This window comes from Dermacentor albipictus, chromosome 3, assembly GCF_038994185.2.
Source record: "Dermacentor albipictus isolate Rhodes 1998 colony chromosome 3, USDA_Dalb.pri_finalv2, whole genome shotgun sequence".
Classification (NCBI taxonomy): Eukaryota; Metazoa; Arthropoda; class Arachnida; order Ixodida; family Ixodidae; genus Dermacentor; species Dermacentor albipictus.
In genome coordinates this window covers 63,024,582-63,144,313 of record NC_091823.1, presented here as the reverse complement: position 1 = coordinate 63,144,313, position 119,732 = coordinate 63,024,582, and the positions used below count along the sequence as shown (strand labels likewise).

The 119,732-nt window shown below is 44.4% G+C and overlaps 2 protein-coding genes and 1 long non-coding RNA gene across 7 annotated transcripts; 1 reads left to right on the top strand and 2 right to left on the bottom strand.

The window, feature by feature from the left end:
* Window positions 1–5,376: 5,376 nt before the first annotated feature.
* On the bottom strand, window positions 5,377–10,691 carry LOC135898795 (ATPase inhibitor, mitochondrial-like). Of its 2 annotated transcripts, none has more exons than XM_065427962.1 (4): window positions 10,589–10,691; window positions 10,142–10,196; window positions 9,510–9,599; window positions 5,377–5,656 (listed from the first exon to the last, which is right to left on the bottom strand). In XM_065427962.1, exons 1-4 carry the CDS (start codon window positions 10,645–10,647, stop codon window positions 5,525–5,527), a joined length of 336 nt encoding a protein of 111 aa, XP_065284034.1. In that variant the 5' UTR covers window positions 10,648–10,691; the 3' UTR covers window positions 5,377–5,524. The 2 variants fall into 2 exon arrangements, with proteins under 2 accessions (XP_065284034.1, XP_065284035.1); XM_065427963.2 differs by lacking the exon at window positions 10,589–10,691 and adding an exon at window positions 10,360–10,481.
* Window positions 10,692–10,979: 288 nt separating this feature from the next.
* On the top strand, window positions 10,980–114,717 carry LOC135898794 (oxysterol-binding protein-related protein 1-like). Its single transcript, XM_065427961.1, has 25 exons — window positions 10,980–11,489; window positions 12,020–12,105; window positions 19,192–19,266; window positions 22,011–22,122; window positions 22,230–22,315; window positions 24,731–24,875; window positions 25,650–25,762; window positions 26,817–26,890; window positions 28,563–28,626; window positions 30,214–30,315; window positions 35,263–35,388; window positions 38,333–38,545; window positions 43,120–43,291; window positions 75,003–75,123; window positions 82,370–82,445; window positions 85,529–85,663; window positions 90,496–90,593; window positions 91,619–91,795; window positions 94,461–94,539; window positions 94,606–94,724; window positions 100,014–100,260; window positions 101,150–101,272; window positions 102,945–103,068; window positions 103,446–103,536; window positions 113,667–114,717. Exons 1-25 carry the CDS (start codon window positions 11,321–11,323, stop codon window positions 113,767–113,769), a joined length of 3,030 nt encoding a protein of 1,009 aa, XP_065284033.1. The 5' UTR covers window positions 10,980–11,320; the 3' UTR covers window positions 113,770–114,717.
* LOC135898796 (uncharacterized) lies at window positions 13,545–68,716 on the bottom strand. 4 transcript variants are annotated; one of them, XR_011512751.1, is made up of 3 exons: window positions 68,520–68,716; window positions 53,937–54,225; window positions 13,545–13,589 (listed from the first exon to the last, which is right to left on the bottom strand). It is a non-coding gene; the product is annotated as an uncharacterized lncRNA (long non-coding RNA). The 4 variants fall into 4 exon arrangements; XR_011512750.1 differs by lacking the exon at window positions 13,545–13,589 and adding an exon at window positions 48,499–48,682; XR_011512752.1 differs by lacking the exon at window positions 13,545–13,589 and adding an exon at window positions 48,499–48,682 and having other exon boundaries at window positions 68,525–68,716.
* Window positions 114,718–119,732: the final 5,015 nt, after the last annotated feature.

Here is a 119,732-nt window from a genome sequence, read left to right as displayed (position 1 = left end):
TGCAGTGTCATGATCTTGTGCTTGCATCCTGCTCCCGGGCCACCGGTTGCTGAATCCCAGCGCGATACAATTATCAGACCGCCTATTGACAGCCCGAAAACAGAGCTTATAATCCTTGCCCTTAGATGATGCGCTGCGTGTTCGCTCAGGCTACACAGCATTTCTCTTCGTAACTTCTGCCGCTATGTAGCCTGTGTGCCAACGTTCTGACGTGCGCCGATCAACGCCAGCTGGTCAGAATCGATTCTGCACCTTCCACTGCATACCTTCCTACGCTGTTCACACATTGATTCTCTGCGTTGGTACGCTGTAATTGGATTGGACATGTCGCACGTACGCCGTTTGTGGCAACAATGTAAGTTAAGAACAGACGAGACGCAAGTAAGGCGCGGGAGTACAACGTGAGTGAAAGAACCAAATCACATGAAAACAATGTTATAAGCAAAAAGAAAAATTGAGTGAAGAGGAGTGCTCGTCACTCCGTCATGCTTGCAAAGACGCGGCTAAGTCTCTGTCATAGGCCCTGTTCATTTCTTCCGCTAACAAAGGGCCCTTTTTTTTTTTTGCAGTGTTGTAGCTAGTGCGCGCTGCGTGCCATCATAACCTCGTGACTTTGCAACCGCGACATGTGACACGTCTGAGCTAGGCACTTAAGAAAAGAACCAAGGAAGTTTTCAATGAACACGCATTCTTTATTTTTTGTTATCGTGTTTAGAGCGTGTTCTTTCTCTCTTTTTGGTATTGGCAACATTTGTATCGTTTCCTTTATCTATTTGTTTTTGTCAGCATTCATTCTTTACGGAACTGACGTCAGTGGTTCACAAGTAATCCGCAAGGGGTTTGTCTATGTTCAACGACCCAGGCCGTTTCGTTATTCCTTCCTTAAAGAGTGTTTTGTTCGGGTTCGTTCTTGGGAATTCTCTGCAGAGCAGCCGAGCTGAGTAATTTGATGGTGGGTACAAGGCATGGGATAAGCCCTCTCTCTCTGGCTTTCTCTTTCTCTTCTTTTTTTCTGTGTGTTTAAATTTGACGCCCCTGTGTAGAGAGTTGATTTTTCGCTTTATTCAATTTATTTATTCAATTTGTAAAAGTCTTGTTTAGTAAACAAGAATTTCAAAGGAATCACTCGGCTTTCTTTTCGCGCTCCGCATACAGCTTAAATGCCACGAAAAATACGAGCGTCCCCCGGTCGCAGTTACAGAAAGGACAAGCTTCCAACTTCACGTATATGCACCCCCGAGTCACCGCAACCTTCCCTGACATTTGCAAACTACCGGCCATACATGCGTGACTCGTTAGGTGCCTATTTTGTCACGTTTGCTTTCTACACGTGTGCGTTCATTTCTTTCTTCCGCATGTGTACTGTTCATTTTTACTTCTTAGGCCAATAGTTCGCTTTCACTCTGAACGAGAGTGGAGCCTGGCAACTACTATCGGTGAACACCTGGTCATGTCAAATTAAAAGCTATTTTCGAGAGTTATCGTGCTGCCAATGCTTTCATTCCACTGGCACACGAGCAGCCAGAGTGAACGTGCTTCGTCGGGGAGCACAACGAGATCGGAAAAATTGATTTACACGCGAGACAAGCAATTGCATCCTCGAAAGGAGCAGCCCTCCCTCTGTTCTTAAAGTTCGAGTTATTGGTCCCACACCGCAGTTTTGTTTTTGTTTTGTTTTTACCTGTGCCGCTTCGCACTCCTCTTTTGACATTGCTGCATTTCTGACTCTGGTTGAATCAGCACTAATGACACGTCCGTTAAGGCCGTTTAGCGGAGAATGAGCCGTCGGCCCTTTAATTGGCGCGTGCTATTTTTTTCAACGTTTGGACGCGCTGTAACTTGCGAGTGGAAACGCTCTTGCGGCGTGGACGAGGAGCCTACGACAACGTGACTTGTCAGGAATGTCACGGCGGCCTTCCTACAGACTTGCTTTGATTAAATATTCAGCTCAAACACGGAAAAAAACTTCTACGAAAACAGTTTTCTAATTCGCTTCGTGTTGATTTCTCCGAAGCGGTATGAATAACCCTGTGCGCCAACAAACTAAATATCTGACTAAAAATATTCCACTATAGGGCCTCTGGAATGCCCAAATCGTGCCCGCCGCGTCCAGTGAATGTCATGTGGTAATACGAAGTCGTCAGGCGCGGTCATCGCACGCAGCCCCGAAAAGCGCCGCACAGGCAGCGGTCGCCTCGTGTGAAACGGGAAGCTGCCTCGTTCAGCACAGAGTACGAGCAAAAGGGTGAGAAGTGAATTATACAGTATCGCTGAAATAGCGAACTACGTACCTACCGCTGACAGGGAGAGATATGAGTCGAAGACAGCTGATACAGCTTGATCTAACTTTTCGCGCCTACAGTAAGTTGCTAAAAGGTCCCTGCAACACTACGCACAGACACAGCTTTAGCTCCGCCTTACCTCTCCTGAAGTGGATTGGACAAGTGCTTTGAATAGCCAAGAGCACCGAGCAGCAACAATTATACCGGGTGTCCGTAAAAAAAAAACAAGAGCTCTAGAGAAATCGTACCGACTGCATGGTAGCGGCAGTCGTGTGTACTTACAGGCAGTATTTTTTCATCACTAAGTGTTAATTAATTGCGTTTAATTAGAGAACGCTTTAATTATTGCTTGGATCGCAAACATGTCAATTCCAAAGTTGTAGGGCACCTTAAATAACCTGGTCCAGCTCTTTCTTCACTCTTCATCAAGTGGAGTGGAGAGAGAGAGAGTGCGTGTGTGTGCGTGTGCGTGCGCGCGCGTGTGTGTGTTTGTGTGTGTGTGTGTGCACCCAAACGCGCGCGCGCGTTTGGGTGCTCGACCTTCCAGCAGTTCGTGCATTTCATTTCTGAGCGGGTTTACTCTATTTCCATCTGTATTATTTTGCACTAAGCCTCTGCAGTTTTCTTTCCCGTCTGCCCTCGTCACCGCTATGCGCGCGTTTCTTCTCCGGGAAGAATTATTCATACTCACCCTCATTCGGTCTATTTTTAGCGCAAGTGCTTTGGATAGTTAGCGCAGCCCTCTAAACAAAAACCAGAGAAATGTACAAATGGCTACAAGAGCAGAGTGAACGGGAAATAAAGAAAAAGATTCAAGCTGTTTTGATTCGAACAGTGGAAAGCTTGCTTCACTGCGAGCAGGGTAACTCTATGGTGAAGCCGTCTTTACATTTTCAGTGAGCGCCGGCGTTTTACTATGGACAGTTATAAGCTTGTTTAAGAAGTACACGTGTCGTGAAAAGAACAAAGTGTTCCATTATTCAAACGTATTTAACGTGTAACTTAACGGTGTCCTAAAAGTGAGCGCTTTAGTGCTGCTTACAGTCATCGCCTTATATCCAAGTGGACGTACTACGTCTCGTTTCCAAGCCGATCCACCAAGCCGCAAATGAATTAAGGCGTTTGCCGAAGGATGCAAGAAAAAACAAATAGAATGTTGGCGTAGCTTAGTCTACACGTTTGAAGCTATAATTCCTTGACAAAGGTATTAAAAGTATACTCGCGTTTCGTCCTGTTGTGCTTCTCCGCAAATTAAGAAAGAAGGATGATCAAGCGCGAAAAAGAAGTACAAGAAAAGAGGTTGCATCTCAAACTTATTTGCGTATACATTAATGTGACATGAACATTCCGCGATGTAGTTACTCATTTGTTGCTCATTCACAATTTCATTTCAAGAAGTTGACGTTTCTGTACACTGTACAGACCTTTCCATCGGGGATAGAGAGTAGCGCCTCTCTAGACGTTTGCGTGAGAGTGTGTTCATAACAGTGCAGAGAGCATTACGGCGCCGCCCAGGGAGCTCTCGTTGGAAATGTCCAAAGCGCGGCATGTCATTTTAGTTCGGTCTCAGTCGCACACAGCGAGCGACGAACCACGACTTTTCATCAACGGCAGTTGATGAATTTACTTGCGATCGCAATAAGGCCTGGTTCTCATAGCCATCATAGATTCCGTCCTGTCTCCGTCACAGCAAAGGCGCCCGTCAGGAGAGGGCGTTTCCTCGCCAGTTAGCGCTCAAAAAACGGAGGCAAGTTACCTTTCAAAAACAAAAGAGTGGTGGTAGAGACATTTTCAAGGGGGACATATGGCGCTGTCATGGAGCGAGCGAAAGAAAAGATCGCGGAAAATGCCCGCGGAAGCAACCTTGTAGTGGTAGAAGGTGGGTCAAAGGATGTGCTAAACAGGAAAGAGGCAGGACTAGCCCAGCGCTCGGCGAAGGTAGTAGGCGACTTACGCGAGATCTCCCCTCAGGTGCAGATCACGGTGTGCGCGGTGCCGGAGGTGCCTGTACGTGACAGTGTGTACATATAGCCGTTGTGGCTGCTAATAAAGCTATATGGTGATTGAGCCGAGAAAAAAAATTTTGAGGTTGTAGAAGTAAACAGGGAAGTGAAAAGGTACGGTGGTTACACGAGAAGGCTTTGACGAGAAGTGGGCTGGCTACTTGCTGGTCACGCAGTTGCTTTCTTGGGGAGGAGGCCAGGGTAGGTAGTAATTATGAAGAAGGTCCCCTAGGGGTACCTCAGTATTAGTATCACCGTCAATAACAGAAAAAGGAGGCAAGTAAGTAAGAGAACTCGCCATGCAATAGGCTACCTAATCGTGCAGGACGGTAGAAGAAATGAAAAGTGGGTAGAGCTTGAGGAGCGGTTAAATAGAGAACGAATAGGGGTGTATGCGGTTACAGAAACGCACCTTAGAGACTCGGAAGAGTCGCCAGTAATTGAGAATTATGTTTGGGAAGGGTGTAGCAGAACTAAATGGGAAGGAATGGAGATGGAGTCTGAATGCTCATACATCAGGGAGCCAAATGGGAAAGAGTAATTGCAAGATGTTAAGAACATCTTTGGTTATCATGCACAGTGGGCGGGAATGCATGGAAGCCTAGCCATAAACAGCTTTGCAGGAATAGAAAATACACCACTCAATAGTACATTACGGTAGATTTTCTTTTTCGCTTTGCTCTTCCATGCTATCGCAAATACAAAACTGTTCCAAGTAGCAAGCTATACTGATTCAGTAAAGAAACGGAAGCACTGTCAAACTTTGCCAGAGCCACTTGGAACAGCAGCACATATCTCCACCCTTGCAGATCTCCCTTCATTGCCACTAAGTTCTGGGAGTAAAGAAACACGGACAACTTGAAGTGTCAGTGGCACCACTCTTGTCATCCTTTATACTTCGCCTTGTCTCATATTTATGGCAGCAAACAAGTCTTTCAAAGAATGCAAACAAGGCCAAGAACAAGTTCTTATAATAAGTAGTGCTTTAGTTGGTCATTCATCAACTTTGTTCAATAAAAAGTCACTCAAATCCATCAGTTGCATGTCCCAGCCATAAAAGTAAGGCACAATGCAAAGTGAGACCAATGACACAACCTTGCAACTTCTTTACTTCACCCTAGCTACAAAAACACTGCTCACTGGGGGCTTGCTCGTTACACGCATACAGCACGCAAGAGGAAAGAAAAAAAATTAACAAAAATGGAATATGTGGAGACTCGGGCTCTCAAAAATTCCAGCTTAGTGCTCCTTGAGATCCCGAATTTTCTTCTTGTGCCTCTCAATCTCCTCCTGATGCTGCTTGATAAGTTTTTCATGTTGCTTGATTTCGTCTTCAATGTGCTCCTTCAGCACTGTAATTTGCTGAGCTTGCTGCAGGAGAAAGTGTAGAAATAAAACTGAATCAGTGGCCAACCAACAGAGGCCCTCGGCATAACAAAGCACAAATGCAACACGCTATATACCCAACATTGACTAGAATCCCACATTTAAAAAAGGTTGTGCGATCTTTATTTGTACAGGGTCGTCCACTCTTCGAAAAAATACAAGACATCCATAGTCTGTCGAGTGCCACATGTAACTGCCAAGAAAACTAGAACTACTTGTGCGGATGTGCTGAGACCCAAAACAGGGCCTGCAGTCACTTGCTCTGCCAGCATAAGTGAAACCTCGCCTGTTCCTGGCGACGTAGGTTTGTTTGCATTGTGGTTCAGGTCATAGGAACAGTGCAAGCCATAGCACAGACTCCTTGTATTTTCTTCTTTTTCAGTTTGACAATTTGCGTAAAGCAAAAATTAGGCATTGCACATTGTATATCATGTAATGACCTGAGTGAGTAACTAAAGAATGCTGTGCTAGCAAGTGGTGCTTTGATTAGTTGACCTCAATAAAGCCACTTGGAAATTTTATTAATTTTGTGTTCCCTCAAACCAAAATACTTACCGCTAAGACACTAATACTACTGCATTATTTGCTCTCGACCTAAACGTACACCATGGTGGCATATAACAGCTTTGGTGTTGTGCTGCTAAGCCTGAGGGCATGAGATCAAATCCTGGCTGCGGCGGCTGCATTTTGACAAGGGCAAAATGCCAAAACGCCTCTGTACCATGCGTTCGGTACACGTTAAAGAACCCCAGGTGGTCAAAATTAATTTGTAGTCTCCCACTGCAGCATGCCTCATAATCATATTGTGGTTTTGCCATTAAAAAGCTCGGAATGTTTAGCCATAAGAACTTCCCCTTGCTTAGTTTAGTCATCATGCACAGGAAAAGGAGAATGCACAAATTAAAATAAGTATGGCTGATTAGATTCAATGCTGACTGGACACAACATAAGCAGTAAAATAGAAGCCATTTACGACAGAAGAACCTAGAGTGAACTACAGAAGCTTTAGCATGTCCCCATATTCTTGGAGTTTTGTCCAGATCAGGCTCTTGCTTTCCATAAGCTATTGCTTTAGAGCATGCATTACCTCTATCGTGGGCTGCAACTACATACTGTGAGAATTTCTCCCCTTAATTCCACAATGCTACAGCCCCTTTCTGAAAAGCACCCACCTTCAATGTTCCGCTCCGCTTTGACTCAGTTTTTTCAAAGTACCTTCTTTATAAGTAAATTTATTGTCGACCAAAGATGTGCCACCATTGATTGTTTAACCTTTGAGGAATGAGCCGAGTAGGCCTTGAAATGTGAAGTTTAATAAATGCTACCTCACATGGTCTCAGAGGGAGATCAAAATGAGGTTTAACATCTATTTCAAGTGTTGTTTATAATCGGAAGACCTTTGTAAGCTTTTAAATAAATTTCCGCTTGTGTTTCAGCATTACTTTACATGCCTCTAACACCACATACATGATAATTAAGATGGCATTAAGGTAACATGGTCAGTGCTCTGCCTGAGCTAAGTCTGTTAGCCAATGCATTGAGAAGTCCATTGCTGGATTGAGAAACCGTATGAGTCATAAGTAGTTTTGCATTCTAGAAAGGGTGCAATCATGCAACAGTTTGGAAAAGTGAACACTTTGCAGGTTATCTTGTGATTGAATAGAATCGTGCTTTCATCAACAAAACGACCATTCTGACTAACCATGCGGGGGGCAAGAGAACGGTTTGTTTTATGAACCATAATAAGATAATAGGTGCTGGCGGCCTCACTTAAGCCATCTCCCTCTTGAGTCTTTATTGAAGATGGTGCCAGCACCCGAGAAAAGATACAATCGATTCCGATTCACAGGGCAATCACTTCTGGACAAGGCGGAGCAAGGAGAGGCCAAAGCAGGTCTAAACACCATCTCACATGTAAGCAGTGGGACCACAGCACTGCAAGCAGGATGTGCCCCACCTAAATCAGGTCGTCTGGTCACCTTAGGTATAAATGGATCATGTTCTGACAGATACCTTATGTTCCATTAACCTAACACTAGCACCCTGAACAAATTATAGTTTGCAGATACCAAGGTTTACACTTCCTTTCATTGTGAGCAATCTAGCAGAGAATTGCAGGAGTGCATTACTTAACCATTCACACCATTGCAAGTACAATTTTGTTTCACGCAACTTGAAGGCTTTTTTTCTTACTAAGGATATTTTCCTGACTGTACCTCTGTGTGTCCGAGTTCAAAAATGTTTTGTATTACTGTACCTGCGCATTTTCAAAGAATGCATGTGTAGATCAAGATGGCTTTTCTATGCACCATGCATGGAACTGCTGGTGCAATTTTAGGCTGTTGACCTTCAGGGGGGGCTTTTAAAGGCGCCCTGAACCACCCCTCGGGTTAGATGAAAAAGTGCAGTCTGTGGATAGCATACGCTGCTGTGAACATATCAGCCAAATTTTGCAATCGTGCATGGCACATGGATCTCGCCAATGGAGTGCGAAGCCAGCTTTCTCTCAAACACTTTGTTTTCTAAAGAAACTTGCTCCTCACTCTTCTCTAGACGCTTTATTTTGTAATATAGCAGATTCCCATACACGGCTGCTATTGGCCAATGGCTGACATCAATCAAGAAGGGTGTTTGGATCAGTGCACTTCTTCCTACTGTTATTTTGTATACATATTGACACAGTTTAATAAACAGGCTGAAGTAAGCAAAAATCTGCTTTCTAATTTTTATAGTTGTGTACTTCCGGAAGAAGCAGATTATGGTCTGTTCACACTCGGCCGCCTGTATAGGAATTAAGCTTTGGCCACCCTGCTTAACGGTGTTAAGGCCGTCAAGTCTCGCTAATTTCTACTAGTTTTGAACACTCAGCTAGCCTCGAACTATGTGAAACTTAAGGTCAGACCACACTCACGCTTGCCAGTGCGTGCTCACTCTTGGTTAGATGCCTTGGCAGACTTCGCTTTGTAATGATTGAGCTATTCATATTGTTTCAAAATGTGCAAGTTGGATGGGGCTTATAACCGTCTGACAAGCTGGTGGAGGACAAAGTCAGTATGCAGCACGTAGCGCCGCCAGAATGGAGCACATTAGCACGAGCGCGCACTCTAACCCTGTCATGCACAACGCTGGGTGCTGTGACAAGCCCACTAGCTAACACACAGCATCTCGCTGAGGACAACTGCGTTTGGCATGTCTGGCACCAAAATCGGAAATAGCGGCATCCGTGTGAACATCCAAATACCAATTTGAACTGCACGCCACTGTGACCTTCAGAAGGCGGAGTTTTGTAGGCACATGCCACTCCACAGTAGCCTTTGCAGTGCAAATCATTGAAGAAGGTGCAGAACCACTACAAACAATATATTTGATTGCCAATAGCTTTGCTTCTGCTGAACGCATTGAAGAAATTTTTACGGCAAGGTATTTCTGGAAGTCTCATTTAACTTCAAATGCTCTCGACTCCGATAAAAAGTGATTCAGGGCCCCTTTAGAGCTAAGCTTTCATTAGCTCTCCTACCCCAACTTTCAGCGGATGGCCGTCTGGTTGACTAAACTCAGCCAATCCTGGATACAGCGTAAGGTCACTGCATGCACATGCCTAATAGCATTTTCCGATAGAGCTAACCAATACCTAAGTGCCCCCAGCAGCACATACCTCATGAGGATTAAACAGAAACTATCACTTGACTTTAAGAAATTATCGTGAGATGGTTTCTGCCTGACTTTTCTTTCTTGCGTTCCCTTCATATCTTGTAAAAATGGATTAAACATACTAAGAGTGGACTGGACAAACAGTCGATTGGTCTGCACAGGCATGGTAAGTGTCACTCGGACTGACCAGTTTGCGAAAGTACTCTTCCTCCCGAGCCGCCTCCATCTTGCCAAAAGCTCCGCCAGCCTCACGAACGCTGCCACCACCGCCGCCGCCCTGCAAAGTAAGAGAATACAGCAAGAATGCCACCTATCAATGAACAGTATCATGGCTTCCTTGAGTAATTTCTCTCAAACGACGACACAAACACAAGGATAATAAGATCGTTGCTAGAAGCAATGATCACAAGCAATGAACCCACAGCACCCACGAGCTCGGCAACATTGTAAGGTTCTTAACAGCGCAACACAAGACACGGACAAAACGACGACCCGGCGCTGTCACACCTTTCTTTCGTCCGTGTATTGTGTTGCGCTGTTACGAACCTTAAAATGAATCCTAACCAACTGGCCCAACTTGCCGTCTTGAGCTCAGTAATGTTGGTCCGGGACGTCCAGCACATAGCTTAAGTGCATAGCACGTCAATTCGATGCAGGACGTCACACTGGCAGAGAAAACAGCTATTAGGCTTTGTGAGTAATCACTCATCACTAAGATTAATCAGAGTCTAATCACTAAGATTAGTCAGTAATCACTCGAGGCAATGGTGGCAGTGGCACGCGGTGGAGATGCAGCAAACAAGTGAAACATGCACCCACCTTTCCAGAGCCACTGCCCCATTCGCCGGACTGTGACCCTGAAGACCGTGCTTGGCTGAAAATAATAATTAACGACACCATTAACGGCGTAACCATGCAACACTCAACTCGATCAATCCTACTAAACAGCATGCTGTAAAGCACGCATTATTCAGTTTACAAACATGGCTTTCGAGGTAGCAAACGTGACAGCTAATATTTCCGTAACGGATACGTACTGCAACCCGTTATTCACATAAACTGATGCGCAGTAAATACCCGACAACATAGCAAAGCATGCGTTGACCCTTCGGTCTCGCTAGGTCGTCTAGGGCTAGAGAACCGCATAACCAGTCTTGCAAACAGCGTTTACTACCACCACGGAAATAGGCCGCCTGCGAAGTGCCACATTTAAATTTGCTCCTTCTTTCTTGAGCGCCACAGACAACGTCAGAGTAAGGCTCCTACCTTAAACATGGCAGAAATCGGAAGTTTCTCACAGCTCGGCCACACTGCTGCAACGCCATTTTGCCTGTGATACTGGGATCACGGTTGGCGACGTGCCAGCGCTTCGTAAGCAAAATTTCGTACTTAACTCAATAAATTTATATATTTCATTGCTTTTTACGTTTATTAGATGACTAATAAGATTATTTAGCTTTAATTAACGCTTATTTTTGCAGCCTGCATGTTTGTGAAAGTCACTGCTATGAATGTTTATTACCTTTATTAAATGACTAATAATAATATATTTAGTTAATAAATTCTTATGTTTTTAGCATGTTTGCTTGTTAAAGTAACTGCTGCGCAAGTGCGGTGCTTAACCGCACACCAATAGAAAGAAATACAAACACTAAGAATATTTGACAACAGCAGACACGTGATAGCCGTTGCGGTGTTCGTGTCTGGTTCTTCATTCTATGTTGTGGCTGGGTTGCACAGTCTGCGGCTGACTACCAGCAGAGGTCTTTTTTGTTGTTGTTATTTACGCAGATTTAAAAGTGTTCGGCGAACACGCGCCACGCGCGGGTAGTTTGTATGCTACGCGAAGCGTCAGCTTTCAAGCCTGTGCCTGAGGGGGAGGCTGGTAGGCGTTGTGCGCGCTCGTTGTGTACTTACGTAAGATCGTCGTGTCATCGCCTCCAGCTCCGGCGTGCCTCTCGGGTGTCAAGAGAACGGAGCGAGTCTCTCATTACGTAGATGACGATCATGAGCGTTCTTTCGGACGATGAAGACGCTGGCAGTGCTATCGAGCTATCCCCCGAAGAAGAACTACTGCAAGCTGCGAGATTGGGCTCGTACACGGCTGTTGAGAACCTCCTCAACAATGCTGCGGCGAAAAAAGTCGCCCCCAATGTTGACTGCAAAGGCAGGTTTCAAGCCCTTTTATATTTCTCGACTTTTCCACGTCTGATATCTTTCGTGTCTTGCCTGTCGCTTTGTCTGCTATTACCTAGGTTCGTTACTAAACGTGCTCCTCACCTGTCGACGTATTCACTTATGAATTCACTAGTGCAGTTTGTCTGAACGGTGGCATTGGTCTGAATGCCAAAATTAATTTCGATTGCATAATGGAAGGAATAACAAGTATTTTCAACTCTTTCAGCGCGGCAGTGCTCGTTATTGTATGGGGAAGCTGAGCTTGTTTTCAATCCTTGCGTCGGTAGCGGCAATATCTCACACACGCCCAATTTATTTCTTTTTTTAAATTTTATGTGCATACTTACTTTTTAAAATGTGTAATCGATATTGACCGGAACTTAAAATACTTCACAGGGCGTCACGTTCAATAGTTTAGTTACGTCAATTTTGGGGAGTGTCTTAGCACCTGGATCTAAAGAAGCCACTGATGCAGTTAAAAGTGGCACCCACAGTCTGATTATCACTTTATTCATCAAGGTACGCAGAAGGCTAACTTGGGCTGGACGCCACTGCACTTGGCCTGCTACTTTGGACATTTTGATGTGGCTGAACTTCTGCTTGAGGTCAGTATGGACGATTTGTGATTTATCTCAGGATCTTATGGTATTATTTATTTTTTATTTATTTATTTATTCCTCTAAAGCCCCTGGAGAGGGGTTTTACATGAGGGGTGGGCAGCTTCAAAGAAAAATGTGTTCAATGGCAGTCCTGAACGCAGTCGCACTGCAGTTGTTCACCGCTTGTTCAGACAAATTATTCCAGTCTCTCGCTGTACGTGGAGAAAACGAATGAAGATGGGATGATGGGTGATGTGCGCATGCGGGGGGTATACTGACTTTGAATTATTGGTCCGGAATAAATGGCGGTGAGCTGGCGATATGACGCTGTTACCAATTGGGGCATGATACAACTTGTGATATAGAATGAGCCTGGACACTTGACGCCTCATTCCTAATCTAAGAAGATTCGCATTAGATTTTAGCGCTGTGACACTAGTATATGAAAAATAGTCATGGAAGATAGATCAGGCTGCGTGGTTTTGGACAGATTCAAGCATGTTAGAAAGATCAGTATGATGAGGGTCCCAAACTGAGCATGCGTATTCAAGTTTCGGCCTTACCACAGATTTGTAGGCAAGAGTTTTTACCAATGGAGAGGCAAATTGCAGATGCCGCCAGAGAAAGCCTAAGGTGTGGTTAGCCTCGTTAGTTATTTTAGCAATGTGAGAGGACCATGAAAGATCATGCATTAAAATAAGCCCTAAGTATTTATAAGAGGTTGCAGATGATATTATTGAAGTACCTATGAGATATGAGGGTGCTACATAAGAATGCCGACAATTGAAAGAGATTAATGAGGTTTTATTTACATTTAGTGAAATTAACCATGTCTTACACCATTTTTCAACTGTTTGTAAGTCACGTTGCAGGACAGGGATATCTGAGCTATTGTTAATGGGTTGGTAAATAACACAGTTATCCGCAAATAGGTGTACGTTAGAAGATATGTCATTAGGAAGGTCATTAATGTAGATTAAGAAGAGAAGGGAGCCAAGAACAGAACCTTGAGGAACCCCAGAAAGCACAGGAGACAGAGGAGATGAAAAGTTATTTGCAAAAACGAACTGTTGCCGGCCGGTCAGAAAACTGCGCAACCAATTATAAATTAGGGGATTGAGATTCAGGACTGAAAGTTTCAAGAAAGGACAGTTGTGGGGTACCTTATCAAAAGCTTTCTCAAAGTCTAAAAACAATGAGTCTATGGGTACATTAAAGTCTAATTTGGAACTGACATCATTTATAAAGAGTGCAAGTTGATTATTGCAAGATAAATTCTTAAGAAATCCGTGCTGACTATGATGAAAAAAGTTGTTAGAAATTAAAAATCTCGTGATGTGGAAAAAGATGACATGCTCCATCAGTTTGGAACAAAATGCTGGTAATGGAATTGGCCGGTAGTCAAGACATGACATTCAAGAAGCTCCTTTGGGGACTGAAATGATCTTACCTGTCTTCCAGTCCTGCTGCACCACTCCAGACGAGAGTGACTGTTGAAAAATGTGTGATAAGAGGACACTAGTGACATATTTTGTGTTTTAAACACTTTCACATTAATTTCTTCAATGCCAGCCAATGAAGTTAGCTTCAAAGATTCTATTAGACTGCAAATGCCATCAGGTTATAACGTGATGGCTAGCATGAGAGGATATTGAGGGTTAGTAAAATAATGATTGACTTCAATTTCTTTTGTAAAAACTGAACAGAATGTTGAAATAACTGTTGTTGCAAGTTCAGTATTAGGGATAGGGATGCCATTTTGGTCAAGCATTTTTATCGATTTCTTTGGGCATGGATTGACAACCTTCCAGAATTGACGAGGGTTATTACGTAGCATGTCGGGAAGTGAGGTTGTAAAGAATTATCGCTTAGTTTTGTTAGCTTATGATTGAAACGTTTTGTCAATGCAGCGGTACTTTTCCCATGCGCGTGGCATGTTAGATTGCTTGGCGATACGATAAAGCCTTTTCTTTTATTGTTCAGGCGTTTTAATGCGTTATCAAATCAAGGGGATGAGGGCCGTTCAGTTACAGTGATGGTACGAATATGGGCTTTCATTTGTTCCTGCATTTTGGATTTAAACTTCAACCAGTTATCTTCAATGGAACGGCATGTGAACATTTCAAGAAAGGAGCAACTGAACTGAGTTAACGTTTCATTGAACGCAACATAATCACCTTTGTCATAGAGCACTATGATCTTTCTTGTTTTGGGGGGATATGCGATATGAAATTGATAAGTAGCGGGAATTACGGCATGATCACAAAGCCCGGGCAAAAATGTTAGTTCAGAAAAGTTGTCAGGATGCGTGGCAGACAAGAGGTCGAGCAAGCTGGACGATTGATTTATATGCCTTGTTGGGTTTAAGATGAGCTGAGATAAGCCAAATGTATTTATTTATTTGTGTAATTATGCATAGGCAAACATGTGTATTGCTTTCAACCAGTCCCTATGTTGTAACAAGATTTAATTGATGCTGAGCATGTTATATTATCCAGTTGTGTTATGTTGTCCAGTATTTAAATGTAGTAATTGAACTATGCATCACAGTGACAGATGCATTGTTGTTTTTTTTTTGCTTTTTCACTGCGATTGTTTCAAGTGCTATTGTGTTAACCTCACAGCTGCAAAAGATAGGGTGGAGGTAGCCCATGGTCTCACGCTCACGAACTGAAGGGCCTTGTGCTGTGTGCAGTGTGACGAGTAGTGATACAAATCCTTTCACTGCATATAGTGCTGCTATCTATATGTAGTAGTAGTAGTAGAAGTAATCTTTTGTAAACCATAGGTAGGAAAGATAATCACAGACATTTTAGATATATCATTTTACAGTGGATGCCTGAACTGTACTGTAACCATGCAGAAAGTGCAATGTAATAGAATATGGAGAAGGGACAGAAACCTACAATAAAAACGGTTGTAGAGAGAGGAATATAAGGTCACAAAAAACAGCAAACATACCTAACTACGCCTAAGAACGTTAACAAATAGGTACACATTCTAAAATTAATCTAAAACAAAAATATACAGCCATATTGCTGAATTGATGCTAAGACACTGAGCCAGCCAATGTTCTGATCCACACCACGAGGTTCCGTAATACCTCTGTCAACCTTCCAAATACATCTTAATTCATTAGTGTGTACTGAAGTCTTGTGTTATACAGACACATGTCAACCAGAATGTTAACCTGTGTAATGTACTACAAAAGTTTTTCATTGACACAGTAGTTGTTCAAGCAGCGAAAATGGTATGCGGCAACATGTGTGAGCGTGCAATCTGTATGCTATTATTGAAGATGCCGTATTTGTTGGGTACTACGATACATGGTGATATGAAAAATCTGTAGCACATAAGCATGATCGTAACATCTTATCAGCCTTGTTGATGTATCCTTCATAAAGGTGTTCACTGTGGCCATACTGTGCATGTGTCTGTGTGTCGTCATGAAGGCCAACTGCAAGGAAATTTTGGTCTGCCTAAAAGGTCACTTCAGATATTTTACATATAAAGCAGCCTCCTGGCAAAATTAAGTGTTTGAAATATCACTGGATGTGTCATTTTGCTAATGTACAAAGTCTTTATAACAAAACTGAAAAAATACCGCCATTACCACTTGCCGGATGTGATGCATGACCTCTGGGATTCAGTGCTGTCTGTGGCTTCCCGCAGCATGCTGAAAAATCTCGAAGGCAGCTTGCCAGGAAATCCATCATATCCGCTAACCACCAGGTGCACATGTCGTTGGCTTAGGCACTATTTAAAAGCTGCTAATAAAAAAAAAATGGACAACTGCCAGCCCTGTGGTTTTGCCAAGATGCTTCAATAGTGTATACTACACATTTATAGCCAACTTAACCAAAGAGAAATTTTATTGTAGCTGGCCTTTAAACGGACACTCAAGAGAAATGCTAAATTATTTTTAACTGATTTAATACTTTCTCAAACTCTTGTTTTCATTATTTAGCTGTAAGAGACTGTTTACTTGCAGAGGAAATGAAGTCCAAGCTTTTCTTACTGAATTCCACGTGAGCACTTCAATGCTGTTACATCAGTAGCATGTCGCAGATATCAAATTATCTTTTTTTTCATATTTTTGGCTCTATCGATGCAGTAGAAGTCCCTAAAGCAGGTCAAGTTCAGTCTTTGACTCCTTCAGAATTCAATGTAGTCCATTTTTGTCGCTAAAAGTTAGCGAGAACTCAGCAAACGCCATCAAAATACACATTGTAATGGTAAGCTGGTGTATGAAATTAAATTTGCATTTTTGCATCCTCTAGGACTTATCCAAGCCTCCTATCGCACTACGAGTGGCCTTTTAAAAATTATTGTAGGAACATAATTTACTAATATAGCTTTAATTTTCACAACAAATTCCTTTGCCACATGATCCTCCTTGTTGCTTTTCTGTTCCTTATTGTTTTCTTGGCAATTTCGCATGGTCTTCTAAGTCATGATTCCATCCCCCATATCATGTTTACGTAAGTACATGCTTCTGAATAAAATTAGTTGGCAGCAGCGCTTCCATATGAGTCATCCTTGTTTAATCCTTTGTCCTATTTCTAGCAAAAAGAACAATGGAGAGCCAGCCTGCTCAATGAGTCATCTCATAAAATTGTGCACTTGCCCAAGCTTTCTCCCTGGATTGCTTGAGCAGTACACCGCACAGCAAAGAAAGTACAATGTGACACGCACTGCGAAGCATAAACTGCTGAGTTTGTGGTACTGGGCTCTTGACTGTGAGGCCTCATGTGCCTGTGGGATGGTACCTTTTCTGTTACTCTGTTTTTAAAACAGACAGGTTTAGTTCTCTAAGCGGGAAATTTAGAAAGGCCCGGATCAAGTGGAAAAAAGAAAAACTGATGGGAGCATTCAAGCCATCCTTTCAATGGCAGTACAGTCAAACCTTGACTTAACAAACACAGATATAACGATGTAGATTACAAAATTTTTTGCCAATACCAGCATGTAAGAATTATAAGCTTCAACAAATATTTGATATGAGGAAGGTATTCTTGTGTTTGGTGCGAATGTGTTGTAACGATGTTCAACTGTATAGATATGCTCAAGTGCCTTTGATATAGTTTATTGCCAGCAAGCTCCATTTGCACTACATGTGAGGAATGCGCAGATTTATCACAATATTAACTATATCATAATATGACTTTTCTTAAAACACATCATAAAGCAGTATGTACAAGACGTAGCAGGCAATGGAGCAACCTGCCATGGCAGGTCAGTGGCTATAGCCTTCTGCTGCCAAGCACTAGGTCGCGGGCTTGACTGCCGGTCGCGGTGGCTGCACTTCAATGGGGGCGAAATGCAAAAAATGCTCACCTACTTATATACAGGTACAGTCGCGGACAGAATATTATGGACCATGAAATCTAAGAAAAAGCTGAATATCTCCGCAACATCACAACGCAATCTGGTTTTTGCATTTTGGACCTCGACTAGAATATGCTAACAACGTTGTCGTGGGCAGTTTTACTGGTTACTGCTACAGGCTGCTCGGGAATTGAACGTTTTCGGAGATCCTGTGGTCCATTTTATTCTGTCTGCGACTGTACATATTAACTCTTTCAGTGTCGTGTTTTTTTTTCTTGGATATTATAAAAACGAGCACAGCAGTTAATTTTGCTTATGCACAAGGACAAAAATGACACGGATAATGGCAAATGCTCTCTTAGTATGACCCTCGCATCCCCCTTGTGACTGAAACACAAGAACATTCTGATATGTCAGTGACACTGAAAGGGTTAAAGAACCCTAGGTGTTAAAAATTAATCCAGAGCCTTCCACTGTGGCATCTGTCAAAGCCCCAGAGTTGTTGGTATGTTGAACCCCATGAACAATCAGACGTAAGAAGTGTCACACAACTCTTCTATCATGATAACCTTTAAGTACCATAAAAGAGCAAATTCAGTATACTTATAGAAAATAGCTACTGTCCAGTCCATGACTTTGAGACCCTTACCTATGTGAAATTGTTAATATTGTAGTAATATCAGTTCAATAAAATTTAAATTAAGTTCAAATCATGCATGGTTAATTGAGCATTGTAGAAAATACATTTTATTGTTCTTTCAGTGGTGAAGGAAGCAGATGACCAATAATTTGACCCTCAAATATGCCGCACAAAAGGGGGGAACATTATATGGCTAGGAGGATCTCAAAGAACAATTGCTTTTTTACGGCCAGACGGACCTTTTTGGTATTACAGAGGTCTAATCAACCAATTTAGGTTAACTATATATTTGTCATTAGTACGCCTTTAAAGCCTTGTTTAGACTCTGTATAGATATCATGTCCAGTTTTAAGTCTCCTAACATGTGCAGCATTGGTGTGGACACTCTGAACTTTAGGATATGGCAAGCAAGCTTTGCCTGAGATTGAAAGGATGAAGTTGAGGCACTGTATTACCTGTGAAATTGGGCTCTAGAAAAGGGACTTTGGAATGGTTTGGCCACACATGGCTAGATTCATAGGTTATACGTATGGAACTGCGAAAAGGGTGGTCAGGCACCTACTCCTCGCAAATGTTGTTGGTCATCTCGGTGATAGTTAATTGATAATAAAGACAGAATCTCATTGAATTCAAAAGTAAGCCAAAGCTGAGCCCAGTAACTTTTGGGGACTTGCACAAAAAAGGGCCCAGGTATTCCAATAGACCGTAATATTCATGACTTCAGACTGGCACATTATCATGGTATGGGATGCAAAGCTAGACCGAGGATGTGAAAGGACAGGCACTTGCGCAAACTTCCAACCAACTTTTATGTCATGAATGTGTGTTTTTTTGCACCGTTGCTATGACGTACATGCTGAACTGTTTTAAGAAGCAAAATACTCAACTAAAAATATTTCTGGCAAAAAACCATTCAGCCATGTAACTTGAGAAAGGGAAGTATGATTTAGCTTTATTTTTTTCATACTCAATTTTCTTTTCCACCAATAAACATACAAATGGTGTTTTTAAAGAGTAACCTCGCTAGTCTAAGCTGATTAGTTATCTTTCTTCAGTGTCACATTAAGGACGCCATCTTGACTGTGTCAATGTGTCTGGTGACTCGGTGTTACTGCTTTGTGCAGCATGGAGCCTATGTGGATGTTATCAACCGTGAAGGAGACACCCCCTTGCACAAGGCTGCTTACACAGGCAGAGAGGTGAGTGCGAGTGCAAGAACAAGAAAATGTTGTGTACATTTAAAGGACCCCTCACCAGGCCACATAGAAAATTTCAGTTATATGCTGGAAGTTGTTATATGCCCTCTGGGGAATGTTCTAGGGAGTATGGTCCATTGTAACGAGCGTAGACTATATATAAGGCATACACCTTGTGATAGTCTTTATGCCGCAACCTGCGCATGTTTCACTTGTCTGTTAGGACCAATTCCCATAAAAAGAGGGATCAACCAATTTACTTTTTTTTTTTCGTGAACAGTTCTGCTGTTGGTGGTATTTCTCTTCTTCAGTACGTTCCGCATCTTTTCGACATGGGGTGCATGAGAGGTTGCATAGTCATTGTCAAGCCGTAAAAAAAAAGGGGAAAAGGTCATGCCACAGGCATCAGGTCAGGGCTATAATGTTACTGCCATCTGAAATTTAGACCACCAATATTAGAAGCTGGCACACATTGATGGCAAGGGCAGAAAACTACCAGGGAGCAAAGAATTTTTTTTTTTTTTGTTAGCCACTATACTTCAAAAAGCTAGAGACCAGCACAGAAACGCTTGAGTTTGCACCATGTACAATGCACCTGCTATCTTGGCACCTTGCTTCTTAAGTTGAATGAGCAGACCTAGTGCCAGCTCGGAGATGGTGGCCTGTAACGTAATAGTGCAAGATGGTGGCTTCTTTGATTTTAGGAGTTCCTTTAGCTAACTCATTCCTGCCCTGATAGGAAATGATGTCATGGTCATGTGGGCTGGCACCCCAAGACAATCCAAAAATTGCAATATCAAAAGCCTGGAAAGTTGATAGAAATGCAAACATGCTACTGGGATAGGCAGCGACCTGCACACTTGGTATGGTTGGCTCATATGTGTGTTGCCTATGGGGATATGATTTCATTTGCAAGACCTCGTGCAACTTGTAAGACATATGCAAGCCCAAGCTATCTATAAAAAAGTACAGGATGTTGTCCAACGCGTCCGGTGCCAAGACGCGAAATCTCGCGATAGTGATTATTTCCCTGAAAGTGATCGTTCGAGGAAAGCTGCTCACGGCAATCCCTTCACCTACTGACGTTGATGAGTTGGCGTTCTATCTTTATTTGGCAAGACTGTAAAGGCAGAGGATTGGTACAGGGTACCTTAATACATATAAACTTTCATGCTGCCTTGCTTGTACTTCAATTTTGAAAGTCATTTTGCCTGATGGTGCCTCTCTTTTAGCCCCTGTGCTAAACGACCTAGGGCTTGCAGGACTTGTGACAAGGCATATGAAAATGCATAAGTTCACATGCCGTTGGTGACCAACCAAGCGCCGTAAGTTTCACACAAAAACAGTATCAATCATGAGAGCAATAACTGAACTTGCGTGTAGTTATAGACTGGCTGGCCATTACTCAGTGCATTCCATTTACACTGACAGCCTGGTTGGAACACATCGGTTTTTCATGCCATTCACGCACCCAAGCATCCGATGGAGCAAACGCCGGCTAGATGGAACCACAACCATCTTCTTAAGTGCAATAAAGAGAGGTACACTACCACCACATAACGTGTGACATATGAGAAGGGATACCATCTGATAAAAAGTCAATCCAAAAAGCACTGAAACATGTGGGGAAACAAATGTCTATGGCCTGCGTGAGTCGATTAGCTCAAATAGCATGAATGAGTGTACTGTGTGCTGTTCAACGTGATTAAAAAAATTGGACAAGCACGAACAACTTCAAATGTTTGCCGCCTCTAGCATCACACCATCTCAAAAGGTGGAACTGGTTTTAACATACAACACCAGAAGTAATAAAAGCTGCAGTTTGGCGGTTGTTGTTGTTGTCGTTTTGCTGAGGGAACTAGAAGTCCTCAAGCACCCACATTTCAATCTGCTGAGTTCTCACAAAGATGGCAGTGAGTACTCATTTCCTCTTTTTGTTGTCTGCTATTTGGAGGACTTCAAGACAGCTGCCAGACGATAACTGTCCAGCCCAAGAAAAATGAACATCTGGCTGTCCACTGTGGCAGCCCTCGGGTAGCCAGAGGTTGGGTAGCCAGAAGGGTAGCCAGATCAAAGGAATCCACTGCACCTTCACTGACGCCATGATTGAATTCTGCCCATGTAGACTCTAATCCACTGATAAAGGCAACACCAAACTAGTATTCAAATCAATATAACTTAAATGTATCATCAGTTTCATTGCAAGAGGGTGCTTGGTGTGACGATTAGGTAGGCCTACACTGGTAAAAAAAAAGTATTGCCGAGACTCCTATGTCAGAACTGAGCTGCAATTTGCATCAAAATACTAATTTGGAGTTCTCTCTAACAGTGGATTGTACTGCACATATGCATGTAACATGTAGAGGGAGCGCCTATACACTATAATAGCGGAATTGACTACATGTTTTTCATGGAGAAATGTAGCTAGTGTCGAAACATCCATTGAATGAAGTCTAGCATGCTGATGTTTAAATCGAGTCCTTGTTTCAGTCGGTGATGGAATGCGGTTTATTAATTTAACCATCCATTTGTGATACAGTTTATTGCTTTAATCTTTGTTCACGTTGAAATCACCAAAATGTTTTCTTTTTCTTACATTTATTTATTTATTTATTTATTTATTTATTTATTTATTTATTGAAAAGCCTCGTGCAATAAGGTTCCTTGCACTATTTACAGCTCGTTGGGTTCCTTGCCTTATTTACAGCTTATTGGAGCCTGCAATGTTGCACACGCTTCCTTTGCAGGGCCTGGTGATGCTGCTTCTGAAGCACAATGCAGACGTCTTCATCATAAATTGTGAGGGGCAATCTCCACGGCAAGTGGCTAAGGATGAAGATATCAAACGCATTTTGGCAGGTGAAGAAAATCACACTAGCGTGCGAAATCAGTTCAAGGAATGACTTTTTCTTTTGTTAAGCATGGAGTGTTGGTGCTGTTCCTCAAGGTTTTCTTTTTCTTTGCAGCTGCGGAAACTGCTGACGCAAAGAAAAAGGCTGACAAACTTTTTGCTGCTTCTAAGGAAGGGAACATGAAAACCATACAATGTCTGGTGTGTGTCAATCAAATTAATTTTTTTGCACCAAGTTAAGTTCATTATATTGTAAATTAACCCTTTCACTTTTTGGTAGACTTGCCCACTATAGTGACTTAGTGTCTGCTGCTGATCACAATGGCGCGCTTTCGATTCCCCAGCCATTGTCTCCACATTGTTTGAGGTGGAATGTGAAAATGCTTGTACGGTACTTATCATGTGCGCTTTAAAAGGGCACAGAAATTAATTTCAACTTTGAGTGCACATTGTAGATGACATGATTTTATTCATTAATGCGCGATTCTGCCAGGTTCACAGCTATTTAGTATTTACAAAGTGCAAAAATGGGGGAAATGGTTGTTGACTCAATTTGTGCTGGAATGAACTGCTGGGAGCCGTTAAGCAGAAATGTGTGTGTGAGTTGTTTGATACTGTCATATCTCTGTTGATTGTGCCAAAAGTCAGTGCAGTAACATTTCATTGCACTATTTTATAGAAATCATGCCTATGTCATATTTGTATCTGTGAGGCTTTAAAGTGAAAGCAAGAACTAACCAAGTCGCCGCAGTAGTCCTCAAAGTAGCATACAGATCAGACCCTATATGAGATGGCTTGGCTGCTTTTTGTTTAGCCCTTTGTGCTGTAGTACTACTTCTGGATGCAACATGGTGCCTCGACTGTGCATTGTGATTATTATTATTTTGTATTTGATAAAACACATATACAATGAACTGGGAGGGAAATATGGGGTGAGAAGGCTGATAACTGGCACCGAGAGGGGCACAACGCCAGCTTACTCTTTAAGAAGTTTGTTGCATTGGGAGAGTAATTCAAAACCATAGAGAGATGCACCTAGATGCCTGCGTTTTTAGAAGGAACTAGTTTTTGATCTTGTGCCTTCTTTAGCATGTAAAAGCAACACTCTGCTTCTGATGACAGTGTTTTAGGTGCACGGAGGAGAGGTTTTGCTCCGAAGCAAACGGCTGATCGGCTCACATACTAACAGACTCTCAGGACTCATGCCGACTATACCTACAGGGAGTTTTGCCGGCCAGTGTCATGCGCATCCTTGGGACCAAAACTGACACGAGACCATGGGATCACCTGGTGCCCGGCACACGCCGGAGTGGACAGCAACAAAAGGGTGGACCGCCTGGGTCGAGATATGATAGGCCGAGCCACGGATCACTCCCCCCTAACGGACACCCCACACCTGGCATGCCACAAGAAATGTTGGAGATGCAAAGACTTGGCCGACGAACAAAGGCTCTTCCCCATCTAAAGCTCAACAGGGCGCAAGCAAAAGACTGGCGTCAACTACAGACAAACACTTTTCCTCACTTGCACAGGCTACACAAGATGAACCCTACAGACACAAAGACAATTGTCCCTGGTGTGAAGATACACAGACACTCTAGCACATCACATACGAATGCCCAAAGTACCTGGCTCACACCATGCCGTCGCTAATTACGGACTCACTCGCTAACTGGTCATAAGAGGCGCGACTCACTGAACTGGACTTGGGAAGCCAGCTGGTGACCTCCGACTGGGCCCAGTGAGCCGCAGAAGCCAGTGGGGCCCTGGAATAGGGGCTCCACCTTTATATACCGCTCAGATATACACCACGCCTTAAGTTGGTCTTCCGATGCACAGCTGATCATCGCGGTCTCCTACTGCTCTCTGGTCTTGTGTATTTTATTCTGTGTGGGTGTCCGAAGACAAGCCCAAACCATAGGTTGTAGGCCCGCCCTATCTTGACAGAATCTACATCTATCCGTGTAAAGGTCAGGGTAGTAGCGGTGGTAGGCCACCAGTTTCGGATATGTATCTGTTTGTAAGACGCGCCATGCCGTTGCTTGCTGTCTACTTAGCGAGGAGTGTGCTGGGGGGAAATGGGCCCTTCCCAATTTATAGTGTTTGGTGATCTTGTTAAAGCTGGTCATTGGGTCCCTCTTCGTTCCCAGTATTAGCATATCACCTGCTCGGCCCATCAGTTCTCGAGCCAGGTTGTGCGCTATTCCGTTCCCGGGAAGGGAGGAGTGTGCGGTGTTCCCGTATAATGTGAACGTCTCGATCTTCACGAAGGTTGGTTAAAATTCTCGGCGCTTCTGGCGGGAGTCTACCTTTGGCATAGTTCTTGACGGCTGTCTTGGATTCAATAAAGTTGTTGTTCTTCAAAGAAATAGCCATGTGTCGAGTGCCTTGCGTGCAGATGTCTACCCATTTACCTACATTTTGAGTGATTTCTGCCAAAGGAATTTGTTGGGGTAAAATTTTGAGCCAAGCTACATGAAGTCGTTGTCTGGCTCACACAATGGGGCTTTCTAGATGTAGAATAAAGCAGGTGTAGTTTCTGTATAAAAGGGCCTTACTGTCTTTTTTGTTTCTCTCTCTCTCTCTTATGTCTCTGCATTCACAACATTCAATCAGCTTCGTGGGAGGCATCCGCCAAGCATCAACAGCGTTGATGGCTTTGGCAACACTGCTTTGCACTGTGCAGCATACAGTGACAACAAGGAAGTGGCTGTCTTCCTCCTGCAGTGTGGAATTGACTCAACCTTGCGCAATCACAGAGGTACGCATTTCTGTGTGTACGTGCATGTATACATGCAGGTGTTGGGTTGAGTTGGTGCAGGCAGAGTCCCTCACAAAAATTATTAGAGGGAAACACCTGTTGCTAGTGTCTACAGAGGCCGCAAATATAGCTGTTCAGTCAGCATGGGAATGTGCGGTACATTGATTTTGGCGTAAACATTGTCCTTTTGGCTTGACACCTTTGCAGCTTTGCAAATTGATCATATAAAATAAATATTACTTTATAGATGCAACAGTTTGCACTGATTATTCATACATGTGGAGACTTGTTGCTTTCGTGCATTCAGAAATACTGTATGTGATTTCTTGGAAGCTTTAAAGAAATTAAAGTAATGCTACAAGAATGTCTGAAGCCACAAACATCGATTATATACAAATCCATCTACTCTCCGTCATTCCCATTGTAGCTGAACTACAACAGTACCAGAGTTTCCTCTGTTAATTTTAGTTGGAACCTCTTGGATTCAAGCAAACCTAATCGCGGCATTGTGTTAGTACTTGCACTGTCCAAGTGTAGCCTTTTGGAAATGAACTGACTCCTTATACAACATCGCCAGCTCCCTGCAAGAACAGTGTTCAATAGGAAGGCCAAAAGAGACGCGGCACAACCCACCTAAAAAATTTAAGACACAAAATATCAGGAGATGTGCTGACTAACATATGGTGTGTTAGTAGGGAATAACAGGTAACAATATGAGAGTTGCAGCATCTGCGAGGCAATTACGGACAGGTTCATTAGCATTCTCTTTTACAGAGCAGCTGGCATCTGATTTGGCCCGGACAGATGAGATGAGACAGATACTTGATGTGGAACCGATCCGTCAGCTACGCAAGAATGTCAGCAGGCACGAAGGACCCTTACTTAGGGTATGTATGGTCATTACCTTGTGTCTCATATTGTACTTGACTTGGTATGTGCATGACAGTTTACTGCAGAGCATAAAACTGCTCTTCCCTCCTTCGTGTAGGCTGACAATTTATTTCAATTTCTCTTTTTAGAAGATATGTAATTGTTCTTGTATTAAGACTCATAAATTCATGATAGTGCATGAACATTCATTCTACTTATGAATATGGTGCTCTGACAATTCTTGTGGACTTTCATGAAAATGAAAAGAAGAACTTGCACAAAAGGGCATGTCATTGGTGCTAGTTAGTACTATATGCAGTTGGACTAGTTTTCATTAAATGGAAGAAACTTCACACGCATTGGACAAAGAAGAAAGCAAGACATAGCACTTACTTCCAACTAAATGTTGTGTTTGTCATGCTTTATTATCCCATTGATGGGTATGTTTTTAATTTAGTGATGATTGGTGAATCATAATAATAATTGGTTATCTATAAATCAACAATGAAAATGTCACTCCCTTTGTTTCTCTGGAAGGATTTTAAAAAGGCAGAGTTATTGTTCAGTGTTACATTCAGTACAAAGGTCATCTTAGTTTCATACTAATAACAGCATGACAAACTGGCTTCATATGCCACAGATGATGCACAGTGGTGTCAGTACTAACTTGCAACGCTCAAACAAAGAAAGTTGAAAGAAGCTATGTAACACATGTGATACAATGGAAAATGATCGCTTTAAATAATAAGCATATAACAGCGTGGATTAGAGATCTGACACTGGTGGAGATTATTGTGCAGTTGACTGTAAGACGTGGGTTTGGGAAGGTCTTGTATAGAGGACAGAATGGATAAACAGCTTTTTAAAGTGACAGTGAGAGTATAGAGAATGTAGAGTGAAGGTTGCAAGAAGATTGATTGACTAGAGTGATAAAATTAGGAAGTCTGCAGGCATAGGAGGGTTTTGGCTCGCGCTTAACAGGAGTAACTGGAGATAGCTGGGAGATGCCGTTTCCCTCTGTAGTGAACCTAAAATAGGCTGCTGATTACGACAGTGGTGTGGTTGTTGCAGAGGAAAAGGTTCCTAGGTCCTCGTCCTGTCTGGGCTGTTCTGGATCGAGGCGTGCTCTCCTTCTTTCGTTCACGGTGAGTTTTCATGTACTCGGTGCAATGAGAGCATGTGTAGATAGCAAAACTTGACTTAAGTGAGCATTGTCCTTAAGTTCTTAAAAATTCTTACTATATCTTTTTAATGCTTCTATGGGGTTTTCTTTGTTTTTTTTTGTTTTCTTTTCTTTGTGGTAGCCAGATTTAATGGAACTTTTGCAAAAATCTACAAGTGGTCTGGGGTCTATCAATTGGCACAACTGAGGTAGGTAATTTATAACTTCAAGTAGAAATAGGCATGACGAAGCAGGCCTCCCTCCCATGCTCCTGGTATGGGGCCTGCAGTTTTTACTCCACTGTCACAGTTGGTGAGCCATACTAATTCTCTAAAGGAAATATGTGGTTACTTAGTTGCTGTCTTATTGTCTAACTCCCAGTATTTTCAGGTCTTTGCCCCTATTTATTTTAGCCAAATTACGGCTGTAAATGCGAAGTCAACGTATCCATTCCCAGTGGTGGATCTTACTTGGACTAGCTTGAGCTTATCTGCCGGTAGCACCGCAGCACAGCACTGCTGTTAGTTGCTGAAGATGGCGGTTGTGCTTCCCTCAACCACGTCGTGCAAGCAACGAAGTGTGATTCGTTTTCTTTGGAGCAAGGGACAAACGCCCATCGAAATCCACATGGAAATGCAGCCCAGATATGGGGAAAGGTGTCCCGAGTTCGCAAAAGGCCATGAAGACTTGCATGACAACGAGCATTCAGGGAGGCCACGTGAATCATGGACTGATGGCAACATGGCACAGGGGCATCTCAAATTTAGTGCTGCGATGGGACGAATGTCTGAACTGGTGTGGGGACTGTGTGAAAAAATAGTGTAAGGTACGTAGAATAGTAAGTGTGTTTGCAATTCACTCTATGTACCTTATTTTGGCTAGTAAAAGATAGGGGCAAAGGCTTCCTGATTCACCCTTATGAGGTGACATTTCTGTACCGTAATTGTTGTTTGTATACTATGTGCATTGATTATTTGTGTTTTCCTTTGTATTGTCACGCCCGGCACATCCAGTCTAGAAGCGTAGCATTCCCTTCTTTTCTTTTCATTGTAAACTACCCGCCCTGGCTGCGAGGCAGTGTTACGCAGCCTAAATCTCGTACCTTTGGAGTGTAGCTCTTAAGCATCTGTTTCTTTGTTGAGCGTCAGCATACCTCGGCGGTGTAACGGAGCAAACGAGCACAACGAAAGATGTTGAAAGAGGGAACGTGGAGCGTGACTGCAGATGAAGTATGGTGATAGCGAACAGATTGCGAGGAGGAAAGCAGAGGAGCTGAGTGCAGTGGAAGCAGGAGGAGGAAAGCGGAGGAAGCCTTCTTGAAGCACTACCACATGGCGCTCACGTCCGTGGCAGCAGAGACACTGGTCGTGCAGGGGAAGGAAAAGAAAAAGAACCAGAAAGCTCACCTTCAGGCAGAGCATTCACGGCAAACGTTTCCTGGTAAAGATTACGGCTGCATAAGCTGCAGTTGCCGGTAAATGGCAACCATGTGGCCGGTCTGTATGTAGTGCCACGAGTCGTGGCTCTGCTAGTCGGTGCGGTGATAGGTGCGATGCCTCAGCATATGTCATGAAATGAAAACATATACAGCTGCGCTCAAATTTGATATTACGGAATATTGCAATCATCTGTGATTTTTTTTTTTTTTTTAACAGTGGTGATGCTGCATCTGGGATGCGTCGAAAACGCTTCTACTATTTGGATGCTGCTCAAGTCGAGGTATGAACTTGTTTGCATCCCCTCATTCTAGCTGGGTACTCATTGTTGCTTTTGGGGGGCTTCATAAGGTCAGGTTTAAGAATTTTCAGTCTCTTCAGTAAAACGAATTTCCTGCATTCACCGTGACGGCTCATTGGCTGGCGCGTTCTGCTGTTGAGTATATAGATATGAATGGTTGGGGGAAAAGAAAAACAATTTTTGTGTAGACAACAAGTTTTATTGTAATAGCAATTATATGGGCACTCCAGACGCATTTCAATTGTCGGCATTGCTGTAATGTCCCCTATAAAGTCCAAGTGCAATAACATTGTGGCCGCGCGCCATATGCTGCGTGTGTGAGTGAAAGCATGCGTTGGTGCGCCGATGATGATGGCTCAGATCGCGCATGCACGAGGAAGGAAGTGCGCTGTCTTCCATTGCGCTCAAGGCACCGGAGGGGCACTCTCCTCCTTTAATAAACAGTGTGAAACTTATGTTGTTCAATTTTTCCTGAAAACAGGGCCATTGAAAATTCGGGAAATTTGGCATCTCTCCTGCTGAGCACAAAGTTGCAGTTTCAATTTTATGCTGTAGTGACCACATTTGATAGCAGTGAAATGTGGAAACGCCAGTGAGCGTACCACTGTACTACAGCTGTAGAGCTGGAAGCAAGTTCGTTTCATGTCCAAGTGTTCTACATCATTAGGGAGTGCTAGCATCGGAACACTCATGCCATCCTTTGTCTGGGCTGTGTCACAACACTGATTGCTGCCATCACGTGTGTGTCACGGGGTAAATCCAGACGTCAGGAAATAAGAAAGCTGCATTGGAAAGATAAGTGCTATGGCATGGGAGAGAGTCTAGCATTGCCAGAGTACTCGAGGAGAGCCGCTCATTAAAGAGCCATAGGATGTCAAAATATTCTGGAGCCCCCCTCCACCACATCATCTCTCATAGCAAAAATTTTGCATTGGAATGTTTAACACTACCGGTCAATCATTCCATTGACATAATAGTGTCCGGCCCAAAATTATCTATTTGTGTCAAATTTAATAAATGCTTATGACTTGCACAGCCAAACGAGTTACGCTGCCCTAAATAGAACAAGAACTTCTGAGATTCTTTACTTGTGAGCCTTCCACGACAATTTCCTTCATCTTGGGGCTCTCATTAGACATCAACAGCCTTCAATTAACACCTGATATTTGTGTCTAATTTGAGATGGTGACTACATTGTTAATGTGCTAGGTTAACCTTTCAGTGCGATGGCTAAGTTTACTCTGCCCATTTAATCTCCATCTTATAGATTTTCATTTTGTTGTCAGTATGCTTTGGCATGCACAGTCATTTCTCCAAAGGTGGTTTGATTTCCATTTTTCATGCTTTTATCATAGCTTGTTTATTTAAATATGTATCGATAGGTAATCTACAGGCTCTGCCTCCAATACCAGGAAAGAAACAGTACAATTTCTATCATGAAAATAGCATGTTACTTTCCATTAAAACTTGAACTTATTTGTAAACATTGCATGGATATTAGCTTTAAAATGGTCACATGGTTTTCATTTGGGAGGCTTTAGGCTTTTCTTCCTTTATCTCATTTTGCAGTGTGATCCTGTTGATGAGGCAGCCTTTGCAGTACTCTTTCCTGAGGATCCTCCTGAAAGATTGGCAGTTCCTCCAGATGAAAATGACAAGGTGGACCGCATGGTAACCATCATTTTGTTGGCTCTTCACATAGCACATGCAGTAACGTATACTTGAAGGGATGCTACAGACCAACATGGAATCTGTTTAGATCAGTAAAACATTACCGTATTTACTCGCATAATGATCGCACTTTTTTTGTCAGAAAAATTGACGCAAATTCAGGGGTGCGATCATTACGCGGGTTAAATTTCCCGCGAAAAAAAAAAAATTTTTTTTTTCGTACCGCGTTGGCTGCGAGATGTGAGATTGCGGGTGCTGGACACCAAAACAAAAATGGCGGCTGGCGGAGCAAGCCGAACGCGCCGAACGCGATGTTTTTTTCTTCTCGTGAGTACATTACGTGCATTGAAACACTTTCTTCCGTATCAGTGATGAATAATATCGTTAATATCGGCAAGTTTGCGGCAATAACGTAGCCATGTCCATTTTGAGGGGACAGAAACAGGTGGGCGCGCTTAGCAGCCAGTGACATATAAACACATGACGGGCATGCTGCGGAAACTGCGGCATCTGTCTTCACTACTATGCTAATACGGCACGTTTCCGCTAAGGGTGGGCGAATATCTTAGCTGTGTTACAAGCGTCGGCGTATGAATAGGGTACACTTTTAACGTATCAGAGTAAACGTGGCTAATATCATTGCCGCGCGCGATTTGTTGCGTGCTCACGAGTGCAAAAGCAGATGAAAAGAATCGAAATGGGCCTTTATTGTTCTTGTTGACATCAGCCGTTATAAAGCCAACCCATAATAAAGGCAAGTTTGGTTGTACCTCATTTTGTCATAGAAGTGCGGAAAGTGATGAAAGTAATGAAATGAGGCATCTACTTAAGAATGTTTAGTGCGTGCAGGCCGCTTGGCTTGTCTTAAAGAGTCGTTCGCGTAGCATTCGACAGGTGGTAAGCACGATCATTATTCGCTAGACTTAGCACACGACATATCGCTGCGATAAGTTCGGGGCGCGATCATTACGTGGGAAATAAAAAAAATCGAATTTTGACGACAAAATTTAGGGGTGCGATCATTACGCGAGTGCGATCATTATGCGAGTAAATACGGTATTTCATCTTCGTTTTGTAGCAAAGGCGGGATCGGTTACTAGAGTGAATGACGCTCAAACTTTCCATGTTTTGAATTTAGCTTTGATACTTCAGCACTGATGCATGACTGTGACGTCGAGGATATCGAAGTGTTTTCTTGCATTTTGGTCGTTCTTGATTTAGGAAAAGTCCTCAAAACATTCTCACTTGAGCCTTGGCATATTTAGGATGACATGTGCTCTTTCTTTGTAGATAAGCAATAGACACTTTTGATAATTCGCACGTGCACTTTTATGCACTACACATTTGTCCAACTAATGGTGGCTCCAGTCATTGTTCATGTGAAGACTAATGTGCTAGGCGTGTGTGATGTGACTTGTCCCCCTGGTGCATTTCATCAAAAGATCCACAGATACAATTTTCACGTCGTAATACAAGCAAGCTGGGCTTGTGCGTGCTGTTTGTGAAAATGACTATGTCGCCATTATACTCCATCTCATAAGCTGGTTGCAGCCTTGTGGAACCTACATGAATTTTTAGCCAATGGGATGGCTGAATGCCCCTCGAGGTGTGCTCATCCACACCATGTCATTTGCTCAGCTCCTGCTTGCCATCTGGTTACATGCTCTACGGCTTGTGGATTAGCGTAAAAAATGTTTTGACGCCGTAACCATAAGCTACGTTTACATGCATGCGACAGCAGGGCTTCGCTTTACCTGTATGCTTTCCCGGCAGTTACCTTGCAGACTCCTTAATAAGTAGTGCGGGCAAATGCCCTTACAAATGTTCACCTGCGCCAAAGCGTCTGCTCGGCGTCTACTTTGCGGTTGCTCACTAGTGTCATCATGTACCTTGCTAGAGCGGGGTAGTAAATTAATGATGCAGTGATCAATTAGGCTTTTATTGCGTTCCACATCATCAGTGCATCACCAGTGCTAATGCTGTAGTGCTATCTACTAATTAGAAATCAGACCAGTTTTACGCCTTGGTGCTGTGTCTGTAGTCCTAGCAGCATGAAAACAAACGGCCGATCTCAACAATTACGACAAAACATGCCTAAGGATTTGACCTCGTCTTGAGATGAGACTCAGCGATGATGGATTTTGCCACTTGTTTCTTGCTGACAGGGCAGAGAGCCAGTAACAAGCAAGAATTTTTTTTTGTGCTTTTTTTTGAAATAGTAAAATAGTTTTGTGACGTCATATCTAATCGATTACTAGATCAATCAGTCACACATTAAAGTGCATTTATACTATTACGTTTTATCTAATAGTTTTTATGTACTACCAAATTGACGCTATTAATTTGCCATGTTCTGTTCATTGCACCTTATGTTTGGTGCTCTTGATACCAGACTTGTATGTAACGAATTACACAATTAATTACTCGTAATCAGTTACATCTCTTTGTAATATTGTAATTTAATGATTACTTGTTTGCTCGGTAATGCTCGCTGTAATTCATTTCCCTTTTTCAGTAACTAATTGCCTGTAATCCGTAACCAGTTCCATCTTTGACAAAACGAGCTATAACAGGCGACGCAACTTTGAGTGCTTAAATGTTTTAAGGGATGAAAATGTGTGCATGGTTTACCTGTTTCCCATGATCAGTGTCCTGCAGCTGCACCTTGGTAACCTGAACATGCCAGGCTTGCAGATCTGCACACTTCTCTTGAAAATTCAACCTCTGAGCTTTTCTCTTATAATGAATTCCCCTCCCTCTCTATCCTCGAAGGGCTTTTAAGTGTATCTAATTTTGTTATAGTGCAAGCTTGACAAGGACAAAAGAAGGCACATCTGACACACACAGTGCTTCATCACACGCACATCAAGAGCGCTGTGTGTGTCAGATGTGCCTTCTTTTGTCCTTGTCAAGCTTGCGCTATAACAAAATAAGATATGCCGTACCAACAAGCCCCTATTGCTATCCTCATCGTTTTAAGTGTACTTCATTGGCAGCAATAGCTGCTGCTCAATTCTCCTTAGCTTAGTGCAGTCAATGATTTTTCCGATATAGACGGAAGTTCTTGCCTATAAAACTTGGATCTTGCTGTCTAAAATGTCACTCGTACATCTATTCTTGCAATTGTAACATGCGAACAGTATTTTTAGGGCTGAATAATTAGAAGCTTCATTTTAAGCTAATTACAGGTTTGGCCACCTTTTCAAGGAATGTGAACATTTGCTGGCATCCACTACAATTAATAGGTCTAAATGGCTAACGAGTGAAGGATGCCAGGAGCTGGTTCACGAAATATTAGTCAACAAGCTGGAACGATGCTTTCATGGCCCAATAGCCAAGGCCACTTCAAATGTTGATATCAGGAAATAACCCATGGACAACTTTGCAGTTTTTCACTTGCCTTATCAGGAGCACCTTCTCTTAGGCCCAGCTACAATGAAGCACTGTGCTTTGTAGAGGACTCAGACCCCAGCATCGCGGCACTAAGTAACTACAATCTTGTGAGCAAGGTGTTTATACATTACTACACAGCCTTTCTCTTCGAGAAAGTCTTCTCTCAAGCAAGTTTTCAGTGGAACTGCAGATGTCTTCAAAAGAAAACAAAGGAATATTAACGAAGATAACTTTGAAAAGCAATTTTTAGTGAAGATAAACAACTTCTGAAGGGCTGCAGAGGACACTTTGAAAGAGCCAGGCCAGCTCATTGCTGTATTTGTGCAATGTAAATAAAAATAGGGAAGCAAGTAATGTTACAGTAATGGATTACTTTTTCATAATTGCTAAATTACTCTCATACCAGACTAATTGGTAACTGTAATCAATTACATATTTGAAAGTAGTAATTGTCATTCTGATCAGTTACTTCTTTTCTGTAACCTATACAAGTCTGCTTGATACCCAATTAGCCGTTTTGGCACAGTGACACCATTATACGCGGATTGCATGGACATTGATGTTAGTCACTTGCTTTAGGTGTGAAGTTGTGAAAGGACAGGAAGTTCAGCGTTCATTTCCTCTGTTAGTAAGTCATTGCCCTCACCACCCAACCACACTGGTCTCTCATATGTCATGAGTGCTGCTGAGCAAAGGTCGCGGGTCATAAATGAAGCTTCAGTAACCACAGTAGCAACAGGGTCATTGTCCAAAGGCAGCTGTGTAAATCTAGGTAAATTGTAAAGGCACACTGGATTGGTATGTTATGCTGGTGGCGGGCCAAACAAATCTGTCTCGCCTTGAACAGAAGATTGGTATATGAGAGGGGATGCAACAATGAAAGCGACCTAAAAAGAACTGTACCAGTTTCCCTTGATTTCATTGAAGTCTGTTAATTTTCCTTGCAATAATGAGGACTCTAAAACTAAAGGCGTTAATAGCCTGATTGAGGTCCCTGCCCCACATTAAGTTTGGCGTGTGTTTTATAATAAATCTTATAATGCAAGTTACATAGGTTTGAAGGCTTTTGAGGACAATGGCCAATGATAGTTAACTGGTTATATATAACCACATTGCAATCAAAAGTAAATGAAGGTTCATCCTGATACTTTTCATTGGCTCTCCCTGCCCTAAAATGACCCATATACATGAAAGTATCCGAAAATTTGTGAAGTCACAGTGGTAGTGCTTGTGACACAGCCTAGGCACAAATTTAGGAAACTCAGGCTTTCTACCTTTCTGTTAGTAGGCTATAATTTTAATAATTAGTGCCATTTCAGTCTGACTTAGTTTCTTTCTTTAATACTTTTTTATTAAACAAAAGGAGAACAGAATTAATTTGGAGCCCTCCATAGTGGCATCTCTCATGAAGCATCTAGCATTGCCTTGCCATGTCTGCTGACAGAGTTCCTGAAGATAAGGCTGACGCATTCATTACTCTATCCTGGTTTAGAGCTTGCCTTCAGTGCCCTCTGATGGCAGTTCATATTGGCACTTTATCTATGTTCCCTGCAGAAGTGGGTGGCCAAGCTAAAGGAACACATCGAGTTCAGCCGGCACTACACGCATCAGGGCATGCGAGCGTCGGATAGCGAGGAGGATGAACTAGTGCCCCTGGGCTCTATCGAAGATGTTCTGTCGGTAAGTTTGGTGGCACAAAAGACAACCTTTCTGTAAAGAATAAAACAAGATGGTGCATTTGTTTTTATTTACAAATAGCGACTGCCTTGCCTAGTATGGCATTGTAAGACTGGATACAGTGGGGTGGCCAGAATTTTATTTTGGGGCTGTTCTTTGATGGCCACTACTCCCCCCCCCCTCCCCTGCCCCTCCGCTCCTTTCTCTCTCTTTATATGAGAAAGACCCAGAAAGAAAGGTTGCACACCACACAAAGACACAAACTCCTAGCACTCCCCGAAAAAGCATGCTTTATCAACGAGGAGGCACATTTTTTCGTTGCCAAAACAACACTTTGCTTAATTTTTTACAAAAGCTTTTCATTGCTCTGGTGTGCAGCCACTTCTCATCAAGTTATGCTATCATCTTGATGATATTTAAAAAAATATTATATTAAAAAAAAGGCCATAACATTTCGTTTACAACTTGGTGCATTTATATCTGTATCTGTATCTGTAACTGTATCGTTTTTTTTTTTCTAATATGTACACTCCAGACCTTGTTATGTTGTACAATGCTTTTAATACTTGTATAAGATAGGCATATAGTTTTTAACTGTCAATTAATAATGTATGTCTATTATGTTTTATATGTTCTAGTATATACTCTGTTGATCTTATTGTAATGCCCTCTTACCCAATGCCTCATACGAGGCCTGAAAGGACATTGTTAAATAAAAAAAATAAGAATATAACATATGTTGATGAGCGTGTTGGTATGCGACATGAAAAAACAAACAGCACTTAAAACAAAACCAAACAAAAATGAAACAGCGCACAATTTTGTCTTCTTGTTTAGTTCCGTTTTTAGTGCTTTTTGTTTTTCCAAGCATTTATAATATCAGCAGCGCTTACAAACCCATAAAGAACAATGTAACCTATAGTGGCCCACCATTTGCAGATATATTTTACGCATATGCAAGAGATGTATTTTGCCACCACGATATGCTTGTACACAGACTCGCAGCAAAATATATTGTTACTATTGAACAGCTTCACCTTTACCACGCCAAACCCCACTACTCGATCTTCTAGGTTTCAGTGATAGGAAATGCTGTTAAATGGCAACAGTATACTCCCTTTTGGCAGCTAGGTAACCACGAGAACAAGCATTGTTCACAGAAATGGAAAGAAAGGCAAAGAGCAAAAGGAGACCTGTTGCAGCCCAAGTAACAGTGGAGATAAGCTTTGTTTTCCAACCAGATCTGCTAGTGAGTGAGTGGTTCAACTACACATGTAAGAAGGTGCATACTGTTTTGCAAGTCGCATATTACTCACTCTCCCTGCGTTGTGCCTGTGCCATATTCCTAATTTTAAATTCAGGAACGAAACTTTGCACCAGCACTTCAGTAGTGTCATATGATGCAAGTTTCACTCACTTTCGGTGACCTGCTGCCCGGCTTGCTTGAACACATGTTTGGAATCAACTTGAAATCATGGTATTGTATTCATCACCCAACGCATATCGTTGTTTGATGACACCCTGGAATCTATGAGGCAGGCAATCCGAAGCAAGGCTGTTTCCTGTGTTAAGCCTATGTCAATATTATGGCATTCGTAGTTTGCAATAAAGTAATGGCTAGCAGCTCCGAGAGATTTGAATGTGTTCTGTCTGCTGACACCCGGATGTTCTGAAGACTGCAGAGATGTTTTGTTATGATCGGCTCTCAGCAGTAAACAGCATGTATACTGATAAGGTAGGTGAACTGTAGCTCCCCACTCTGTGCTTTCTCCTATTCTGTTCCTTCTTCATTGCAACTCCCCCCTTGCTGGCCAATATTCAGGTGTCTTCCATCACCAGTCTGGCCTGCAAAATTCTTTTTTTCTTTGATTAACCACAAATTTAGTGGCTTTTTCCACAATCAGACATGCGCTTTCGCTTATTTGGTCTTGGCGTGACGGCAAAGACATTTTGTACATCTACATGAGGGAGGGCATCACGCCCATAACCCCCTCTCCCTTCAAATCACCACTAGCCCTCGACGTGTTTTCGCATTCAGCCTCTCTTTTATCCTTGTCACTCTATCTTAGTTTCTACTCAGTGAGGAAAGGAGGAACTGAGTTTGGGAGGGTGTCATCAGAAAATTTCAGGGAAGGGGCTTCGACCCCCTTCCTGGTTTTTTTTTCTTCTCGCTGTTCTGGCTGCCAGTTTGACCCCATATCGGCACCCCAGTTGCCGGTTTTCCAGTTCTCTTCTAATTCAGCACCACTGTGTGTGCCTTTCAGTGCATGCCATCACAGCCAGAGTTACTAGAACCAAGGTCAGTTTGCAACTATGCTTTGGAACACCGCGGAAAAGGTGGCAACCAAAAGTTTGAACGCCATGCAGGGCTCTGTTCAGTTTTGCAGATGCAGCCAGCACATACCATAAGTTAGTATGAGCAAGCATACTCGTGAGTGAGTATGCTGAGCTATAGTTGCACGAGTTGTTGGCATTCTTTTGCCCGTATGGCTTATGCAGTGTGTTTGTATATAACTGCCTAAGGAGTTGACAGGTGCTTCGATAAAAATCATTCGCAACGGCATCTCAAAGGAGGCTGCTCTCAAAAGTTCGGAGCTGGAAGACCAGCTCTGGGCCATCCAACAAGCCAAAAAAGCCGCCGGAGTCCAAGGACATCGAGCCACCACCTAAGTCCATCACAACCAAAGCTGCCAGACCATTCTTTTTAAGAAAACTTATTTTCTTCACAACGGTGTAAATTGAGCATAATTAGTAAATTATAAAAACAAAGTTACAGCGCTAGGAAACACGAACTGCACAGAACATCCTTGTCTCCATTTTCCCTAGCGCTGTAGCCATATTTCATAATGCTGGTAACCAGCTAGCCCAGCTTTCAGCATTGGTCATTTGTGAACTTGAGAAGCCGCCATAACACTCCTTTTCCGCCATGTCTGCCTGTTCCTATCAGACGGCACAGGCCCAGCAGCAGCTTCTGGAGCGGGGTGTGGATCGGGCGGGCTCGCTGCATGCCAACCTGGTTCCCCTGCTAGATGCCCATCGCCTGGGCATCATTGGCCCTTGCCAGGAGTTACTGTCCCAGTGGCATGAGCTCCTGCTGATGTCCCGGTCCGTGGCCAGCAGCCTTTCCAAGTGCACGTTGCTCCTCAAGCAGCAGGAAGAGGTGAGCGCCATTCATTCTAATGCTCCCCTCTTCCTGCTGGTGGCTTCTTTCTGTGACACTAGTCACAAAGTACTATAGTACTCTGTTTCATACATAGCAGACGAGGCTATGAAGTCTGGACAGACTTTTCTCAGTTCCCGCATTGGCGACCTAAAGATAGTGTGTCACATATGAAAGAAAGATATAGGTATGCATCATGCATTACTTCGGTAACATAAGGGAGGGAACGCTATTCTTGTTGTTTCTTTCTTCAATATTTTGATGTATTCTTTGAATTTTTGCAACTTTTGTTCTAAGGTAGACAAGCAAGAAGGTTGGTCTTATTGCATCTCTTGAATCATGCAGAATCCGTTGATACCTGGTCTAATAAAATCTGCAGTACTGACATTTCGAAAAAAATATATTTGAAAATTAGGTAAACGTGCATAAAACCTGAACCACATAAAATTGGAATGAAATGCGATCAACAAAAGTAGAGCTCGTATTCATTTTAAACACATAAAATTGTGTATAGTGTCTGCCAGTTCTGAGCACCATAACTCAGATTTTTTAAAATTTTGGGTTGAAGACTAAACCTTCCCTTCCCCTTCCTGGACTTTTATGTCACAAATTACCAAGTTCACATGACTGTGTAAGTCAACCCCTCTAAATGATATGTCAGGGGAGAGAAACAAGGGGGTGGGCTCTTGGGCGGATTCTACGACAAAAATTTATTGGTTGCTGAACCACTCATCCCAACTTTTGCCAACCTCCTTGCTAGCGCTGCTGTTGTCATCACTGCTGTGGTCCTACAGCAGGTTGTCGTCCAGTGAAAGCTCGCACTTCACTAACGGTCACACCATAACAACATGTGGGACAGTCGCTCATGCAGAAAGCACCGAACTGCATACTTCCGTCAGGGAGGCTCTTTTCACACGCACTGTTAGTGTAAGCTTCCGGCCTTCCGCCACCAGCCACTTGTAGTACTGAAGAGTCTAAACGTCAGACTTGCAGCCCACCTCACACTTGTTTGTTTCTTCAGCGCAAAGAATGGCAGCCCTCCTAACGTTGCCGTGAACGAGCGCCAAAGACTTATCAGACATGGAGCATTCATGACAATAAAACATGGCTGGCAGTCAAGTTAAACATGTCAAACGAAGAGCCTAAGAGTGAGCATGAGTGCTGTTGACTCTTCTGTCAACTGTTAAAACTCCCCGGAAGTGCTGCCATTCAGAGTGGCAGTGCCACCACGATTGGAACAGCGACCTTTCGATCAACTATCAACACTCCCGTGAGTACCAGGTGTACTGTCAATGTATAGAAAAAAATGTGATAAATGTTTTTAACAAACACATAGAATAAACTAATGCTAAGGTAGAGCTGTAGAGCAAACAAAATTGTAACCCTGCCGCAGCATCCCTCACTTCTCATTTGTCTCACCTTTATTGAATAGCAATACCATGCTTTGGTTTTGTTTGTAAATCAACCCTTCCCCCATTTACAAGTTAAAAAAAGAAGTAGCTGAACTTACGGTCGTGTAAATATGGTATGATGTACACGTTAGACGGAAAGTGTCACAGATCTGGACCTATTTACCACCGAATGAGCAGAGTTGCAAGTCTCTACAGTCAGCATCCACAGCGCAGCACTTGCACTTGCAACCAAAACAAATAGCTTGGGATTTCGCATAACCTTGTGTCCACAAGTTGTAGCTGTAATACTATACAGAGTTGTTATTCTGTAGGAAATGTTGTAGATAAAAAACAATGCTGTGAAATTCGCAGAATGAGTCTTCTATGACTGCACTACCTGCGTAGCGTTTGCAGTGTTGCCTGCTAAGTATGAAACAGAGTATAGGACTGTTGACTATTCTAGGTTCTGAGTACTATTTGAACAAGGTCATGTCTGAAGTACAGTGAAGACATTTTTGATGCTGGAGAAACACAACCGAATGCATGGTAGGGCACCAAGCACCTTTCTGTTGGTCACAGCCATGTCAAGCAATAGGCCAATGATGGGTGTTCACATTTCAAGTTGGTAGAAAACATAAGTGCGTGTTGTTACAGGAAAAGCATTGGCTATGTTGTTAAGCAAGAAGGTTAAGATGTGGTTTTGCAAGTGAACAGTTGTGAATATAAAAAACTTACAATAATTATTGGATAGGTAGTGAGGGCTAGAACGAAGCAGACAAAAATAGGCAGCCAAAATACAAATAAAAGTATGTTATGAAAAATATGGCAGTAATCCTGCTGTAATTTTTACAGGGTCGGGGATGTCAAAAACTGAGTCACTTAAGTATCCTTGCATGATTTTAATGCAGCAGCATTAGGACTTGTCTGTTATCACATTAAATTAAAGCTCCACCTTAATCCAGCTTGCTCTAATTTGTGCCAACCGTAATTTATTAATTACACCTCAAAAGCCCCAGAGAAGGGGTTTTACATGAGGAATGGGCCAAGTTTAACAAAACAGCGATTCGAGAACAGCTGTGAATTGATGTGTGTTGTAGTGGTGCGTAGTGTATGCAGGCACACCGTTTGAGTCCCTTGCATTTAAAAAAAAAATAAGATGAGCATAGAGGGAGGTAGTCCGTACAGGGGATGGATACACAGCTTTTTTGTGGTTAATGCAGCTGGACTGGCAATGAGCTGGTAATATAGCTGAAATTTGAAGTGGCGAACGATAGAATTTGTGAAAAAGACAGTCTGAAAATATGAAGTCGAGATTCTAGATTAGCAAGACTGGCATGGCTTTTTAGTTCAGAAATGCTTGCGTGATAAAGAATATTCAAAGTAAATAAACCAGGCTGCACAGTTTTGAACTCATTCAAGTGTATTAGATAGGTTATGTTGATAGGGATCCCAGACAGAGCATGCATATTCTAACTTAGGGCGGACATACATGTGCTACGTGAGCTGGTATTCTTCATAGTGAAATATTTTGCGCGCACAATTGACAAGGACACAGTGAAGGGGGACACACGAGCCCAACTAACTCGCCCAACTAACTCGCCCAACTATCAGCTCTGCTAGTATTCTTACTGATGGGGGAGCGAGTCTTAGGTTCTGGCATAAAAAACCAAGAACTCGATTCGTGGCATTGGTTATGTTAAAGACATGATGTGATCAAGTTAGGGTAGCTGAAAAGGTAATGTCGAGATATTTATATGATTTAACAGATGATATTTCGTAACCGTATACCATAGTATACTATGGCCTATTTCCGTGGTTAGTAATGCTGTCTGCATAGAAGAGAAACTAGTAATTTTTAAAAGTTATTTAATGTCATCAGACATTCGTTACACTGTAATTGAATGCATTTGAGCTTATTTTGAAGCAAGTTCAATTAATCAATGAAGCAAATCCACTTTAATCCACCTTAATTTGACTTGCTCTCATTTGTACCAACTTTAGTCTACTTTAATCCACCTTAATCCAATTTTGGGAGTGAGCCACGATGTCTGTCTGACGCATTGTCTGTTCGTGTGATTTCTCAGTGCAAGCTGCAGCAGGTCTAGCACTCGGAATGCGACGTCATCACTTGGTCATGAGTTTTCTTGCCATCGGATTGTAAGAGAAAGATTTAGCTTGGGGGCTTCTATCTAAATACATAAGAAAGGAGGAATAGTTTTTCTCGGCAACTACTGCATGAAGTGTTTGTTGCATTTAAAAGAAAAAGTTCAAATCTAGTGACTGTTGGTAGCAAATTTTTTATTTAGGCCATCAATGTTTTAACAAAAATTGTTGAATATCGCAAATTTTCAGAAAACAAAACTATAAAGTTGACAACTCTGTAGATCGGCAGTGAAAAACGATAATTCTGTAAATTGCATAAATTACACAATAGTACATCTAGAGTGGACAAAATTGATGTATTACACATGGCTCTCAAATTTATCACTAATATATGAATAGGACTTTTGTAAAACCCTTGTAGACAATGTAACAAATTCGTGTAATAAAAAAACTGATGTAAAATTTGTCTGCTTTGATGCTCTAATGGATGCAGTTTACAGAACTATGATACCTATTCTAGGTGCACAGCTACAAATTTGTAAACTTACTGCTTCTACTCCTTTAAACTTACCAATTTTTAAAAATTTCTTCTAAATATTTCGGGCCTAAATCAATATTCCGCTTCCAAATGTCACTAGAATTTAATGTTTTATTGGAAATGCAACAAATTTCTTTAAAATCGGCTCAGTTGTTATCTAAAAAAAGCATTTCTGCGTTTGACATGTACTTTTTGAGTAGGCAGCGTCAGAGTTGGGCCTGAGATAAAGCTTCTGCTTAACGCCAGATGCTTGCCACATTTTCCACTTCATGGGGCACATAAGGCTTTTGCCTTAATATTGTCAGGCAGATTGTTTGACAGTTCACTGAAGTTTGGTAGGGCTGAAGAATTAACACGCTTTCATGTGCCCAAAAATGCACTTGAAACTACAATGGTCGTGCAAGCAGCGTGAAGTATGAGGTGGATGGGAGGAACTACGAAAATCATGCTGCATACAACTGCAAAAACCATGCAGTTACAGTGTACTTGTGTTAATCGAAGAATGTATAGCTCGAGTTCTGCTGCTTCTCTTCTGCATGCAGTCCAGGGCAGCTGAACTGGCCCGAGAACGAGAGCGATCACGGGTCCTGCAGGAAAGCCTCAGCGTCCTTGCAAGAGAGCACCACCAGTTGGAGTGCACCCTAAGCAATCCACGCCTCAACCACATCCCGGAAAACGAATCTGAAGAGGAATTCTTCGATGCCTTCGAAGGGGGTGAGTGGGGAGAGTCTCCTATGCATGTGCACCCAACTTGGCATGGTAAGGTTGTCACTGCACTGTAAAGTTGTCAGCAAGTGTTGCTCATGTCTACTGTCAGGTTTGGCTTGTGTTTCAGCATTGGCATACAAACCTACCAGCACTTCTGCATTTTTCGTGAAGTTTACACATTCGGTCTCGTTCTACAGTTTTAAAAAGGTTGAAACGTTGCGCCAAGCTTTATTAAAAATAAATTGTTTGCAAAAAAGTCTTGCTTGTCTGTCTTCGGCCGTACTGTTGGAAGTCTGAAGGTGAAAAACAGCAGAGGGGTACAGTAGACCACCACTGATACTTTCCTCGTTCGTGCATTTTCCCAGGTACAATCACTGACTTTCGTTATTTCAACCCTGATGGAACCGACGAAATTGGTCAAATTATTTAGCGGATCAAATTAAAAAAGAGGCAGGAAGAACAACAAAACACACTGCTGAATAATTTGGCAGTTTTTGCCCCAATTCTAACATATGGCTTCAAGTACAGCTCCGGCCACTTATAACATAACTGCTTACAGCGCAGGACTGGATGTAATGTGGTCTCTTCTGACTCTTGTTTATCTTCCCATAGAACTCAATGTATATATGCACACCGTCTATAGTGCAGCTGTGTGAGATGAAATACTGGTTATAATGTTGCTGAGAAATCCCGCAGACAAGTGAGGCAGCGAGCGCGCTTCTCAACGAGGTGCACCGGCAGATGGGAGAGCGAGGAGGGCGATGCGAAGGAGGAGGAGACGCAGAGCGAATGAACCTACAAAGAACGGAGAGGGGAAAATACATGGCAGCAGTGTGCTGGCTCAGCAGGCTTGCAGGGGTTGCTTAGGCGACAGAACCTTTTGCTCTGGCCACTGGTCAGTGGTGCAAGGTCTGCACCAAACGCTTGCACATTGTCACCCTTTGGCTCCAGTTCGTGGGCGGAAAGCAGATGCAGTTTGAACGTCTTAGTTATCGTACAGGCTGCAAAAATTTATTTCGACAGTAAAGTTAATTTATTTTTTACACTTCCAGCACCGGGGAAAAATCGGTTCAAACCATGAGTACGTCTCACGTTCACCTGTCGCATTGCACGTGCACATCGTCACAAAGTGCAGATATCCTGCATGCGAGCTTGACTTCACCATGTTGTCAGTTTAAACTGCATTCCACTACTTCATCTGTTCAGAATGTTGTCCTCACACAACCTTTCACCATTCCTATACCAGTACGCGCACATAAAAACATTTGCCATACGCCTTCACAGTAGTTGCCGGTGAATCATCTGTGAACCCTGCTTCACGCGCGCTGCAATCAGCGCAGCCTGTGCATGTATCTCTTGTCAGATCAATGTGTGTTCATCTATGGGTACAAACATTTATCAAGCGCAAGCTTCCCACGACAGCATGCTGCCCAACACTCCCGCCGGCTTGGCCTAACCAGCGTCGTCTCGTTGGGAGTCGGTGGCCAGAGTTGTGATCTGGTCCGTAGTCAATGAAATGCTTCGCAGTGGCTGTATGGCACTTGAAAAATGGAGGAATCACCTCGCCAATGAAAATGAGGGCACATCCCGGTCGTAGACTTCAATTCCTGGACAAATGCGACTACTTGGTCTACGTTTCTTGAGCATGCAGCCTTTGCAAAATGTTGTTTTGGTTACGGTGCAGTGCTGCTTAAAGTGTGGAAATTCGCAAATCTAGTGATTTACATTGTAAGCAGTCTATGCAGTAGTTCAAACACTTTTATGGATTTAAACTAGAAAACTAACATAAAGAATACATGGCAGCTCCTTGTCACAGTTCCCGGCACACAAGACATGAATACAGACAAAGACACACAAAGCACATTTATAACATTACCACGCAATGCACAAGTCCACATCAAATCTACATACACCCGGATAACTGGTTACACTTTAAGTTTGGACTCTCCCCTTCCCTCTAATATCTTTCACTAGTTCTTCAACCATCCTCTTCTCATTTCTGGCTAAGTGTCCTAATAAGCGTGACGGGGGGGGGGGGGCACTTATGTCTGCTTTGGTGTAGTCCTTTCATATAGCTCGTTGTATTACTGGAATCTCTGCTGAAGGTTTGTCTCCATAAAGTAGACCTGGCTTGTTGAGCATTGCCGCTGGTGAGGGCAAGATTGTCACCATAGCGTAGGACGGGGCCGTTGTCCTTGGACCGAGCCTTTGCCGGAGACTACGGGCACAGCCACGAGGCATGGAGGATCAAGCCAGACTGGTGCAATGCCACTGGTGTCCTCCTCCTGCTCAGGTCTTCAGCACCCACACCACCAGTTCACCGCCTTTCTGCAGTGTCCTTGAGCACCTCTCTCGCCTCTTCTAGTGGTATACCACCACTCAACACCTCGCTCCTTTCAAGCCATGTCCGCCTTCCTCCTCTTCTTTCTTGTCTTCCTTCTTCTTTTTCCCTCTGGAGGCGCGCACTGTCTTCTTCTCTTCTTTTTGAGGTAACTGCCGTGCTGTCTAGCTGCTTTTCTGTATTTTCCACTTTGTGCTACTATATATACTTTGTCTTCTTCTACTTCAGCCCGTGACACTCCTTAACAAAGTAAAAATTAAACGCGCACCTGATTTTTTAACAAGAAAAACATAGTATTTATCTGATACTGGCAATAAAAAAAAAAGATAAAATCAGTTAATTTTACCTTCACAGAATGGAAATTTAGTATGCTTAATGTCCATCATCATCACTCTCGGAGTGCTGTCCATGAAGAACCACAACAAGCATTTCTCCATAGGGTCCACAGCACGTTTGATATTCTGCATTTGTAATAAAACTCCACAACAAACCTAAACAAGATGGTGGCCCATGCCTAGACCACCCGTTTCGGTAGTTCGTCCTGCGACACATATAATTTTCCAGACACCTAGAACATGTGATGTGACTAACTGCCACTGTGTAATAACTTATAATTTGAATGTGCTTGTATGATTGGACTGGAAGTGGCTCATAATCATTGTCATGCTATGCGAGAACTAGGTCTTTCACCATCCATAGCCACCATTCTGTGATGACAATGATGCTGGCTAGGCTAGCTCTGACATTAGCTGTTGCGAATCTCGTGATCGCTCCTTTGGTTTCGTGTCAGATTGGTTCGCCCAAGCAATTTTGAGACAAGTTTACCTGGAAAAAAACACAAAAAAAAAACACCGCATTAGAATTGGTTGTGAGCTACTGTTCTGGCTTTAAAGTCTTCCTGGGGCAGGCCAAAATAGCCATTTTCGACGAGATGGCATGCGCTTGACGCATTCACTGTACTCTAAGCGCTGCCAAGGTGGATGCTGTCGTTATTGGAGTCACCCTTGCAGTTGCCGTTGGGGTCAGGCGAGTTTGTGATGACCAGCCAGAATGCTCATTTCAGGGTTAAAATAATGAACGCCAGCTGGGACTTTCTGTCAGAAGCTAACTGAAAAATTGAATTAACCTGTGCTGAAATAACGGAAGTGTACTGTATAACATTGCTGGATCCTGGTACCAGCAAAGGAATCAAGGACACCTGTGTATTAGAATTTTCTTTGATGTGTCACCACTACCACAACATTCCCACATGATGCATTGTGTCTTTGGCACGTATAATTATAGAAAATATCATGTGTACCATGTATAAGTTTTTAAAAATCTAAAGGAAAATTATTAACTGCGCTAGACATCCTAGCTATGCACTTCTGACCACCAATGCATGCTTTCGATGCACCACGGTTACGGTGAAAATTTTTGAAATTTCGGACACCTTGCACCGCACCATTTGATATTCGAAATCTGCGTTGCCCTCTTGCCAATTCATCCAAAATTCGAAGAAGTAATGGCAATAGTATTTTCATTTTAATATGTTGCCGGTATGGTCGTCAGCCATGTTGCCGGCGCCTCCTCAAAACTGAAACGAGTGATGCCTTGTTGATCCAGTAGGCTCCGACTACACCCAAACTACAAACCGGGCCAAGCCAAACAGCTAAGTGTGGAAGGCTGCATCTGCTGCATCACATCAGCTACATTTGCTGCTTGTTGTAAGAGTCCCGTGCATCCAGCATTTGTTCATTTACCTGTTAAATAGCTACACGGTTTTGGATGACTTCTTCAGGCAGTTTCAAGGGGTGCCAACTCTGCTGTCCATGTCTGTACCAAGAAGGAGAGTGATTAAGATGTGGGGAGACTTTGAAAGGCAGTCCGGAAGAATAGCAATCAGAGGAGTCATGAACATGGTTGTGCTTTTCAAATTCTCCATATGGTATTAGTTATAGCTGTGCTGTCTATAAATGTCGAAATCTTAATAAAAAAGCTTTTCACCTTTAATTTCTTTTTGTTTTTATCACAAATGCACCATTTTTCTTTTTCAGAACTAATACTGTATTTACTTGCGTAATGATTGCACTCGCTTGAAAATTGCATCCCTGAATTTTTTTGTCAAAATTCGTTTTTTTTTTTTCTTTCCCGTGTAATGATCGCACCCCAAACTTGCCGCAGCGATATGTCGTGTGCCAAGTCTAGCTAATGATGCTCACGCTTACCATCTGTCGAATGCTACTTGAACAACTCTTCAAGGCATACCAAGCAATCTGCACGCACCAAACATTCTTAACGGGCCCTTCACCAGGCCCCATAGCAAATTTTGGTCATACACTGCAACTTGTTACATGTCCTCTAGGGAGTGTTCTGTGGCAAAATTTTTCAAATCGGCTCATTAATAGCCGAAATAAAAATATTTCAGTGCCGCGAACACGATTTCAGCAGGCGGGCACCACTGCCAAGCGAGCACTCTCTCCACTTGCCCTGTCTAGCCTCCGCAAGCGAAATTCCTTCCCTGCATTCTCCCATACTGGACCTCGAGGATTGCGTGATGCATAAGTCACAGGCCCCACCTTCATTTATTTATTTTTTTTTCAGCACTACGCACTTCCGCTGACAGCGTCGCATGTGAGCTGTTGTCTTGTTTGCGCAGCGCACAATTTGGCAAGCTGTGCACAAGGACACATGACTAGCGATATAATTCAGTGCTACACGAATACTGAAGCAGAATAAGTGGATCGCAGAGCATGATCACGTGCTGGAACACTGTAGAAAACAGCACAGCTTCGGTACGTGCACACGTGAATGCACGATCGTGGGAACAAGCAGACGAAGCGGAAGTACATCTCTCTTGCTTCAGTGCAAAGTAAAACAAATACACGCAGACATTCTGTTTGTGCATTTTATTATTTCTCTGAACTTCAATTTGCAGTTAAAGCAACAGATCACACAAATAACAGATGTTGCCTTGAATAATTCTTGAAGTCACGTGTCACCACGAGCGACGTCACACTGCGGACACGAGTACGTAGGTGTAGGGACACGAGTATGTCACCATCTGGCTTGGAGCACTGTCGCCATGAGGGAAAGGGAAAACGGTGTTTGTATTGAAATTTCGGACCTTTCTGCGGCGCGTAGCGATGTAATTCATTACAAACATGATCGTTAGCGCACATTGTATGCTCTGTGCTTGTCAGCCCAAAATGGCCAGACCTGGTGAGGGGACCTTTAAGCAGATGCCCCATTTCGTTCCTTTCATCACTTTCCGCACTTCCATGAAAAAAGAAAGCTAATACCAAACTTGCCTTGGCTTTATCATTTATAGGCTTTATAATGGTTGTGGTCAACAGCAACAAAAAAGGCGCCTTTTAATTCCTCTCATCTGTACTCGTGGGCATGCAACAAATCGCGAGCAGCAATGATAGTAGCCACGTTTACACCGATACGTTAGTAGTGTACCCTATTCATTCGCCGACGCTTGTAACACAGCTAAGATATTCGCCCATTCTTAGCGGAAACGTGCCGTATTAGGATAGTAGTGAAGACAAATGCCGCAGTTTTCGCAGCATGCCCGCCATGTGTTTCTATGTCACTGGCAGCTAAGTGCACCCATCTCTGTTTCTGTCCCCTCAAAGTGGACATGGCTGCATTATTGCCGCGAAATTGCCGATATTAACGATGTTATTCATTACCGTTTCAATGCATGTAATGCACTCGCGAAAAAAAAAAAATTGTGTTCGACACGTTTGGCTTGCTCCGCCGGCCGCCATTTTTGTTTTGGCATCCCACACTGTTACAGCAGCAGCCGCCTGTTTGTTGACCTGTTGTCATCCCGCAGCAAATGCAGGATGAAAAAACAAATTTTTGTTCTTTTCGCGGAAAATTTAACCCGCACAATGATCGCACCCCTGAATTTGCATCAATTTTTTAAACAAAGAAGTGCAATCAATATGCAAGTAAATACGGTAGTCTAACAGTTCCCCAAGTTTGCGAAAAGGACAGTACTATGCTGTGCATTTGGAGCTAGGGTTATGCAGATGCTAAAGAAATTAGGGCAAGGAAGACTTTCTTTTTCTCCTTTGCCATAATGCGACTACCACTATTTATTTATTTATTTACTTATTTATTTATTTATTTATTTATTTATTTATTTGTTTGTTTGTTTGTTTATTTATTTGTTTATTTGTTTGTTTATTTATTTATTTATTTATTTATTTATTTATTTATTTAATATACCCTCAGGGCCAAAGGCATTACAGAGGGAAGTGGGTAATATAGGTTACAAAGACAATCAATACAATACAGTGAATTTGGTTAGAACATAATTTCAACATTCTCCAAAATAAACAAAGGTTGTTAGTGCATCACGAAATCGTTGATTATCTTCAATGGCTGCAATATCGGGAGGGAGGCGGTTCCATTCGACAGATGTCTGGGGAACGTAGGACTGAAAACAAGCTTTAGTATTCCATTTTTTGATGCCAACCTTGTGCCAATGATCAATGCGATCACAGATGTATTCCGGTGGTGAAATGAAATCGTCATGTAGCGTGACATGATGATATACCTTGACGAATAGAGTGAGGCAACTGATTTTCCGGCGAGATTCTAAAGGTGGGAGCGAAAGGTTAGTTTTTGTGGCTGTGATACTTGCGGTACGGTTGTAATTTGAAAAGATGAAGCGAACGAAGTTATATTGTATAAGTTCGAGAGAAGATACAAGATTTTCATGCCCAGGTTCCCATATAGATGATGCGTATTCAAGTTTGGGTAGTATTAGTGATTTATAAAATAGGAGTTTTAAGGACGATGGAGCAGCAGAGAAGTTGCGGCGTAAATACCCTAACATGCGATTAGCATTATTGGTAACGTATTCAGTATGGGCATTCCATGTTAACTTTAGTGATATATGTACAGCTAGATATTTATAGGATACGACGGAATCAAGAGGAGTGTCATTAAGACAATAAGACGGCGAAGTGTTAGAGCAGTAAGAAACACGCATGAACTTAAATTTGTTAATATTTAATTCCATTTTCCAAGTTTTGCACCAGTTAGAGACCAAATTAAGATCGGTCTGGAGAGTATTAATGTTGTTGTTACGTATTTCTCGGAAAATTACAGTCGTCAACAAAAAGGTGACTGGCAGAAGATAGGGTGGATGGAAGGTCATTAATATAAATTAAAGATGGAAGTGGTCCGAGGACGGTTCCTTGGGGTATACCAGATAGCATGTTAGTAAGCGGTGAGGTTGTGCCATTAGTGAAAACAAACTGCCAGTGGTTGAGAAGGAAAGATTGAATCCATCTAAAGACATGTGGATCAAGCTTAAGATGACTTAATTTATAAAGCAACAATTGATGGCACACTTTATCAAAAGCTTTCGAGAAGTGAAAAAGATGCAATCGGCGCAATATGACTTGTCAAGAATGCAATGTAAGTTATCAGTGAATGACAGTAACTGCGTTTCGCAGGAATATGTTTGACGGAAACCATGTTGTGCAGAAGAAAAAGAAGAGATATCATCAATAAAGGTGGCGATGTTTTTGAAAATATGTTCTGGTAATTTGCAGCATGTGCTAGTGAGTGAAATGGGACGATAATTTTGAGGCAAGTGCTTATTACTGGATTTGTGAAATGGGACCACCTTCCGATTTTTGAGTCGTTAGGGAGGCTTGATGAATCGAGCGCCTGCTGGAGCAGTTTTGTTAGTATAATTGAACTATTAGCGCAAGTACTTTTTAGAAATTTAGAACTAATTTCATCACACCCCAGAGATGAATCGTGTTTTAAAGACAATTAATTTAGCAACGCCAGGACCATCAGTAGTTATTGGTGACATAATGGAAAATCTGTGGTGCGGCATATCTGGAAGATCAACTGTTGTGTCTGAGGAAAAGCTTTCAATGAATGTTCTATTCAGTGTGGTAGCACAAAGATTATTTGGGATTATGGTGCCAGAGGTGTCTTGCATTGTAATTAAAGGTCGCGTGCAGGGTGTAGAATGCACCAAAACATTTTTCAAAATAGATGGTAAAGTAGAAGACAAAAAGTTGTTCTTTGCAAGTTTCAGGGTTTTCACGCATGTGTCGGAAGCAGTCTTGTATGGTGACCATCGCTCAATAGAAGGTCTTTGGCAAGACGGAACGAACGTTTCCTTTTGTTAGATAGTTGCCTGATGTAGGAATTGTACCAGGGTGCTTGAGGGTTAGAGGTGACAACACGCTTAGGAATATATTTGTCTGATAGTTGGTGTACCTTCGTTTTGAACAGTAGACAATTTTTTCGACAGAACGAGTATTGAAATTAACAAGAAAATGGTCAATAAATGCAGATAGTTCATTACTGTACTAATAGTGGCAAAGTTAGTCCGTTTGTAGTCTAAGATGGTTTTTTTATTCGTTTTAAAACGTGGTGTATTAATAATGAAATTGAGCAGAAGATGATCACTGATACCTGGCAAATATGTTAGATCTGTAGCTAGCTTTGGATTTATGGTTAGGATTAAATCTAGAGTATTTGCAGTACTTGTTACAGTCCTAGTGGCTTGTGTTACCTACTGTGTTAGCGAAAACATTAGTACATAGATCTAAGAAATCTTTAGCTTGTGACAAGGGCAGCAATGAATAAGGCAGATGAGCAATCCACAAGGTACTTGGAAAGTTAGTCTCTGAGTATAAAAAGCGGTGATGTAGAATAGCATGTGCGAACTAAGTTTATAGCATCCTGGAGTAGATCGTTAGTAAATGTGGACGAATAGGATAGAGGGCTGTAGCATACAGCAATAATTATTTTCAGGTGATCAATGACTACCAAGGCGAAAACTAGTTCCAACTCGCTGCAGATTTTAATGCATGTAGAAGGAATATCTTTCGAAATGGTAAGCAGAACACCACCGCCACGTCTTGCCATCTTATCGGAACGATACATCGAGTAACGATGAGGGTCGTGAAAGAATTCAAAATCAGACGCGTGCGTTAGAAGCCAGGTTTCTGTTAGTGCAACAGTGTGAGGTGTACATGTGTCAGTGGCGGAAGATAAGTTAGCATGTTTATTAAGAACGCTTCTGATGTTGGTGAAAAGGACAGACATAAGAGATAACTTTCTACTGCCCCTCGCGATTCCCTACTTCCGATGCAGAATCAGTATCTAATCCACTGGCTTTGCCACGTGTGACAATCCCATTGGCAGTGTCAGCGGTCACTGTCCCCTGCACACCATGTTTGGCATGTGTCACGACCTCGTCGACAGTGCCGGTGATTGCGTTGTAGATAAAGTTATTGAAGCATAGCTTGTTGTATCGTAGTTTAAAAGAGTGAGGGCCAGCGTGGGTTCTACCAAATTCAAACAGTTTTTTACGAGCCAAGTGTGTTGCAGGCGAGAAACCTTCACTGATAGTGATGCCTTTCGGCTTGAATTCATTACACAAGGAGAGTATCTTTTCTTTCATTTTTGAGTCGGTAAATTTGACTATGATAGTACGACACTTATCATGTGAAAAAATGCCCAAGCAGTGTGCACCCTGAATAAAGCACCAGAGCACAGGTCGACGACCTCAGTCAATGCTTCCAATAGCTTAGATTCAGTATCTGCCCAAGACTCTTTAGCATCTGATATACTCCGAAATATTAAGTTCTCACGCTGTGATCTATCTTCAGCTTCATCTAGATCTTCATCAACTCGAGAATCATTTTGATTATGCTGCTCATCCATAGATTTCTTTAAGCATGAAAGTTCTTGACTAATGTTGTCAAATTTTGTGGCCTTTTCCTCGAGTTCATCAAGCCTGTTGTGCATGCCAGCTAACTTTGATTCAATGTTCTTTTGACTATTTTTAATGGCTTTTATGTCCGCAGTTATTTCAGCCTGACCTTTCGGGCTTTGCAGCATACGAAAGTGTACTTCTTTCAGGAGATTAAACATAACCTTCATTTGATCAGATGGATCATCTGGTTGGCTATCCACATCTAGGAGGGCCTCGGAGCGAGTTGTGGGACCCGGGTTCGACTCAGTGTCACAGTTATGTCCGCAGTTATTTCAGCCTGACCTTTCGAGGTTTGCAGCATACGAGAGTGTACTTCTTTCAGGAGATGAAACATAACCTTCATTTGATCAGATGGATCATCTGGTAGGCTATCCACATCTAGGAGGGCCTCGGAGCGAGTTGTGGGACCCGGGTTCGACTCAGTGTCACCCGAGCGCAATAGCAAGAGAACCAGCGAAAAACAATCACAAGCAAATATCACAGCAAACCCGTGGGCACGGGAACAGTAACAAATGGCGATCGTCGCTCCTTTTTGCGGGCAAAGAATACTGCGTACACACCTGCATGGTGAGAAAAACGAAGCATTGGAACCATGCCGTTGTCACTTCTCCCATGCCCATTGAAGGGAAAGCAGGCACGTCGGCTTCTTAAACCCAGTGCGGGTAATGATGGCATTGTCGATGACACTGGACGGCTGTGGACGAGCCACTCCGTGAGCGGGAAACCACAGCTGGATGTGCAGAAGCTGTCTGCATAGGAAATTCCAAGAAGTTCAGCCGCCGAGCCAAGATCAATCAGCAAGCCACAGGGTGCAGCCGAGGATGACGTCACGATGAGCGACAGCACAGCCTGAATGGTGAAAAAACGAAGGATCGGAGCCATGCCGTTGTCACTGCTCCCATGCCCACTATGACATGTTTTTTATTTCTTTGCCAAACTCTCATTAGGTTGTGGCTATTCATTCTACTTATAAAGCTGTAGGAGGTGCTCACTCAGATGTTCATAAAATTTAATTGACATACACCCAGCAATTATTTGTTTTTAGAAAAAGGTAAAAGGTGTCCTAAAATTGCATTCTCAGAAAAATGTGAATAATGTGTTGTCAAACTGCTTTATCTATCAAAACGTCCCAGGATTATAGTGTTTTTTGTGGTCAACACTATACAGTAGCCTTTCTCTCTGTTTTTGCTGTCCTTTCTTTGCTGTTTCGCTTTGGAGTTCAGCTTGAACTTGTTTCTTCTACCCGGTGCAGGTCCATCGATAGTGTGCTCATAGAATCACATACAAGTCCAGGTGGGACCCCTAGGTGCTTTAGTACATTGGCACTGTGGCAGTTGCTATAAAGCTTAAGTTTCTTTGTCAGTATTTGCGTTTACCCCATCAGCGACACTGGAAAAGGCACGAAATAGATCCTTGAAAGACACAGGGAACTCTCCGAAGGGTGTGCACCCCCATAAACAAGCAAAAGGGGAGCACAAAAGAGCTACAGAGACCTACCTAATGACTAAAGATAGTCGCAAAACCAAAATCGAAACTTGTGTCAAGCATAAGTTGTTTTTATGTGGTGAAAGCTTCATGTGAAATAGACTTGACAACGGGGCATGCCCCCTTTTTACTAAGCGCAGCTACACAAGTAATTAAATAAGTATTCTATGAATGAATTTTGGGGTTTTACATGCCAAAACCATGATTTGATTATGAGGCATGCCATATTGGGGGACTCCGGATTAATTCTGAACACCAGGGGATGTTTAACATGCCCACAATGCACGAGACTTGGGCGTCTTTGCATTTCGCCCCTATCGAAATGCGTCCACGGCGGCTGTAATTTGATCCCACAACCTCGTGTTTAGCACCGCAACACCATAGCCACTAAGCCACTGCGGGGGGTAAAATAACCATTATAGGTGCGCGTACACACGTGTTACATATTTTGTGAAAGCTAAAGACATGCTTTATCAAAAGAACACAAAATAAGGAAATCTATATTTTCGACCATACAAAATGTCACCCCACTTCAAGGGTTGAGAAGCACCGAACGATGACTGTAGCCAAGAATCTCACAATCATTCACCTATCACAGCTTGGTCAACTCAGCTACAGTATCAAGAATGAATATTTGGTACATGCATTGAATGCACTTTTGTCTTACCTGTAGCGACAGCTGGAATAGCTGAAAGCCATTGCCATAATTTGAACACATTTATGTTTTATGCGCTGCACAGTGACTATATTTAGGCCCATATACAGCCATGTTCCATCAATACTTTCGACTTCATTGTCCCATTAAATACTCGTAGGCACTTGCATGGCGCTCTTTGGCCAGACCTGGCCCTCGTGCCATTAAACATCACATATCATCATCGGCATGAATGGTGGAAATACAGACTAGCCAGGCTGCAGGCAAGCATACGCGCGCACATCAGCTTGTTGACAAACTTCGCTCGTATTCTCGGGCGACCGCTTCCAAAGACTCTTTTACTTTTGTAGCGCCAGATGCATCGACCGGCCATCACTATTTTGGCACTGTGATTGATAAGACAGTGTGCTTGGCCCTGTGCCAATAATGTGAACGCTTGCAGACCTCAATGCAGCTGGCGCTAGTCATGTGAAGATGAAGGCATCCCCGAAAGTGTTCATCTGAGAATAAAACACACTGTTTTCAAACTCTTGTAGAAAAATGAGGTCACTTATTCTCCGCCGAAACCCAATTATTCGGACATTTAGGCAGTCATCGTTGAGTCAGCACTTTTTTAGATATAGAGTCTTTATTTATAAACTGACTCACTGATGAGCTTGCCAATAAATGTAGTTAAGTTAGACTAATCTTAATGGCTGTAGCCATTCATACAATCATAAAAATATATCCGAGCTGAAGTAATGCAATCTCTGCTGTTGGGATAGTTGGATAGTTATCTTAATTAGCACCACAACCACTTTACAAAATCTGAGCTGAAATTAATGGCCCTCAAGTGTTATTCAAACTTATTTTCTTATGTTTGCGAGTCTGCCCACTGAACTATGGCAGTGTATTTGTTAATAGTGGGAGTGTGTTGCCCAGATTTGTGATGCTACTCAAAGGATGTCTCACGCTGCAAGCACTGCAACATTGTGGACATGGAAAGCATACACCGGGTTCCTCATTAGATGAATGTTAAACGTGAGACGCTTGTTAGAGGGAGTGTCAGTGAATAAGTAATCTCCACACATTGTAAGTGGCATAAACATGTTGTGGAAAGCTTCTGTACAAACATTTATTGGAGGAGACATTGCTTTTCTTCTGTAATCACCATTATATATTCTTTCTCAAAAGTGAATAATGTTTTTTTTGTTTTTTTTAGCTCAATTTTGCCAGCAAATATGTGGCGGTATTCATGCAATTGGTGAATGTGCAATATTTCTTTTTTTGCCCAGTAACATCTGAATAAGCTCTAGAGATGCATCTCTAATATTTGTAAAATTATCTTGCTACAACTGGTCTCTTCTGCGTGCCTTTCTGTTCACATCAAGAAAGCTTCTAAACGTCTTGCGCTTCGTAGGAAATGTAGGGCCATGCGGACCAACGCTACTTAGTTAAACTTGTCGTTCTTCTTCTTTCTTTTTTTTGTAATTGCGCATTTTAATAATGCATGAACACTGTTTGCACTCTATACATAAATGCTAATTAAAGACGAACAGCTTTCTGCGGAGGCTTGCATTCGAGAGCTAAGTAGAATAAACACAAATGCGTAGATTGTCGTGCAATGTCTACTTCGTTTCCTGATAATGTGACTCTGGCTTGGAAGCCACAACTGGCGTGGGCTGTCGGGAATGCGGTCGTGCCGATGCACGTGCCCCTACGCAGACACACTCGTTCGCGTCAGAGCGTATCGTTCGTACCTGTACGATGTATCGTTGCACGTGATAAGACAGTCAATCTGTACGCCTGTGTAAATACAGAGAGCATCATCGAGCATTCGCGAGTTCCTCTTGGTTCAGCTCTCGCATGTGATAAGGGAAATCGCATTCCAGGCTGTGCATTTATCGTCCCATCACGCAACAAAAGTCTGACGGGCGGGCGGTATTGACACACACAAGTAGCGCGGGAGTTTATCGCCGCCCATCAGCTCCTCCGAGACCACGGTGTAACAAGTACCGTGTCCGAGACCCAGCAGGAAGTTGCAATTATACTTCTGACGTGTTGAGCGCGTTTATGCCGTGCGCTGCCGCCGTGCTGTTCTTTTGTGGCGTCTTTGTTTGCCTTGCGGTTAGGACAGGGCTGCCTCCTGTCGGGGTAGGGGGGGCTCGTAGTGCGCACGCCTGCGTGCGTGCGCCTGCGCGCGTGTGTGTGTGTGTGTGTGTGTGTGTGTGTGTGTGTGTGTGTGTGTGTGTGTGCGTGTGTGCGTGTGTGCGCGTGTGCGTGCGTGTGTGTGTGTGTGTGTGTGTGTGTGTGCGTGTGTGTGTGTGTAACTGAAGTGTTGAATGGCAGGACTTGACAGTAAAAAAGCTCACAGAATATCAGAATATATCTAGATTTTCACTGAGGTTTCGGCCGATCCCTGACCAAAACCCCTCCTTATATACCGGAGCCCCCTCTCCCCCCCCCCCCCCCCCCTCGACTTTAAGCTCTGCGTCTGAATCTTGATGAGCTGTGTGTAGGCAGGAAAGCCGTATTTTCTGTAAGCAGCGTTGACAAAAAAAAGAAAAAAACGCGCTCTTTTGTTGGTGACATTATATATACCTTCGGTTTATCTTTAATTCCGGCTCATTTGATAATTACATAGCGGAAGAAGAGAATGATTGCAGTTGCAAGGAAGATTTATGCGCGCTTTGGTTGTATACATAGCGTCATAAAATGCCGCCACCAGCTTTGCTCTTCGGCTCTAAGTCTTTTCTTTTTTTTCTCACATGTCTCTGTTATGCTAATATTATATCGGTGTAATTACTAGTCTAGTAGTACATTATAGTAAGGGAATGTCTCACGTACGAGAACGGTACCGGTCTCGCAGCTGCCATTCAAGAATTGCATGCATAAAATAACGATAATATTGATTTCCCGTCATTTTTTCTTTTTCCGCTTTGATCAATTTGTATGAGGTATTTCTCGCTGATAATCGCCGCTCTTTGACATTTTCAGGAGCCAAAGCACCGATGTACAGCGGATTTTGAAGAACGAATAAACAAATTATTATTATTATTATTGCATTAGAATGAACGTCGGAAAATCATAAGCTCATTAAGCTAAATAATTAAGACACACCACCGACACAATCTGTGGCTTTCCCGCGATTGAGGACACTGTGAAATGACTAGCGCTTCCTGAGCACAAGCTTCCGCAAACTGACTAACCGCCATCAGCCAATCAATGCATTGTGACTCGCGCTCTAGTGAGACGCGCTGTGCTACCATACCGCCGACGGTATGGGGTGCGGGAAGAGCAAAAGGCACGTTGAAAATCTGAAGTGATCTCATGTATTTTACGTAAAGCACTAAATTGAAGAGGGCGTCATTTGTATAAGAGGAAAGACGAATACAGGTGAACAGCTGGTTGGAATCTGTTGCGGTTTATGCGTTTCTGGAAGCAGTCTCGGGAGTGCCGCTTGTCGCGTCGCGCTGTATGCATGTGACGAAGGCGGGACTATAGCGGGACAGTCGTCCCGCGCCTATATTTTCACTATTAACCGTCTTTTTGTTATTGTACGCAGAACAACAGAGCTGAAAAAAGTTTGACACGTGAGGTCGCAGAAAAAAAGAACAAAAAAATGAAAAACGGAACCAACGCTGCCCAGGCTGACTCAACAGAAAGTATTGAAGTTAAGAAGAAAATATTGAAGGAGAGTTGGAAACAGTTGTTCCGTACACAGCGTGGCCTGGCCGGAGAAATGCGTATCCGAATAAATTCACCCCGACTTGATCAAGTTCGAGCTTTTTAAATAAAAAAATGCAAAATAAAAATTAAAAAGGCTTATCTGAACTGTGAGCCAGTGCAGCTCCCAATTAAGGCGGCTAACGTGGAACGTGTAACACCAGTTACAATTAAAGAACTACATATGTTTATAGTGAATTGCGGCCTCTGTCGATGGGCCAACCGTGGTCTCGTGCGTGTTATAAACGCGTGAACTTCATTTCTTGGGCCAAACGCCGGGCGTCGCCCTCTGAGCGTGCTCTGCGAAAACAAAGACGCGCCTGCTTATCCTACTATCGTTGTCTGCGTGCCTTCGTCCCACTTCACACTGGGCAAGAGTTAGCAGCGTCGCCATTTGCTCGAGCAAGAGAGACCTTCACTGACTTGGACATCGTCACGTTTGACCTACCTCGTCAGCGTTGATTACCCATGGGATCAAGTACGCGGATATATCTTCCCAAGAAACTTATTTTTAATCGGAAAGGGTCGGTGTACGCAAATTTACCAGAGAGCTATTAGTCGTCGGCTGCGAGGAGAAGTGATGAGGGAAAGAGAGAGCAAAGGTAAACTTGACGTGAAAAGTTGTACACGGAGAAAAAACGGGGGAAAGTTCATTTAGAAAGATATATTCCTGGAAAAAAAAGTATAGAAGAAAAAAACCTGCACGAATTTTAAGGTAGTAATAAAAACCGAAAAAAAGTTACGGTGACATTTGGACAATTAAAAACAGGCTTCTGAATCGTATTACTTAAAGAAGCCCCTCACCAGGCCCCATAGCATATTTCGGTTATACGCTGGAAGTTGTTACGTGTCCTCTAGGGAGCGTTCTGCGGGAAAAATTTTTCAAGTCGGCTCATTAATAGCCGGGATAGAAATATTCCAGTGCTGCGAACCCATGATTTCAGGAGGCGAGCTCCGCTGCATATCGAGACTCCCTCTCCACTCGCCCCGCCTAGCCTATAACAAGGTAGTAGCCTATAACAAGGTAACGACATCTGCCGCGCGCGCCACCTAAGAAGTTCCTGTAGCAGACGGCGCCCAAGCTAAACCGCGGTGCCGCGGCATTCGTGAGGTGAAAAAATATCTGCACACGCGCGGAAATAAAACGCTACTGGTGCATGACTGCGGTGAAAAATGAAAGAAGGGCCCGAACTGCTAAATCTAGTCTTTTAATTTCAAATGAGCTCTGAAATAAAAACGCTTAAGAGAGCGGAATGAGGGCTTGATCGCCTCGATTCCGCATGTTTACCTTTCGTTCGTTTGCGCTCAATCACCGCGCGAGCCTTGGTGATTGCTTACGCTTAATCCCGTTTGCTCTGTGAATTCTTTTGCTTGTAAGTGTGCTGCGTACACATAGCGGTTACTTTGAACGAAGAAGTCGGGTAAAAAAGAAGGCTGACAGTCGCTTGGACCAAAAACTTTCGACACAACGTCGCTGAAACATGCGACCCTCACGGCAACTAAAAAAACTGGCTGTGGCTTACCCAAGGTTAAGCACAGGATGCGAAGCATACTAGCCTTTATTTTAACGCGACAGCGTTAAGGAGCTCGTGTCGCAGAAAAGCCGGTGTCGTCGGCGTCGGCTCAGGCGTGCGGCGCTTGCTCAGGCGCACATTTTGTTGTCGCGCCGAACGCTGCGTTGCTCGACGCTCACCGCGTCCGATGCGGGGCGCGTAGTCGCTGCGCCGTAGCAAAGCCACCTAGAAACAGTCTCTGTAGCACGCCGCAACATTCGCTTCTCATTCCAACGAGCAGCTCTGTCTCCAGGAGGCATCTCACCTCGTGAGTGTCTAGCAGAGGCAAGCGCAGCTGCTTATATACCGCCGCGAGTTGGAGCCCCGTTTCTCCTCTGTCGTGACGTCACGGTGTCACGTGGTATTGAAGGCGACACCGCCGCGCCTGAGGAGCTGGGTTGAGCTCTAGTAATATGCTTCGCATAAAAACATCCTGTGTGTGTGTGGAAACGAGTGCGCCAACAGTCTTCTTGCCGCTGAGTGTGTTCGTCGTGTAGCGATTACACGACGACTGTTGTGTTTTGTGGTTCAGTGCTACGAGCCAGTGCAACTGTCGTGACAATATAAAGCGGTGGTATGGATCATGTCAGCGAGTCTCCTCGATCGTGTTCGGGCTGCCAGCGTGATCTAATGCTGCGGCACACCAACATCGAGCGTAGTGTGTGCGCGTGTGCGAATGCGGTTGTCTGTTCTCGGGAACCGTGCGACGTCACCACGTAAACTTGAATCATTACGCGCATTGCTTAACGTGACACATTGCTTAACGTGACCATTAAGCGAAGAGTGGGCTGCCTTGAAACCTATAAATACTTCGCCGCGACGAAACGCGCGGCAACTCGTGCATCAATTGGGTGCGCACCCTCTTCCTCCGCCGGGCGCGTCGCGACGTCGAGTGAGCGCGGTGCGTGCGGACGCGTCCCAACGCGTACGTCTGGTTGGGGCTTTAGGTTCCGGCCTGGGGTATTCGTTTGCTGGTATTATTCCTTTTAACGCGATAGCGTTAAGGAGCTCGTGTCGCAGAAAAGCCGGTGTCGTCGGCGTCGGTGTCTGTGTCAGCGTCGGCGTTTGCGGCGTTGACCGTGAGCGATAAATCACGGCAGGCGCTTCATAAATAAAAACCAACTTCCAAGATTGGCCCGGTGGGAATCGAACCAGGGTCTCCGGAGTGTGAGACGGAGACGCTACCACTCAGCCACGAGTTCGATGCTTCCAAGCGGTGCAAACGCGCCTCTAGTGAATGCGGTGTTGCCTTCGAAACGAGCCGTGGAAAGTTATGCTGCGGTGTATATCGGTAATTATGAACATGTAACGTACAGAAGTCACAATTACACGACTTGCGAAGTGCGTTTCCGCTGCATTTCTTCTGCGCTTTCCGCACACGCAGAGCCATCTTGCGGCAAACACAGAAGACCCCCTCCTCTCAATGTACGGCGCTGTCCCGACAGGAGGCGCGCCGCGCGCGCATTGGGACCGCTGCCAGGCGCGTCGCGGGACTCCCTCTCCCCTGACGACGCTTCGCCGTGCTCCCGGTCCTTTCTTTAGATTACTATCTATCTCTCTGCCCGTGCCGATCGCGACGTTTGGCTGGCGTAGATCGTTTCCCCTCCGAGACACCGAGTTCTTTGGCTCGTTCCGTTCGCTCAGGCGCAGGTTTCGTTGCCGCGCCGAACGCTGCGTTGCTCGACGCTCACCGCGTGATAGGTGGGCGCTAAGTCCGATGCGGGGCGCATCGTAAGTGATCGCTGTGCCGTAGCGCATTGTCTTATACCCCTTGGCGGGTCGACGGGAACGCTGTCGCGTCCCACTCTTGAAGGCGAAGCTTAAGCGTCCTCCAATTTTTTTTTTTTACTTCTGCATGCTAAATTATCACGTGGGACCAAATCACACAGTAAACTTAAATTCATTCTCGCAGAACTTTAGAAAGGCGAAAGAAAAGAGATGTACGCGCAGAGTGAAGACGGGCCCTTATGGAACCACTCTCGGTCATAGAGACGCCCACGTCTGTTATACGGGCAGTATAGCATTCCTGGCACGCAGTCGACTGTGGACGCCGATGTGCCCTGTGCTGCATGGTCGCGCAAGATCTCGCAGTGATCGTCCGAGAGTATACCACCCGCAGCATTTTCCTGCTTTTCTCATTGCGTTTCGTTTGGCGCGTGCCCTCGCATTTGGTTGGCTGGTTGTTCGGCCTATTTACTGCAGCTGCTAACAAACTCCAACGTGATCGCCATATCAAGCCCAGCGTGACGGCTTTTGCACCGTTCGAGCGCGTGTTCTTTTTAGAGCAGTTTGGAGCGCAGCCCAAGTTAGCGCCGCTCGTCCGCGTCGCGTTGCGTGCCGGCATCTCGTCTCGCCTTGAGCGATCGTACACGCGCGACGGGCGGCGGCGGCGGCCCTGGTTCGCCAAGCCGTCTCGCCACCCCGTGCCCATTGAGGAGCGTGCTCCATATGCCCGCGGCCTCTAAGCGCCGTGTAAACAATTTAACGTGTAACGATTTGCCATCGCGAGACCTCTTTGTATGGCATCTGTGCACCCTCGTGGCCTTGGCCGCGGCCTCGTGCTGTCGGCGTTCGCTTTCGAAACGCCACCATTAGTCGTATAGGGCGCAGTCCGTACGAGAGGGAGAGAGCGGCTACGGTAGAAAAAAAATCGACGACGGGAGGTTTCTTGCTTGTTTTTTCCTTTATCTTTATTTTCCTCGTTGAAGCAGAATTTGTCTTGCCTCAACAGCCTTGAAATAATCGAGGGGGCGGCGGTGACTCCCGTCGCGGTGCGACGGTGCACCGGGCGATCTGGCAAAATGATGCCTATTTCGAGGCGGGCGTCGTCGGGGCGGTCTTTACACGCGACACGCGTATAGCACCAAGTGCGACGATTGCGGCACAGGCCTGCTAATGGCGTCTGCGGTGAAGGCGGAGACCTCGTCGGATACCGACTGTTACGACGAAGCACGTGATGCGCTGTCCGCGCTGTGTGTATACTGCAGACATGCGTGAGGTTGTGAGTATAATGCGCGTTGCAATTCACTAATGCGAGCCCCTAAAGAGAACGCTGCACCGCGTACTCGCATGTCTGTGCGGGGATGTGAGGCATGCTTCGCTAGGAAATTACACAAAGCTAACACGTCCGACCATATTGTAATCTCAGTTCCGCGCGGAATCCCTTGGAAGAAGCCATATTGAAATAGAGCAGTAATCGCGCATTGCCGCGGCTTTACCTAAAGAAACTTCGCTTTATATTTACACTCGGTCCAGGTGTTAGAATGTATAAAAAAGCGTGTTAAAGTACTCAAAAATAATAAATTACAGGTATAACGATATGTAAATGTTGTGAAACCTCCCATTATGCATTATTTTTCATAGTTTATACTTCAGAGATTCGTCCGAGCTGCATGGCTGGGTCTCTAATGGCGAATAACGCGGTGAAACGGCGTTTTTTTACCCCAGGAGTGCATTGCCTGGCTTGCGTTTCATGTGTAGCTTTGTACACCCTTACTCTAAAAAAACGTTTACACCCTTTGGGGGTGTATATCTGCCCCACAACAATAATCATCTGCCTTGCTTGCGTTTCCTTTCTTGAAAACACCCACGCCCGCTACTTTCCTGTCGGCAATGCTATGTCATGCTGATAACGCGCATGCGTTCGTTACTGGGAGAGAGAGAGAGAAAAAAACTTTATTGGTTCTATCAAGGGGTGTAGCGGTGAGCCGTCTTGCGCTTGCTGCCTGGCTTCGCAGCACGGGTGTGCCCCTATTCCAGGGCTCCACTGAGCCTGGCCACTTCGCACGCGTGCTGCACGATCGCCCTTTGGGCGGTGAGCTCGCTGCTGGTGACCAGGCCCTCCCATTGCTCCGCACTCGGGTTTTTATGTTTATGGAATGTGTAGTTATGCTTACATTCCCATGTTATGTGGTAAAGAGTTGGTATTTCTCCGCACCATGGGCAGGAGTTTCTGTATTGTGTCGGGTACATTTTACTTAGTATGTGTAGATTATAGAAAGTTCCGGTTTGTAGCCTTCTCCAGTCGGCTGCTTCCTGTTGTGTAAGTAGTGTGTGTGGCGGAGGATATTTGATTCTCTGCCCTCTATAGTAGTTTAATATTTCCGCACACGTCGGCTCCACCGTTGTAGTGTTCTCGAGAGGCTCTATCTGTCCAGCTCGGTATGTGATCTCGCGAACTAGACTGTCTGCTCTCACGTTCCCTTCTATCCCGGTATGAACCGGTATCCAGAAAAGTTTGTGTGTCACTTTATTTCCGAGGGTTCCTGCTCCGAGGAGGATTCGCAGGGCCTCTTTACAGACTCTCCCCTGCATGTAATGCCTGCATGCAGTTTTGGAGTCTGTTAATATGGTCAGTGATCTGTTACTTCGGTAGCCTTCGGTCGCTGCAAGCGCTATGGCGACCTCTTCCCCCTCCGCTACCGTGCAATTCCTTATGGTTGCGCAGCTGATTGTCTCTCCCATGTAGTCTACTACAGCCGTAGCTACTCTGTGTGTTCTAGTGTGCTTGTCCCACAGGTATAGCCCTGCATCCGTGTACACCGTGTTTTCCTGTGTTGCCAGGTGGCCTTCCACGTAATCTGCCCTTGCCTGCCTTCTGGCTGCGTGTAGGTTCGCATCCATGTTGCGTGGAATTGGACTTATTCTGAGGGTTTGTCTGATGTTGTCTGGGATGTCTGCCTCTCGATCTATTGCCCCTTTCGTATCGTATCCTAGTCTCTTTAGGAGCATTCTTCCTGTAGCCGACTGCCAAAGTCTCGCTATTTGTGTGTTTAGTTGCGTTTCTGCCAGCTCGCTGAACGTGTTGTGTATTCCTAGCTGCAGTAGCTTGTCGCTTGAAGTATTCCTCGGTAGGTGCAGTGCCGTTTTGTACGCCTTCCTTAGTATGGTTTCTGCTTGTTCTCTTTCTAGCTTGTTCATCAAGTGGTAAGGTAGCGAGTATGTGACTCTGCTGACCACTAAACTTTTAACCAACTTGATCGTGTCTGCCTCTTTCATGCCATGTCTTCTATTTGAAACTCTCGTAATCATCCTGCTTACTTGATCTGTCGATTTTTGGAGTAAGCTAATTGTGTGACTGCATTTTCCGCTGCTTTGCAGCCACATTCCTAGAATTCTTATCATTTCTTTTCCGCTATAAGCTGGCCCTCTAAGTTTATTTCGATTTCGGCCTTGGTGGGGTTCTTTCCAATTCTGAGTATTTCCGATTTCTCTGTGGAGCAAGCCAGGCCTCTTGCCTTAACATAGTTTTCTACGCGGTTTGCTGCCTCTTGCAGTTTCTCTTGCTTTTGTCCTAGCGTTCCTTGGTTGGCCCATATTGTGATATCGTCCGCATACATAGCATGTCGTATGCCCTCGATTTCGCCTAGTTCCCTGGCCAGGCCAAGCATCGCAATGTTAAACAGTATGGGTGAAATGACTGAGCCCTGTGGCGTACCTTTGCTTGGGGTGACAATACCGGGCTCGCAGCGTTAAAGAAAGGAAATGCGGAAAAGACAGATGACGTTTATCGTTGTGTGGCAAGATACGACCCAAAGGGTGTAATTTTGTTTTAGAGTGTGTAGAAATGTGGCAACTACACTCTAAAAACTAGGGAGGGTATCGCAGGAGTGAAGCGGCTGATTTACTCTTCAAAGCGTTTTGCTCTCGCAAAATGTCGAGTAGAGTGAAATGCATTGTTCACTGCGTCACCAAGGAGAGAGTGAAACGTGCTTTTCACTCTGCCCTTCTGAGCGAGAGTAGAATGCCCGTTCTACCCTTGCGGCAATAGAGAACAAAACGTAGCGTAATCTTCTTCAACTGTAGGAGGCTGGCCCCGAACATGGCGGTGTATCACTCATATATCCGCTCAAGGTATCGTCCTATACGGAAACTAACATCGTGCGTGTACGTTCGAAATGGGGTGGGGGGGCATTGACCACGGTACTTGGTTTATTTTTATTATTATTATCGAGGGTGTTCGAATGACTTCATAATGAACTCCGCGGCGTTTGGTAACAGACACCGCAAGATCGGCTCTCCCTGTGTGTGTGTGTGTGTGCGTGTGTGTGCGCGCGCGCGTGTGTGTGTGTGTGTGTGTGTGTGTGTGTGTGTGTGTGTGTGTGTGTGCGTGTGTGTGTAATTTTCTTTTTCTGTGTACAGCTTTATAATTGTCGCAGAAAACCAATGCCCGACTTTTTACTTATATACTCAAGCGGACGTGACGATCTCCTATAGCGATCTATGGGTCGAGGTGCGTGACTGGTAGGTATAGCTGCAGCTGTTGTAGCTTTGATAGGGGACGAATGGCTCAGTACTTTTCCTTATCAGCTTACCATACCCACTGGAACTCGCAGATCCGGTACTCGCAGTTCCACCTCCGTGAGGCTCCTTATCTTGCGTAGTTAGTTTTACTTGCCGCCTTCAGCGTGAAACTGCTATCGCGAGTTTATGGCATTTTCAGTTGCGCGCAGCAGACCTTGCCGCTTGACGATGGTAACATGGTCCACAATGCTGACCATGTTATGACCGGCGCGTGTCCGTGGTTAACGTGTTTGTGCGTGGGTTGTAGCGAGAGAGTGTCAAACAGGTATGGAATTGCGCTTGAAGGTTTTAGCTTCTAACAAGAATTGAGAGATTGTCGAGCTGTTGACCGCGCATCATAGCGTGCCGATGTCACAGGCAGCTGTATTTCCTGCAACTTGCCCGCCTATACGCCGAAGCGCTGCTCCATCCGCCGTTGCGGGCGTTCAGAGATTCGTCATGTGACGCACGTACTACGAACACAAGGGTTCACGGGACAGATCGTCGAAAGGTCATTGGGCTCGACAGCGAGCGACGTTGATTCACTGTTTATCGCACATTATTAAACAAAGCACACATTGCCAATCCCTCGCAGATGCAGTGATCCAAATCGATTTCGGCTTTTAACGCGAGAGCGTTAAGGAGCCCGTGTCGCAGAAAATCCATCAAACTTCCGGACAACGCGTACCCAACCACTTCTCTACCACCGAAGTTGCTCATAACTTGTCTTTCATTCTTTACAAAGTTATTCCTCGAAATTTTGAGAACGGCAGCCCACAAACAACTGTAATGCAAGAAAACACCGACAGCGCATGTCCTTTATGTTAGCTCTTCTCATACTGAAATATTAAAAGTGCGAAACAAAGATAGGAGATTGACCTACGCAAGAGGCCGCATTTCTACGAGAATGCTCGCCTTCGTGCATAGCGTTCGCAGCCAGCGTTTCCCGATGAACGTTACGGTTACATGAGCTGCTGACCGGGAAACATGAAAAGCAATAAGGAGTCTTTGAACGCTACCGCGTTCCACTCTTAACGGAGAAGCGTCCTCCAAATTTTGTTATCTGGACGCTCGTCTGCCTCGGAGATTGTCAGACGCTGGCGTAAAAATAAAATGTTTTTTCTCTCTCACTCTCTTGAGGAAAAATCGCTAGTTGAAAAAGAAACTTTTGTAATTGGAATTATTGTCCCATCTCCATTTGAAACCAATTCTTATAGCAGCTGAAAATTGACCTGTATTCCATCCCGTCAATCATTCCAACCTGAACCGGAATTTAAATGGTGGTTCGTGCGCCTCGTGTAGCGGTTTATTAAACGTATGCCCGACTTTTTACTTATATACTCAAGCGGACGTGACGATCTCCTATAGCGATCTATGGGTCGAGGTGCGTGACTGGTAGGTGTAGCTGCAGCTGTTCTAGCTTTGATAGGGGACGAATGGCCCACTTTTCCTTATCAGCTTACCATACCCACTGGAACTCGCAGATCCGGTACTCGCAGTTGCACCTCCGTGAGGCTCCTTATCTTGCGTAGTTTTACTTGCCGCCTTCAGCGTGAAACTGCTATCGCGAGTTTATGGCATTGTCAGTTGCGCGCAGCAGACCTTGCCGCTTGACGATGATGATGTCCTTGATGATGAATGTCCTTGTATGCTGATTAACTGCCGCCTGAAGCGCCTTCTTCTTTTTCGTCTGTTCGTCCTGAGCAAATAGGCAGCTGCCAATTTCCTAGAATTGTGAGAAAGAATTACTTTTTCATCAACTTTATTAAACAATGCACCGACTGCTGACACACGTGCTAGATCTCTAAGCTATGCATTTTTTTTTTTGCCTGTTCTGTCTCATGAGATGTATGTAACCTAAAGGCCCACAAACATCAAATGGTCGCCGGAGGCAGTGGCGTAGCCAGGCTACAGTGAACTAGAAGCTATTCAGTGCAACGAGCGGAGGGGGCTGCGCCTTGCGGCGTGTGTCACCCGCGGTGGCACCCGAAGCGGTGGCGCTGCCGTCGACCACTCTTGAAGGCGACAGGTCTGGGCACGCAGTACCATTGCATTTCAGCGGTGTGTTTTGGTGGTGGCTTTTTGCTCTGTGCGGTTGTGCGTCGCAAGCGTTCTCTTGTGAATGCGGCCACTTGCATCAATGAGTGCAAAGCAACGTCTCAACCATTGCTACGCCCCAGGGTGTAGCACAGGATACGCCCGAACTAACAGTGCGAAGAAGCTATCGTTATTCAAGGCGCCTGCAGACCCGGAACGGAGGTGCACGTGGGAGAGAAACCTACATAGAGCCGACAAGCCGCTAACCACAGACTGCGCGGTATGTGAGCTGCATTTTGAGCAACGCTTCATTGTTCGGGACTATGTGCACCGTATAAATGGGGAGGAAGTTCGCATCCCACGCGGTACGCCTACGCTTACTCCGGACGCAGTCCCCACAATTTTGCCAAATCTGCCAGCTTACCTGAGCAAGCAGCCTACTCCCAAGAGGAACGAAAGAAAAAGGAAGGGCGATGACGAAGTCCCACCACGAAAAAAGGCACGAGGGCAGCTTGCAGAGACGACAGAGGTTGACGAACCTACGGGTGCGACGGTTGACAACGAAGTCTGTGTGGCCGCGACTGTCGCTGCGGTGATGAAAATAAAAGTGCCTGGGAAGCGCTGGACGCTACATGAACTTCACGACGCAGACGGAGTATGTTTTACTTCATGTTCCCTCGACTCGCTCTCAGGTGAGGTGAATGTAGAAAAGGCCGTGTTCTTCACTGCAAATAGTGCCGGTGCTATGAACTCGAAGACGTTCGTGCTGGGTAAGCAGGTGGCTGGCGCTTCAAAGCAACAGCTGATTGACCAGATGAAGCTTTGCACAGAAAAACAAGCAGTACCTTCAAGTTCACATGGCAGTGAAGCAGTGGAACACGAGTACAATGTCCAGAGGAGCGACTCAAGGCTTATATATTACATTTCCGGATACGTGGCCAAAAAGTGTGTGCTGCCCACCAAATGCTGTGCGTGTAATGACAGCCTCTTACTTCCAACAGAAGAAGGGCGCCGCTTGCATGCTGCAGAATTTGTGCGCCATAATGATGAAGGAGGTTTACTCTACCCCTCGGTGGAACTGTTCCGCTTTATAACAAGGCTTGAAGACATTTTCACTAATTGCTTTAGTGCACAAAAAGTTCATCGGGAAAGCGTAATGGACATCCTGCATATGATTCATTGCGCCGCTCCCTTGAAGGTGGGATGCAGAGATCATGCAGAAAGCCTGACTCCTCGCATAGTCAGCTTTTATGTCACCACACGGCTCCATTTTTTTATCAAAGGCTTGAATAAAGCACATATGCTGTCAAAAAGAAAGGCAGCACAGCACCTGAAGCTAAGCAGACTGACTTAGCCCAATTTCTAAGCTGCTTGTTAAGTGCATAAAGCTCTCGGGATGATTCTTGCGCTATTACAGAGCGCCTGGAATAAAATCGTATGGGACAGAGAAATCGGTTTCGAAGTCGTTCTCCCTTCTTTTTTTCTGCGCGTCAGATTTCGTCTTGTGCAGCACGTACTTTAAAAATGAAGTGCTTTCTCGTGTAAATATTAAATCAGCCTTAATTTGACGGATATCTGTGCATGTGCACCCTAGCAGACACTGTAAGGTGTCTTTTGCGATCGCGAACATCATGCGAATATTTGGTCCCGCAAATGACAATTGCTTCGCAAAATTTAGTACTCGCAAATTATTCCGGTAGTGCCATCTAGTCCGAGTTGACGACTAAGCGTGAAAAAAGAAATTGCAAGTAAGACACGCCCAAAATCTTACGGCCACCTCAAACACCTCTACGCACATAAAGTACCCCAAAAATAATTGAAAACCCAAGCTGAATTGCGTTAAAACAGCGACTGTACATAACCAAACACGCTTTCTATTTTTGTGTGCCACGTACGCTTCAGAGGGGAACAGGACGAGCTTTCAAGAGCGGTCGATTGCAGCGCCGCCGCTGCAGGTGCCACCGCGCGCGTCAGCGGAGAGGCGCGGTCGTGCCACTGGAAAGTATTCTAGTACACTGTAGCCAGGCGGTTGCACACGAGCACGTGCAACCCCCCCCCCCCCCCCCCACACACACACAGAACTTTCTTCCCAGCACCCTCCCCCCTTGCTCCCCTCGCCGATCATATCAGTGCCTCATCCCCTCCCCCCCCCCCCCCAAAAAAAAACAACTCTGGCTACGCCATTGGCCGAAGAGGACCAGATATTGAAAGGGAACTTGCCAACCATTCCGGTCTGCGAAAAGCGTGTTGCCGCGTTATTCACCGTTTTCGGCACCTTTCCTGATACCTTGAGGAAAACAAAGGTGCCCGTTCTGTTTTGTGGAAATCGTGGTTTTTGATGCGCAGAGGAAACAATATGCTGGCAAGCGAGAGCCGCATTGGACGTTTGAGCACTCTGAACACTTGTGCGGGCGACGTGGCCTGGTGCTGCCATAGAGAAAGAAAAATAATTCCCTTTCTCTATGGTGCTGCGCTGCAGCGCGCGGCGGCGCCGCACAGCAGACGATTCCCGCTATAATTCCCAGGTGTCGCCACATGACGCTGCGCTCGCTCAGCGGCTCGCTCTTTTTCTTTTTCCTTCTTTTTTTTTCGGCTCTGCTTCTTCCGTTGCGTTTTCTTTTTCTTTTTTTTTTTTTTTTTGGCGCGGACTCTCGAAACTGGCTTTGTCGCTGTGCCCGGAACGGAACTGTTCGCTCGTGCTTACCAGGCTGTGTGCTCGCTGTTCCTTTCTTTTTCTTTTTCTTGATACCCGCTGCTGCGCTGTGAATTTTTTTTCTTTCTTATATGTCTTCCTGTTTTCGTTTCGCTTTCGCACTCACTCGCATGCCAGCCTGCGACTGCACGCACTGGGTCGACTCCAAGCGACTCCGTCAACTCCGTCGGCCCGCTGTTTGGAAGGCGATTGCCGAGCGCGCGTGCACGCTTGACAACGCACCTGGTTGGTAGCCGCTGCTAACGGCTGGCGGCCGAGTCATCCGACAAGCAACAGCCGTGAACGAGCGGCGTGTCTGGTCGGTCTGCGTTGTCGACGGACGCCGCTGCGCTCACTACTACGCGGCGCTCGCTCCCTCGCTCGACCACCCGTTGCACCGCCGTTATTTGTGCCCGACTTGTGTGACTCAGTGCGCCCCGAAACTTGTGTATTGTGTGTCGGTTCCGCGACCCTGCGTGGAGCGTCTTCGTTGTTGCTTCTCCCCGCCACCCCTCTTTCTCTCTCTCCCTGTGAACATCTGTGCTGTGGTCTCCGTCGCATCTGCGTTTTGATGCTAGCGTCCATTGCGGAATACCTCTACTCATATGGCGGAGGCAGCAGTGGCCAGTATGCACCGGAAAAGCAGCAGCACAACTGTCGTCGTGGTACGTATGGATTCTGGCCGGAGAACGCGTGAGATGTCGTCATCGCAGGGTACGGGGCAAGCGTCGGAGGTGACTGGCGGAGACATCTCAAGTTCATGTGACGTCGCGAGCTTGCGCTTGTTGCCAAGATTGTCGCGCGCACATCTCAGCAGCTGTGACTGTCGTTTCGTGGATGACCGCGTCCGCGGGTGCGCGTGCACCCGCGGGTTCATGCACCCTCTTTCCAATCGATGACTGGGAGGTTGCGAAGGGTGTGACGCTGTCGAATGGCGAGGGGAGGGAGATTGTCGTCGAACAGTGCCGGCGGGGCTTTCCCGTAACTTGGGCCGACCGTTGGTTTCTGCCCAAGTTTTCCTCGTTTTGTCCCCGTCCCTGCTATAAACAGCAGCACGCAGTGCGCACTGAGGAAAGTCGCTGCCACCTCCGCAGCGACCACTTGTTTGCTTTCGCGTGCGTTGGCTGGCCTATGATATGCTTTTATTTCCCGCCTAGCAAACGTAATACGCTCTTTCTTTCTTTTTTTCTGATAATCTTGTTTCCCACTTCCTGTTGCACATCCCACGAGTTCCGACGCCACTGGGCATCCTTAGTATTGCGAAATCGTGTTTTTTATAGTTTGGTTTGCGAAGTTTACAACGTCAGTTTCAAAGCTGAATATGCGTGTTACGGTAGTCTGTCAAGCGCGTGGCATGCGCGCAATCGCTTTCCGGGGCTGCTTTGTGCGTTTTGCAAGCCGGCACGTATTGTGCTTGCGAAATCTCCATCCATCCTGTCCCGGTCACGACTTGTTCTTCGGTATCTCGTCCTTCTCATTCTTTTTTCCTTTCTTATTTTTTTCGCCGTTGTCACGATTGGCCGTTCATATGACATCTGGTTGCAACGTCTTGCGTCGTATTGCATCGTTACTTTGAATGGTTTCAGGGCGCAGGTTGGTTCTCTTCACAGTATGTGTGCGGCACAAAGGATTCGAAGGACGCGTGGTTATCGCATGTAGGCGCTCGCGATCACTCGTGCGGCCCTGCGCAGCTCAGCAAAAAAACGCCCGCGTGTTTTTGTTCATCCTCATACCTGAGTGGGGAGCCGTAGCCGTTATCTGTGGCGCTGCCTTCTCGTCGAATTGTCCAGTCTCATTAATCGCTTGTGCGCACATATACTCACCATATCGTTATTTATTCCCTGGTGCCAGGCTCGATAATTGATCTCTCCGTAGCAGGTCGGGGCTTGACCGTTGTTTTGTCCCGTACTGAACATCGACCGCGAGGAGAAAGTGCCCCCCCCCCCCCCCCCTTATTGTCGTTCTAAACTGGCTGGTACGTACTTGTAGTGGGTTTCTTCTGACAGCGGTGGAACTTGTTTTCTGTTGTTTTTGAATATGGCTAAATCATTGCAACCCTGCGGAGGCCACGTAAGCACAACGAGATGCCATTGTCACCTTTCCGTGCGACCAAGCAGACTTTGTTCGCCGAGTTAATATTGTTCGTACTAGCAGATGTTTTGTTATACTAAACACATAAAGCAAAACATAGAGGGGCGAGGGAGGGCTTGTATATTGGCCTTCGATTATTGTCCAAAAGGCAGCCAGCCGGCCAATCAGGCACCGGAATTAAGTCGACCCTGACCGGCTGTGGTTGGTCGCCCAACCGCGACACACCGCCATGTTCTTTTTTTTTTTTTAAGTTTCCCTTGTTATACAAGCGACTGGAAATAAGAATAGCTGATGGGGAAAAAATGGTGGCAGATTTTGTGCTAAACAGCTCGACCTTTCTGCGGCCTTTTGTCAAAGAGAGAATGTTGTGTTGGAGTGCTAGCTTGCTTACTTCTTAGCTGCACAGCTTTTCTCCGAGTTGTGAATGTGCACCAGTTGTACAAACGTAGCATTGAAGTTCATTGAAAACCTTGAATAGCATCTGTAGTTCTCACCTTGTAAGATGTGGGCATGCAGTTATCTGATGCGAGTTGGCAGTCTTTTGTCGTCGTTTATTCATTGAAGCTGTGCACAACCATTGGTGATGCAAGATGTATAGGTATTGTTTATTAACTGCTGCATCTTGTTTGGTCAGTTGCAGTGTGGGGGTAGTTTGGGCAGCATGTTCGCTTCGCATTATGAGATGTGAGCAGCACCACTTGATTTGTGAACTGAGGATTTTTTTTTTTTTTTGTGCATGTGACATTGTTGAGAAGATTCCACAATGCTTGATTGGCCAAGTGTTGTCCAAATGCTAAACGCGTGTGAATTCTGCTGCATGCTGTAGCATAAATCGCTGCTTGGTGGTTGCAATTTGGATGTTCTAAAGATCACACAGTCCAGAATTCATCCCAGTTATCTAGCATCTTGTGAAGTATTAGTCTCAGAAATATTAGTGTTTCTGAGGGAGGCTGCATGGGACTTAGCATCCTGTTGTTGTGGTTGATAATGAGTGAAAAGAGTGACTTTTCAACAATAGAAGTCTTCAAAAAGCAATCAAAGCAGCAATTCATTGCTAGTATCCGTTTAGGAATCTGCACGTTCATATGCCGGTCTTACCTTAAAACACTGACTTTCTCTATCGCAGAGGCTTCTCCAAGCAGTGACAATCAAGTTCCAGTGGAAGTAGAAGCCACAAAGGGAGACACCATGCCGGAGGAACTGTGCCCATCACTGCCCAAGGAAGAGGATCGGGGATTCTGGGGAAGGTGAGTTACCAATGTATTTGGGGCCTTGTTCCCACAGAGCTCGTTTTGTGAATGTTCAGCATTGCCATGCTGTGGGGTGTGTGTACATCTTTGACAATGTGAGTGAAGATTATAAAACATTGGTTTCAGCACTGCTCCATTTCTTAAACAAGGTTGCTCAGAAAATGAGGCAGAATGGTATGCTATGTGTTCGTTTATTTACGATACCTTACAGGCTACACTAGGAAGCATTGATTGGTAAGGGTACATTAGTACATAGACAAAAGAAATTAAGCAAAGAAAAACTCATGAACATAAATAACGAAGTGCATGTTCAGGTCACATATTCAAATTCACTAAGCAGGTCGAATAGGGCAGTACAAAATACATTTTATAAGGAAAGGGAATACACAAGCAACTGATGTGCATACCAAAAAGTAGGCAGACATTACACAGTGCTAAGGCAACACATGCTGGTTCAACACTTCATGAAAGGCTAGACGAGATGACCGGGAATGAAGTACTTATGTAGTAGACATAGGGCTCTTGCTATGAACAGATGGGCTGCAATCCTATTTTTGGTTAATAGTCTGAGGCAAGCATCATAAGCCTGACCAGTAGTACGGGAAACGAAAACACTTCGGTAGAAATCTGAAATGCTCTTTCTCATTACGGGTTTTTATCCAGATAGTAAAATTTCACGCTTCATTCTATGTGCAGTGTACTGATGTGTCTGCAAAGTCATTGGTAGCAAGTGGCACATATTTTTCTTTCCCTTTCCATGTTTCTTAAACAATGCTCTTATTATAATCCATCCAGTGGTGATAGGTATACTGCTAATCTCTCTCTCTGTGTGTGTTTATATATATTTATATATATATATATATACACACACACACACACTTCCTTCACTTATATTCATTAATAACCTTATTAGTTCTGTCATATTGGCCTTGTCAAATTTGGTGGAAGCTAGTCAAGATGCTTGAGTGCAGCCTTCTCTTCCGTCGTGCATCGCCTATCATACATGAAATACACGCATCGGCAAAAGACGCTTCACAGCAGCGTTCGCGAGTCGCGCGCGAAAGTCAGTTTCGCTTTCGGTTGCCTGTCGCCCGCCTGCCACCAGGGGGCCTCGTCGCACTCCGCGGCTGTCTGCTGTCATCATCGGAGTGCTTGCCTTTTTCCGCTGGCGTGTGGCGTTAGTGCGCCGAGGTGGATTTCGTATCAGCTGTGCGAGCATCGATTGGCCGCCTCGGTCCTGCCCGCCTCTCTTTCCGTGATTACGGGATCGCGGCGCCCGCGTTCCCCCCCCCCGGGACCCCAGCGTTGCGAGGTTGTTGCTGCGCGAGTCGCCCGCGAGCGGGAACGCGACTCTGGAACCGGTGTCTGACGCGCGGCCGCCGTTGTCGGGCGATTTGTGCGTGCGCCACCGCTCTGACGTGCCGTCGACACTCTTTACGGCGGTGAAAGAAAGACCTTCACTGCGGCTACCGATCGACCTCACGACGACACTGGTAAACATCGAACGCTCGCAGGAGAAGGACGAAGGAAGGAGGGAAGGACCACACCCGAATTTAAATTTTCGCTCTGTCGGCGCGGTTTATAGTAATCCGCCCGGCCACTTGTCAAGGGTGAGGAGAAGCGACCCCCGCGTCTTTTCCGCGCCAGTTGGAGGAAAAACGAAACCGCCGCCGACTTCTCTCTGGAATGTGATGCGCCCAGTCTCCTCTTCCGCGAGCGAGCGCTCGCGCATACTGTGTGGCCCGCTGCCGGCAACGTGATATGTTAAGCACGGTGTGAATATCGCGCGTACTTCGACCCTGCGCTAGAAGCCAGCGAGCAGCAGCAGCAGTAGCAGCACCCCTCCTTCCAGCTACCGGGAGTTTGCAAGGAGCTGTTTTGCCCCCCGCTTCGACATCTCGACGGTGGGCGCCGCTTCACTCCCGCTCCGCTGAGCAGCTCCGGATCACGCACGCACGCATACACACACGCACAGCCGCTCCGCGCGGTGGAGGCGTTCTGCTTTTCGGCTAGACCCGTCGTCGCTGGTAGTTCTTCGTGGGCATATTGGACGCGGCGTTTGGCGAGGGTACTGGCGAACTGTAATAACACCGCTCTGCAAGACGACGCACGTGACAGCGTCGAGAGCACCTGCCGCTTTTGTGCTTCGCCTCTTCACCAGTGCGTTCATCAGTGTACTGTGCTCGCGCAGGTGTCAGTGAATCCTCACTGTGACAGTGATTGAGCTTCGCGGCTGTCGACTACACACGTCCCTGCGCAGGGTCGTCTGCCGCCGCGACGATGATACTCGAAGCTCCGTGACGCGTCCTGCGAAAAAGAAAGTGTGTCGTTATATTTTTTTTCAGCTGTCTCCACGGAGCTGGGACGGTTTTCTTGCGACTTCGCCTAGTGCACGCGTTTGTTCGTTTCGCATCTGTCGTTCGCGTATGTGAAGTACTGTACGCATCAGGTCGAGCGTCCGAGTGACCACCGATACGTGAAACATCGCAGCGAGCTGTGTAGCCTCCTGCTTCGCTGGATGACATGGCTCGACCGCACAGGTGGTCATCTTTTTTCGATCTTCCTTTCTTTTTTTTTTTTTGTGACCGTCCTTCTCAAATAACGGTGCTGCTGTCAAACGTTATAGTACGTACACTTTGCGTAATTGCAGAGCGGACTTTCCCTTATTATTTATTGCCTAAAGTTAATATCTGCGCATGTTGCTTGGCGGCCTGCGTCCTCCCCTGAGCCAGTTGAACAGGCCATCTGTGATGCGACTCTACGAGACGAAATTGGGGACTGAAAAAGTACAGAGCGGCAATTTCTGCGAGTCTTTTGGTTGCGGCGTGTTCTTCCTCTTTCCTAGCAAGATATATATTGTTTGACTTCCTCTTCTTCACCTACGCCCTTCTATTTTGCGGGTCAATGTATCATAACGGCTAGTTGACGCACTTATAAAGCAGGAAGAAAGGAACAGAGCTTCGTGTACGACGTTGTCCAAGCCCATCTCGTCCGGTTCTGGTCTAACAGGAAACGGTGACAGCTCATTTCGCTGGCTTCCTTTTTCGGATAACAGAGCGTTTACCCCACAGACACGGGTGCCCCACAGACACACGGCGCGCGTTCTACATATCTTTATCCCAAGGAAGGGGGTGGGGAGGGTGGCGGGGAAACATCGATTGAGATCTGGCGCTGCTGATATATACGGTGTGTTGTGTTCGAAGCACCGCGCAGTGAATATGGCATCCGTCGAGGGACCGCTTTCCCACCTCCCCCTTGGGGTTGGACGTATATACCTCCGACTTTCTCTCGCATTTTGGAAGCAGCGTTCCGTGTTAACAGCGCTCTCCTGAGCTAATCGAAAACTGATGAAAGGGCGCGCGCCGTGCCTCTTCGGTAAGCCCTGGGCAGGACAGGCAGGACGAGTCTGAGAGAGCGGAGGAACACCGTAAGAACGCACATATTGTACACATTCGAATAGCACCAAGGTCGATCAGAAAGCTCTCGCTTTATTTTAATAACTGATGATGTAGAAACACTCGGCTTTCGTGCAGTTGTCTGTGCATTAGTGTTGCGACGGCTGTTTCGTCTGCCCATCGACAATGCTTGACGGAGTGCTATAAATCTGAAAGGTATAACATGCACGTTCTGTAGGGTTCACCGTGCCATAGCAAAGTCTAAAAAAAGATTTTTCACTCGTTTGTACTGTACAAGAAGCAGATTATGCACGCAGACATGTCGGAGATATGTCTCGTGTCAACTTGCAGCAGGGCACAAGCTGCACGTTGTCCTCGCACAATCAACGCCTAGCGTGAAACCATGGCTATGGTTAAGCGTATGTCAGGGAAACGGTTTCGCCACTGAGAGCTAGCCTATTGCTCTTTTCTGGAACAATCTTTTTTTTTCCTTCGGCTTCGTATAGAGGGGCTGGACGGGGGTCTTTCTATTCATTCATCACCGTTTTCCTGATAATTCCAACATGTCAATTAACTTGCCGTAAGCTTTTCCTGTCTTGGTTCTCTGTCTGCTTCATACGGTTGTAAATAACGCAATATCGATCCCATGTACGTGCCCCTTCTCTCGTGTAGTAAGCAATATCGAGCATGGCGGTAAGAGTTTTCACGTGATCCACGCTTTCGGCATTCCCTACTGTGGTCGCATTTTAACGGCAATGCCTTTCGCGGCGGTGCGTTTGGGCCGCCCCCTCCCCACCCCTTCGCTTCCCCTTTCTTTTTGTTCTGTCGCTGCTGGCGGCGGTTGCTGGCGGCAACTCGTGAAGGTCGTCGTCGCGCGGCGGTATTCGATTGAGCGCCGCGAGTGGAAGAACCTCCCGTAGCGGCGGACGGGACAAGGGTGACGGGCAAGCGGCAATATCGGGCTCAAATTCTATATGGACTCCCCTCCCCCCCCCTCCCTTTTTTGTGTGTGTGTATCTGCTTCTGGGCCACGCAGCCGGTGCACGTGTGCGTCGTTTCATACGTTGGGCTCTAGGGGCGACAGGTGAAGCTCGCTAGTTGTGATTCACTATCGGATACTTCTTTCTCTCTTCTTTCTTTCTTTCTTTCTTTTTTAACTGCTCATTTCTTGTGCTTGGGCATGCGAGTGCACTTGTAAGCGTACGTTAAACCATGTGACTCCCCATGTATTTATTACGTGTGGTACGCGGATCGAGTTTGATGCCTCAAATTGATTTAAGCGCAGGAAACAACACAAAAGCCATAGTTGCGTTATTTTGTCTGCTGTAGTGAAATTTCAGTGAAACTGCGGATATTTCAACTAAGCAACTGATTAATTATTGTACTAATTAATCCTTAACACAAATGGCATATCACCTGCCTCGGCAACTCAGTGGCCATGGCGTTCTGTTGCTGAGCACGAGCTCGCGAAATTGATGCCCGGCCGCATTCGTAGGCGGGCGAAATGCAAAAAAGCTTGTGCACTTGGATTTGGCACATGCTGAAGAGTCCCAAGGGGTCAAAATTTATCTGGAGCTCACAACTACTGCATGTCTCAAAGCCCCAGAGTTCCTTTGGGATATTAAACCCCATTAATTAGTCTCACAATGGAATTAAACACACACACTATTCTCCATGCCTAGAAATAAAGGTGAATGATTTGTACCAGTTGCCCTTGATGTGCAGCATGTGTGTTGTTATCGCAAGGTTAACCCTATATCATCTGATCAAAGAGCCATTCTGTATTTTTAGTGCTGATGGGTTTACGAGTACAAATCAAATGAATCTGTAGTTTCACTTGGATGTGTATAAGCTAGAGGTTATACAGTACAGGGAGGCAGTGTGTGGTTTTGGGGCTGTCAAAAATTTGGCCATGGATTCTTGCAGCTGTTTGGTTCTACGTTGACAGGTGTGCCTTTGGAAGTCGAAGCCCAGCCTTTGTCTTTATTTTCCCTCCACACAAGCTTCCTGTTTTCTTTAGGTATTTAACACATTTTATAATGCTGCATTTATCCTGTATATCAGCTACAGCTTAAAGAGGACTTTTTGTTGTCGTTGAGCTCGTTGTTCAAAAGTGGTTTGCCGAGCTTTTACATTGCGTCGCCATGCTCACGCCAAAACTTTATTGCCTTCAACATCCATCCTGCTATGAAAGATGTCAAATACCCTGCAGTAGTATAGCAACATTTGGATGAGGGGCAATCAAAGCAAGTGACACACTGCTATTTTCTCATATGTCCGCATTTTTCTTCAGCCTTATTGTACAGTGAATTTTGATTCTATTGACCTTAGCCGACAGACCTCACTCACCTTAAATTTTAACATTGCACAGTGAGATTCCAGCTTCAAGCCATTCCTCATTGTGAGAATCATGACACTGATGTTTGCCCTTCTAATGACAAACCAGACTCGGACTTGCACAAATTGCTAAAAAATGAAGAGTGAATGTCATTTGGCAGATACTTATCACCAAAATGCAGGGAATTGTTGTTACAAGTAAGGTTTTTCAAAAAGTGACACACCAATACATCAAAACCTAGTTTTCACTTTTGGGGCATTCCCTTTATTACCATTTTATTTTCTCAAGGAATACAGAAAAGGCAACAGATGGTTGGGAAAGCATTTATTTCTACTTAATATTTTACATCATTTATCCTTTAACTACTAAGTGCTGGGGTAAGAAAGTGTAGAAAATTTACCATTCATTTTTTCCTACCAGATTATTGCATAATACATTCAGGTTTAAAAAATATATATGTCGGTTATCTCTTACAAGTTATAATTGCCCAATATATAATTGAGACAGCTAACCTGAAAAAGTGACTTCACCTCATCGTACGTATGAGGGTTCGAGCGTAATTATCTGAATAGCTTATAAAGAAATTAAAAGCATCAAAGGTATTTAAGTGTCAAATGTGCTACGTAGACTGAGTTGACGAGCACAGCTCCTCTTGGGCAAGCAATGCAAAAAAAGCTGGGGTGGGGACGAGTACAGCTCAGGCTTGGTAGTTAAAGGGTTAAACTTCAGCAGACATTGGCTCTAAAAAGTGACACCTGCCATGTTCAACTGCTTCTGTATGTAGAGCTTTCAGCCACTACACTGGATACACTCTCCAATGACATGCTGGGGAGGGGGGGGGGGCGGGGATACCTCTCCAATTCACTTGAAGTGCTCTCTGTGTTCTGGAGAAATTGTCAAGTGCCTCATAATCAGAAAGTGGTTTTGGCACGTAATACCCCATAATTTAATTTTGAATTAATTTGTCAAACTTTGTTCTTAGAGCACAGCCCTCACTCTTTGTGATCACGAAACTGAAAAATGTCTGTGGAGGGAACTGTGCCAGCCACTTGAGCATGTGACCTGCCAACTGCGAACATCTCTTATAATGAAGGCATGGGCCCAGGACAACCCACATCTAACAGAAGACTTACCTGACACAGCTTTGTTCGGCCCTCGTCCTGAAACTAACTACACATCTACAGAAGTGATAGCATTAGCCAAAATCATTGGTTGGAAAGTATGGTACGGGGAAATGCACTACTGTAACTTTGCTCATGGAAGGGGACGTGCTCGAAGTATGCTGCAGCCTGCAAAGCAGTCTGTGTGCACCTACAGAAAGGTTGGCAAAAAAGTGTAATCAACTGCAATAATTTATGTGAACATGTAATGAATATGTAACTTATTCATAAAGATATGTAACTTTCTTGCAGCAATATAACCAATAAATGTATTGATCATCAGTAACTTCATTACTTGTAACATTCTACATATGTCTGGGCAAGGTTTATGAACATTTCTTGTTTTTCAGGACGCATCTTCCAGTGCCCATGTTCTCAAAGAACGACTTCAGCTTATGGAGCATCCTGAAGCAATGCATAGGCAAGGTAAGTTTGAGGATGGGTTAACATTTTACGCAAATCTCCTGATATTAACTTGTTTCTTCCACGTATCTTAAGACGTCATTACAAGAATTGACATATGCATTTCAGCCTTTACTATCCATTTCCTGTGGAGTGACTCGTGTGGTGCTGACAGCACATTCATTAAAGTCTTGTGCATAGCCCCACATATCTAATCTGAACAGCAATTTGTACCCAAATACTAATAAGATGTTGCATCTACAGGGATAAGTGCTCCATGCAAGATAAGGACGTAAAGCAGAACAGCTATCGTTGTGGTATGATGTTCATGGCCAACCAAGTAGCTGTAAAACTTAACTCTATAAATGCATCACCTGCAATTTTCGTTTTTTTGAATAAGAGTGATGACTACGGAATGTAATTTCAGTGGCTATGAAAAGAAGCAAAAATATAAGGAATGTCTAGTGTGTGACTGATTTCCTTAGTACTGTATTGCTTGGTGAATAAATACCCATAGTTATATGTTCATGATTGCTTTTTTTCTGTTGCAGCATATATAGCAGGAATGAATGCAGCAAGTGATCATTATCTTGCCAACAAGTTGTTTTTGAATGCGCAGCTGATTCTCCAGTCATTTCCTAATGTAGCCTTGTACCTGCAATCAGGGTTGTCTTACCTAGAGATTCGATCGTTTTCTTTATTTCACTTTATTTGTTGAGAATGGTGATTGGGATTTAATGTCAACAATACAAAGGTTGAAGAACCACAAGTCGAGAAGTTTAGCTGTTTTCCGAGGAGTATTGTGGACTGCTGTTCACCATGGCGTTTGTATGCTGCACTAACAAAACTATACTGATTTTCTTCAGTCAAAATCGGGTCAAAATCAATCAATCAGCTTCAATCAAAATCAGCCAAAACACGCAGTGCAATGAACACGTCTTATACAGTGGAATCCGAATAAACAGAAATCACTTCAATGGAACTGCCGCTTAAACGGGACACCGTCCTCATGGTTAGATGGCTTTGTATTCATGCAATGCTCTCTGCAATGTCTCTCAGCTAATGGAACACCTGATAAACGGAACCAATTTTCCTGGTCCCTTGAGGTTTTGATTAAAGAAAGTCCACTGTATAGCAGACAAATTGCAATGTCTGTTAACAAAGCAGCAAAAAAATGTTTGGTTACAGGCTATGCATACACTCTAGGAGTCAGTTGTTGAAATTTCACATTGTACATAAATGCTCATTTTCACAACATCACGTAGGCCCTTTAGCAAGACAGACTTATTTGAAATTCAGGCTTGTTGTTGCCACTTCCAGACACCAATGTTTATATTTGTATGTTGGCTGTGTTTGCGTCTTGTCACCATTGTACTTTCTATTAGCAGTGTCTTCAGCTAGGCCTCCTGTGATAATTAGTGGCATGTTTATCTTTCAAGGCTCGATGGGCTCTTTTGTGCCCTAGTGGACCTTATGGTTGTTTGTATACATAGTTAAATGTTTGATGAAAATTTGTCTGCTCAGGTGCTAGGTTTAGCAGATGTATCTCGTGCATAATTGACAGGATGCATCTGAACCTTACTATGTTTTCTGTGGTATTGGTGCGTTCAGGGTGTAGTGTGTTTCAATCTGCACACAAAGGCATGAAGGCCAGTAACTACTGCTGAATAAGTTTCATCTGACTGTGTTTGGGCAGTGTAGCGGTGAGGTGTGCGAGATAATGGACAGCTACCTGGTTTTACCTCCTCCTTCACTTTCTTCCTACGACCTGATCTTGTACACTTGTTTACACACTTTCCATTCATTTTGCCAAGCATGGTGAGATGAGATAGATACATTATTTTAACTTCGGTCGAAACCTATGTGTAACCAAGTTTCAGGTCCTTCTGTTCTGCCATAGGGATATGGGATGCGCATATGAAAAAATTTTGCAGGTGGGTTAACACCTTGAAGGGGGCTTTTGCTATCCACAGCGTATAAAATGAAAAGACTGAGTATATTTTATATGGTGCACTGAAAAATTTTTAACCTTTTCAGAGTCTATTATTTTCGCCTTATGCGACCGCCCAGGGTCGATTTTTTTTTATTGCAGATTCCAATTTGTTTGCGGAACCTGTCTCAAAAAAAAATTTGCCGAAATTTTTCTAGGGGGACCGTAAAGTGGAAAAAAAATATTTTGCGTTAGTATATATGTACTCTTTATTCCTGAATAACAACAATAAATAAAAGAAATAAACTTATAAGAATTAAAAGTTTTATGCATTGTTATACACATAGTTCAGTGCTTAGAAAGTGTGTACACGAGAATATTTCGCAAGTCTCAAATGTTCGTGCCCTTAGACTAATATTTATGTCCATAGCGTAATCGAACTGCATAGGTGAGCACACTCAAGAAAACTGTGTGGTTGTGTGTCCGTCAAAAAAGCAAAACGTGTGACAGACTTCTGCTAATCTTCATCTTATTGCCAACCAGAGGTAATTAGTTTTCGTGAGTCTCCAAAAAAAGAAAAAAAAGGAAATGCATGCATGGCGTCATCTTTCCTATACGCACACCCCTGTGAGCACTAAACGAGTAACGAGATAGCTATCAGTTTTTCGAGCGCAAGAAGCCGAAACTGCCTGCGGAACAAATTCCAAACCGCCGCCCGCCCGCGCATGCTTTAATGCGCGAGCGGTAGTATATAGACGCGCCGGAGTAAACTAGCTCTAAAACAAACCATGCAAAGTAAACCAAGAGAGGGAGGCGCGAGAAAAATATTTCCTGTATTCCCACGTAGTGGAAGCACATGCCAGGAAAAACAAAATTCAGGAAATTGGCGCGTTATTTAAATGTATATACGGCATCTATCATTTTGGACTTGTTCGCGGCACCGTATATTTATGTCATTGGCCCTGAAAGGCTTAAAGAACGAAGTGTTTTATTTGTGAAAGGCAAACGACGTACCAAGAGGTGGTAAAATTACTGTTTTTTTTTTACCCGTTCTCGCTTCCTGATTTTGCCGTCACAAACAAGAGACTGTCGTCATTTCACTTGTATCAGTTTTTATGACCTATATTAAAAGAATTAGCACTTTTTATGCTTAGCCATGTATCCTTGCCATATGCAGGAATTGTCCAAGATCACAATGCCCGTTGTGTTCAACGAGCCATTGAGCTTCCTACAGCGCATTTCAGAGAACATGGAGTACAGTCACTTGCTTGTTCAGGCCGATGAAGCTACCGACCCCATCGACAGAATCGAGGTACGCAAGGAATATGGTAGAATTGTGCACCTTGATGAACTTGCAACCATGTTCTTCAAGATGGTGTCTTACCTGCTATGGAGTATTTCTACCTTTCTTTAAAGGGCCCCTCACCAGGTCTGGCCATATTGAACTGACAAGCGCAGAGCATACAATGCGCGCTAACGATTGTGTTTGCAAAGAATTACATTGCTACGCGCTGCAGAAAGGCCTGAAATTTCAATGGGAATGTCGTTTTCCCTTCCCCTCGCGCTGACCACGCTCAAAGCCGCACGGTGACGTACTCGTGTCCGCAGTGTGACGTCACTTGTGGTGATATGTGACTTCGAGAATTATTCAAGGCAACATCTGTTGTTTGTGTGATCTGTTGCTTTAATTGACGAATTGAAGTTCAGAGAAATAATAAAACACACAAATGGAATGCCTGCGTGTATTTTGTTTTACTTCACATTGAAGCAAAAGGGATGTACCTCCGCTTTGGCTGCGTGTTCCCACGGTCGTGCAGTCACGTGCACAGGTACCAAAATTATGCCATCTTCTGCTATGTTCCAGCACGTGGTCATGCTCTGCGATCCACTTGTTCTGCCTTAGTATTCGTGTAGCACTGAATTATACTGCTAGTCATGTGTCCTTCTGCACAGAATGCAAAATTGTGTGCTGCGCGAAACAGACAATCAGAACAGCTCGCACGCAATACCATCAGCGGAAGTGCGCAGGGCTGAAAAAAAAAGAAAGAAAACAATTATGGCAGGGCCTGTGACGTACGCATCACGCAATTCTCGAGGTCCGGTATGGGAGAAAGCAGGGAAGGAATTTCGCTTGCAGATTCTAGATGGGGCGAGTGGAGAAAGTGTTTTGCTCAGCTGTGGGGCTTGCCTCATGAAATCATGGGTTCGCGACACTGAAATATTTCTGTCTCGGCTATTAATGAGCCGATTTTTAAAATTCTTGCGGCAGAACACTCACAGAGGACACGTAACAACTTCCAGTGTATAACCAAAATTTGCTATCGGATCTGGTGAGGCACCCTTTAAATAGAATGCTAGTATAGTTCACATTTTACAGTGAGCACAAGAGAAGAAAGAGAAGTTGTTTTAGTTTGCCAATCTGCGACACAGGATTTGAAACGGTTGGCTGCTAAGAGTGTGTCTTGATGTCCCAGTTTTCGATTGGCATTGTGTACCTCTCATGAGCATTCCTAAATTGCAGGACATTGCATTGGTAGCAAGTGTCTCATGACTATGAGAAACCGCATCAATGTTGCAGCGCTATTAATACTATTGGGCCTTGCCTCCTATTCTTGCTCCTAGGATGTTTCACACTGCAACCAAGAATATGTGTAATATCAAGTGTTATGGCAGTTCTCGTGTGCCTGAGAAGCAGACAACTTGTATCCACCGCGAATAAAAAGTTTACTAATATTTTATTCTCAAATAAATTTAAGAATGCACCTTTATCACACAACTATATTCCACCATCCTCTGTTGTTATGTCCATCCATGCAGCTGTTGTGTTTGTTGCTGATAAAACCTACTCTATATAATTTTATTGTGGCAACACAGTTATGCTTTTATACACTTTTCCCTGTTGCTTAGTTGTCTCCAAGAGGAGCCACTACTTCTATTTCAACACGTTTAATTTGGAGGAATCTGTGTCCTACACAGTCTACATTTGCTTATGCTTGCCGTTTCATATTGCTGCCTCGTAGAGATGCACCCAATCTCGGTATACAATGCACATTCACAACCCAGTAATGTCTTTTTATGGTGAGTGTGTGTGGGACAGTTAGAGCACTTATAAAATTTCTTCTAAACACGCCTCTTTCATTTGCAGATGGAGAGCGAATGTCTAACCAATTGAGCCTAAACTGCATTACTGATACTAGGGGTAGCTGACTAGATGCCCACATGATGTTCAACATTCACTGCTACTTCATGGCTTAAAGGGGCCCTAAACCACTTTTTTACAAAGTGGGGAAATGTATTTAAAGGTAAAATAGACTACAATCGAACCCGACTATATCGAGCCTGTTTACATCAAATTATTCTGTATATTGGACAATTTCAGAACATGGTATAGTTACAATGAGTATATATAGCAAAAGTTACCACTACATCGAACAAAAATAGCACCGACTCCCTATATATCGAACGACAAGCGGCACGTAAGTGCCCTCAGAAGTTGGCTTTCCCTCATCGCAGCGGGGAAACCCAGTGGCGTGGCTCCGTCCAGCCACTCTCCCTACCGTGACCGTGCTGCGTCGGGTGAGCCGTCGACGACCCCCTTGCAAAAAATTATCCTGGCCCATCCGCAGCGCTTGCTCAGACAGCCAATCAGAGGTTCTTGTGCCCTCGTCGTGCAAGATGGCGGAAGTGCGAGTTGTCTCGCTGCTTTTCTGGTTCATTGTGTTTGCGCCTTGTGGGCCTTATCCCGCAGTGTTGCCGGGATGAAGCGGCAGAATTTGCATTTCACTTTGAAGCTTGAAATCATAGATCGTGTCGAATGTGGTGAGAAGTGGGATGTCCCCGCAGCGTGCAAGATTCCGAGGAGCACTCTCAGCACGATCTTGAATAAAGGGGAAGATTAGGGCTAAAGTGAACAAACTTGCGACCCGGTGCCCGTGGTGCCCACTGTGTATGCACGGCCGTGTACAAGTGGTTCATCTGAAGTTGCTTCAGACATGCTGGCTTCCGCGTGCCCAGTGATGACCGTAAATTCTGATGAGTGCGATGAAGCCATCCGTTGTTGCTGAAGTTTGGAACGAGCTGCCAGAATTTCCAGAAGCCGTTGACAAATCAACAGTCAACGAGTTTGCGAGTGCAGATCATGGTGTCGCGGCCACAGGAGAGCCTGATAATGAAGACTACATTGGTGACATCGTACCAAGCACAAGTGAAGGGGGGCATAATGAGGAAAGCAACGATGGTCCTTTGCCTACAACCTCCGAGGGGATTGGTGCACTCGCACTAGTCCAGTGCTTCTGCACGAATTTGGAAGGTTGCGGCCTCAGCTGCTCCAACTCTTATGACAATAAGGAGACGTGCCTGCATCACAGGCAGCGAAATTGCCCAAGCATAAGAAAACACAGGACTATTTCATACGAAACTAAGCTAGTCTCATCAATAAAGTGATTTTATAAATGGTACATTCTTTTATGACGTCCAGTTCTTTAGCAGGATTATATCGAATTATGCCCTGTATCAAACTGATGGGAATTTCTTTGCAAGTTTGATTAGCCGAGTTCGACTGCATTTCAAAGATACTTTGCCGCAAAAAGCAGTTCAATGCATTCAGTAGAAGCGCAGTTATTAGCAGTCAAACAAGCTCTTCGTGGTGCTCCCACTCCTTCAATGCCTTGCACTGTGAAGGAGTGGGAGCACAATGGAACGGAGCGTGCGTGCAACACTCCGCCTGCTGAAAGTCACCGTGGCACCGAGTTCAAATTTGATTTTAGCTGTTAATGTAGATGCCACTACTTCTGATTGTGGCGCCTATGATGCACCATATGTAAGCGAAACGCATTTGTCCTCAGTGAGCCGCAGTGCGCTTAGGCGGTGGACTAGTCGCAGCAACCTGCAGCTACATGCAACTGTAGCACATATGTGCAGCGTTTGCTTTGTGCAAGACAGAGCTTGAGCGCATGCAAGCGTGGGTGGGGTCTGGCCCTAAGTTTTGCGGGGTTCGAGGCGAGTTGAGCATTCAAAACTAGTTCAATTTAGCGGAACCCGACGGCTACGGCACCGCTAAGCCGGGTGGCCAACGTTTAATTGCTACGCGGGCGGCCGCACTCAAGTGTGAAGATGCTGCTGATGGGCATTAAACTAGAAAGCTTTGGATAAAATTTTAATTTGAAAATTCTCTGCCTCCAATATTATAAGGATTTCTCATTTCGATTTCTGTTCTTGTAAGTATGTGCCAACTTCAGAATGGGGTAGATGTTTTCTAAAACCAGAATACAACTTTAGGTGGAAAGTAACTTTCAGTACACTTGAACTTACTATAGCAGTGCAGTGGGTAAGGGTTATTTTTACAGTTAATGGAAACATTATGTGTGCTTTAAAATGCTCTAGTGAGCAGTGGCATTCAGTGTCACAGTTTTCACTTGATTCCTCGTCATCAAGCATATGATTCTATGATTTACCTCGTATTTTTGCATTCTTTGGACAAATCGAAGATGGTACATGTAATGATCCCATTTGCTCAATAGTATTATTCCTTATTATCCACCGATCATGACCAGCAGCCGATTGTAGTGGTAATGTAGATGGAGCACCCCGAGGAGCACTGGCAAAGCATAAGAAAATAAATTGGAATAGAATCATTACAGTATTCCGCATTGCACATCCCTGGAGACCTTCTAACCCTACACACGTGGGTTGCACATGGGCTGTTCGGTACCGTTGGAGCAAACGTGCCTCAAATGTCCATATAATTGCTATCACAATAAAATGTACATTGGGATCGTGGTACCTGTGACATTGTATCAAGAAAGCCTCATGGTCGTACGTTTTGGATTGAAGGAAAGTTCTTTTCGTAAATTCATATTTGTTTAAAATGTAGGAAGCAAACGTAATTTACTTAAAATCTTGGAATGTTTATGATACTACAGGACATTCGCATGCTCACATGAGAGGTCGTCTACTCTTGCATACTGCATATGTAATATATATATGTGTGTGTGTGTATATATATATATATATATATATATATATATATATATATATATATATATGTATATATATATATATATGTATATATATATATAAATTAAATAGAAATGTTCTGTACAGGATGCGACCCTGAGAAATGCTGGTGATTGTTTTGTCTTGCAGCTAGTGACGGCTTTCGCAGTGTCTGCACTTGCATCCAACCTTGAACGATTGAGCAAACCCTTCAACCCACTGCTTGGTGAGACGTACGAGCTAGTCAGGTAGGTGGCCGACTTCATATTCCATAGCCTGTAGCAGTACTTCAAACTTTGCTGCAGCTCTTGAAGCCTTTTCAATTGTAGTTTAGGGAGAATAATATTGGCTTGCGTATGCCTTAAAGGAACACATTGCATAATTTTGGTCAACTGTAATATACTGAATTTTCACTTTTTGGGCTGTCTTTAATGCTAGCGAAGTGTGAGCAAAGGTATACTCTTCAGTCATCTTGAGCTACTTGGAATATTTTTTCGTTGTATGACCTATATACATTAGCACATTGTTCATACCAACGATGCAAAACAGTAAATATTTGCAGGGCTGCAGTTACATTTCAAAAGGTTGGAGAGGGTGTTTGGAAACATATGAGATTGCTTCCATGGTATATCTTTTACTGGCTGTGTTTTTTTCCTAGTTGTCCTGAAAATGGGAGTCCTACAAAATATGACTGTTCTATTGCCCCCCCCCCCCAAAAAGAAAATACCATGCCTGATTATAGCTCTTGATGATTGTTGATGGAGCTACTGAGATTACTGAATTTTAGATGGCTTGCTGCATTTGCTTTGCCTCCTCATCTACATAATATGTGAATGAATGAATATTTAATCTCACAAGATGGCCCAAGGCCTTATAGGGGTGAAGGAAAACGAGGAAAGAGTACACTAATATACTAACATTGACCTCTAGGCCAGCTTCTGCTATGCGTGTCCACATTGTAGGATGTGCCAGCTCCGTGCACATCATCTGTTTTTATCTTTCCTAGTTGTTGATATGATGCACGACTCATGTAAGGTGCAATAAAGGATTGTGTTATTTCTTTTCCTTTCTCTTTCTTTTTTTCTTTTTTTTAAGTTCATGCAAGCTGGGCGGACTTGCATTGAACATGTGTTAACACAGAAGTTGTCCAGAGAACTCTATCTCCCTGGAGTAAGCAAAAAATGAAGGAGGCTGTTGCACGGCTTGTCACATTGTGGCACTACAGTTGCACCACTTGCGTCTGACTGTTTTACTACTATTTCTCTCTGTGCAGAGAAGATGTGGGCTTCCGAATGGTGTGCGAACAAGTGAGTCATCACCCGCCCGTGAGTGCATTCCATGCTGAGTCATCCCACTTCAAGGTTCATGGCTCCGTATACCCAAAACTGAAGTTTTGGGGTAAATCGATCGAGATCAAACCTGAAGGCCATCTGACTGTGGAGCTCCTCTCGTGAGTAACCTGATTCTGAGGATAGCGTTGTAACACACAATGATAAGCCCTTCCTAGTTTGAGATCTTGCAAAGCTTGTAGTACTTGAACAACGTTCTGCTTACTGTAGCCAGTGCTCAGATACGAGGGCAAATCAGAAAGTCTTTGCACATATCTTTTTTATCCAAATTACGGCTGTAAATGCGAAATCAACATATCCATTCTCAGCAGTGGGCCTTTCTTGGACCAGCCTGGCCTTATCTGCCGGTAGCTTCATGGCGTAGCGCTGCTGTCAGTTGTTGAAGATGGCAGTTGTGCTTCACACGTCTTCGGCGTATAAGCAACGAAACGCGATTCATTTTCTATGGAGCAAGGGACGAACTCCCATCAATTCACAGTGAAATGCAGCCCACATATGGGGAAAGTGTCTTGAGAAATGTGAGGTGGTGATGATGTGAGTTCACAAAAGGCCAAAGACTTGCATGACAACCGCAAATGCATGACAGTCAGCCAGACAAATTCTACCGCAAGGGCATCGGAAATTTAGTGCTGCGATGGGAAAAAATGTCTGAACCGGTGTAGGGACTACGTGGAAAAATAGTGTATGAGGTACGTAGAATGGTACGTATATTCGTAATTACCTGTATACACCTCATTCTGGCTAATAAAAATTGGGGGAAAAAACTTTGTGATTCGCCCTCCTATATCTAAACATTGAAACGATAGCTTCCTTTTGCCCTTTATTATTAAAGTTTGCTGAATATGCATTGTACACTGTCACTGCAACTCTGTTTGTGGTTTGGATTGTGCAGCTTGTTGGACAAGAGTTTGAGAGCAGTTGACCAACAGGTTTATCGATGGTGTTCGTATAAAGCACTTCCGCATACAGTTCTATAATACTAACAAAAATTTTTCAACAGTCACTCAACACCAGCACTTTACCTTATCAGTGGAAGGTGGGGAAGGTGGTTCCACTCCATAAATCTGGTAACAAAAACATAGCAACAAACTATCGCCCCATCTCACTTACCAGCACGTGCTGCAAACTTCTAGAACACATTGTATTCACAAACCTCGTAGAATTTCTTGAGGATAACACATTTTTTTCACCTGCTCAGCATGGCTTTAGGAAATCATACTCATGCGAGACTCAACTCGTATCTTTCACTCATCAGTTGCATCGAATTCTTGATCGTTCATCACGCGCCGACTGCATATTTCTAGACTTCTCAAAAGCATTTGATAAAGTCTGTCACAAACTTCTAGTCCACAAACTGACCCGTTTGAATATTGATGCTAATCTCTTAAAATGGATCGAATGTTTTCTGGTTCATCGCTCACAATACGTTACTGCTAATGGCTGCGATTCACCGGTGTGCTCTGTTGCTTCCGGAGTGCCCCAAGGATCGGTTCTCGGTCCTTTGTTGTTCTTAATATATATTAACGACCTTCCTTCACAAGTAACTTCTAACATTCATCTCTTCGCGGATGATTGTGTTATCTTTAGAGAAATAACTACGCATTGTGATACTAACCGTCTTCAATCGGACCTTGATATAATATCTAACTGGTGCAGTTTATGGCTAATGGAATTAAATGTTAACAAGTGTAAAGCTATGCAAGTATCTAGAACACCTAACGTATCTGAAGTGTACTATTTAAATTGTCTTCCTTTAGAACAGGTGACTTCGTACAAGTACTTAGGAATACATATTACATACGACCTTACCTGGGCAACTCACATTACTAATATAGTGAACAATGCTAACCGCGCTCTTGGTTACTTAAGGCGTAACTTTTTTAAGGCTCCTCACTCCTTGAAATTATTGCTTTATAAAACACTAATACGCCCGAAATTAGAATACGCTGCATCTGTCTGGGACCCTAGTAACCTAAACTTAATTAACTCATTAGAATTAGTTCAGAATAACGCTGCTCGTTTCATTCTTTCGAATTATAATAGAACTGCCAGCGTAACAGCCATGAAAACTGGCCTTTCCCTTCCATCTCTTGCAGCTCGACGTAAAGTCTCCCGTTTATCATTATTTCACAAAATTTTTCACCACACAAAACTACGTGATGTATTCATCCATACTCCACACTATGTATCTCGTCGCATCGATCATTCTTACAAGGTTCACGTCCCTTCTTGCAGCACAAATACATTTTCCCAGTCATTCGTACCTCGGACATCACTAGAGTGGAACCACCTTCCCGCAAGCATTGTGTCCATCAATGATAATCCTTTGTTTCGTGATGCCTTAACCAACGTTACTTGCTAAAATGCTGTTTAATGTGCTTGTATATCTTGCCCTTTTTTGTAACACCTTTTGTAATTGCTCATTGTAGTCCTACTGAATTACTTGTCAAATTGTATTTTTATGTTGTATATTTTTCTTTTGCAAATTTACTGTTTGGATTCACTTGTAACCCACTCCCCTCTGTAAAGCCTTCACAGGCCTTGAGGGTATAATAAATGAAATGAAATGAAATGAAATAATGCTGGTAACTAAGGTTGTTTGTTCATTCCATTCTCTGGTGATGGCATTACTCTCGCTAGGCAATATATGGAAATCGATTGGTCTGTGTGGTAACATTGTCTGCTCTAAACAACTAGTACCTGTGCTTGGTCATAATGTGTCTGTGAATAGGCTCACTAAGGCAGTCCATTCTCCATTGATTTCAGGCATGGCGAGTCATACACATGGACCAACGTAAACTGCTGTATCCATAACATCATTGTGGGAAAGCTGTGGTTTGAACAGGTATGCGTAAACACCCAGCATTTGCGTTTCTGCTGTAACAACATATGCTCCGCTTGCTTTTTACAGTATGGCCTTATGGAGATTGTCTGCCAAAAGTCTGGACTGACGTCGTCACTCACATTCAAGCAAGCAGGCTGGTTCTACAAAGATTTGCACCGGATAGAAGGATTTATTTTTGACAAGCAGTAAGTTCACGCCGATGGTGGAGTGTTGCAAGGATTTACATTGAATGAAGGGGTTTTTCTATGATGAATAGGGAGTAGTATGGCGAAGTAGTAATGCAGTCAAACCTCGTTATAAAGAAGACACATCAGTTACAAAAGTATCTTTGTTATATCCGGTATACGTTAAAAGCACACACAGAAATCTGTGATCAAAAAATTGTGATCAGGTTTATGCAAAAAGAAATGCAAGCGGGGTGCCTCCGATGTGCCAGCAAAGGGTCTCCTGCAGAATTTGATAACTGTCGGCACCTTGCAGTCCCTATACGAGAGATGGGAACCACAATACATTACATATATGCGCTCTGCACTGCTGCAAAGGCGCAACCATGCGATCGGTTTTATCATGCAAGAGTAGTATGTTGGCTTGCCAACCGTGGTCCAACTGAACCTAGCTGCCACCGCCACCAGACTACTTACACGCAGAGGGGTCTGCATGTGGATCCATACTGCACTAGCACGCCTGTCAATCTAGCCCTTGTGTCTAATCTCATGTTCACTCACTGATAAGGTCTACGAGTGCGAACATACTGATGGCAAGCTTCTCGCAGTGGCTTGTGTTACCAGCCACTCTGCCAGTTGCACTGCTTAAGCCCCTAGGGCCTAACCCATGCCACTTTATTGGAAGTCGACGACCAAAGTTGTACTTTCATGTCAATTCGATATAACGGCAACTTTATTCACAGCTGCCTAAGTTTGTGGCATTGTGCAAGCCGTCCATGCCCGAAACATCATGCGCCGTTCGAAATTTTGGTTACCGCATTTACTCGACAATGAACGCACTTGCTTAATGAATACACCTTTCACTTTTCTAATCAAAAAGTGTTTTTTCTCTTTTCTTTACATAATGATCGCACCCTGAATCAAAGTAGGAGATGCACAGTGCTGATATGGTACCTGATGAGCTGGAACGGCAGCAAGATCCGAGGCACATTGCTCTGCCATAGCACCAAATCGGGCACCTAGCATATGACATAAGTGGGAGGCACGGTCTGATGCGGTGTTCATTGTGCGGAAACGGCAGCTGGATTCTAGGCATTTTGCCGTGCCGTACCGCCGAATTGAGCGCTTGGCGTGCAACAAAAGTAGGAGACACGCTACGATTTGGCGTCTAATTTGGTCCAAATGCCAGTAGGGCAGCCAAATCCGAAGCACTGTGTTGTGCCGTAGCACCACATTGGATGCCTTTTGCGACAAAAGTAGTAGATACGGTATGATACAGCAGTGTATGACGCACCGGAACAGCAGCTGGGCTCTAGGTGTTTTGCTAATAGTAGTAGACACACGGTACGATTCGGTGACCGATAGACCAAAAAAGCAGCTGGAAGCAAGCTGTTTTGCCATGGTGTAGCACCTGATTGGACGCCTGGCATGCGACACACGGTACGATTCACTGTACAATACAACATCCAATGCACCGGATAGTACACCTGACCGTAGGAGTTTTGCTGTGCCATAGTGTCCAGAATATAAAAGAGACATAACAAAGTATACTTGTGTATTTTAGGCAGAAAAAAAAAAATGTGTGACCATAAGCAGGTGAAATTCTTTACTATTACCTCATAATAGCATGATTCATTTGTTTATTTTTTGTCTAATATGCAGCTTAGGCTAACTTGTTTTACGAGTGCTCCTAAACTGTTTGAGCGCAAAACCACCAGATCTTACATTTTTTTTACTGCTTCCAGGAAATATGTGGTGGAAGCAGTGGTGAGAGCACTGTTTGCATTGGCTTGCCCTAGTTAGCGGAGCTATTGCAGAATCTTCCACAAACAAACGCATCCTGCAAGAACAAAAAAGCCGCTGATAATGTCTTGTTAATGAATGGCTATATTCCTATTGATTTGCCTGAAAGAAAACTCTGTGGATCTATAAACTCCAAATATTGATTACTTTATAGCTCTTAAAAATTGCCTTCAAATGATCAAATCTTACGTCTTCGTCAAGCTGAGTACTACAAGGACATGCTCATCAACATGCTATTCCTAGCGTGTAAAGGAAGTCAGTCTCCAGAAGAGTGTTGCTGCTACAACCTTTCTGAACACGCAGTATTAAAGTGTGCCACCTTCTGCATAACAGCTGTCAGTTTAAGGAATGTTAGCCGTGGCTTCCTGAGAACAAACACATAAGAGCGCAGCAACCTTAATGCCACTCCTCACAGCTGATGTTCTCCCCATAATTGAGTTGGATTTTTGAAATTGATTTGTTAATGGAAAATGAAACACTTCTGAGCATTTTTAAACTTCAGTGAGGCAAGGAGGTTCCAGTCTTATTCATTGGGAAAGGGGCACTTAAAGGTGAAAAAGACACAAATATGAATTCCCTATCTGTGAATATTTCCTTAGCATTTTTCGGGTAAAGTTGAAATCTTTAAGCCCGGCAACATTATAAATTGCATGCCAGACTGGCTTCTCGAAGTTACTTCTCAAAAATTCACTCTGTATGCTTGGGAGGCTGGACAGTGGTCTCATCACCATATTCATCGACAGTGCAATACAGGATGATAGTATTGGAACAAGTACATGTGCACATGATCAAATGTGAAGACATGCTATGTCTGAGCAAATCGGATGACAGTACTATAATTCAAAACAACAACTATGATCGCACTCGTGTAATGATCGCACCCCTGAATTTTATTGTCAAAATGCGTTTTTTTTTTGTTAATTTCCTATGTAATGATCACACCTCGAACTTGCCGCAGCGATATGTCGTGTGCCAAGTCTAGCTGATAATGATCGCACTTACCATCTACACGAACTACTCTTCAAGACAAGCCAAGCGGTCTGCACATACCAAACATTCTTAAGTAGATGCCTCATTTCATTACTTTCATCACTTTCCGCACTTCAATGACAAAAAGAGGTACAGCCAAACTTGCGTTTATTATGGGTAGGCTTTATAATTGTTGTGGTCAACAAAAACAAGAAAGGTGCCTTTCGATTCTTTTCATCTGCGCTCGTGGGCACGCAACAAATCGCGAGCGGCAATGATAGTAGCCACGTTAACACTGATACATTGAAAGTGTACCCTATTCATACACCGACGCTTGTAACCCAGCTAAGATATTCGCCCACACTTAGCGGAAACGTGCCGTATTAGGATAATAGTGAAGACAGATGCCGCAGTTTCCGCAGCACGCCGGCCATGTGTTTCTATGTCACTGGCAGCTAAGCGCGCCCATCTGTTTCTGTCCCCTCAAAGTAGACATGGCTACGTTATTAACGATATTATTCATCACTGATATGGAAGAAACTGTTTCAATGCACGTAATGTACTGACGAGAAAAAAAAAATTGTGTTCGGCGTGTTTGGCTTGCTCCATCAGCCGCCATTTTTGTTTTGGTGTCCCGCACCCGCATCCCGCAACAAACGCAGGACGAAAAAAAAGATGTTTTTCTTTTTGCGGGAAATTTAACCCATGTAATGATTACACCCCTGAATTTGCATCAATTTTTCTGACAAAAAAGTGCGATCGTTATGCGAGTAAATACGGTATGCCGTGCCACTTTGTACAATGGCTCAATGTTTGCCATATAGTGTACGCCTAGATGTTTCTTCTTTGCTGCTACTCCTGATGCAGAGGCAACACATAAATATTTTTATAGATGCAATAAAACTCGATTGTAAGGTTCCCTCGCCAGTAAGTTGAAAGTGGGAAGTCAAAGAAGGCATGGCAGCTATTGTGCTTTAACCGCCATCTACAAGTGCAATCACTTGACTTTTTTCGTCACTTTAGCTTCAACTCTGTGTCTGACAGAATAGCTTGCTTGTTTTGACTTTTGCTGTTGTAGCTTTGCTTAGATAGTGAAGGGATAGAATACAGTTTTTGTTTACTGATCACTGCAATTGTTGGGTTGGTGTAAGCATTCCTGGTATATTTTGGTGTAAGCATTCTTTTACATCCAAATGACCATGCGACATTGCAGCCCGTAGTGAAGTTTAGGAAAAGCTAGGCAGTGTTCCATTTTCCAATAACGCATCAATTTTCAATAACCAAATAGTGTTATGAGGTTTAACCCATTGAGGGTCGACGCCGTAAATATACGGCGCCGCGAACAGGTCCGAAAATGGTCGACGCCGTATATTTACGGCGCCGTCTGTACGTTTAAAACGCGCCCTAATTTCCTAACTTTTTCTTGCCTGGCATGTGGTGCGACTATGTGGGAATACATGAAATTTTTTCCTCGCGTCTCTCTCTTTCAGTTTTCGTTGTATAGTTTTTTCTTGCTCCGGCGCGTCTGCTACCGCTCGCTCATTGGCGCGCTCGCGGGCGTGCGGCGGTTAGTTTCGGTTTTGTTCCGCACGCGGTTTCGGCTTCTTTTGCTCGCAAAACTGATGGCTATCTCGTTCTTGTCACTCAAAGGGTGACCGCCTGTTACCGGCTCGGTTGTTGCTCACAGGGGTCCGCATACGAAGGATGCCGCCGTGCATGCGTTTCCTTTTTTGGCACTTTATTCCGAAGTTGCCTCCCACGTCTGCTCAGGGAAGCAGTACCCAGAAAGGTGCCATGTCTGCGCCAACACCACTCGGCAGCAAAAATATCGCGAGGACACAAGGTACATGTGCGCTGAGTGCAACAAACCGCTCTGCTTGGAGCCATGCTTCAAGACCTACCACACACTGAAGAAGTATTAGTGCAAAAGGAACATATGAGACTTGCAAAAAATTTTCGTGTGCGCATTCTTCTTGTGTATTTTTCTCGTGTGCACATTGTGTATAACAAGCGCCAATGTTTTAGAAATCTTATAACTTTATTTGCTATTTTTTATTGTTTTTAATGAATAAACAGTCCATATATGCCAACGCTAAACATTTTTTTCTCACTTTACGGTCACCCTAGAAAAATTACAGTAATTTTTTTTCGAAATAGCTCCCTCTGAAGAATTTAAATGTACAATAAAAAAAATCGACCCTGAGTGGTCGCATGTGGCGAAAAAAATCGACCCTCAAAGGGTTAATATCTCAAGGCAACACACAATTTATGAGATGTGCAACAGTGGGAATGCTCCGGATTAATTTCAAGCACCTGAAGTTCTTTAAATGTGCACCTAAATCTGAGCACACGAGCATTTTTTGCATTCTGCTTCCATCAGAATGCTGCTCCGGCAGCTGGGAATCTAACCTGTGATCTTTTGCTTGGCAGCAGAAAGCCATAGCCACTTTGCCAGGTATTGCATAAATTTCGTCCATAGGACTTCAGTTCTGTTTGGGTCTGTTGAATAAACGAGGTTCTGCTTTTTTTTTTTTTCAGTAAATCTCGTCTGCGCTTCCTGTACGGCAAGTGGACAGACTACCTCAAGGCAGCACCTGTGGCAGAATACGAGGAGTATATGCAGACCCACAACTTCCGTGCGCCAGACCAGCCACCACTGGGCAGCTCCACATCGGCAAGTGCGGGAGCAAGTCCCGCCCATACACCCAAGCGCATGTATGCCAAGCTGAACAGTTTGACGCGCTCCCTGACGGGAGGCTCACAGGGCGACATGCCAGGACCCAAGGTGCGTGTTGCCTTTTCAACAATGCATAAAGTGATTTCTTCTGGCTTGGCACTGCTAGGCCCGTGACAAAGATATGGTAGCAGTGCTTTGCCAACAGTGCAGTTTGCAGGCTATCCATGCTAGTGGAGTGTACATATGGCATACATGCATGCGTGGCAAGCTCAGTGTGCGACTAAGTGAAATGAAGTAGCAGTGGCCACATTTATCAGTCACCACAGCGAAGATCTGAAGAGTGCACTCGGGCAGTAGATGTCCATGTTTAATGCAAAATCCACATCGGGCTTCTTCCTGTTCTAGAGCCACATGCTCGATCAGTCGGTTGTTGGGGATAGTAGTTTTAACACAGTCGGCTTCCATTAGTTGAACCTTGACGGGACAGGCAAAATTGATCGAATCATCTGGTGTTTTGAATTAAACAAAGGCAGAAAAAATTCTGAGACACATTCCTTTTTCTTTCTTACTTTTTCCGTTTCAGTTTATTGTCCATTCACGATACAATTCAGTAGATAAAATAAGTATACAGACAAGGGTCCCCAAGTCTAAACACTGCACCGGAACCCTAGGATTGCTGATTCATTTGGCAGTGTTTGCTCGATCCCAACAAGCCCCCGAATCAAATGCACACCCATTTTGTATGTGTCCAAAGCAGAAAGAAAGCATGGAAATTACATAGTTTCTCTATTATTAAGGCTTTGGTTGCGATAATATTGAAGCCTTAGAGATTCTCAAGCACTAAGCTATCAGTTTAGCTTGACTTCATATTTGCCTTTAGTGTCCCTTTAAAAAATTCTGTATAATCTAAAAAAAGAAAACGTGAAAGCTACCTACTCTTTCGAGCTACTGTGGACTAGAAAATCACATTTACTGTTCCGGTTGTTTCCCACTGCAGAGCCCTGAACCCTGTGACCTGGATGATGGGGAGATTCCCAAGAGTGACTCGACATACTCACTTGACATCCCGAACTCCCGTCTTCTTTGGCGAGTCACTCCACGACCAGAGTATGCAGCCCAGGTAGGCATTCTAATAGAATGGGCAGCTAGGCAAGTCGTTTGCAATTAATTTTGCTGCCAACTTGGCAACAAGTCCACTTGTTGGCAGAGATACGCTTGTTGAGCGATGGGAGAGATACGCTCAAGGCTGGTGTGCATCTCTCATGGAAAGAAGCACGCGGCGCCAGTTGGGGTGGCAGGCGATCGTGCATCATTTTTTTTTTTTTCAAAGATTTCACATTCCATTACCTTTCGGCACGGACACCCAGCAGCCAGACTTCATCGTTATAACTGATAATGTGGCATGGGGACTTGCAGTAAGCGGGTTATTTCCCCATAGAAAACATACAAAAGTTGATTGTGCAGCAGCTTTTCATTGTTATAACCGATGTATAGTTAAAACCGGTATTGTTATAAGTGGGTTCGAGTGTACAACAGATCCTTGTTCCTACATTCTTTGAATAAAGCTCGAGAAGAAACATACTAGCTGGGAAAAACGTACGATCTGAAGTCATTAAAAAATTTGGCAGACTACTGTAGTTGACATCTTCGTAATGCAAAGTGTTGCCTGAATCGTTGCAGCAGGAGCGCTGACACGCACATAGCTCTGGGGCCCAAGCAGCCCCAGACACGCATTGTCGTTTTGCAGGTTTTCTAAGCTTACATTTGCGTTCCTCAAATTTGGCCAGGATAACAGCTTCTTCAGGCATGGCCTGAGACGTGCATTGTTGTTTTCATATTGTGTTGCGTTTTTAAACTGCAAAAGGAAAGCAAAACGAAATCGAGCTGGTAAACAATGTCGGAATACGATGCCGACAGAGCGAAACATGGTGGTCACCTTGCGCTTGCTGCAACAGGGAACGGCAGTGCGTTTTGGTTATAACCTATTTAAAATGTGCAGTGCACTTCCAATGGCACCGCACCACACACGGTCAAACAGATAGTTAAAGGTGCTTATTGCATAGCTGTGAATATGACATGCGACGACCCGCGAGAAGATTTGCTGGTAACGGAAGATGAAATAAAGTGCGTGCCAGCATTTTTACATGATGCATGTGCCTTGTTCCCTTTCTTGTTGACATGGGATCTAGCAGCCACAAAACGTGTCATACGGTTGCAGTTTGGCAATACAGTCTACGCTCGTTGCAACAGAACGGCGTACAAGAGACTTTTGGATATAACGGACCATATTTCAACCTTAGTTTTCTCTACCTATTTTATTAATGAAATGAAGTTTGCTCTTAATGAACTGTGCTACAACGGACTATCGGCTACAGTTAATGAAATTGGCGACAATTTTTGTCAAAATCAGGCAATGTAAAACAAACTTCTGCCATGTCGACACGGGCTCTTGAGAGGGGTAGCCGATAATCGCGGCTCAGTATCGCATGCATGAGGAAGGAAGGTGGGGTGGAATCGCACGAGGCACAAGGGGAAGATGAGGGAGAGAAATCGTATGAAACGGGATTGCATCAACGAGGTTCTGTTGTATATGCAAACTACATAGTGTTGTGCAGTTTTACTGGCTAGTCGGGAACAACTTGAAAGTTTGTTTTCGCAGATCTTGCAGTCTGTTAACGTTCGATACCAACTGTACATTCTGCACAGCAGTTGAGTTGTAGCTGCTGATAATAGCACAATAGTTGATTTCAGCTTTCCTAACAGGCTCTTCCCATTCATTGTTTGATGTGCAGTATTACAACTTCACTCTGTTCGCCATTGCGCTGAATGAGATGGAAGAAGGTATGGAGAAAGAGCTGCCCCCAACTGACTGCCGACTGCGGCCAGACATGCGACGGTTGGAGGCAGGAGATTTGGGTATGCTTGTTTTCAATGCAGTGAAACCTTTCTGTAGCAACTAATTAGAATTTTGCTGTATAATGCTTGCTTTATGCACATTCAACCACTTGTGCATAGAGTACTTGACCGTGCTTTTGCGGCAGTTTATCATGGCCACATTTACAAGTTAGATGGTGCAGCACGTAGTGCAAGCCACACACTCTGCTGTTCACTTTTCATACTAGCGTGACAGTATAAACTCAACCAAGGTGTTGTTTGTAACATTAAGTGCAAGAGTTGGTGTCAATGTGCAGTGGCTGGTAGCAGCAGTAGAGTGCCTGCTGACATAGCAGTACTGCAGGTTTACCATGAACTGAGTGTATATTACATACACTACCTGATTCTTTCCTTTTCAGATGGTGCTGCAGCGGAGAAAAATCGTTTGGAAGAGAAACAAAGGGAAGCACGCAAACATCGTAAGAAGCACAAGGACATCTGGGAACCAAGGTGACTACTTGCTCCTGCTTGAATCTTTTTCTCTTTCTGCTTATCTCGCATAAAGCTGGACTTCAAGCTCTCTAAGGCTACGTGGTACCATTTACAGTAAAACTTTGTTAATATGTACCCGCTTAAGTAGTAATTCTGCTTTAAATATAGTCGCGATGAATCTCTCGCCCTATCGCCATTGGACCTAATGTATTGGCTGACCACTTAAGCTGTAGTCGCTTAACGTATGCCAAACAGTTACTGCATAGTACACTTAAACCTTGATATAACGAAGTAGGTAAAAGTGGCAGTTTGGTTCATTATATCAAAATATTGTTGTATTGAAATTCGCCCTTTTATCCAAATAAGTACAGTTGCCAATCAATTTTTCTTGCACGGAAAGGGGCCGCAGAACTTTCCAAATCATTGGGCAATCGAAAAAAGCAAGTTGGAATAAGAAAAGAATTCACTTTAATTTGGGAGTCGGTGACAAATGATATGGTTTCATGCACGTCGACATTATCTTCACGTGGGCGAATTCAGCCAGGCTTTCACATGCACTTCGCCCCCGCAGCTGATAGCGTTGCCTGCACTGGGACACCGCTGTCGTGAAGAGTGCCGGCAGTGGGGAGCGTATCCTTTGTCTGTCTGCCTCTCGCTCCAACAAGTCACCGAAACTCGAGATTATGCTACCTCCAATAAACGCACAGGAAGACAGCTTATATGATGCCACGCAGTCTCGACATATCCACTCTTTGCATACGTGGCGGATTACCTCTAAAGCAGGGTGTACAGTGGCGTACAGCCATGCACAGCCACGGCCGAGATGCGTGCCAGAAATCACGAAGCATGCCAACTAACCCCGCAACTCCGCTCCATTCGTGCACTTAATCGCGTTACAGCGAGCAAGCTCCCCTTCCCCCGTTTTCCCTTTGCTCGCGCATGAAGGCAACACTGCTGAAGCCACCATCTTTCTCGTGTCACCCTCATACACTTTCACTCGTGCCTAAAACAGAAAGTGTGCGTGGCACGATAGGATCTTAACACACTTGGACTTTACACGGAACATGATGCGGCTCCACTTTGGCAGTCGCTTTTGTCGCACCACGTGCGATTTGAGAGGTGTATTTGCAAGCAGCCGTTTGGTAATTAGATCATTTGACCGTCAGTGTCCGTGGAAGTTTGCATTTATTGTTTCTGCATTCCTCCGCAGCAAAAGCAAAATTTAATTATATTGAAATCGCCTACAAACACACTTTGTTATATTGAGGTTCTATATACCTGGTGTTCTATGGACAAGAGAATATGAAAAGTTAAATGCCACCGTCTCCACAACTACACTCAACAGAGCTACAGATCACATTCATGGACTCGATAACCATCACTAAAATGGGCTCATTATTGTCCCCGCCATCACTTAAGGCTCACTGGCAGAGACTTCGACTTCCATGCATACAATGTCTGCATGTCTCCTTCTGTGTTAGCTAGCTGACCCAGTCCGTAACTCCGGTTGCCTTCATCCTACCCTAGCAGTTTTGCGCAATTGGCCAAGATTTTTTATGTGGTCAGTTAACGTATGCACACAATGCAGTGGAAAAAACTTGACAACATGTGACATGCGATGTAGCGAGTATATAGATGGAGAAAAAATGGAAAAGAGCCACATTTATAGATTATGATGGTTATGCCCTTACTTGCTTCTCTGTAGCAGGTGGAAACTCGTAAAATTCATGTTGTCAAAGCAAGCGCATTGCTCCGAGTTATCAGTCAAGCATATAAATGGAGAGAATGGTAGAGCACGATTACATGAAAAGTTGGAAACACAGTTACACATGTGCCTTCATAATCACTCATCTAAGGCTCTTGTGCTAGTAGAAGTAAACCAAAGGAGCCACACATCTGAATCAGAATATCATTTTCTGATACCTAGATTCTGAGATATTTTAAATTTAGCAACCTTTCTTATAAATATTTATTGCCCTGTCAGTACTGAGGAAAAAATTGTCTGAAAACCTTGCAACAACTCTTGCATTTTTCTATTCATGCGTATTCTTTGTACACCTTTAATAATGAAATACAGTAGACTTCTGTTAATTCATTATTTTTAAAGCCGGCTTTGCCGCAATACAGCTATGTTTTGTGGCAAAACATGCGATCACTGCAAACGCGGTTGTTTTGCTCTGTTGTTGTGGTAGCATCGAGTAAATACCACTATCAGGCATTGTGAGCTGCAGTTATTCCTTGAAAATATTCCTAGGCCATGTTGAAAATAGGCATTTTTGACAAGAGACCTATGTGTGTATAACGCATTCATTGTCCACTAAGCTTTGCTCAGACACAGGCTGCCAGTAAACGGGTCACCATTGGGATGAACATAGGGGTCAAATGCATGAACGCTGACTGTTAAAGTTTGAATTATCCTGGGAAGGCCATTTTTAGTATCAAAATAAAATTTTGGGCATTGGCACCAGCCAGGACCTTCGATATAGATCAAATTTACCAAAATATTTAAATAACCGGAGTCGAACTAACAGAAGTTTACTGTACATTTAGGAAAGTGCTTAATAATCCAAATCTTTATTAAGGGAGGGTGTGATTGCCTTTATATTGAATGTGACTAGTGTGTTGTTAACAGTGACTTGAGTCTAAATAAAACTGCAGCTTCGGAGGCAACACTAACATTAATTTAGAAGTTGTTTGAGCTTTTCAGTGCTTAGAAGTCAGATTCTGCCATAGGAGAGGCAGATTGTGGCCTACAAACATACCAGATTGAAAGCCAGAATTAAATATGTAGTGTCATTTTTTTTCCAGAATTGGAACTTTTGTTTAAACTTGCAGTCTGAAAGGAAAAAGAAAGGATATAGGAGGCACTACGCATTAACAGAGAAGTGACTGTTTAAAATTAACTTTCATTTATAAATAAGGCTATTTTTCAGAGGGACGTCTTGCCAATCTGTGGCCTTCTGCTGTCGCATGTACACATGCCCAGATGTGTTGTAACATGTTTGCGAGGGATATTTAGACAAAGGCAGCTTATGCTTGGCATGTCAGCACTCTTTGCTGAACATCCAGACACTTGCCTACAATAGTATTAAACATTATTTTGTAGATCCTCCCTAAGAAAATCAAGATTTATTTTCGTTCTTTATTCAGAGATACCCCGCTTTGCATAAGGGTGTCTAAGCAGGGGCAGTTACAACTTGGGAAAAAACAGATATTCATTAATACAGCGCACTTAGTCACAAGACAATCAATTCCACTCTATTACAGTTTGAGAAAAGGAAAAGGAATTAGCATAAAGGTTCATTCTAGTCTGGTATTCTTGAATTTTAAGGTCATGATCAGTTCTTTTAGATATATAGTGTGGTAGTTTGAGATAAGTGTTTTCGTTAATTTCGGTCTTGTTATAATATATCTGAAATAGCAGTATTAAATGCAGTTTTCTTCGGAGAGAGGAGAGCGCTTCCCATTCTAGCTCGCTTTTCATTTCAGTGCAGCTCTCGCCTTGCTTGTACCGCCTCAGCACTAACCTTGCCACTCTATTTTGTATTCTGTCGATTTGGTCAAAGTTTTCTGGGGAGGATCCCGAACACAACACACATACTCTAAAGTCAGACGAACGAATGAAATATAAACAGTGTTTTTTAGGGTTTAGGGCAAGGATTTCAGATTTCGTCGAATGAAATTTAGCGCTCTGGCAGTTTTTGCGACTAGTAGCTTATTCACATGCGCATTCCAGGAACAATCACTCTAAAACGTTACATCCAGATATTTATACATAAATTGCTGGTTAATAATATATCACTTTAAAAAATAACGGGTTTCTCTTCTTTCTTGTCTTTTTTTCGTGAAGGACACATGAACACATTTTTTTCCTATTTAGTTGCATTTTCCACTTGTCGCACCATGAAATAATAGAATCCAGGTCAGGGTGTCTACCAGCCGGGAAAACCGGGAATTCTCAGGGAAATTGTGCTTCTATGACGGGAAATTGGGAATTAAAGTTACGCTAATACCTGCTTGAGTAACAGAGAGGAATCGTAACGAATCGTCTTTGACACCATGTCGTTGGCTGGAGGAGTTGCCAGTGTACAGTCGAATTTTTTGGATGCCCAATAATTCAGAGTGTTTCGTAGGACCACCCGTACCCCGTAGAGTCAATCGGGGGTCTGTTCGATTCGCCTGCACCATTGTGAACCAGTTCACGGCGGTTCACAAGAAGTTCAGAAACTGTGCAGCAGCTCGATTCCGGAGGTGCAGGCCCAGCGAAACACTCGAAACGAATGCAAAGGTGCAAACGCAGTGTAGATGTTATGCTATGTCAGACTAATGTGCATGGAGTGCGTAAGTTTGAGAGGTCCTGAACTGCAGGTATGATCGGTTTCTGGGGCGTAAATACACACTACAGTTGTGCAGACACATCACACGTGTGTAAGCGGGCTTTTTACGGTGCTCGCACCCGTGTGCTGCATCACTGATTCGCACCTGTATGCTTGCACCAAGTCGGCACCGACAGTGGAGCGGGTGCAGCAAAATCATGAACCAGCTCTGCACCTTTCCTGCATCTTTTGAAACGAACGTCGTGGTTCTGCGGGCGCCATTGCTGCACCGCTGAAACTAATGGCAGGGTGGAGCACCTCGTGAACTGGTTCAAGTGGCGCAGGCGACTTGAACGTAGCCAGAGTGTCTACCATCAGGGAAAACCGGGAATTCTCAGGGATATTGAGTAGTCTGGAAAAACTCAGGGAAAATTAGCTGTAATTTTACTGAAAGGGAACTCAAAGTCACGGTAATGCTGTCCCGAGTAACAGAGAGGAATTGTAACGAAATCTCTTTGACGCCGCGTCCTCAGCTGGAGGAGTTGCCAGAGTACAGTCAACGAGCGACTCTCCGGATGCCAGATAATTCGGACGGCTTTGCGGCACCGCTATGTACCCCATAGGGTCACTTTATAAGAAGGTCTGAACTTCCGGATGCAATAACCCTTTGCTGTCCAATTTTCCGCACTTTTCGCCGTGACCGCAGGTCCAAAACGGCATTAATAAAAGCCACAACTGCCGCCATTTTGATAGCATCGCCGCCTCAAACCAGCACACTCACACGCAGATCCGCTGGCAGCCGTAGCCACCAACGTGGCAGTGCTAGGCCTAGCTGCTTCGAGGTTCGGTATTAAGCTTTTTCCCATTCTGTACCGTGTTTTTCATTGAAAGAATTCGCCTCTGTCAGCAATGGCACCGACACCACCTTTGTGGTCATCGCGATTGGCTTCGAAGTTCGGAAAGCACGGCGCGTTGCGTAATGCCGGTTCCCGAAAGTCAGCTTCACCTCGTTACAGCAATGTTACGCTGTGAAGCATAACAAGTGTGGGAAGAGGCAACTGTCCTGGGACACAGTATGTATTCCGTAATTATGCACACGCGCACCCACCATCTTCTGTCACAGTACGAGCACCGATATGCCTAATAAGTGTACTGGCTGGCCTTCAGAGCTTTTTCGAGCATGCCTGTGGTGATTTGAGCCCTTAAGAGCTGTAAAAGACATGCATTCATTTTTTCGGACGTTTTCGTGGCCCCTATGGAGTCTGAAAAATCGGACGCTCACTGCACAACTGTCCAAGAAGATTCTTCAAATAGTCCGTGTGGCGAACGCGCAACCGAAGGAGAACAAGAAGACAAAAGACCTACACATTGAGAAATGAACCAGAAAGGAAGCATGCCACTGCTTTTTTGAAGGAGCTTGCACTCTAAACGCAAAGCGTTGGCTGGCACTAAGATGCAGGTGTCCCTCATCTAAGCAAAAAAACTCTTTAAAACAGTGAAACGCAACACTGAGGCGTTGTGCGTGGGCCGAGAGTATGTCAGGACAGTTGAGGTTGACTTACCAGCTGTTGAGAGAGAATCTCACTTGCAACAAAGTTTGGGCCTCGTACCAATGAGCTTGATAACAGTTAATAGAAATAGCAAAATAGCTCATATTGGAAAATATTTGCTTTGGTATGCATCTCCTTTTTATTCGTATTTGAGAATGTTCAACTCAATTTGCAATGAGCTTTACCATTTTTTTTCTAATATATTTTATTCGCTGTGTATTTACTAATCCCTCCTTTCCATTTTCTTTTTGAATGAAATAAACGCTACTCCTTGCTATTCAAACTGGATTAAGTTGTTTTTACAGCAAAGCTGTTAAGGGTTACTTTCCCCACTATCTTTCCCCACGTATAGAAAAAAAATCCCGAAGGTAGTGCAATGCCGAGCTGACCCACGGCGGAAATGACACAGCTGTCAAGCACTCTTCATACTTAGGCCGATCCCGAAGATAGTGAAATGCCAGGTCGACCCGCGGCGGAGGTGATGCAGGCATTAAGCACTCCCCATACGTGGGCTGATCCCGAAGATAGTAGAATACTGGGCCGACCCGCGGCGATGGTGCATTTCGCCATTAAGGGGCCCATATACACAGCTTTGCTGGTCGTCCTTCTTCACAGAGTGCATTGTTTTTTGTTCTTTCTTAGCATGCTTACAAGAGAGTGACAGCATTGGGCAACATGGCGTCAGCCCATGTTCACATAAAACAAAGTTCTGTTTCACTCGGGGAATTTTGCAAACGCACTCAGGGAAAACCTGGAAAACTAACAGAATTTGAAAATGTCAACTTGGTAGACACCCTGAATCCTGTTCATTTCTTATTTTTCTATACATGATCCAGGCATCTGCAAAGAAACGTAAACGGGGAGTTATCCCAGCAGGAGTCATTAATATAAACTAAAAATAATAGCGGCCCTGAAACGGGCCCTGAGGACCATTCTATACGATCTCAACTCAAGGAAAAGTAGTTCCGTTCCGTATAACACGTTGTCGATGCTGCGACAAGTAATTGGTGGTCCAATTGCACACTTCCTGATCAAAATTTGCCCTGTGAATTTGTGAAGCAGAAGTGGATGGCAAGCCATGTTGAACACCTTTCTAAAATCTAAAAAAACGCAGTCTGTTTGCCCATTTTCATCCACCTCAGACACTTAAGTCTTGATAGAACTCTTATCAATTGTGTTGTGCAGGACAGTCCCTTGCGAAAGCCATGTTGATCGTCAATTAATAATCTGTGTTGTAATAAATGTTTCATTATATCTTTTGTATAAAATGCTCTAATATTTTACAGGAGATGGATGTTAAAGAAATAGGCCTATAGTTGTTTGTCCTTTTTTTGAACCACCCTTATGAACGGGAACTACATGTGCCATTTTCCAGTCCTCAGGCAGCACTCCAGTAGAAAGACATTTAGTACACATTAGATATAGGTAAAGTGCGATTAGCCAGGCACAACGCTTCAACAGGCAGGGAGAAATACAATCTGGACCGGGGGCCTTGGTTTCATCTATAGTTTTTAACAATGATTCTATACCACTCACACTCAACAGGTGGCATTAATGGCTCAGCCCTCACGCGTAATATCTTAAAGCTTGTTCTGGGTAAAAATATGGGATGAAAAAAATCATTAAAACAAGGTGCCTTAGCTGTATCGCTGGATAAGACTTGCTTATTAGGAACAATTTCGTTGACTCCAGTTGAGTCAGATCCAAATTATTTCATGTATTTCCTCAAAAGCTTTGGATTCGTTTTCACACTGTTATTGAGTCGCCTGAAGTACTGACCCTTCACACTGTCCTTTAATTTCATATTCATTGCTTACCTCGACCAACCTATTGAATTGATAACTACTTTGTGTTCTTTTGAATGTATTGTAGACTCGTCTTCTTTTCCTTGTTAATCTCAACGTCTTAGGCGTCGCCCACGGCTTCTCGCACTTTTTTAGCCTACCTGAGTCAATACTTGGCACATACTTTTCTGTCATTTCTATCACCGACGTTACTGTTGCAGGCTAATGCAGCTTGAAGCAAAGCTCCCTTACTGTTGTGAGCGTCATACGTGTCAGCTTTATGTCAAATTAGTGTTGTCAGCTTCGGGTGGCAATTTGTGCTCGGTTGAAGGCATATAGGTCACATACTCACTCACGAGTACTTTGGCTGATGCTCACTACACACTTATTTCATAGGCGAGAGATAGAGCATTCATAAGAAAAGTGTGAGTGGACAAGAGTGTTAACGGGAGGTAGTGTCGGTGAGTTGAGTGGATGGGATCATGAACAGGAGTGAGCGCCTATTAACATCGGTACAAACAAATGCGAGTATGAGCGTCAGTGGTGATAGTGCGTATGTGAATGAATGCCAGTGAGTGAAATTGGATACAGGTAGAAGGGTGAGTAGTTGCTCGTAAGTGTGAATGAAAGTGTCTATGAACGTGAACATTGGTGAGTATGAGACAATGCGAATAGGAACCTGAGTGAGTGCTGACAAGTATAGGTGAACATGTGTGAATGAGTGCGTAGCATATGAAAATATTGGCAAGTATCAGCTTCTGCTGACCTATAGTTGAAGGTATCCATGCTTGCAGAGAGATTGAAATAGGTATATCTCAGCTGTGAAGGTTTCCATCCATGCTTTCTGCAGACAACAGCTGTGCCGACAGTTGCGACATTACACACTCCCAATCAACGTGTCAATACATTCGGGGATTTTTGATGCAAAAACGTCAAATGGCTCGTTAAGCAAGAAAACCGGCGTCTGTAGCAGTGAATTGGCTCCTTAATTCCCGTTGGCTGTGACGCCGCGTCATGGGTGCACCTTACTGTAGTTCCCATTGGCGGCTACACCATGGCATGAGCATGCCTCAACGAAGCAAAGCATGCAAAAGGGTACACCTGCTGCTGGAGTAGTGCACCAGGTGAGGGGAGAAGGCATCACCACTACACCAAATCACCCTCGCTTTCACTCTCAGAAGCCTATGTTATCCACACATTCCTTGTCCACACAAGCTCTCACCTGCATTCTAGTTGTGCCTTGGTAAGGCCAAATCAAAATGCGCCTAGCATCTGAACGGGCTACCGTAAAAACCGGAATATAGGTCGAACTTTTTTCCAAAAAACCATCGCGAAAAGTTGACCCTCGACTTATATACCGGACATTGGCGGAAAAACTACGGAAGTCTTGCAACACTGGGCGGATGAAGTAAACAGCCGCCATCGCCATCAGCAGCAGCGCGGCGCCTATATGGCGGCGTGGCGACACTGTGGCACCGGCATTTTGCGTTTCCATTGTCGCAAAGTTATATTAATGAAAGGCTGCACTTTCATTTTGTTTCAAAATGAGTGGGAGTGGAAGCCGACGTCAATTCACCGTTGCCTTCAAGAAAAAGGCGATTGAGTACGCAGAAGCCCACGGCAACCTGGCGGCACAGGGCGAACTTGAAGTATCCGAAAAGAGCATTCGGTAGTGGCGGAAGCAAAAGCAACGTATTACAACTTGCAGCAACCAAAAGAAAACGTCATTTCGTGCCGGATCGCAGCAGACTGCAGAACTGGAAGGCAAGGTTGCGGAGTCCGTCCGCGAGCTGCGTGTAAGATCGCTGCCTGTGGCTGCCGAATGCATCCGTTTGAAAGCGGTAGAGATCGCACGCGCCTGTGGACTGGGCAGCCAGAAGCACTCGTCATCCGACTCTGATCAAAGGCGTTGCTCTGATTCGGAGTAGCGCTTGCGCACTTCGTGCCCTTCTGTGTACTGTACACCCGACGAATTTTTAACAGTATCGCGCGACCATCGACCCGCGTGTTTGTCAGCACCTTATCATCACGGCACGGAGCGGCGAAATAGCGAAAGTAAGGGCATGTGTACCCATGCGCGTATCTCGTTTGTTTCGCTGCTCAGCGCCGTTAATAAGGTGTTGACAAGCACGCGTGTCGATGGTCGCACAATACCGCTAAAAACTTGGCCAGGTGCACATGCGAGCAGCATTTAAATAAATACTGTCACCATTGTGCAACCCCCCGAGTCGCATTTGTTTCAAGGTAAGGGTGTCATGTCTTTCGGTACTTTTGCCATTGAAAATATTTTTTTTTTCATTTTGAGAATTCGTTAGTTGGGGGATCGACCTATGTTTCGGTCCGACCTATAGTCCAGTTTTTACGGTAGATTGCTCGCAAGGAGTTGATTATTTGAAGGACCGCTCAGGTATGTTCAATTAGACGTTAATGTCTTCGCGTTCACAACTCATAAGAAGGGCCCAGCTGTACTCGTATGTTTATGTTTGTTTCCTCCTCAGGTGGTTTCGCCATTTGAAGGGAGCACACTCACATGATGACGAGTGGGAGTTCACTGGCAAGTACTGGGACCGAAACTTCACCTCATGCCCGGACATCTTTTGAAGTTTGCCCCGCCCGAGCCCAGTGCTCTGGGACTCCTTTCAGCCATCAGCCAGCAAAGTCTCCTCCCACACTCGCAAGAGACAAAACGACATTGTCCTTCATCTGGGGAAAAACTACCCACTGTTTAAATGTCCCATCAACATGACATGGGAGGAGGGGGGCAGCACTTTGACAGCAGCTTGAAATCTCGGCCACATGCCATTGTAGCCCTCCACCCCTTTACAATATGGCTTTACGTCGCAAAATGCAGCAGGTTGATGGTGGCAACTGCTCTTGTATAGCCGGGTGCTCATAGTTGTCGTACCTGTCTGTCTGTATTTTTTGAGGCGCAGCAGCAACTCCCACCAATGGCTGCTTTTTCAGAGAAAAAGTTGTGGCGCGGAATTTTCGATTCTACCCAGAGATGACAAAGGTGCGTGTCTGTTATGTAGCTGTAGCACGATGCATACACTTTCTGGTGGCATGCAATATTAGCTTGTCAGGAATGTAGATCTGTGCTGCTGTTGTCCCTGAGAGCCAGGTACGTCATACAACTGTGTGAAGCTGTCTACATTGTGGTGGTTCTCTTGTTGCAAAAGTGCTGAACCGTGACGTGTTGTGCTTGTGTTGGCTAGTGTACAGGTTTTAAAGCAGGGCCATGTTGTTCATAGGCCTCAAGTCTGTTACTGTTAATTTTAGGGTAGGTCTTTAGCATGCATAAGTTCCTGAATGTCCACTTCGTGCTGCTTCTCCTCAAGTAAGCTCCAATACAATATTTTAAGATGTTGGGAGACATTTACTAGCAGCTGCACAGTGTCAGTAGCTAGTCACTTTTAATTTTGCATCTCAGGTGGCCATCGACAGTGGCACCTGTAATGCAAGCAGCAGGAGCAGCCACAAAGCTGAAATACAAAATGTTTGTGCATACTGTTTTATATGTTTTTCAAATTAAAGATGTGAGCCAGTTTATTGGTGTACTGTGGTGTGCTCATATGGGGACCAAGCAGGTTTCTAGCTGCATTGCATTGCAAATCATATGTTGGTATTGCAGTTAATATTGTCATGAACTGCTAGAAAAAGCTTTTCAGAAGTGTTAACTGGAACAGTGCTGTATTTCTTAGCACATTTAAAAAAAACGGATTTGTTGAAAGCAGTCCTAGTTTTATAATTTCTGATAAGCAGACGGGACTACACTTCTGCTCAGCTTCAGTTTCGCCGTCTTAGTGTGTATCTGAAAGTGAACTAAGAAAGCCCCAGTTCTGCCCAACGGACAAAGCATTGGTTGCAATAGCAAATTATTCGACAGCTTTACAAAAAAAGGCTAGTTTCATCAGCTGCATTAACTGCTGTAAACGTTCGCTTACTAGCTAAATTAACAAGCGCATTGTCACGCATGCACAGGTGAACATGAACACAATTCACTTGATGATTGTGCACACTTGCTGTCGGAACTCTGGCATGGTGAAGGGCGGCAGCAGGGGCGAGCAAAGTCTCCTTCCTGCTGCCTCTGGCTTCAACGCAACCTAGGCGCACGAGAGCAGCACAGACGAAGCCATAAGCTGTCTCAGGTCCACTAGCTTTTGAACACACTGCAGAAATTCACCTAGAGTGTCCATATTATTGTTATTGCAATAAAATTAATATTTTTGATTACCTACCTGGAAATTGCAATTTGTTATGCAATTTGTTATGCAATTTGCAATGCGTTGCAATGCCACTCCAGGTAATCCACCTGAACAGGCTGAATGGCACTATAGGTATCTTACATGATGCCAACATGATGTTGGTTTCCCATAACCATCCATCCAACCATCATGAAGGTTAAACGTGTGGACAAGCGTAGGACACTCATCTGGAATTGGTTGCGCATAGGTTCTACTACAGATCTAATTGAGTTTGCCACGGTGTGCCGACATATACATAGCGTGTTCGTTGCATAATATGTCCTTGTCAACGGAAGCTTGTTTCCATGCAACAGCGTAGGTAGAATTTGTTGTGGCATGCGCCCGCGCCTGTGCACGAAAGCCTCGTTGACTAACATACAATTCAAAAGCAACAACGGGAGGCAGCCTTGACTTCAGGAGCTACATCTTTTGTCCATTCTCACGTAAATCCTGCTTAGATCATGGCAAATTACAAAAAAAGAAAAAGCGTGCCATGCTGCGAAATCTTATGTACTGGTGTAGCAATCCAGTGCCGTCATCAAGCATAGCCGAAGTGTCCTCGTAAGTGATGGATCACATGAACAAGTCGGCTTCCAACCCTCTCCTGTAAGGATTGGGGTCGAGCGTGAAATAGATGGTAGCTGGCCCATGCCGTCGTCCAACTCATCCATGCTGAGGACACATTTAAATACACTCTGTCCTCCCTAGGTGAGCGAAAACGGCCATTCAACCTTCGACCAATGGGAGTGTCCAAAGTCATCGTCGCTGACCCGCCTTTGAGGGGGAGGGTTTACACACTTCCGCACAGGTTTCACTGAACACACCAAGGTGAGAGGGTTTCGCAGACAGGTCTTGACCTGAGCAGGCGCCTCTTAATCCCAGAGTTGACCCCGCAGACAGTGGCTGCCACGTCTGTCCATTGACTGACGACTTCTAAGACCCGTGAAACGCTGCCGCAAAGCATCTTCTAGGAGTTCCCCCGCTCCAAACAAACCGTGACGGTGACAAAGAATCCACTAACAATACTTGGTCCACCGACCACGTCTAGACATCCCGGCGCCGCTCGCTTGGGGACGCGGCGTATTGTTCTTACAAAGCAAGTTGCTGCAGCAGACATTCCGGCGCCAATGGGTTGTTGACAAGGCGTATTCTTTCAAAGTGAGTCGCCGCAGCGGGCCGAGTGCGTTCCAAGGTCTGGTTCTCCGACTATCGCCACTCCCGCAGCTGCGACTGGCTGGCAAAATTTGTAGGTCGGTCCTCTTGCAGGCCATTTGTAACAGCTCCTCCATGGCCTGGAAAATCTCGACTGGCCAGTGCTGATAACCGCTGGGCAGGAAGAGAATGGCAGGTGGCAAGGGGGTGATGCCTTGGCTTGCAACGTCCAGCTGTGAAATGACGACACTGCCCCAAAACATCCAACAAGGACGGGCAACTGCAAAGCGAACCCACAACACAGCTTTGCACCGAGATGACGTATCTTTGATCTCACTTTAGACCTGCTAGGCTTCAAAGAAAACATAAGTGCAAAAACAAAAAATGCTGCATTTCGCTACGCCAATTTTTGAACGAATTTCATGCTGACAAATTGAGCAATCATGGAGGGAGTCCTGCTAAGTGAGAGGGGATCTTCTTGTCTTAACAAAATTAACAATAACAACCCCAAAATTTAGGCGGGATCTCTAAACGCAGAATTCAAATTAGCCTGCTTAAACTATCCGCATTGCTATGCAACCTTCCCTTCTTATCTCTGATGGAGAAGTTGTACTCTTGGGGAGTGAGGCTCCGTCGGAGCAAGCGGCCATTTTTGTGTAACATTTGATTGAGCTACGTCGGAGGACAGTGGTCGGTCTCGAAGATGAACCTTGCTCCGTACAAGTAACACGACAACTTCTGGCCTGCCCAAACTAAACAAGCACATTCCTTCTCTGAAGCCCTGTAGGCTTCCTCTCTTACACTTAGTTTACGGCTGGCATAGAGGATCAGATGTTCGTCATTATCGTCGCTGACCTGACGAAGTACCATGCCCATACCACTGTCGCTTGCGTCGCACTGAACTATGAATTCCTTTGTATAGTCCAGTGCGCGAAGCACAGGACGAGAAACCAATAGCGTTTTCAAATTTTGGAAAGCGTTCTCTTTGTCTTTATCCCAGTGCACGTTACTTGGTGCTCCCTTTCGGAGGGCGTCCGTTAAAGGACTTGCAATTTGCGAGTAATTCGGAATGTACCTTTGATAGTACCCCACAAGTCCCAAAAATGACCGAATGTCTGTTTTTGTGCACGGCTGTGAAAATACTAAAATCGTAGCTGTTTTCAGCTCGGCTGACTGTTTCATGCCGTGACCGACAACATGGCCCACATAAGTAACCTGCGAGCAGCCAAACCTACACTTCTCCGCCTTCATCGTTAAGCTGGTGTCCCTCAACCGTGAGGACACCTGTTTGAAGTGCAATACGTGCTGTTCCCGGCTACGAGCAATAAAAATAGCGCTAAACGACGGGACGAGTGAAGGGACACAGACAACGGCGCTCGTAATCATGCTCGTAATCATGAACCAACCAGCCCAAATGCGTACTCTTTTGCTATTCCCGGCTGTCCAAAAAAATTGCTACATCAAGATATGGCAAGGCAAACTCCTGCAGGTCTTTTAGGACAATATCCATTAACTTAGAGAAGCTAAACGGCGCGTTCTTCAGCCCAGAGCTGAGGGCGAAAAGTGCCTGCAGGTGAGATAAATGCAGCGTATCGGCTGGCACTTTGTTAAAGGAGAACTTGCCAAGATCCGCGCACGAGATCTATAGTTGAAATACTGTATTTAGCAGCGCTAACTCTTTCGATTCATTCCTCAATGTTGGGTGTCGGGTGCAGCTGATCCCTTGTGATGGCATTTACCTTCCTGTAATCAACACACTGACGAGGGCCCTTATTAGGGGTTTTTACAAATATTAGCGGTGGTGTGTAATCACCCTCAACGGGCTCAATAACTCCCAACTCTAGCATGTACTGTATCTCTGCCTCCATAATTCCTCTCTGTCGTTAAGACACCCTGTAAGGCTTTCATCTTACAGGTTCGGTTGATTTCAGCTCTATTTCACGCATTATTAGGTCGATTCTACCTGGCCGATCACTGAATCTATCGAGATATTCCCTTAAGAGCCCTCTTAGCTCATCTAGTTGCTCGGGTCTTAGAGCGTGCGAGCTTACCGAATGTTTTACTACTTCTAGGCTGATTTCAGAGTTGGAGATTGCCTTATAATCATTAAACTCGGTACTAGTGTCATCCTGCTCCTTGATGGTAAAGTTAATGACTTCGCTCCGCTCTACGTACGGCTTCATCAAATTGCAGTGGTATATCCTCACCTCCTTCCTGCGACCGGGTATTTTCAGAGCATAGTATCTGAAAGTTTGTGCAACGCTTTAACGGGTTCGTTGCAGTGAACTTCAAGCTTGTTCTTTCTCAAAGGTTTGAGGATCATTACCTGGTCTCCGGCGTTAAACATATGAAGCCTTGCATTCTTGTCGTAGTAGACCTTGTTCTTTTGAGCTACTCCCATGTTCTTTTCGACTAGTTCTTGGGTTGCACTTAGCCGTTCCAGCAGATTTAGCACTTATTCTACCACTGTTGGACTCTCCTTTTTCCTCCCACATCTCTCTTACCATTCTCAGTGGAAAACGGAGTGTCTGTCCTCCCATACACTAGTTCTGCTCGCGAGAACCCTGTAGCCTTATGAAAACCGTTCGCAAAGCAAAAAAAGTGGCCGGAAGACATTTCTCCCAGTCGTCCTTGTGCTCGTAACAGAGTGCCCCCAAACACGCTTAAGCACTGAGTGCCACCTCTCTACACTATCTGACTGATAGACGGAACTGTGTATCAACTTTACCCCGCACTTTTCTAAGAATCTGGAAGTCAGTGCGCTGCTGAATACTGACCCCTGATACGCCTGAATTTCGGCTGGAAACCCAACTCGTGCGAATACCGTCAAAAGCGCGTCTACTACTTCAGTGGAGTTGGGTTCTTTCAGAGGGATTGCTTCCCGAAACTTTGTAGCCTGACACAGAATGGTAAACAAGTACCTGCAACCCGACTGTCCTTGGTAGAGGCCCTACCGTGTCTATCACAAGACGTCTGAAAGCTAGTTCCGCTATTAAGGGCACTACCTTTAGTGGAGCTTTCCATGTTTCTCCTGGTTAGACAGCAACCGCTGTGGCCATGTACTCGGACCGAAGTTCATCTTCTGACAAGTGCTTTCAAAATTTCCTAGGAACAAGCCTATGTCGTTCCCGTACTCAAATGGCTTTAACAGCCTGTCCATGTGACATG

Excerpts from the sequence above, each read along its gene's own strand:
- LOC135898795 (XM_065427962.1), bottom strand. The coding sequence starts at position 10,647 with ATGGCGTTGCAGCAGTGTGGCCGAGCTGTGAGAAACTTCCGATTTCTG. Across the intron at positions 9,600-10,141 it reads GGGGCAGTGGCTCTGGAAAG|GGCGGCGGCGGTGGTGGCAG; the intron begins GTGGGTGCATGT and ends CTTACTTTGCAG. Across the intron at positions 5,657-9,509 it reads AAGAGTACTTTCGCAAACTG|CAAGCTCAGCAAATTACAGT; the intron begins GTCAGTCCGAGT and ends TTTCTCCTGCAG.
- LOC135898794 (XM_065427961.1), top strand. The coding sequence starts at position 11,321 with ATGACGATCATGAGCGTTCTTTCGGACGATGAAGACGCTGGCAGTGCT. Across the intron at positions 38,546-43,119 it reads TCCTCAAGCAGCAGGAAGAG|TCCAGGGCAGCTGAACTGGC; the intron begins GTGAGCGCCATT and ends TTCTGCATGCAG. Across the intron at positions 94,725-100,013 it reads GGATTTATTTTTGACAAGCA|TAAATCTCGTCTGCGCTTCC; the intron begins GTAAGTTCACGC and ends TTTTTTTTTCAG.